Source organism: Ursus americanus, chromosome X (genome assembly GCF_024610735.1).
Source record: "Ursus americanus isolate L20-20 chromosome X, mUrsAme1.1.p, whole genome shotgun sequence".
Lineage (NCBI taxonomy): Eukaryota > Metazoa > Chordata > Mammalia > Carnivora > Ursidae > Ursus > Ursus americanus.
In genome coordinates this window covers 54,583,375-54,727,553 of record NC_142164.1, presented here as the reverse complement: position 1 = coordinate 54,727,553, position 144,179 = coordinate 54,583,375, and positions in this window count along the sequence as shown.

Below are 144,179 nucleotides of genomic sequence, written 5' to 3'. Positions count from 1 at the left end.
TGAAAGGGAAAAAAATTAAACTACCTCTATTTGCAAATGGCATGATTTTTTATGTAGACAACTCTAAGGACTCTACAAAAAAACCTCTTGGAACTAATAAGTGAGTTTGGGAAGACTGTGAGACACAAGGTGAAATATAAAAATCAATAGAAATTTATATACTGCCAATGAATAATTGGAAATTGAAATTAAAAGAAAACTAACATTCATAACTCCCCAGTGAAATATTGAAGCATATATCAAACAATATATGAGCTGCATATTGAAAATTATAAAATGCTAATGAAAGATATCAAACAAGACCTAAATAAATGGAAAAAGATCCTATGTTCATAGACTGAAAGATTCCACATAGTTATGATGACAGTTATCTGCAAATTTGTCTACAGATTTAATGCAATCCCAATAAAAGCCAAACAAGATTCTTTGTAGATATACACAAGTGGATTCTAAAAATTATATGGAAAGATAAAGGTACTAGAATAACCATAAAAATTTTTTTAATGTTTTTTTATTATCTTATGTTAGTCACCATACAGTACATCCCTGGTTTCTGATGTAAAGTTCAATGATTCATTAGTTGCGTATAACACCCAGTGCACCATGCAATACGTGCCCTCCTTACTACCCATCACCAGTCTATCCCATTCCCCTACCCCCTCCCCTCTGAAGCCCTCAGTTTGTTTCTCAGAGTCCATAGTCTCTCATGCTTCGTTCCCCCTTCTGATTACCCCCCCTTCTTTATCGCTTTCTTCTCCTACTGATCTTCCTAGTTCTTATGTACCATAGATGAGAGAAACCATATAATTGTCTTTCTCTGCTTGACTTATTTCACTTAGCATTATCTCCTCCAGTGTCGTCCATGTTGCAGCAAATGTTGAGAAATCGTTCTTTCTGGTAGCTGAGTAATATTCCATTGTATATATGGACCACAACTTCTTAATCCAGTCATCTGTTGAAGGCCATCTTGGTTCCTTCCATGATTTGGCTATTGTGGACAATGCTGCTATGAACATTGGGGTGCATATGGCCCTTCTCTTCACTACGTCTGTATCTTTGGGGTAAATACCCAGTAGTGCAATGGCTGGGTCATAGGGTAGCTAAACTTTTAACTTTTTAAGGGACCTCCACACTGTTTTCCAGAGTGGCTGCACCAACCTGCATTCCCACTAACAATGTAGGAGGGATCCCCTTTCTCCACATCCTCTCCAGCAATTGCTGTTTCCTGCCTTGTTAATTTTTGCCATTCTAACTGGCGTAAGGTGGTATCTCAGTGTGGTTTTGATTTGAATTTCCCTGATGGCTAATGATGTTTAACATTTTTTCATGTGTCTGTTAGCCATTTGTATGTCTTCATTGGAAAAGTGTCTGTTCATATCTTCTGCCCATTTTATGATTTGTTTATTTGTTTCTCATGTATTGAGATTGAGAAGTTCTTTGTAGATCTTGGATACCAGTCTTTTATCTGTAGCATCATTTGCAAATATATTCTCCCATTCCGTGGCCTGCCTCTTAGTTTTTTTGACTGTTTCCTTGGCTCAGCCATACAAATTTTGAAAAAAAAAATGAACAAAGTAGGAGGAGTACACCACTTAAGATCTACTAAAAAGTGGCCAGCTGGGAAGATGGCAGAGTAGAAGCACCCTAAGCTCACCTCATCCCATGGATACAACTAGGTAACACTCACATTAGTGTAAAAACAAGCAAACAAGCAAACAAAAATGACCTGAAGACTGGCAGAACAAACTCCACAACTAAAAGTAGAAGAAGAGGCCACATTGAAGAAGGTAGGAAGGGTAAGGATGTGGTCTAGGAGCTAAATAGACCATTACCATCCACAGCAGGGAGGGAACTGGTGGCGCAGAGAAGAGCAAAAAAAACCAGACTTTATGAAGATGACTCCCCATAATATTTGCCTTTGAAAGTGAGAGGGTCCCAATTTCATGAGTTCTTATGACCAGTGGGACTTAAAGCCTGGAATTTTAAAAGTTGGTATGCTTCACTCTGGGAGGGCCTGGAGGACAAAAGGAAGCAGAGTCCTTGCCCTTGAAGAGACAGCATGACAGAAAGCCTATGCAGATACAGCCTTGAGCCAGGAGTTTGAAAAATGCCAGGGGCAGATGGGGGGAGAGTGGTTTGCTCATCTCAGTGTGGCCTGAAGAGACAGGGATCATGGGCTGACCTCTCCAGGAACAAAGGAATGAGCAGGTGACATTTTCCTCCCTCCGCCTCCCATAAACAATCACCACCACAAGAACTAGCACAGCACCAACACTCACCACCTGACTGGTTTGCACCAAACCCTCACCCTCTGCATTTCAGCGGATCCACCCTTCCCAGTCATACTGGTCTCAGTCCCAACACTGTGGGAGCCTCCCCCAGAAGACCAGCCCAAACTCTGCCAGCACCATATCTCCTGAACTGTGTGTTTTGTGGGGCCTCAGTTCTGGCAGAAGCAGGGGCAACTCTCATATCACAAGCAGACCACTGCACACTTACTTAAAATGCACCCACTCCTCCTGGGGACCAAACATTGCCCACAATGGGAAAAAGAGCATCTTCAGATAACGAGGCTGAATGAAAAAGAGGCAAAAATAATAGTAGAGCACATGCAACACACACAGGACACACTCCCTGAAGCTCCAGGCCCTGGGGAACAGGAGACACTGCACTGCAGGTTGCTATAGGATTTCTTCATAAGGCTATTATCATTAGCAACAAGAGAAGTAGCTCACTTTCCTAAACACAGAAACAAATGCAGAAAGTCAGACAAAATGAGACAGAGAAATATCTGTCAAATGAAAGAACAGAATCAAACCACAGCAAGAGACCAGAGCAAAACAGATATAAATAACATGCTTGATAGAGAATTTAAAGTAATGATCATAAAGATATTCACTGGACTGGAGAAGAGTGGAGGACATCAGTGAGACTCTTAACAAAGAGATAAAAAAAAAAAGAACCAATCAGAGATGAAGAACATGATAAATGAAATTAAAAATACACTTGATAGAGTAAGTATCAGGCTAGATGAAGCAGAGGAATGAATTAATGACCAGAGGACAGATAAATGGAAAGTAACCAACCTGAAAAAAGGAAAGAAAATTATGAAAATTGAAATTAGTCTTAGGTAACTCAGTGATGCCATCAAGCATAATAACATTTGCATTATAGGGATCTCAGAAGAGAGAGAAAGGGGGCAGAAAAATTATTTGAAGAAATAATAGCTTAAAACTTCCTTAATCTGGGGAAAGAAATAGATATCCAGATCCAGGTGGCACAGACATCCTCTCTCAAATCAACCCAAGGAGATCCACACCAAGATGCTAGTAATTAAAATGGCAAGAAGTAGCAATAAAGAAAAAAATAAGCAGCAAGAGAAATGAAGAAATTTACATACAAGGGAAACCCCATAAGGCTAACAGTGGGTTTTTGAGCAGAAACTTTGCAGGCTAGAAGGGTATAGCATGATATATACAAAGTACTGAAAGGGAAAAATCTACAGCCAAGAATATTCTATTCAACAAGGCTATCATTCAGAAAAGGAGAGATAGTTTCTCAGATAAACAAAGACTACAGGAGTTCATGACCACTAAACTAGCTCTACAAGAAATATTAAAGAGGACTCTGAGTGGAAAGGAAAGACCATAAGTGAGAATATGAAAAGAACCCCCCCCACAAAAACAGTAAAAATAAATATTTCTATAAAAATCAGTCAAGGGATTAAAAAAATAAAAGCATGAATAATATGACATCATATACCTAAAACGTGGGGGTGTGGGAGAGGAGTAAAGAATGGGCTTAAATTTAAGTGGCCATCAACTTAATATAGACTGCTATATAAAGAAGATGTTATATACAAGCCTAATGGTAACCACAAATCAAAAACCTGAAGAGATATGCAAAAAATAAAAAGAAAGGAATCCAAGTATATTGCTAAAGAAAGCCAACAAACCATGGAAGAGACAAGAGAAGAAAGGATCAGAGAAAATCTGTAGAAATAACCACAAAACAAGTAAAAAAAAGAGTAATAAATACAATCTGTCAAAAATAACTTTAACTATAAATGAACTAACTGCTCCAATTGAAAGACAGGGTGACAGAATGGTTAAGAAAACAAGATCTGTCTATGTGCTGCCTATAGAAGACTCATTTCAGACTTAAAGACACCTGTAAACTGAAAGTGAGGGGCTAGAGAAACATTTATCATGGATATGGATGTCAAAAGAAAGCTGGGGTAACAATACTTATAGCTGACAAAATAGACTTTAAAATAAACACTGTAACAAAGGAAAAAGAAAGATACTATATAATAATAGAGGCAACAATCCAACAAGAGGTTATTACAATTGTAAATATTTATGTACCCAACACGGGAACACTCAAACACATAAAACAGTTAATAACAAACATAAGGAACTAATCGATAGTAATACAATCACAATAGGGAAGTTTAACATACCATTTACAGCAATGGACAGATCATCCATGACCCAGCAATTGCACTACTAGGTATTTACCCAAAGGATACAAATGTTGTGATTCAAAGGGGCACCTGCACCCCAATGTTTATAGCAGCAATGTCCCCAATAACCAAACTATGGAAAGAGCCCAGATGTCCATTGACAGATGAATGGATAAATAACAGGTGGATAACAGGTGGTGGTGGTGGTGGTGGTGGTGGTGGTGTGTGTGTGTGTGTGTGTGTATGTCCGATATATATATATATATAGTACTCAGCCATCAAAAAGAATGAAATCTTACCATTGACATCAATGTGGATGGAACTGGAGGGTTTTACGGTGAGTGAAATAGGTCAATCATAGAAAGATAATTATCATATGGTTTTCCTCATGTGGGATTTAAGAAACAAAACAGAGGATCACAGGAGAAGGGAGGAAAAAATAAAATAAGATAAAATCAGAGAGGGAAACAAACCATAAGAGACTCTTAACTATAAGAAACAAACCGAGGGTTGCTGGAGGAGAGGGGAGAATTGGGTAACTTGGTGATGGACATTAAGGACAGCACATGATGCAATGAGCCCTAGGTGTTATATGCAACTGATGAATTAGTGAACTCCACATCTAAAACTAATGACACACTATATGTTAACTAATTGAATTTATAGAAAATAAGTTAAAATTAAAAAAAGAAAATCAATGAAGAAACAATAGTTTTGAATGGCACACTGGACCAGATGGATTTAGCAGACATATTCAGACCATTCCATCATACCATAGCAGAATATACATTCTTTTCAAGTGTGCATGGAACATTCTCCAGAATAGATCACATATTAGGTCACAAAACAAGTCTCAACAAATTAAAAAAAAAACAACAACAAAGTCATAGCATGCAACACTTCTGACCACAATGTTATGAAACTAGAAATCAATCAGAAGAAAAAATCTGGAAACAGCACAAATACATGGAGGTTAAATAACATGTTACTTAACAGTGAATGGATCAACCTAGAAATCAAAGAAGTCAAAAAGCACATGGAAATAAAGGAGTTCAAAATCTGTAGGATGTAGCAAATGTAGTTCAAAGAAGGAAGTTTATAACAATACAGGCCAACCTCAAGAAGTAAGAAAAATCTCAAATAAAGAATCTAAGCTTACATCTAAAGGAGCTAGAAAAAGAACAAATAACACTCAAATCCCGCTAAAGAAGGAAATAATAGAGCAAAAATAAATGATATAGAAACTGAAAAAAAAAAACACAATAGAACAGATCAATGAAATCAGGAGCTGGTTCTTTGAAATGATCAACAAAATTGATAAAACTCTAGCAAGATTCAACAAAAAGAGAGAGAGAGGACCTAAACAAACAAACAAAAAACAAATGAGAGAGGACAAATAACAACCAACACCACAAGGAATTGTAACAATGTAATGAAAACCTATATGTCAACAAATTTACAACTGAGAAGAAATGGATATAACCTACCAAAACAAAAGCAGGAAGAAATAGAAAACTTGAGCAGACCAATTAGCAGTAATGGAGTTAAATCAGTAAGCAAAAAACTCCCAACAAACAAAAGTCCAGGAGCAGATGGCTTCACAGGTGAATTCTCTCAAACATTTAAAGAGTTAATACCTATTTTTTTCAAATTATTCCTCCCCCACCAAAAAAAAAAAAAAACAAGAGAAAACAAAACTTCTAAATTCATTCAATGTGGGCAGTATGATCCTGATACCAAAACCAGATACAAGAAAAAAAAGAGAATATAGAGCAATAACTCTCATGAATATAGATGCAAAAATCCTCAACAAAATATTAGCAAACTGAATCAACAATACATTAAAAAAATCATACACCACAATCAAGTGTTACTTATTTCTGAGATGTAAAAGTGGTTCACAAAACTATCAATGTTATATATCACATAATAAGGGAAAGGATAAAAAACATTAGCCCAGTGACAGGTATTAAGGAGAGCACATATTGCAATGAGCACTGGGTGTTATATGTGAATAATGAATCATGGAACACTACATCAAAAGCTAATGAAGTACTGTATGGTGACTAACATAACATAATAAAAACAAAACAGAACAAAACAAAACAAAAAAATATACATAGTAAATCAACTATGTCCTGGTAATGGAACCACATAGCTTGGGGACAAAAATGTATGGGGACTTTTCATGCATACATTTATAAATCTTTTGAATTTTGAATTATGTGAATATATTATCTCCTTTAAATTAGAATAAAAATAAAATTTTTAAAAACTTTAAAAAAATAAATAAATGAAAATTAAAATAAAAAATAAATTTATTTCTCTTTTAATCTTTAAAAAAATATGATCATTTCAATAGATACAGAAGAATCACTTGACAAAGTACAATATCCATTCATGATAAAAACCCTTGGCAAAGTAAGGTTAGAGGGAACATGCCTCAACTTAATAAAGGCCTTGTATGAAAAACCCAAAACAAACACCATGCTCATTATTGAAAAACTGAGAGCTTTCCCCTAAGGCAAGGAACAAGACAAGGATACTGACTTATCACTTTTATTCAACATAAAACTGGAAGTTCTAGTCACAGCAATTAGAATACATAAAGTAATAAAAGGCATCCAAATTGGTAAGGAAGAAGTAAAACTGTCACTATTTGCAGATGACCTGATACTGTATGTACAAAATCCTGAAGACTCCACCAAAAAAAAACTATAACTGATAAATGAATTCAATAGTCACATATACAAAATAAATGTACAGATATTTGCATTCCTATGCACTAATGAAGCAGCAGAAAGTCAAATGAAGAAAGCAATTCCATTTGCAATTATGCCCAAAACAATAAGATATCTAGGAATAAAGTTAACCAAAGAGGTGAAAGACCTGTACTCTGTAAATAATAAAATACTGACGAAAGAAAATTCAAGACAATATAAAAAAATGGAAAAACATTCGATTCTCATGGTTTGGAAGAACAAATATTGTTAAAATGTCAATATGACCATTGATCTATGTGTAGGTTTTTGTGCCAGTACTGTACTGTCTTGATGATTATGGCTTTGTAATAGAGCTTGAAGTCCAGAATTGTGACGCCGCAAACTTTGGTTTTCTTTCTCAACATTCTTTTGGCTATTTGGGGTCTTTTCTGGTGCCGTACAAATTTTAGCATTCTTTGTTCCAGTTCTGTGAAAAAAGTTGATGGTATTTTGATACGGATTGCATTGAATGTGTAGATTGCTCTAGGTAGCATAGACATTTTAACAATATTTTTTCTTCCAAACCATGAGCATGGAACATTTTTCCATTTCTTTGTGTCTTCCTCAATTTCTTTCATAAGTGTTCTATAGTTTACTGAGTACAGATCCTTTGCCTCTTTCGTTATATTTATTCCTAGGTATCTTATGGTTTTGAATGTAATTGTAAATGGGATTGACTCCTTAATTTCTCTTTCTTCTCGTTGTTAGTGCATAGAAACGCAACTGATTTCTCTGCATTGATTTTATATCCTGCCACTTTACTGAATTCCTGTATGAGTTCTAGCAATTTTGGAGTGGAGTCTTTTGGGTTTTCCACATAGAGTATCATGTCACCTGCAAAGAGTGAGAGTTTGACTTCTTCTTTGCCAATTCAGATGCCTTTTATTTCTTTTTGTTTTCTGATTGCTGAGTCTAGGACTTCTAGTACTATGTTAAACAGAGTGGTGATAGTGGACATCTGTGTCATGTTCCTGACCTTAGGGGAAAAGCTCTCAGTTTTTTCCCATTGAGAATGGTATTTGCTGTGGGCTTTTCATAGATGGCTTTTATGATATTGATGTATGTACTCTCTATCCCTACACTGTGAAGAGTTTTAATCAAGAAAGGATGCTGTACTTTGTCAAATTCTTTTTCTGCATTTTTTGAGAGGATCAGATGGTTCTTGTCTTTTTTTTTTTTAATTTATGTAGTGTATCACATTGACTGATTTGCAGATGTTGAACCAACCTTGCAGCCCAGGAATAAATCCCACTTGGTCTTGGTGAATAATCCTTTTAATGTACTATTGGATCCTATTGGCTAGTATTTTGGTGAGAATTTTTGCATCCATGTTCTTCAGGGGTATTGGTCTCTATTTCTCCTTTTTGGTGGAGTCTTTGTCTGTTTTGGGATCAAAGTAATGCTGGCCTTATAGAATTAGTTTGGAAGTATTCCTTCTATTTCTATTTTTTGAAACAGCTTCAGAAGAATAGTTATGAATTATTCTTTAAAAGCTTGGTAGAATTCCCCTGGGAAACCATCTGGCCCTGGACTCTTGTTTTTTGGGAGATTTTGATTACTGCTTCAATTTCCTTGGTGGTTAATGGGTCTGTTAGGGTTTTCTATTTCTTCCTTGTTCCGTTTTGGTAGTTTATAGGTCTCTAGGAATGCATCCATTTCTTCCAGATTGTCTAATTTGTTGACATATAGTTGCTCATAATATGTCCTTATATTTTTTTGTATTTGTTTGGTGTTGTTTGTGTTCTCTCCTCTTTCATTCATGATTTAATTTATTTGGGTCCTTTCTCTTTTTTTATATCTCTGGCTAGGGGTTTATCAATCTTATTAATACTTTCAAAGAACCAACTCCTAGTTATGTTGATCTCTTCTGTTCTTTGGGCTTCTATTTCATTGATTTCTGCTCTAATCTTTATTATTTCTCTTCTCTTGCTGAGTTTAAGCCTTATTTACTGTTCTTTCCTCAGCTCCTTTAGGTATAGGGTTAGGTTGTATATTTGAGACCGTTCTTTTTTCTTGAAGAAGGCTTGTAGTGCTATATGCTTCCCTCTTAGGACCACCTTTGTTGCATCCCAAAGGTTTTGAACAGTAGTGCTTTCATGTTCATTTGTGTTCATGAATTCTTTAAATTCTTTAATTTCCTGGTTGACCCATTCATTCTTTAATAGGATGCTCTTTAGCCTCCATGTATTTGAGTTCTTTCCAACTTTCCTCTTGTGATTGAGTTCCAGTTTCAAAGCATTGTGGTCCAAATATATGCAGGGAATGATCCCAATCTTTTGGTATCAGTTGAGACATGATTTCTGACCCAGGATGTGATCTATTCTGGAAAATTTTCCATGTGCACTCAAGAAGAACGCTTGTTCTTTGCTTTGGGATGAAATGTTCTGAATATATCTGTGAAGTCCATCTAGTCCAGTCTTTCATTCAAAGCCTTTATTTCCTTGTTGATCTTCTGCTTAGATGATCTGTCCATTTCAGTGAGGGAGGTGTTAAAGTCCCCTACTATTATTGTATTATTATTGATGTGTTTCTTTGATTTTGTTATTAATTGGCTTATATAATTGGCTGATCCTATGTTAGGGGCATAAGTATTTCTAATTGTTAGATCTTCTTGTTGAATAGACCCTTTAAGTATGATATAGTGTCCTTCTTCATCTCTTAAGACAGTCTTTGGTTTAAAATCTAATTTGTCTGATATAAGGATTGACATCCCAGCTTTCTTTTGGCATACATTAGCAAGATAAATTGTTTTCCACCCCCTTACTTTAAATCTGCAGGTGTCTTTGGTTCTAAAATGAGTCTCTTGCAGAAAGCTTATTGATGGGTCTTGCTTTTTTATGCAATCTGATACTCTGTGTCTTTCGATTGGGGCATTTAGCCCATTTACATTCAGGGTAACTATTGAAGGATATGAATTTAGTGCCATTGTATTGCCTGTAAGGTGACTGCTATTGTATATTTAGTGCTATTTTAGTGCCTGTAAGGTGACCTTCAACTCTATGGTCAACTAAAATCGACAAAGGAGGAAAGAATATTCAATGGAAAAAAGACAGTCTCTTCAACAAATGGTGTTGGGAAAAATGGACAGCCACATGCAGAAAATATGAAACTGGACCATTTTCTTACACCATACACAAAAATAGACTCAAAATGGATAAAAGACCTAAATGTGAGACAGGAGTCCATCAAATCCTTGAGGAAAACACAGTCAGCAACCTGTTTGACCTCAGCTGCAGCAACTTCTTCCTAGACACATCTCCAAAGGCAAGAGAAACAAAGGCAAAAAAAGAACTCTTGGGACTTGATCAAGGTAAAAGCTTTTGCACAGCAAAGGAAACAGTCAAAAAAACCAAAAGACAACAGACAAAATGGGAGAAGATATTTGCAAGTGTCCTATCAGATAAAGGGCTAGTATCCAAAATCTATAAAAAACTTATCAAACTCAACACCCAAAGAACAAATAATCCAATCAAGAAATGAGCAGAAGACATGAACAGGCATTTCTGCAAGGAAAACATCCAAGTGACCAACAGACATGAAAAAGTGCTCAATATCCCTTGGCATCAGGTAAATACAAATCAAAACCACAATGAGATATCACCTCACACCAGTCAGAATGGCTAAAATTAACAAGTCAGTAAATGACAGATGTTGGCAAGGATGTGGATAAAGGGGGACTCTCCTACACTGTTGGTAAGAATTCAAGCTGGTACAGCCACTCTGGAACAGTGTGTAGTTTCCTCAAAAAATTGAAAATAGAGCTACCCTATTACCCAGCAATTGCACTACTGGGTATTTACCCCAAAGATACAAATGTAGTGATCTAAAGGGGCAACTGCACCCCAATGTTTATAGTAGCAATGTTCACAATAACCAAACCATGGAAGGAGCCCAGATGTCCATCAACAGATGAATGGATAAAGAAGAGGTAATGATAGATAGATAGATAGATAGATAGATAGATAGATAGATAGATAGATAGATAATAGATAGATGATGATGATAGATAGATAGATATAGATATAGATAGATAGATGATAGAATTATGCAGCCATCAAAAAAAGGAAATCTTACCATTTGCAACAACGTGGATGAACTAGAGTTATTATGCTAAACAAAATAAGTCAATCAGAGAAAGACAATTATCATATGATCTCACTGATATGTGGAATTTAAGAAATAGGGCAAAGGATCATAGGGGAAGACAGGATGAAATGAAACAAGGCAAAACCAGGGAGGGAGACAAACAATAAGAGACTCTTAATCTCAGGAAACAAACTGAGAGTTGCTGGAGGGGAGGGTGGTGGGGGAATGGGTTAACTGGGTAATGGACATTGGGGAGGGTATGTGTTGTAATGAACACTGGGTATTATATAAGACTGATGAATCACAGATCTGTACCCCTGAAACAAATAATACATTATATGTTAACTAATTGAATTTAAATTTAAAAATGTCTATAATACCCAAAGGAATCTACACTTTAATGAAATCCCTATCAAAATACCAACAGCATTTTTTACAGAACTAAAACAATCCTAAAATATTTATGGAATCACAAAAGGCCCTGAATAGCCAAAGGAATCTTGAAAAAGAAAAATAAAACTGGAGGTATCATAATTCTGGATTTCAAGTTACATTACAAAGTGGTAGTACTTAATACAGTATTGTACTGGTATAAAAAGAGACACATAGGTAAATGGAACAAACAGGAAACCCAGAAGTAAAACCACAATTATATGGTTAATTAATCTTTGTCAAAGGAGAAATTAATATACAATGGGAAAAAAGACAATCTCTTCAACAAATGGTGTTGTGAAAACTGGACAGCAACATGCAAAACTAAATCACTTTCTTTCACTATATACAAAAATAAACTCAAAATGGATTAAAGGCTTAAATGTGAGACTTGAAATCATAAAAATCCTTGAAGAGAGCACAGATAGTATTTTCTGTGACATTTGGCCTCAGCGATTTTTTCTAGATACATCTCCAAAGGCAAGGGAAATAAAAGCAAAAATACACTATTGGGAGCAAATCAGAATAAAAGCTTTTTAAAATGGAATATTATTCAACCACAAAATATAGAATGAATTCTTGCCATTTGCAATGATGTTGACGGAACAAGAGAATATAACACTAAGCAAAATAAGTCAGAGAAAGACAAACACCATATGATTTCACTCATATGTGGAATTTAAGAAACAAAACAAATGAGCAAAGGAAAAAAAGAGAGAGAGGGAAATCAAGAAAGGGACTCTTAACTATAGAGAATAAACTAATACTTACCAGAGGGGAGGTGGGTGGGAGTATGGGGGAAATAGGAGATGGTGATTAAAGAGTACACTTATCATATTGAAATCAAATAAAATGATAAAAAACAGATCTCCTATAAATCTACAATAATCAAGACAGTGTAGTACTGGAGAAACAATAGACACATAGTTCAATGGAATCAGAGGAGAAAGTCCAGATACATGCCTACAAAGATATGATCAATTGCCCTTTTTTTCTTATATTGAAGTACAGTTGACATGCAATGTTACATTAGTTTCAGGAGGTTGTTTTTTTGTTTTTTTTTTTGTTTTTCTGGGTTTTTTGTTTTTGTTTTTGTTTTTTGTTATTGTTTGTTTTTTTGGCATTTTTGTCAGTACACTTTTGACAAAGATGTAAAGCCAATTCAATGGAGAAAGGTGAGTCTTTTCAACAAATGGTGCTGGAACAACTGAATATACACCTGCAAAAAAGATAAAACTCAACCTAAACTGTTCATTGTATGCAAAGGTTTACCCAAAGTGAATTATAGACCTAAATGTAATGCTACAAAACTCATGGAAGAATATATAAGAGCACGTTTCCATACCCTTGTGTTAAGCAAAGACTTCTTAGATTGGCATAAAAAGCAAAATTCATAAAAGAAAAACTCACTAAATTGGAATTCACCAAAACTATAGTTTGTTCTACTAAGAACACCATAAATAGAATGAGTAGACAAGTTGTAGTGTGGCAGAAAATATTTGCAAATTGCATATCTGATAAAATACTTGTATCCAGAATACATTAAAAGAACTCCCAAGGGCACTTGGGTGGCTCAGTCAGTTAAGTGTCTGCCTTTGGCTCAGGTCATGATCCTGGGGTCCTGGAATCGATCCCCGTATTGGACTCCCTGCTCAGGAGGGAATCTGTTTGTCCCTCTCCCTCTGCCCCTCACCCCTGCTTGTGCTTGCTCTCCCTCTCTTTCTCAAATAAATAAAATATTTTAAAAAATAAAAAAAAAATAAAAGAACTCCCAAACCTCAATGATGAAAAAATAAACAACCCATTTTTTCAATATGTACAAAAGATTTTAACAGACAATTCTCTAAAGAAAATAAATAGGTGGCAAGTAAGCACATGAAAAATGTTTAGCATTATAAGTCAAGGACATTCAAATTAAAACCATGAGATACTATTAAATATCTATTAGATTGGAAATAAATAGTAATCAAATCTTGACACTACAAAGTGCTGGCAAGGATGAGGAGTAATTGGAACACTCTATCCCTGCTGTTAGTAATAAGAAGCGTGTAGAGCCACTTTTGAAAAGATCTGGGCAGTTTTATAAAGTTAAATACACACTTACCTTGAGACCCATCAATCACACTTCCAGGTACTTATCCTAGGAAAATTAAAACTTATATTCACACAAAAGCCTGCATGCAAATATTTATTGCAGTTTTATTCATAACTGCCCAGAACTGGAAACAGTCCAGATGAACTTCAACTGTTATACATCCACACAATGAAATACTACTCAGCAGTTAAAAAGAGTGAATATTAAATTTGTAACAAGATAGATGAACTTTAAGTGCATTTTACTAAGTAAAAGAACATGGACCCAAAAAGATGCATATTATATTATTTCATTTATGATTTTATGGAAAAAACAAATCTATAGAGACAATGGATGCCAGGGATTAGTACTGAGAAGAGAGTCTAAATACAAAGGGGGAAAAAAGGGGGAATACTTTATGGTGTTGTCATTGTTCTTTATCCTATCAACAGTGACAATTACAAGAATTCATGCATGCATTAAAATTCATAGAACAGTACACCAAGAGAAAAATTAATTGTAATGGATGTCAACTAGTAACAATAATGAACAATTTTTTAAAAATCCAGATAAACATTAGCACTGGGACTCTGACATCATGATGGGCAGGTTGGGCATGCATGTCCAGAGAAACACTTCAATCTCTTTGGTGGATACTTTCTTGAGGAATTAACGAAGAGGAAGGATAGCTTTTGTCAGGCTAGGAATTACAGAGAGGTTATATTCAAAGAAAACCCTATCTATTACGAACTAGATATACTTTGCAAATAGGGAAAAGTCATTGGGAGATATTCTCTGGTTATTTGTCCTTTATAGATCTTCCTTCAAGTCCCACCAACTGGGCATTTGTGTAGCTATATAAAATATTTTGATGTTTTTCAATGTCATTCTTTAGGAGAAATTACTTGTGAGTAGAATAACCATGGCTACATTTCTATTTCCTCCTTCTCCTCCTCCTTCTTCTTCTTCTTCTTCTTCTTCTTCTTCTTCTTCTTCTTCTTCTTCTTCTTCTTCTTCTTCTTCTTCTTCTCCTTCTCCTCCTCCTCCTCCTCCTCCTCCTCCTCCTCCTCCTCCTCCTCCTCCTCCTCCTCCTCCTCCTCCTCCTCCTCCTCCTCCTCCTCCTCCTCCTCCTCTCTTCTTCTTCTTCTTCTTCTTCTTCTTCTTCTTCTTCTTCTTCTTCTTCTTCTTCTTCTTCTTCTTCTTCATTTATTTAATTTTATTTTTTTACATTTTTGTTTAAACTCCAGTTACTTAAGAAACAGTGTAAAATTAGTTTCAGGTGTACAATAGAGTCATACAACACTTCCCATACAACACCTGGTGCTCATCACAACAAATGCCCTCCTTAATCCCCATCACCTATTTAATCCACCCCCTCAACCACCTCTTCTCTGGTAACCATCAGTTTGTTCCTTACAGTTAAGTAAAGGCCAGTGTTTATATATATATATTGGAATATATATATATACACAGCTTCTTTATGCATTCATTAGTTGATGGGCACTTGAATTGTTTTCATAGTTTGACTATTGTAGATAATGTTGCTATAAACATAAGGGTGCATGTATCGCTTTGAGTTAGTATTTTTATTCCTTGGGTAAATATATAGCAGTGCAACTGATGGATTGTAGGGTAGTTCTAACTTTTTGAGGAGACTCCATACTGTTTTCCAGAGTAGATGCACCAGTTTGCATTCCCATCAATAGTGTAAGAGGGTTCCCCTTTCTCCACATCTTCATGAACACTTGTTGTTTCTTGTGTTTTTGATTTTAGCTATTCTGGTAGGTGTGAGGTGATATCTCATTGCAGTTTTTATTTGTATTTCCCAGATGATGAGAGATTTTGAGCATCTTTTCATGTGACTGTTGGCCATCTCTATGCCTTCTTTGGAAAAATGTCTATTCATGTCTTCTGCCAATTTTTTAATTGGATTATTTGTTTTTGGGGTGTTGAGTTTGATAAGTTATTTATGGATTTGGACACTAACCCTTTATCAGATAAGTCATTGGCAAATATCTTCTCCTAGTCCATAGGTTACCTTTTAGTTGTGTTGATTGTTTCCTTCACTGTACAGAAGCTTTTTAATTTTTATGTAGTCTCAATCACTTGATTTCATTTTTGTCTCCCTTGCCTCGTGACACATACCTAGAAAGAAGTTGCTAGAGCCGATGTCAAAGAAGTTACTGCCTGTTTTCTCTTCTAGGAGAGAAGGTTTCAGGTCTCACATTTAGGTGTTACATCCGTTTTGAATTTACTTTTGTGTATGGTGTAGAAAAGTGGTCCAGTTTCATTCTTTTGCATGTTGCAGTCCACTTTTCCCAACATCATTTGTTGAAGAGACTGTCTTTTTTCCAGTGGATATTCTTTCCTGCTTTGTTGAAGATTAGCTGACCATAGAGTTGAGGGTCTATTTTTGAGTTCTCTATTCTGTTTCACTGATCTATGTGTCTCTTTTTGTGCCAGTACCATACTGTTTTGATCACTACAGCTTTGTAATATAACTTGAAGTCCACAATTGTGATGCCTCCGGATTTATTTTTCTTTTCAATATTGCTTAGACTATTTTGGGTCTTTTGTGGTTCCATATAAATTTTAGGATTGTTTGTTCTGCTCTGTGAAAAATGTTGTTGGTATTTTGATAGGGATTGCATTAAATGTGTAGGTTACTTTGGGTATATATACATTTTAACAATATTTACGAGTGATCATGGTGAATGAGTTTTTCTTGTATTGTTGCCTTTGGTTTACTAGTATTTTATTGAACCTGTGTTCATCAGGGATATTGGCCTCTAGTTCTCTTTTTTAGTGGAAGATATCTAGTTTTGGTATCAGGGTAATGCTGCTTGGCCTTACAGAATGAATTTACAAGTTTTCCTCCTTTTCTATTTTTTGGAATATTTTGAAAATATGTATAAACTCTTCCTTTCAATCTGCAGGTATCTTTAGGTCTAAAATGAGTCTCTTGTGGGAAGCAAATGGATGGGTCCTTTTTTTATCCATTCTGACACCCTATGTGTTTTGATTGGATCATTTAGTCCATTTATATTTACAGTATTTATTGATATATATGTATTTATTTATTCATTAAATGTTTGGTGGAATTCAACGCTAAAGCCATATGATCCTGGACTGTTTTTTGTTGGGACTATTTTGATTACTGGCTCAATTTCTTTGTTGGTTATTGGTCTTTGCAGATTATTTATTTCCTTTTTCCTTTTGATAGTTTATATGTTTCTAGAAATTTATCCATTTCTTCCATGTTGTCCTTTTTGTTTACATACAATCTTTCATAATATTCTCTTGTAATTATAGTTCTGTGCCATTTGTTGTTTTCTTTTCTCATTTGTGGTTTTATTTATTTGGGTCCTCTCTGTTTGATAAATCTGGCTAGAGGTTATCATTTTTATTTTTTCAATGAGCCAGCTCCTGGGGTTTGTTGTTGTTGTTTGTTTGGGGTTTTTTGTTTGTTTTTTTTAGTTTGTATACCATTTATTTCTGCTCTAGTCTTTTTTTAAATTCCTTCCTTCTGCTGGCTTTAAGTTTCATTTGTTGTTCTTTTTCTAGTTGCTTTGGTGTAAGTTTAGGTAGTTTGTTTGGGATTTTTCTTGCTTCTTAAGGTAGGCCTGTATTGTTATATACTTCCCTTTTAGGACCACCTTTGTCACATCCCAATGTTTTGGACCATTGTGTTCTCATTTCATTTTCATTGGTTTCCATGTATTTTTAAATTTCTTCTTTGATTTCCTGGTTAACTCAGTCATTGCTTAGTAGCATGATATTTAAATTCCATGTATTTGTGTTCTTTCCAAATTTTTCTTGTGGTTGACTTCCAGTTTCATAGCATTGTGGTCAGAAAAGGTGCATAGTATGATCTTAATCTTTTCGTATTTGTTGAGGCCTGTTTTGTGACCTAATATGTGATCTACTATGGAGAATGTCCCCTGTGAACTTGAGAAGAATGTGTATTCTCCTGTTTTAGGATGGAATGTTCTGATTATATTTATTAAGTCCATCTGGTCCTGTGTGTCAGTCAAAGCCATTATTTCCTTATTTATTGTCTGCTTAGGAGATCTGTCTATTGATGTAAGTGGGGTGTTAAAGTCCCCTACTGTTATTGTATTATTATAAATGAGTTTCTTTATAGTTGCTATTAATTGTTTCATATAGTTGGGTGCTCCCAAGTTGGGGGCATAAATATTTACAATTGTTAGAGTATTTTTAGCTGCAGACTGTCCCATTCAGTACTTTGAATATATCTGGCTAGCCAAGTTTGTGTTGAGAAATCTGCAGCTAACCGTATGAGCCTTCCCTTGTATGTTAAGGATTTCTTTTTTTGTCTTGCTGCTTTTAAGATTCTTTTTTCGTTTTCACTATATTTTGCAAATTTAATTACAATATGTCTTGTTGGCCAGCTTTTGTTGATTTTGAAGGGAGTACTCTCTGCCTCCTGGATCAGGATGTCTGTTTCCTTCTGCAGATTAAGGAAATTTTCAGCTATTATTTATTCAAATAAATGTTCTGTTCCCTTTTCTCTTTCTTCTTCTGGGGCTCCTATAATAAGAATGCTATTATGTTTGATGGAATCACTTATTTCCCTAAGTCTCTTCTCATGTTCTATAATTCTTTCTTTCCTTTGTTCATCTTCATTATTTTTCATTATTTTGCCTTCTAGGTCACTAGTTTGTTCCTCTGCTTTCCAGTCGCTGTTCATTACATCAAGCCTGTTTACAATCTTGTTTATTGTATTATCCATCTCTGACTGATTCTCTTTTGACTCTTTTCCTCTGTGGGAAGGGTCTCACTGATATCTTTTTTTTCTCAAGCCCAGTGAGTACCCTTATGATTACTGCTTTAAATTCTCCATAGACATGTTAGTTATACCTTTTTTGCTTAGATCTCTAGGTGTGGCCTTATCTTGTTCTTTCATTTGGGGTATACTCACCTGTCTTAGCATTTTTTCTAAGTCTCTGCCTTCTTCTCTGAGTTACAAATGCCATTTATGTCTCCTACTCCTGAAACTAATGGCATTATGAGGAATGTCCTAGTGCCCAGGACCTGATGCTTCATGGAATGTCTTTGATATGTGCTGCAGGTGCTCTGTGGTCATGTTTTGGCTGTTCTTTCCTTCAGGTCAGTTGTCTGCAGAGGCTCTCCTTGCTTACTGTGGGCAGTGTTTGGTCCCTGGCCTGAATGTGGCAAGTTTTAACTGGGTGTGCTCTGGTCAGCTTGTGAAATGAGACCTGACATCACCTCCACTAAATATGAGTACCTGTAAAACTCTGGTTGAAAGACACGGTGTAAGCAGGGTTTTGTGCTGGTTCTGGTGGAGGGGCCCATGGCACTGGGTCTAAGTCAAGCTTGACTAAAACGGGCAGTCCTGCCAGAATGAAGGGTGGGAGGATTGGTGTAAGCAAGTTAGGCAGCCACTTTTGGTGCTTCTCACTTGTGGCTCGGACTTTGTGCTGAGTGGCAGGGGAGGGAAATGGCACCAGTCAGCTCCTTTTTTAGGGAGAGGCATCTCTGTGAACACTGCCTTTCAGAGAGTGTCTCTAAGAAAAGCCAATATTCTCCCCCCTTTATGCCTCAGGCATTCTTCAGATCTTTGTTGTGGAGCTATCTACCCCCAGGTTGTTTGTTTGCCTTATCTCCTAGAGCAGAGCTGTGCCCTCAGGGTTCTATCCCAGCCAAGCCCAGTGATCTTTAAGGCTCCAGGCTTTAAGCCCTTCTGGTTGTAAGAATTTTGGTACTTCAGCTCTTCTTGATTTCCATGCATGATGGTCTTGGAGAACTATTCTCCTTGTGCTTTTCCTGTTTGCTCCACTCTTTCCCACCCTTTTGTGCCACCAGGTCTCCCTCTCCATTGCAGCAGCCATGGTCTCTTTCTCTCCTAAACCACATCTTTGCACTTTCTACGTTCTTTGATATGGCCTGTTTCTCCCCTTAGGAGTTTGTTCTGTCAGTATTCAGGTAGATTTCTGGGATATTTAGGATGATTTGATAGTTTTCTAGTTGTGCTAATGTGAGGAGACAGGCCAAGGGTTATTCTACTCTGTCACCACTGTCCTTTCCTCCCCCTGAAAATTAAAAATAAAACAGCAAATCTCTCATATGTCTCTGCACAGGTAATTCTGTAACATATTAGAAATGACTATAAACACATGCGTTAGTCAGAGATACTACAGTTCATCCATAAAATACGCTGCTCAATTTTATGATTTTAAACTATTAAAAATAAGGTAATTACTTACTTTCATTTTCAGGCAATGTTAAATGAAACAAATTAATTAGGGTTCTAAAAATTCCTATAGATTTATTATAACTATTAAAATTCTTCAAAGACAAATAGATTTTCCAAATGGGCCTTCACCTATCTTTTTAAAGAACCAGACTCTAGTTTCATTGATCTGCTTTACTGTATTTCTGGTTTCTAATTCATTGATCTCTGCTCTAATATTAATCATTTCTCTTCTCAAGCATGGCTTAGGCCTTCTTTATTGTTCCTTCTCCAGTTCTTTAAGGTGTAGAGATAGCATGTGTATTCTGGCTTTTTCCATTTTTTTAAGTGAGGCTTGGATGGCTATGTATTTCCCCCTTAGGACCACCTTTGCAGTATCCCATAGGTTTTGGACCTATGTGTTTTCTTTCTCATTGGTTTCCATAAATTGTTTAAGTTCTTCTTTGATTTTCTGGTTGACCCAAACATTCTTAAGCAGGATGGTCTTTAGCTTCCAAGTGTTTGAATTTCTTCCAAGTTTTTTCTTGTGATTGAGTTCCAGTTTCAAAGCATTGTAGTCAGAGAACATGCAGAGAATAATCTCAATCTTTTGGTATCAGTTGAAACCTGATTTGTGACCCGGTTTGTGGTCTATTATGGAGAAAGTCCTGTGTGCATTTGAGAATGAGTATTCTGTTGTTTTAGGGTAGAATGTTCTGTATGTATGTATGAGTTCCATCTGGTCCAGTGTGTCATTCAAAGCTCTTGTTTCTTTGTTGATATTCTGCTTAGATGACCTGTCTATTGGTGAGAGTGGACTGTTGAGGTTCCCTACTATTAACATATTATTATCTATATGTCTCTTTATTTTGGTTAACAGTTGGCTTGTGTAGTTGGCTGCTCCCATGTTGCGGGCAGAGATATTTATAATTGTTAGATCCTCTTGTTGGATAGACCCTTTAAGAATGATATAGTGTCCTTCTGTATCTCTAACTACAGTCTTTAGCTTAAAATCTAATTTGTCTGATATGAGAATTGGTACTCCAGCTTTCTTTTGAGGTCCATTGGCATGAAAAATTTTTCTCCATCCCTTCACTTTCAGTCTGGATGTATCTTTAGGTTCAAAATGAGTCTCTTGTGGACAGCATAGGGATTGGTCATGTCTTTTTATCCAATCTGGAAACCTGTGGTGCTTTATGGGAGCATTTAGGCCATTCACATTGAGAGTGATTATTGAAGGATATGATTTTAATGTCATCATGTTGCCTGTGAAGTCCTTGTTTCTATAGATTGTTTCTGTAAATTTCTGTTCTATATCACTCTTAGGGTCTTTCTTCTTTTATAGAACTCCCCTTAATATTTATTTCAGGGCCTGATTGGTGGTCACATATTCTTTCAGTTTCTGCCGGTCTTGGAAGCTCCTTGTCTCTCCATCCATTCAGAATGACAACCTTGCTGGATAAAGTATCCTTGACTGCATGTTCTTCTCATTTAGTACCCTGAATATGTCTTGCCAGGCCTTTCTGGCTTGCCAGGTCTCTGTGGACAAGTCTGACGTTATTCTGATGTTCCTCCTTCTGTACATAAGAAATCTCTTCCCCCTCACTGCTTTCAAGATTGTTTCCTTGGATCTAAGATTTGCAAATTGTACTATTATATGTCATGGTGTTGGTCTGTTCTCATTGATCTTGGGAGGGGTCCTCTCTGCTTCTTGGACACAAATGCTTGTTTCCCTCCCCAGATTAGGGAAATTCTCAGCTACAGTTTGCTCAAATATATCTTCTAGACCTCTCTCTTTCTCCACCCCCTCAAGGATCCCAATAATTCTGATATTGGAATGCTTCATTGAGTCACTAATCTCTCTCAGTTTGATTCCTTAGCTTTCAATTTGTTCTTCCCATGCTGCCTCAGTTTCCTTCTTCTCTATCATCTTATCCTCTAACTCACTAATTCATTCTTCTGCCTCATTTACCCCGGCAGTCAGAGTATCCTGTTTAGACTGCATTTCATTCATAGCATTTTTAAGTTCAGCCTGATTAGATCTCATTTCTGCCCTTAAAGATTCTATATTCTCATTGATATTTTTCTCAAGCCTAGATATCGCCTTGATAATTGTTACTCTGAAGCCCTTTTCTGACATCTTGGTTATATCCATATCCATTAGATACATGGCAGAAGCTGCAGTCTCTGATTCTTTGTTGGGGGTTCCTCCTCATTGTCATTCTGATGTGGTGTGGTTGTGGGGATGTACAGAGCCCAAATTATTGACCAGAACCCAAGAAAGATGCACTTGTTTTATAGGGACCTTATGGTTGTGGACCTCTTGTTCTTCTGGCCTGTCTTCTGGGGGAAAGGCCTGCCGTACTGTTACTCAGGCAACCCCGGTTGGGCAGAGTTACCCTGCCCTCTGTGGGAGGGATGGGCTCAGTGAAAACTGGTTTTGGGGGCCTTTGTTCTCTGGCAGCTTTCCTTGGTGGCTTTCCACGTCTCTTTTAAGAGTCAGAGCAGAAGTGACTGTATCCAAACATCTGTCTCAGAACAGAGAGACCACAGTCTGCTCTTCACTGAGCTCTCCATGCCACGCTGAATCTATTTCTGTCTGTGCTGCTAAAAACCTGCAGTATCCCAGATTGTGTGCTCCACAGCAGCTCTCCCAGCCCTCACTCCCAGGGCTAGGTATGTCTCTGCCCTTTGTGCTTCTAAAACCACCAGCCATCCTTGGTTCACACACACGTCCCTGTAGCTCCAGGTTTCAGTCTGGGGGGCTGCCATAAAGTCCTCTCCCTGCCGCTACTGGCCTACGGGTCTGTGCCCAGTCCTGAGCATGGGAGGATTTGCCTTCCTGGTACAAGAGCATGGAGGCTCCCTCCCCCTTCTGTTTATCTTCTGCTATCTGCCCACAGAATCATGGCTCCCTGCTTCATACTTTGAGATCAGCCGCCGGAGATATCCTGTTTTATAGATATCCAGATATATCTTCTTACATCTCATGCTGATTTCATGGGTTTTCAGAATGGTCTGGTAGATATCTAGCTCAATTCAGGGGACCAGTTGAAATAGGGTCCCCTGCTCCTCTGCCTTCTTTTTTCCTCCCCCCTTTCTTTTTAAACATGTCATTTGTTTTCTGTTTTGATTTTTTAAATTTTAAAGATATAATTGGTTTTTTTATTAGTTTCAGAAATAGAATTTAGTGATTCATCAGTTGCATATAATACTCACTGCTCATTACATCAAGTGCCCTCCTTAATCCCTATCACCCAGTTACTCCATCCCTCTACTCACCTTCCCTCCAGCAACCTTCAGTTTGTTTCTCAGAGTTTAGCATCTCTTATGGTTCACCTCCCTCTCAATTTTCATCTTATTTTATTTTTCCTTCCCTTCCCTTATGTTCATCTGTTTTGTTTCTTAAATTCCACATATGAGTGAAATCGTATGGTATTTGTATCTCTGACTGAATTATTTCACTTAGCATAATACCCTCTAGCTCCATCCATGTCCTTGCAAATGGCAAGCTTTCATTCTTTTTGACGACTGAATAATATATATATATATATATATATATATATATATATATATATCACCTATTCTTTATCCATTCATCTGTCTATGGACATCTGGGATCTTTCCATACTTTGGCAATTGTGGACATTGCTGCTATAAACATTGGGGTTCATGTGCCCCCTTTGAATCACTATGTTTGTATCTTTTGGATAAATATCTAGTAGTGCAATTGCTGGGTCATAGGGTAGCTCTATTTGTAACTTTTTGAGGAACTTCCATACCATTGCCCGGAGTGGCTGCACCATTTTGCATTCCTACCAACAATGTAAAGGTTTCCCCTTTCCCCTCATCCTCCCCAACATCTGTTGTTCCCTGAGTTGTTAATTTTAGCAATGCTGACCAATGCGACACGGTATCTCATTGTGGTTTTGGTTTGTATTTCCCTAATGCTGAGTGATGTTAAGCATGGCATTTGTAAAATCCTAATCTGTCAGTTATGCTTATTTATAGCTAACTTAAAGTTTGAAATGACTTATTTAGATATAATTTTTTTTCTAAATGAGCCATTTTCTCTAAAAGTCCAGATAGTAAATATTTAGGATTTGCAGGCCATAGAGCCTCTTTCTCAACTACTCAACTTTGCCTTGTAGTACAAACGTAGCCATAGATAACATATAAACAAATTAACCTGGCTGATTTCCATTAAGATTCTATTTGCAAGAAAAACTGTAGGCCACAGTTTTCCAAACCCTGCTATAAGTTATGGCAGGTGTTCTAAAATGTTTCTACATGAGTTTTTCACATTTTTTAAAATATTTATTTATTTATTTTAGGGGGGAGCAGAGGGAGAGGGAGAAAGAGAATCTCAAGCATACTCCCTGCCAAGCATGGAGCCAGACACAGGGCTTGATCCCATGACCCTGAGATCATGACCTAAGCTGAAATCAAGAGTAGGACACTAAAACAACTGAGCCATTGAGGCATCCCTATTGTTTTTCATTTTAAAATTTTGCATACTGGAGAGGATTTTAAGGAAAAGTACATTTTTATTTTTATTTTTTGTTTTTTCCATGAAAATACTCATTTAATCCAAAAGTAAGTTAAAAGGAGTGGTAAAGAAGGAATAGATGGAATTTAAAAAATATCTAGCAACATTATGGATTTTAATATAATCATGTTAATAATTACATTAAATGTAAACAATCTAAATACATCAATAAGATGGAGATTGTCAGATTATACAGAAACTTACTTTATTATTTTTTTGAAACTTACTTTAAATATAAAGACATAGATAAGAGCAAGTGAACGAAAAACATATAGCATCAAACACCTATCAAAAGAAACTTGGGATGGTTATATCAATATCAGAAAACATAGTATTCAGGAAAAAGAATATTACCAGAGATAAAGAGGGACACCGCATAATCATAAAGAGATAAATTTATTAAGAAAATGTAACAATCCTGTAAGTGTATACAGCTAATATTTGAACCTCAAAACCTATGTAGGAACAGCTGACTGACAAGAAGGGAGAAATATGTAAATTGACAATTCAAGATGGAAGCTTCAAAACTGGAGTCTGAGTATTAATAGAACAAGCAGATAGAAAATCAGGAGGATACAGGAAACATGAATACCACTGTTAAACAAATTGACCTAACTTACATTATGAAATACTCTACTCCAAACAGTGGAATACGTGTTTCTTCATTGGCAAAGAAAATATTGTTCAAGATAGACTTTGCTGGATCATTAAATAAGCCTTAATGCATTAAGGAAAATTGAAATAATACAGAGTATTTTTTTTTTACTGTAATGGAATCAAACCATAAATCAAGTATTCAAATATGTCAAATGTTTCCAAATATTTGGAAATTAAATTTTAAAAGTCCTATATAATACATGAATCAAAGAGGATGTCCCAAAAGATACTGAAATATATATTGAATTGGATAAAAATAAACATATGAAAATTTGTGGGAGACAGCTAATACAATGCTTAGCAGTAAATTTATAGCACTTGTACTAAAAGAGAGGGAAATAAGTGAGCTCAGCTTCCACCTTAAGAAACGAAAAAAAGCAAGTTAAAACTCAAAACAAACAGAAAATAACCTAATCAAGATAAGGGCATAAATCCATTAAATTGAGACTAGAGAAAAATCAATGAAATAAGGATCTGTCCCTTTGAAAAAATGATAAAAGTCTCTAGACAAGTCTGTCTTGAGTGGAAAAGATAAAGAGAAAGGCAGAGATAAATTGAAGACACAAACTACCAATATGAGAACCAAAGAAGGGACATCACTATACATCCTAGTTATTTAAGAATAATAAGGAATAATATGAAAAATTCTACGTCCATAGATGTGACAACTTAGATGAAATGGACATTCCTTGACACAAACCAACGAAAGTCATTTAAGAAGAAATAGATAATTTGAGTAGTTCTATATTTATTAAAGATGAAATCCATCTTTGAAAACTTTTCAGTGGAGGAAACTCGAGGATAAGATAGTTTCACTAATGAATTAAATCAAATATTCAGGGAACAAATAATAACAAATCTATAGAAAACTCCTTTAGAATACAGAGGAGGAGTAACAGTTCCCAACTAAATGTTTTAAGAGCTTTATTGAGATATAATTCACATACCATACAATTCAACCATTTAAAGTGTGCAATTCAGAGAGAGTGAAAAAAAGATGGTGGAGGAGTAGGGGACCTATCCTTCAGCTGGTCCCCTGAATCACGCTGGATATCTACCGAACCATCCTGAACACTGATGAAATCAGCCTGAGACGAAGGAAGATACATCTGGATCTCCTCAAATGAACATCTCCAGCACTGAGTATTGAGGTATGAAGTGGGGAGCCATGAATCCGTGCACAGATATTGGAAGACAAACAGAAGGGGGAGGGAGCCGCTGCGCTCAGGCGCCAGGAGGCAGTAGCCACCTGCACTTGGCAGCAGGCCGGATTCGCGGACCAGCACCCACGAGAAAGCAGACTGAGACCATGAGTCCAGGAATGCGCACGTGACTAGACTGAAAACGGGAGCTCCGGAGTGCTCACTGGAGCTAGACTGAAAAGGAGGGCTCAGGAGCATGCTTGCAGCCAGACGGAAAACCGGCGCTCCAGAGCTCGTGGGAACCACACTGAAACAGGGAGCTCAGGAGCACACGTGCGGGAACCAGGGGTGGCTGGCGGTCTTAGAAGCACAAAGGACACAGATGTGCCAGCCCTGAAATCGAGGCTAGGACAGTGGCTGTGGGACACACATGCCGGGACACTGCAGAGTTTTTATCAGCACCGACGGAAACAGAGTTAAAATGACCAGGAGAGCTCAGTGGAGAGGGGACTGCAATCTCTCTGTTCTGAGACAAAGGCTAGGATATGGCACTGCTGCTCTGATTCTCAGAAGAGGCACAGAAAACTGCCAGGGAAAGCCGCCAGGGAACAAAAGCCTGGAAATACCAGTTCACATTGTGCCCAACCCCATCCCCCCTTGCAGGGAATGGAGCAACTCTACCCAAACAAGGTTGCCTGAGTATCAGCACAGCAGGCCCCTCCCACCAGAAGGCAGGCTGAAAAATCAAGAAGCCCACATCCCTAAGGTCCCTATAAAACAAGTGCACACTGCCTGGGTCCTGGTCAATAATTTGGGCTCTGGGCACTCCCGCAACCTCTCCTCATCAGAATGAGGAGGAAAAGAAACCTTCAGCAAAGAAAGGAGACAGAGACTGTGGCCTCTGCCACAGAACTGATGGATATGGATATAACCATATTGTCAGAAATGAAGTTCAGAGTAACAATGGTGAAGACGATGTGTAGGATTGAAAAAAATATTAACGAAAATATTAAAGAGAATATAGAATCTCTAAGGTGGAAATGAGAGCAAATCTGAAATTCACTGAAATTAAAAATACTATGAATCAAATGCAGTCTAAACTAGATGCTCTGATGGCTAGGGTAAATGAGGCAGAAAAATGAATTAGAGGATGGGATGCTAGAAGAGAAAGTTAAAATGAAAAATTGACTCAAAAAAATAGAATCTCGAGAATGTAGATTACGGGAGATTACTGACTCAATGAAACGTTCCAATGTCAGATTCATTGGCATCCCTGAGGGGGTAGAGAAAGAGAGAGGACCAGAAGAGATATTTGAACAAATTGTAGTTGAGAACTTCCCTAATCTGGCAAAAGAAACAAGCATTCATGTTCAAGAAGCAGAGAGGAACCCTCCCAAGATCAATGAGAACAGTCCTGCACCAAGTAACGTCATAGTGCATTTGCAGATATTAAATCCAAGGATACAATATTGAAGGTGGCCAGGGGGAAGAAAATCCTGACATACAGAGGGAAAAATATTAGAATAGCGTCAGACCTGTCTACAAAGACCTGGCAGGCCAGGAAGGGATGGCAGGGTATTTTCAGAGCTCTACCTGAGAAGAACATGCAGTCAAGGATCCTTTATCCAGCAAGGCTGTCATTCTGAATGGATGGGGAGACAAAGACCTTCCAAGACTGGCAGAAACTGAAGGAATATGTGACCACCAAGCCAGCCCTACAAGAAATATTAAGGGGAGTTCTATAAAGGTAAAAAGGCCCCAAGAGTGATACATAACAGAAATTTACAACATATAGAAACAAAGACTTCACAGACAACATGACATCATTAAAATCATATCTCTCAATAATCACTCTCAATGAGAATGGCTTAAATGCTCCCATAAAATGCCACAGGGTTGCAGATTGGATAAAAAGACATGACCCATCCATTTGCTGTCTACAAGAGACTCATTTTGAACCTAAAGATACATCCAGACTGAAAGTGAAGGGATGGAAAACCATTTCTCATGTGAATGGACCTCAAAAGAAAGCTGGGGTAGCAATGCTCATATCAGACAGATTAGATCTGAAACTAAAGACTGTAGTTAGAGATACAGAAAGACACTATATTATTCTTAAAGGATGTATCCAACAAGTGGATATGACAATTATAAATATCTAAACCCCCAACAGGAGAGCAGCTAGATACACAAGCCAACTCTTAACCAGAATAAAGAGACATATAGATAATAATACATTAATAGTAGGGGACCTCAACACTCCACTCTCAGCAATAGACAGATAACCTAAGCAGAAAATCAACAAAGAAACAAGAGCATTGAATGACATACTGGACCAGATGCACCTCACAGATATATCCAGAACACTACACCCCAGAACAACAGAATACTCATTCCTTCCAAAAGCACATGGAACGTTCTCCAGAATAGGCCATATACTGGGTCACAAAACAGGTCTCAACCGATACCAAAAGACTGACATTTTTCCCTGCATATTCTCAGACCACACTGCTTTGAAACTGGAACTCATTCACACGGAAAAATTTGGAATAAATTCAAACACTTGGGAACTAAGAACCATCCTGCTCAAGAATGATTGGGTAAACCAGGAAATTAAAAATCAGTTTAAACAATTTTTGGAGACCAATGAAAATGAAAACACATCGGTCCAATACCTATGGGACACTGCAAAGGCAGTCATAAGGGGGAAACACATAGCCATCCAAGCCTCACTCAAAAGAATAGAAAAATCTAAAATGCAGTATTTATATTCTCACCTTAAAAAGCTGGAACAGTAACAGAAGAGCAGCCCTAACCCACACATGAGAAAGCAGTTGATCAAGATTAGAGAAGAGATCAAAGAATTAGAAACCAGGAGCACAGTAGAGCAGATCAACAGAACTAGAAGCTGGTTCTTTGAAAGAATAAATAAGATCGATAAGCCACTGGCCAGACTTATTCAAAAGAATAGAGAAAGGACCCAAATTAATAAAATTATGAATGAAAGAGGGAGATCACAACCAACACCAATGAAATAGGAAAGATCATTAGGAACTTTTATCAACAGCTTTATGCCAAAAATTAAACAACCTGGAAGAAATGGGTGCCTTCCTGGAAACCTATAAACTACCAAGACTGAAACAGGAAGAAATTGATGATTTAAACAGACCAATTAATTATGAAGAGATTGAAACAGTGATCAAAAACCTTCCCAAAAACAAGAGTCCAGGGCCTGACAGATTCCCCAGGGAATTCTACCAAACAGTCAAAGAAGAAATAATACGTATTCTCCTGAAGCTGTTTCAAAAAATAGAAACTGAAGGATAACTACCAAACTCATTCCATGAGGCCAGTATTACCTTGATTTCCCAAACCAGGCAAAGACCCCATCAAAAAGGAGAATTACAGACCGATATCCCTGATGAATATGGATGCCAAAATTCTCAACAAGATCCTAGCTAATAGGATCCAACAGTACATTAAAAGGATTATCCATGAAGACCAAGTGAGATTCATCCTGGGGATAAAAGGGTGGTTCAACATTCGCAAATAAATCAGTATGATAGATCATATCAACAAGAAAAGAGTCAAGATCCATATGATCCTCTCAATTGATGCAGAAAATGCATTTTACAAAATACAGCATCCTTTCCTGATTAATACCCTTCAGAGTGTGGGGATAGAGAGTACATTCCTCAATTTCATAAAAACCATCTATGAGAAGCCTACAGCGAATATCATTCTCAATGGGGAAAAGCTGAAAGCCTTTCTCTTAAGATCAGGAACACGACAAGGATTCCCACTCTCACCATTAGTATTCAACATAGTACTAGAAGTCCTTGCAACAGCAATCAGACAACAAAGAGGGATAAAATGTATCCAAATCGGCAAAGAAGAAGTCAAACTGTCTCTCTTCGCAGATGACATGATACTCTATATGGAAAACCCAAAAGACTCCATCCCCAAATTACTAGAACTCATAGAGCAATTCAGTAATGTGGCGGGATACAAAATCAATGCTCAGAAATTAGTTGCATTTCTATACACGAGCAATGAGACTGAAGAAAGAGAAATTAGGGAATCCATTCCATTTACAATAGCACCAAAAATCATACATTCTCTTGGAATTAACTTAACCAGAGATGTAAAGGATCTATATTCTAGAAACTACAAATCACTCTTGAAAGACATTGAGGAAGACACAAAAAGATGGAAAAATATTCCATGCTCATGGATCGGAAGAATAAACATAGTTAAAATATATATTCTACCCAGAGCAATCTACACTTTCAATGCCATCCTGATCAAAATACCAATGACATTTTTCAAAGAACTGGAACAAACAGCCCTTAAATTTGTGTGGAACCAGAGAAGGTCCCAAATTGCCAAGGAATTGTTGAAAAAGAAAAACAAAGCTGGGGGCATCACGTTGCTGGATTTCAAGCTATACTAAAAAGCTGTGATCACCACGACAGCATGGTACTGGCACAAAAGCAGACACATACTCCAATGGAATAGAATAGAGAACCCAGAAATGTACCCTTGTTTCTTTGGGCAACTAATCTTTGACAAAGCAGGGAAAAACATCCAGTGGAAAAGAGACAGTCTCTTCAATAAATGGTGCTGGGAAAATTGGACAGCTACATGCAAAGGAATGAAACTTCACCACTGGATCACACCGTACACAAAGTTAAACTCCAAATGGATGAAAGACCTTGATGTGAGACAGGAATCCATCAAAATCCTAAAGGAGAACATAGGCTGCAACCTCTTTGACATCGGGCGCAGCAACTTTTTTCATGACACATCTTCAAAGACAAGAGAAACAAAAGATAAAATGAACTTGTGGGACTTCATCAAGATAAAATGAACTTGTGGGACTTCATCAAGACTTCATCCTTCTGCACAGCCAAGGAAACAGTCAGAGAAACTAAGAGGCAGCCCACGGAATAGGAGAAGATATTTGCAAATGACACTACAGATAAAAGATTGGTATCCAAGATGTACAAAGAACTTCTCAAACTCAATACACAAGAAACAAATAAACAAATCATAAAATGGGCAGAAGATATGAACAGACACTTTTCCAATGATGACATACAAATGGCTAACAGACACATGAAAAAATGTTCAAAATCATTAGCCATCAGGGAAATTCAAATCAAAACCACACTAAGATACCACCTTACACCATTTAGAATAGCAAAAATTGACAACGCAGGAAACAACAAATGTTGGAGAGGATGTGGAGAAAGGGTATCCTTCTTCCACTGTTGGTGGGAATGCAAGTTGGTGCAACCACTTTGAAAAACAGTGTGGAGGTCCCTTTAAAAGTTAAAAATGGAGCTACCCTATGATCCAGCAATTGCAGTACTGGGAATTTACCCCAAAGATTCAGACGTAGTGAAGAGAAGGGCCATATGCACCCCAATGTTCATAGCAGCATTGTCCACAATAGCTAAATTGTGGAAGGAGCTGAGATGCCCTTCAGCAGGTGACTGGATTAAGAAGATGTGGTCCATATTTACAATGGAATATTACTCAGCCATCAGAAAGAATGATTTCCCAACATTTGCAGCATCATGGACGGGACTGGAGGAGATTATGCTAAGTGAAATAAGTCAAGCAGAGAAAGACAATTATCATATGGTTTCACTCATTTATGGAACATAAGAACTAGGAAGATCGGTAGAAGAAGGAAGGGAAGAATGAAGGGGGGAGTAAACAGAAGCAGGAATGAACCACGAGAGACTGTGGACCCTGGGAAACAAACTGAGGGCTTCAGAGGGGAGGGGGCTGGGGGATTGGGATAGGCCAGTGATGGATATTAAGGAGAGCACATATTGCACGGTGCACTGGGTGTTATACGCAAATAATGAATCATGGAACATTGCATCAAAAACTGGAAGTGTACTGTATGGTGACTAATATAACAAAATAAAAATTATTTTAAAAAAAAGGAAAATGTAAGTGCTCTTTTATGATTAGAGATGTTGATTCTTGGAAACCTAATATAAAGGGGGTATGCAATAGAGATATAAAGGACTTTAACCTGTAATTTAACTTTGACAAAGTTTGTAATTTTTACTAATATCTCATTATTGAGAAAGACATACAGTTATGGTGTTGGCTTGAAACCAGTTTGAGAGGGTTTGACACCTTCCTTTCTTATTTTCGATTTATGTAAGTGGATTCTTCAAATATGTGATATGGAGGAGGGCACCAATGCAGTCTTTTGAGGATGGTATTAATCACTTCTATCACACTACGTCTTGTATAGATGCTAAGACTTCTCAAACTATTAAAATTATTAATATTACTGCTTTGATATGATGAATGAGCCTGTAGGTGAGATGGTATCTCATGTTATGTATACATCTGGATAATTGGAATAGCATCAAGGTATTCTTGATTAGCCGAGAAAGTGTTGTGGGAAGAAGGTTATATTAACCTCAACAAACATAATTGTGAAGTGAATTTTTGCTCAGGTAGAATCGAGTGTGCAGCCTGAAAATAGAAGGAATCAATGAATGAAACCTCTAACGATAGCGAATACTCCTTCTATTGATAAGACACAGTGGAAATGTGCTACTATGTATAATGTGTGTCATGGAGGACAATATCTAAGGATGAATTAGCCAATACAATTCCTGTTAGACCCACCACTGTGGATAAAAAGAAAACACCCAGGGCTCATTGTATGGCTGGTGATCATTTGATGTTACCTCCATGAAAGATTGTTAGTCAACTAAATACTTTTATTCCTGTTGGGATAGCAATAATTACGGTGGCTGATGTAAGGTATGCTATGTGTCAATATCCACGCCTACAGTAAATATATGGTGAGCTCATGCAATGAAACCTAGGATGATGAATATTATGGCTCAAACTATTACTATGTATGTACAGGGTTCTTTTTTTTCTCCTGAATAATAGGTCACGATATGTGAATCATTCCAAAACCAGGTTAAAAGTAGGATATACATTTCAGGGTGTCTGAAGAATCAATATAGATGCTGTTATAGAATGTGTCTCCTCCTCCTGCGGGGTCAAAGAATGAGGTATTTAAGTTGTGGTCTGTTAGTAACATAGCAATTCCAACTGCGAAAACTGGAAGGACACAAGTAGAAGAACAGCTGTAATTAGGACAGATCAAATGAATAAAGGTGTTTGGTATTGATATATAGCAGATGGCTTCATGTTGATATAGTAATGAAGTTGATAGCCCCTAAAATTGAGGATGCACCTGCTAAATGAAGGGAAAAATTAGTTAGATCTATTGCTCCTGTGTGTGCTAGATTGCCAGCTAGAGGAGGTTATACAGGCCGACCAGTTCCTGTGTCTGCTTCAACTATGGATGTTGTAAGAGTAGAAATGATGGTGGTAATAGGCAGAAGCTTATATTATTTATTCAGAGAAATGCTATATCAGGTGCTCTAATGATTAGTGGTACTAGTCAGTTTCCAAACCCTCCAATAATAATATACATTAGTGTAAAGAAAATTATTATGAATGTGTGTGGGCAGTGACAATTACATTAGGAATGTTGTCATCATCCAGTAAAGCTCCAGACTGACCTAGTTTGGCATGCATTAGAAGGCTTAGGGTGGTTCCCACTATTCCAGCTCATGCGCCAAATAGAAGGTACAGGGTGCCAATATCTTCACGATTTGTGAAAAATAATCAGTGGTTTATGAACATAGGTAAAATGGCTGAGGAAAACATTAGACTGTAACTCTAAAAACAAAGGTTAAGCCCTCTTTTTGCCAAGCTCTGTAGTGAATAATTATATTGAATTGCAAATTCAAAGAAGCAGCTTCAATTCTGCCAGTGTTTCTCCTTCCTTTTTTCCCCTAGACTGCAGAAGTAGATTGAAGCCAGTTCATTAGACTTTTTAGCTGTTAACTAAAATTTCATAGGGGTAGAAACCCACCAATCTAGTAAGGATTTAACTTAATTAAAGTGTTTGATTTGTATTCAGTTGATGTAGATAGAGTCTTGCAATCCTTTATCTTTTTCAAGAATTAAGTGAATTACTCTTGCTCAGGGTTTTGAAGGCTCTTGGTCTTTTTAACCTAAATTCCTAGTCCAGATTGATAGTATTGGTGTAAGTGGGAGTGTTATTGCTGAGGTTATGATTAATGTTTATAAATAAATTAGTTGCTTTATTTTTTCAAACTATCATTTTATTTTTATGTCTTATTGAGGGGAATATGGTTAATAATGTAGAATGAGCTAATCATGCAGAACTATAAGTTGAGTAGTGCTATAATTGCTATTAGTGTTGGTATAATAATGAAATCATTTTTTTAGTTTCTTCTTTTTTCTTCAAGTTTTTATTTAATCTCCAGTTAGTTAACACACAATATAAAATTAGTTTCAGGAGTAGAATTTGGTGATACAATACTAATGTACAAAACTTGGTGCTCATCGCAACAAGTGCCCTCCTTAATCCCCATCACCTATTTAATCCATCCCACTCCGAACCCCATCCACTTCTTCTTCATCAGTTTGTTCTCTATAGTGAAGTGTCTGTTTCTTGGTTCGCTTCTCCTCCTCCCCCGTGTTCATTTGTTTTGTTTCTTATATGCCATATATGAGTGAAATCATATGGTGTATGTCTTTCTCTGGCTGACTTATTTCACATAGCATAATATTCTCTAGCTTCATTCATGTCATCACAAATGGAAAGCCCAAATACCTGTCAACTGATGAATGAATAAAGAAGATGTGATATATATATATATATATATATATATATATATATATATATATATATATAATGTGTATGGAATATACGGAATGGAATATATGGAATATGGTGTGCGAGCCAATAAAAAAGAATCAAACCTTATAGTACATCATTAGTTTCAGATGTAGTGTTCAGTAATTTATCAGTTGTGTATAACACCCATTGCTCATCACATCATGTGCCCTCCTTAATGCCCATCACCTAGTTATCCCATCCCTCCAACCACCTCCCCTCCAGCAACCCTCAGTTTGTTCTCTATAGTTAAGAGTCTCTTATGGTTTGCTTCCCTCTCTGTTTTTATCTTATTTTATTTTTCCTCCCCTTCCCCTATATTCACCTGTTTTGTTTGTTAAATTCTGCCTACAAGTGAAATCATATATTTGTCTTTCTCTGACTGACTTACTCACTTAGCATAATACACTCTAGCTCCATTCATGTTGTTGCAAATGGCAAGATTTCATTCTTTTTGATCTCCAAGTAATATTCCATTGTATATATATATACCACATCTTCTTTATCCATTTATTAGTCAGTGGACATTTGGGCTCTTCCCATAATTTCACTATTGTTGATAATGCTGCCATAAACATTGGGGAGCATGTGCTCCTTCAAATCAGTATTTTTGTATCCTTTGGGTAAGTACCTAGTAGTGCAATTGCTGGGTCATAAGGTAGTTCTATTTTTAACTTTTTGAGGAACCCCATACTGTTTTGGCTGCACCACTTCACTTTCCACCAACAGTGCAAGAGGGTTCCCCTTTCTCTGCATTCCCAAGAACAGCTGTTATTTCCTGAGTTATCAATTTTAGCCATTCTGACAGGTGTGAGGGAGTATCTCATTGTGGTTTTGATTCATATTTCCCTGATGATGAGTGATGTTGAATATCTTTTCATGTGTCTTAGTTATTTGTATGTCTTCTTTGGAAAAATGTCTATTCATGTCTTCTGCCCGTTTCATTTTTTAATATTTTATTTATTTAGAGAGAGAGAGCATGAGTGGGGGGAAGGGCAGAGGGTGAGGGAGAGACAGAATTTCAAGCAGACTCTGAGCTGAGTGAAGAGCCTGACACAGGGCTCCATCTCATGACCCTGAGATCATGCTGAGCCGAAGTCAAGAGACAGATGTTTAACTGACTGAGCCACCCAGGCATCCCTCTTCTACCCATTTCTTAACTGGATTCTTTGATTTTTGGGTGTTGGGTTTGAGAAGTTCTTTACAGATTTTGGATACTAACCTTTTATCTGATATATCATTTGCAAATATCTTCTTCCATTCTGTTGGTTACATTTTAGTTTTGTTGATTGTTTCTTTGCTGTGAGGAAGCTTTTTATCTTGATGAGTTCCTAATAGTTCATTGTTACTTCTGTTTCCCTTGCCTCCGGAGATGTGTCTAGTAAGAAGTTACTGTGGCCAAGATCAAAGAGGTTGCTGCCTGTTTTCTGCTCTAGGATTTTGATAGTTTCCTGTCTTGTATTCAGGTCTTTCATCCATTTTGAATTTATTTTTGTGTACGGTGTAGGAAAGTGGTCCAGTTTCATTCTTCTGCATGTGGCTGTGCAATACTCCCAACACCATTTGTTGAAGTGACTGTCTTTTTTCCTTTGGATATTTTTTCCTGCTTTGTCAAAGATTAGTTGGATATACAGTTGTGAGTCTGTTGTCAGGTTCTCTATTCTGTTCCATTAATCTATGTGTCTGTTCTTGTGCCAGTACCATACTATCTTGATGATTACAGCTGTGTAATATGGCTTGAAGTATGGCTGCCCACTTTGCCTCTCTTTTTCAACATTGCTTTGGCTTTTCAGGGTCTTTCCTGGTTGATACAAATTTTATAATTGTTCAAGCTCTGTGAAAAATGCTGGTGTTGTTTTGATAGGGATTGCATTGAATGTATAGATTTCTTTGGTAGTATAGACATTTTAACAATACTTGTTCTTCCAATTCATGAGCTGGAATGTTTTTCCATTTCTTTGTATCTTCTTCAATTTTTTTTCATAAGTGTTCTATAATTCACTGTGCAGATCTTTTATCTCTTTGGTTAGGTTTATTTCTAGGTATCTTACAGTTTTTGGTGATATTGTAAATGGGATTGATTCCTTGATTTCTCTTTCTGCTGCTTCATTATTGGTGTATAGAAATGCAACAGATCTCTGTACATTGATTTTCTATCCTGTGAGTTTGCTGAATACATGTATCATTTCTAGCAATTTTTTGGTAGAGTCTTTTGGGTTTTCTACATACAGTAATACCTCATCTGCAAATAGTGAATGTTTGACCCCTTCTTGTCAATTTGAATGTCTTCTAATTTTTGTTGTTGTCTGATTTCTGAGGCTAGGAATTCCAGTACTATGTTAAACAACAGTGGTGAGAGTGGTCATGTTCCTGACCTTAGAGTGTAAACTCTCAGGTTTTCCCCATTGAGGATATTAGCCGTAGGTCTTTTATATATGGCCTTTATGATGTTGAGGTATGTTCTTACTATCCCCACACAGCAGAGAGTTTTTATCAAGAAAGGATGCTGTATTTTGTCAAATGCCTTTTCTGCATCTATTGAGAAGATCATATGATTCTTCTCCTTTCTTTTATTAATGTTGTGTGTCACATTGATTGATTTGGAGGTGTTGGACCATGCTTGCAGACCAGGAATAAATCCCACTTGATTGTGGTGAATAATTCTATTAATGTACTGTTGGATTTGATTAGCTGGTATCTTGTTGAGAATTTTTGCAAATGCATTCATCAGGAATATTGGCCTATAACTCTCCTTTTTAGTGGGGTCTTCCTCTTGTTTGGATTCAAGGTCATGCTGATCTCATAAAATACATTTGGAAGTTTTCCTTCCATTTCTACTTTTTGGAACAGTTTCAGAAGAATGGTTATTAATTATTCGAATGTTTGGTAGAATTCCCCTGGGAAGCCATCCAGCCTTGGACTCTTGTTTGTTGGAAGATTTTTGATTACTGATTCGATTTTTTTTTTTTGCTGGTTATGGGTCTGTTCAAGTATTCTATTTTTTCCTATTTCAGTTTTGGTAGTTTATATTTTTAGGAATTTATTCATTTCTTCCAGATTGCCCAATTTGTTGGCATACAATAGCTCATAATATTCTCTTATTACTGTTTGTATTTCTGTAGTGTTGTTTGTTATTTTTCCTCTTTCTTTCATGATTGTATTTATTTGGGTCATTTCTCTTTACTCTTTGATAAGTCTGGCTAGGTGTTTATCAATTTTGTTCATTCTTTCAAAGAATCAGGTCCAAGTTATGTTCGTTTGTTCTTTTTTTATTTCTATATCATTTATTTCTGCTCTAATCTTAATTATTTCCCTTCCTCTGCTGGCTTTAGACTTTATTTGCTGTTCTTTTTCCAGCTCCTTTAGGTGTAATGTTAGGTTGTATATTTGAGATGTTTCTTGCTTCTTAAGGAAGGCTGTATTGCTTTATCCTTCCCTCTTTTGACCACCTTTACCACATCCCAAAGGTTTTGGACTCTCATGTTTTCAATTTCATTTGCTTCCATGTATTTTTTTTATTTCTTCTTTAAGAATTAATTAGCCAGAGGTGTGAGACTGGGTGTCACATGCAACAAAGGCTGGGCACAACTGGCCCCAGTGCATGATGTTGGCTGGGGCACACAACTGGGTGCAGCATGGTGGCTAGGCGTGGGCACAGTGGCAACTGTACACGCGGTGGCTGAGCAGGGTGTATGCACTAACTAAATTTGCCCTGAGCTCAGTGGGGAGGCTAGCAGGCTTGGAGTGGGTGAGTCCTCAGGAGAACTCCTGGGCATGGCACACTGATGGCAGTTTAGGTAGCAAGTGTCTGTGCAGCAGCACCTCCCACAGTGTCTCTGTGTTTCGGCTGGGGGGGGCATGGGGGGGGAATCGTGCCTGCCAGCTCCCTTGTTTTTGGTGAAGTTCCCCAACACACTCTGAAATCGGTATGAACAGATCTGTCTCCTGTTTGCCCCCTAATGTTGTGTGAACTCCCTTTTTTATGTTGCTTCTTTGTGTAGGCTGCTGTCTAAGCATAGCAGCCCAGCTAACACTCACCCTCCTGGCTCCACCAGTGTGGAGTCACTTGACTTTTAAAGCTCCAGACTCCAAGTCCCGTTGTTTATATAAACTCATGGAATTCAGCCCCTGTGGGTTTCAAAGTCAAACTATTATGGAGATTGGTTTTCCCCATGTGAGCTTTCTGGAGCAAGGGCCCTGTTTTTCTGCCCTCTCTATGCACACAGCTTCATTCCTCCTGTGGGTAGCCTCCCTCCATCTTTCTGACCTTCCTAAACTTTCAGAGGCATCTTCTTCCCTAGATTCAATTGTGGAGTTTGTTCTGTTAGACTTCAGATCAGTCTCCAGTTTATTGACTTGGATGTGGATGATATCTAGTTGTAAACATATGACAGGGAGAGCTCAGGGTCCTCCTACTCTACCATCTTTCCCCAGACTACAGAACTGGAAACTTTAAAGATGTAGTTTTAGGACTTTTTTTTTAAATCCAGAAATAGACTGAATTTGACAGACATGGAGCCAATGAGGCATTTCTCAGGGGCCTGGCTTGAATGAGGGAATGAGACACTAAGAGTAGCACTCTTCTAGCAGATGTATGGGAAGATGAGTAGCTTTAATCTACCTCTTCTCATTCCACCTACCATTACTTGGTAGTCTTTATAAAGGAGAGAAAGGAAAGCTGGAGAATCATAAAGCTCTTCCAGGCATCTTCCATGCTCATTATTTCACTGGTAAATGGTGCTATTGTTTTAGAAAATATTGCTAAATTTTCTGTCCTAATTTCTAAAATAACACATGTTTATTGTAGAAAACTGAAAAAACATAAGAAAGAAAAAATAGCATAAATCATCCATAAGTCTGCTTCCTAAAGACAAATGTCATTCCATTCTTTTTATGCATATGCATAGAGACTTAAAAACAAATAATATCATCTGAACATGTTGCCTTGTTATCCTTTTCAACTAGCCATATTTCAAAAATATTTCATTGCCAATACATATTACATTTCAAGATTTTAATAGTCATGTAATAAAATTGTACCATACTTTAATCAACAGATCTTTTACTGTTAAACATTTACTTTGATATTATAAACACAGCTTTGATAAATATCCTGTAAAAAAAGTCTTCATGCTTTTCCTAATTATGTTTTTAGATTAAATAACTGAAATTTAATAAGGTATATGTTATTTTGTGAAAAATATTTTTTATTTGCCTTTGGGAAATACACAAAACTGCACATCTACCATCAGTATATGCGTGTGCCCACCTGACTTTAACTTTACCAAGGGAAAGAAACATAGATTTTGTCTTTTGAAGAGACCATACAGATTGATTGAATTGGATGCTACTCAGTCAGGTATAAATACTATCTACCATTTGTTGAATGTGTTTTATATAAAGCATATCTCTTCACCTAGTTTTTTATAATCATAAGGGAAAAGAGAAGACAAACTAATGAAATACCAATATGCACAGATGTGTAGAGAAAAACATATATATCAAACTATGCTAATCATATGTTCACTAGGAGAAATGAACCAAAATGAACTACAGGGAAAGCTTCCTTCATGAGAGACCATCATTATTATCATCATCTTTACCTAAGTAACCACCAGGCACATGCTGCTGAATTGTTTCATTTGCTCTACTTAATGAAGAAGGAAACAACTCTTAATTTTTCCTCATCATGGAAGTCACTGTTTTTAAGGTACTGCTGTAAGAACTTATTTCTAAAGATAGTATTTATCTAGCCTATTGTCTAGTGTCTTATCTGTAGCATGGTTTTATTAACTTCTAAAAATCACTGCAAAGTCAATTACTTTGAAAGAGGTCAAATGATTCATTTCAGCACTGACACACAGATTAAAAGCACAAATATAATCAAATGTTGTGCTTAGTCAGCGAGAGTTTGAAAGAAATCTATCCAAAAAAATAAAATTCAACCTCACAGATGGATGAAAGATGTTTTATTTTTAATTAATGTTTCTGTTTGGTTTGAAAAAGGAAGCTGACTGGAGGCTATTTTGGAATGATTCATGTTTGTGACAGTGACATGGATTAAGTAGAATGATTGCCCATAAGGATATTGAAACTGAACATTGAGAAATTATATTGACTCAGATACTATTGAAGATAACACCAGAGGTCATTTGATTTCTTTCATATGTCTAAACATTTTCTCATTTTCCTAAATTTTGAACTAAGACAAAATATTTCTTCAATATTCAGAATAGCTCCTGAAACACCAAAATTTTTAAAATTGGTATATTCTTTTACTAGCCAAAAGATTATCACATAACTTCCATAAGAAATAACAAGTAAATCTTTTAGTAAGGAATCAGCTGGAATACGATTCTTTGGAGTGAGTTCCTAAATTTAAGAACTGGCTTTGTCCCAGAAAACCTTCATGGAACACTACATCAAAAGCTAATGATGTACTGTATGGTGACTAACATATCATAATTTAAAAAAAAGAAAGAAAACACTTCATTAGAAATTTATTTCCAACTAGTATGTTCTACCACATTAGGGGAGATTTCCAGAGAAAATATTAGTAATTAGCTGATAATGTGCCACACCCAAGCATGTTCTCAGCTGTTTTTTTCTAGGTTCCTTCAAACAGTCACACATCAGGCATTTATCTCAGATAGGTATAATCATCATCACATATTTTATGAAAGGTCATGCCAAGTCTCTCTTTTTAAAGATTATCAGATCTTGTGGTGCTTAGGTGGTTCAGTCTGTTAAGCGTCTGCCTTCAGCTCAAGTCATGATCCTGGGGTCCTGGGATCAAGCCCTGCAACGGGCTCCCTGCTCATTGGGGAGTTGCTTCTTCCTCTGCCCCTCCCTCTCTCCCTGCTCTCTCTCTCTCTCTTTCTCTCAGATAAATAACTAAAATCTTTAAAAAAATAAAGATTATCAGATCTCAAGGCTCAGCAAAAATGTTTTTGAAAGCAGAGCCTTAGATGGGAGGAGGCAAAGCTGGGTCTCTAGTTAAATAGTGCAGTTGGCTCTCAAATATACGGAAGAGAAATAATGATGCAGATTTCAAAAATAGAAGATAATCAAAGCTTAATTAATTGAATAACTTAGCATAAGAGAATTTTATGAAATTGGTGAGAAGGGTAAACTTCAGCTGATTGAAAGCAGACTCCTGTATCTGAGACCAAAAGCTGATGGAATTCAGGAAAGAATTAGTTGTATGTATATGTGCATGTATGCATTATTAGAAGGTTTAAGATGCAATGGTTTGGGTTTTCATTGGTGGACTGGGGCCAGATGGCATACAACTGCCTGCTACCTAGTTTTGGGACCACTTTCTCACTATGTACTCCTTCATGCTCCCACCATTAATCCTTAGGACACATTAATTAATCCTACATTTTTGTTTGATTAGGACTCCTTTGTAGATAAATCAAGTGCAAGATAAGTAAAATCATTTGCAGCTACAGGACATTATTCATCGCTTTAGAATTTGGAGAGGGGCATTATACGGAGAGGAAATGCTAGTGTTACTGCTATGGAAATTACATGCCTAGGAAGTAACTTCTGGTTTTCCCTCAATTCCTATAAAATTTTACCTTCACTGTTCCCAAATCCATCATTTTGAATTCTGAAATGTCTAATACTTCAATTATTTTTGATTCTTAACTCATCAAAGAACTGTTCCTTCTAGTGTCCATTCATCAACTATAAGATTTTCTTTAATGAAGTATAGTTGACATACAAAGTTATATTAGTTTCAGGTGTAAAACATAGCAATTTCACAATTCTGTAGATTACACAGTGCTCACCATGATAAGTGTAGTTATTACCTGTCACCATGCAGTTATTACAACATGATTGACTATATTTATTACGACATACTTTCCATCCCCATGAATTTATTTTATAACTGGAAGTTTGTATCTCTGAATTTCCTCCACCTATTTTGCCTCTCCCCCCACCTCCCTCTCTTCTGGCAACCACCAGTTTCTTCTCTGTATTTATGAGTCTGTTGTTTTTGTTGTTGTTGTTCACTTCACCTCACACAGTCAGAAAGGCTAGTATCAAAAAGACAAGAAATAACAAGTGTTGGCAAGGATGTGGAGAAAAGGAAACCCTTGGGCACTGTTAGTGGGAATGTAAATTGGTGCAGCGACTATGGAAAACAGTATGGGGTTTCTTAAAAAAAAATAAAAATTGAATTATCATATCATCCAGTAATTCCACTGCTGGGTATTTACTCAAAGAAAATGAAAACACTAATTTGAGGGGTCCCTGGGTGGCTCTGCCAGTTGAGCATCTGACTCCTGGTTTCCACTCAGGGCATGATATTTGGGTCATGAGGAGGTCCCGTATCAGGCTCTGCATTCAGCATGGAGTCTGCTGGAGATTCTCTCTCTCCCTCTTCTTCTGTCCCTCCCCCCACTCATGCTCTCTAAATCAATCAATCAAATCTTTTTAAAAATAGCAAATTTGAAAAGATATATGCACCCCTATGTTTATTTCGATATTATTACAATAGCCAAGTTATGGAAGCATCCCAAGTGTCCATTGATAGATGAATAGATAAAGAAAATGTATATAATAATAAATATATATGTGTGTGTATAATATATATATATATATATATATATATATATATATATATATATAATGAAATATTATGCACCATTAAAAAAGAATGAAATTTTCCCATTTGTGACAACATCGATGGACATGGGGGTATTATGCTAAGTGAAATAAGTTAGAGAAAGACAAACACCATATGATTTCTCTTATATATGGAATTGAAAAACATCAACTGTAAGATCTTTATTTCTATCATGTCTCAGTTTTTTTCTCACTTGCTTTTGAGACTACTTTTGCTATTTTATTGGATTTATTTCATATAATCTTGGTGTCTCACTTTTTACTTTGGTGACTTTCCTCCACTCCAAAGTTTTCCTTTCCTGTAAACATAGTATATTTTTATTTACAGTGTAAATCAAAACAAATCAAGTTTGTCTAATGTGTTTGTGTGATTAGATAACATTAGCTCTGGTCTATCTTGATTGTAAATAAAAGCAAGATATGATGACACTGTCTACAAAAACTGCTCTTATCTCAAGAACATTCTCATTTAGAATCTATTTTTGACGATGTAATTGCCAGTGACATATTCATTTATCTTGCCCAGTGAGAAACAAGATGCAACAGAAAGAAAACTTGGTGGGGGGGATTGTCAATACCAAAATCCAGACTATATCTTTTAAGTAAAGATGTGAAGCTTACGATAGAGGAGACAGTATCAAGATATCAGTGAGCCCCCTTTTGTAGGATTTCAACTCAGACAAATTAAACAGAGTTTACTGATTGGTTTGCTGAACCAGTCAGTAATCTTGATCAAATCGTGAAAATCTGTAAAGATGCCAAAAGACTGTAAAGTTGGATTCTGGAAACTATTGACAGGTAGATTTAACCATGATCCTTAAAAAATTAAAGAATATAATATTGTGGATGATTTATGCATACTTAGAAGAGATCAAGTGGGGAGACAGCAAAGGTCAATTGGTAACAAGTCATACCAAATGAGTCTCATTTCTTTTCTTGATGAGGTTACTATTTAGGTAGAAAAGGGAGTGCCCCAGATATTGTATATCTTATTCCCAACAAGTTTAGACAAAGTGTTTCATAATGTCTTGTTAATAATAGGAGAAAATGAAAGCTGAATAATAGTCAGGTGGATTGAACAACTGAACCCAAACACTGTTGACTTTTGTTATTCTGGAAAGAGTTATTGAATGTTGTGCTACAGAACTCTGTCTGCAACCCTGTTCTCTTTATAATTTGTATCATTTGAATGAAGATGCAGAAGGCAAGTTTATCACACATGTAAAAGAACAAAGCTGGGAAGAGTAGTTAACATTCTGAATGATAAACTCGGTGTTTTAAAAGATGTTAAATGTTTGTTGAGATCAAAATAAAATTTTATGAAAATTCTAGAAAAATGCACCCCCATCCAGAAAAAAAGAAGATAAATAAAAACAATATAAAACTGTTAAGAAGAAATGTAATGGGTCCAATTGTAAAGTTCTGTTTAGAAAATCAGAAAACTGGGAAAGAAACTTCACAGCAATTCATGGAGAAAAAATATGGAATTTTATCAATCACAAGCATCTCTTGAACCAACTAATACAACAAAATGAAACAAAACAAAAAAGCAAACACGATCTTAAGTGGCACTAGGAGGAACCTACTGTCAGATTTGTAAAATCAGGGTAATAATAATAAGACTTTTTTCATAGGGCTTTTGCAAGGATTAGATGAGAAAATCCTTCTAAAACATTTAGCACTGGGCTAAGTACAAACATTCAATACCCTAGTTATTTTTATTCTTAACAAGAAATATATAGTCCTGCTTTACTTGTGCCAAATCATAGCTGGAAGAGTATGTCCATGTGAAGGATACTGAGATGGGTATAAATATGAGGACTGGAGAAAACTTGCAGTGGGGAAGATAAGGTAATGGTAATCTTCCAAAATATTAAGGGTTAGTAAAGAAGAATTAGATTTACTCTTCATGACTCCAAGCATTACCAATAGGAGAAATAGATAGGTGGAAGCCACAAGACTCATTTTACTTCTGTTAAGACAAATTTTCTAATAATCAGAGCTATTCAAAGTTCGAATGGATTACTCAGGTAGTGATAAGTTTCTTGTCATTTGACGTATTCAGGTAAAGTCTGGTTGACCACTTGGCAGGAAATTCTGTAGTACGGATTCTTGCATGTGGTGTATTTATTCATTCATCCATTTATTAAGTCTGTCATGAAACAAATAGTTAAGGAATCCATACTATGGGTCAGCATTCTGATAAGCTCTAGTGGGCATCTAAGTTTCTTCCCAAGTCAATAGTTACAAGACTTAGAAGAAACAAGTTATCTTAAGCTTACACCTAAGCTCCATGCAGGGACTATTCTTCCTAGGGCTTATGTTTTCTCTCTGTCCCCAGAAGTCCCTAACATCATTTATTGCAAAAATAAATACCTACTATCCTACTCCATGGTGTGCACTAGAAACCAATGCCTCATGAATCACATAAAGTTGAAGGCTTTGCCACTTCCGCAGTGTGACTTTTTTTTTCCAACTCAGCTGAGCCAGAGGGGCTGTCCATAGTTTCCAATTCAGGTTTTGCTGCTGCTGTGTAATGCTTCATGTTGAAATGGCATTTTTTTTCAATGTAGACATTTTTAGAAATGCTGTGAGGAGATTTCAGTGTAACAAATGTACCAGAATAGCTATGCCTAGCCTTCTGGGTAAAATCCTTCCTTGAAACAAAGTTAGAACAAAGAAATTCACTTCCTGTAAAAGGAGAGCTAGCTCGGAAACCATATAAACAATATTCACACTCTGTTCCAGATGAGATACTCTCCCTGATGCTGTCAGCAACGTTTGTTGCCAAATCCACTAACTTCTTTAACCTGACTTTGAGTGGTTAAACAATATAATCTTCCATGCTATATCTCACCAGCCTCTGCTAGCCAAGAAAAGCATGCCTCTTTCACAATTATATCGCAAAAGCATCTTGCTATACTAGAACAGGGAAGCATTTAAATTAACAAATCACTTGTGTAAGACTCCCTAGCCAACAAAACAAAACAAAACAAACTCCCTCAAAGCCCCAAACACACAACAGAATAACAAGGCACTGGGCGATCTGTAGGAACGGGTTGAACACACTACAAAATGCCTTAGTAGCAACAGGATAGCACAGTAATGAGAAGACTGTGACAAAAATTGTGAAATGGAAGTATAAAAAATAATCAGACAGACTTCTTATTCCGAAGAAGAGAGACGGAAATAATTTAAATGTTGGTGTATGTTCTTTTTTAAAGGGAAGAAGGTAAGAAATTTAACAGCATGAAACAAAATGAAGTGGCTTAACACTGTTCCTTATTATGTCTCTTGCATGGACAGAATGATGACATCACTCAATTCCAGGAGGAACATTAGGATGATATAATGGAGCTGTCTTTGGTGGGAGAGTGGCATGACTGACATAACTTTGCCTCTTTGAATGAATGATAGACAAAAAGGGAGTATAATCAGTCACAACTAGATAGAGATTCATGGCCAAAAAAGATAAGGAAAGTTAATAGTTAAAATGTCATAAAATGGCACACAAAATGAAAATTAGCAATGTATGTTTTTCCTCCACAGAAACTGCAGAAAATACGTTATGGGTTTTAAATGTTTATTGATAAGATTTTTTAAATGGGTATTTTTTAAATTATTTAGTTGTTAAAGAGAGAGAGAGAGAGAATGACAGCATGAGTGGGGGGAGGGGCAGAGGGAAAGAATCTTCAAGCAGAGTCCCTGCTGAGTGTGGAGCCCAATGGGGAGGGCGGAGCATAATCTCACAACCCATGAGATCATGACCTGAGCCAAAATCAAGAGGTGGACACTTAACTGCCTGAGCCACCCAGGCACCTTCAAAATGGGTGTTGATTTAAAACATCAAAGAATATTGTAATACTTAAAAATGAGTAAAATATTTGCACAAATAATTTACAAAAATACAAATAGTGAATATTTGAATAAAAATCATTTTCATTAGAATCAGGGGTGAAAATTAAAACAAAAATAAAATATTGGTTTTCACCTATCAATTTAATAAAAAGGAAAAAGAATGCTAGCACCTAGTATTGGTGATTTTGTTCTTAAGTGGGCACTGTAATATACTGCTGGTGTATACAATTTATGGAGAGAAAACTAAAAGAGAATACAGCTGTATATTAGCTGTGGTTTATCTGGGTGGTAGAAATATGTGATACCCATTTTCCTCTCTATATTTTCTGTATGTCCCAAATGTTTTGTTATAATGATAATACTTTATAATTTCATACAAAGATATTATTTCAGAAGTTTTAAAACATTAATTCTATAAATAAGGAATATCTTCTGAATTTAAGAATATATTGCAGTCCCTTTTCCTAGATTCTCTAGATACAAAAATTTGAGTATTTTACAGTGCCTCTATTGTTTTATATATTAAGGCTCATTTACCCAATTAGATTGGAAAATTCCTGAGGGTAGGGATGTTGTCTCTGTATTATTCAAATACTCAGATCAATGTCTAGCATAAATGGACACTCAATCAATGCCAGTTAGTTGTATTTTCAAAAAACAACTTCACCTTCTTTTTCCTGAAACATATTTCCCACCACTCCCCACCATGGATCAGCCAATATTGTCAGTGTTACTATTTTTTTAAAGATTTTATTTTATTTATTTGACAGAGAGAGAGACAGCCAGTGAGAGAGGGAACACAAGCAGGGGGAGTGGTGGGAGAGGAAGAAGCAGGCTCCCAGCGGAGGAGCCTGATGTGGGGCTCGATCCCAGAATACTGGGATCATGCCCTGAGCCGAAGGCAGACGCTTAACAACTGAGCCACCCAGGTGCCCCTGTCAGTGTTACTATTATTATCTTAGCCACTAAGACTTGTTTTGTACTTTCAATTTTTACTTACATTCCATTTAGTTAACAAACAGTGTGATATTAGTTTCAGGTGTAGAATTTAGTGATTCATCACTTACATACAATACCCAGTGCTCATCACAGGTGCCCTCCTTAATACCCATCACACATTTAACCCATCCCCCTGCCAACCTCTCCTCCAGCAACCCTCAGTTTGTTCTCTATAATTGAGTCTGTTTTATGGTTTACCTCTCTCTTTTTTCCCCTTATGTCCATTTGTTTTGTTTCTTAAATTCCACATATGAGTTAAATCATATGGTATTTGTCTTTATCTGATTGACTTATTTCCCTTAGCATAATACTCTCTAGTTCCATCTACATCATTGCAAATGGTGAGATTTCATTCTTTTTTTATGACTGAGTAATATTCCATCATGAATATATATATTCACATATATATAACACAGCTTCTTTCTTCATTTATCAGTCGAGAGACATTTGGGCTCTTTCCAAAATTTGGCTATTGTTGATAATGTTGCTGTAAACATCAGGGTGCATATGTGTTCTAAACAAAAGATTCATGGCAGCTGTACTCTCAGTTTTGAAGGGGAAAAACACTTTATTGATGTAATAAAAATCTAATAGAAACAGAAAGAAGGAAAGGGAAATCTGTGCATAGATGAGAACAATAGTAAGCATGAAAGGAGAATGAGACAGTTATATCAAATCAGGTACTTAAACCAAACAACCTCATTAACTAGGGAAGGCCCCCATGGAGACAGCCAGGCTGGAGTCCTGATTGAGAGGCCTGGGGAGAGCATCCTCCCCTCAGGTGAGACTTCCAACTGACCAGCCCATCCCCATAAGAGCTTTATTTACAAGACAAATGATGGGGGTCTGAAGTTAAACATTTGTTTGCCTATCTTTGGAGTGAGCTGCATTCCTATGTTATCATATCATATCCAAGGAGCCTGGGCTAGGTTTGCTTGCCTCCGTTCCCAGATTCCATTCTGCGGGCCAGCCCAGCCTGGAACCAGAAGGGATGTAAGGCAAAATTTATATACAGCTCTTGACATCCAGACCAGAAGGGCAATTCTGACCTGGAGGCCAGCTAATGCCATCTAATCAGGCTCCCAAGGTCACTTATGCAGCATGTCTCACAAACAACATTCTTTAGCCTGCCCGCATAGGTGCAGGTCATGGTGGTTGGTTATGCAGGACAAATCACAGAACGCACCATCCATACAATACAATGTGCCCCCTCGATTCACTATGTTTGTATCCTTTGGGTAAATACCTAGTATTGCAATTCTTGGGTAGTAGGGTAGTTCTTAACTTTTTGAAGAACTTCCATACTAAAGAGTGGGATACACCAGATTGCATTCTCATCAACAGTGTAAAAGTGTTCCCCTTTCTCTGCATCCTCCCCAACTCCTGTTGCTTCTTCTGTTATTAATTTTAGACATCCTGACAGGTGTGAGGTGGTATCTCATTGTAGTTTTGATTTGTATTTCACTGATGATGAGTAATGTTGAACATCCTTTCATGTGTCTATTAACCATCTTATATCTTCTTTGGAAAACTGTCTCTTCCTCACTTCTGCCCATTTTTAAACTGGATGATTTGTGTTTTGGGTGTTGAGTTTTATAAGTTTTTTATATATTTTGAATACTAACCCTTTATCAAATACGTCATTTGCAAATATCCTCTCCCATTCCAAAGGTTGCCTTTTAATTTTGTTGATTGTTTCCTTCACTGTGCAGGAGCTCTCTATCTTGATGAAGTCCAATAGTTCACTTTTTTAATGTTTTTTTGTTATATTATGTTAGTCACCATACAGTACATCCCTGGTTTCCAATGTAAAGCTCGATGCTTCATTAGTTGCGTATAACACCCAGTGCACCATACAATATGTGCCCTCCTTACTACCCATCACCAGCCTATCCCATTCCCCCACCGCCCTCCCCTCTGAAGCCCTCAGTTTGTTTCTCAGAGTCCATAGTCTCTCATGCTTCATTCCTGCTTCTGATTACCCCCTTCTTTATCCCTTTCTTCCCCTACCGATCTTCCTAGTTCTTATGTTCCATAGATGAGAGAAATCATATGATAATTGTCTTTCTCTGCTTGACTTATTTCACTTAGCATTATCTCCTCGACTGCCGTCCATGTTGCAGCAAATGTTGAAAAGTCGTTCTTTCCGATAGCTGAGTAGTATTCCATTGTATATATGGACCACAACTTCTTTTTTTTTTTTTAAAGATTTTATTTTTATTTATTTATTCGACAGAGATAGAGACAGCCAGTGAGAGAGGGAACACAAGCAGGGGGAGTGGAAGAGGAAGAAGCAGGCTCATAGCGGAAGAGCCTGATGTGGGGCTCGATCCCAGAACGCCGGGATCACGCCCTGAGCTGAAGGCAGACGCCGAACCGCTGTGCCACCTAGGCGCCCCTGGACCACAACTTCTTAATCCAGTCATCTGTTGAAGGGAATCTCGGTTCCTTCCACGATTTAGCTATTGTGGACAATGCTGCTATGAACATTGGGGTGCATATGGCCCTTCTCTTCACTACGTCTGTATCTTTGGGGTAAATACCCAGTAGTGCAATGGCTGGGTCATAGGGTAGCTCAATATTTAACTTTTTAAGGGACCTCCACACTGTTTTCCAGAGTGGCTGCACCAAACTGCATTCCCACCAACAATGTAGGAGAGATCCCCTTTCTCCACATCCTCTCCAGCAATTGCTGTTTCCTGCCTAGTTAATCTTTGCCATTCTAACTGGCATAAGGTGGTATCTTAGTGTGGTTTTGATTTGAATTTCCCTGATGGCTAATGATTTTGAACATTTTTTCATGTGTCCATTGGCCATTTGTATGTCATCATTGGAAAAGTGTCTGTTCATATCTTCTGCCCATTTTATGATTTGTTTATTTGTTTCTAACGTAATGAGTTTGAGAAGTTCTTTGTAGATCTTGGATACCAGTCTTTTATCTGTAGCATCACTTGCAAATATATTCTCCCATTCTGTGGGGTGCCTCTTAGTTTTTTGGACTGTTTCCTTGGCTGTGCAGAAGCTTTTTATCTTGATGTAGTCCCACATGTTCATTTTATCCTTTGTTTCTCTTGCCTTTGGAGATGTGTCATGAAAGAAGTTACTGTGGCCGATGTTGTAGAGGTTGTTGCCTATGTTCTCCTCCAGGATTTTGAAGGATTCCTGTCTCACATCGAGGTCTTTCATCCATTTGGAGTTGATCTTTGTGTATGGTGTGAGAGAGTGGTCAAGTTTCATTCTTTTGCATGTAGCTGTCCAATTTTTCCAGCACCATTTATTGAAGAGACTGTCTTTTCTCCACTGGATGTTTTTCCCTGCTTTGACAAAGATTAGTTGCGCAAAGAGCCGAGGGTCCATTTCTGGGTTCTCTATTCTGTTCCATTGGTCTGTGTGTCTCTTTTTGTGCCAGTACCATGCTGTCTTGTGATCACAGCTTTGTAGTACAGTTTGAAATCCGGCATTGTGATGCCCCCAGCTTTGTTTTTCCTTTTCAACAGTTCCTTGGCGATTCGGGGCCTTTTCTGGTTCCATACAAATTTAAGTACTATTTGTTCCAGTTCTTTGAAAAATGTCATTGGTATTTTGATCGGGATGGCATTGAAAGTGTAGATTGCTCTGGGTAGCATGGACATTTTAACTATGTTAATTCTTCTGATCCATGAGCATGGAATATTTTTCCATCTTTTTGTGTCTTCCTCAATGTCTTTCAAGAGTGATTTATAGTTTCTAGAATATAGGACCTTTATGTCTCTGGTTAATTCCAAGGTAACATATGGTTTTTGGTGCTATTGTAAATGGGATGGATTCTCTAATTTCTCTTTCTTCAGTCTCATTATTCTTGTATAGAAATGCAACTGATTTCTGAGCATTGGTTTTGTGTCCTGCCACATTACTGAATTACTCTACAACTTCTAATAGTTTGGGAGTGGATTCTTTTGGGTTTTCCATATAGAGTATCATGTCATCTACGAAGAGAAACAGTTTGACTTCTTCTTTGTCAATTTGGGTACCTTTTATCCCTTTTTCCTGTCTGATTGCTGTTGCAAGGACTTCTAGTACTATGTTGAATAATAGTGGTGAGAGTGGGCATCCTTGTCGTGTTCCTGTTCTTAAGGGAAAGGCTTCCAGCTTTTCCCCGTTGAGAATAGTATTTGCTGTAGGTTTTTCATAGATGGCTTTTATGATCTTGAGAAATGTACACTCTATTCCTACACTCTGAAGGGTTTTAATCAGGAAAGGATGCTGTATTTTATCAAATGCTTTTTCTGCATCTATTGAGAGAATAATATGATTTCTGAATTTTTGTTTCTGGATAAAATCTAAGACACTGATAGATTTGCGAATGTTGTACCAACGCTGCATCCCAGGGATGAATCCCACTTGGTCATGATGGATAATCCTTTTAATGTACAGTAGGATTCTATTAGCCAGGACCTTGTTGAGGATTTTGGCGTCCATATTCATTAGAGAAATTGATCTATAATTCTCCTTTTTGTTGGGGTCTTTGCCTGGTTTGGGGATCAAGGTAATATTGGTCTCATACAATGAGTTTGGTAGCTTTCCTTCTGTTTCTATTTTTTGAAATAGCTTTAGGAGAATAGGTATTATTTCTTCTTTGACTGTTTCATAGAATTTCCCCAGGAAAACCATCCGGGCCTGGAGTTTTATTTTTTGGAAGGTTGTTTATCACTGACTCAATCTCTTCATAATTTATTGGCCTGTTTAAAAAATCAATTTCTTCCTGTTTCAGTCTTGTTAGTTTATGGGTTTCCAGGAAGGCCTCCATCTCTTCCAGATTGCTTAATTTATTGGCATATAGCTGTTGATAAAAATTTCTAATAATCCTTCCAATTCCATTGGTGTTCGTTGTGACCTCTCCTTTTTCATTCATAATTTTATGAATTTGGGTCCTTTCTCTATTCTTTTGGATAAGTCTTGCCAGAGGTCTGTCAATTTTATTGATTCTCTCAAAGAACCAGCTTCTAGTTCTGTTGATCTGCTCTACTGTACTCCTGGTTTCTAATTCATTGATTTCTGCTCTAATCTTGGTCAGCTGCTTCCTCGTGCATGGATTAGGTCTGTGCCTCTGTTGCTGTTCCAGCTTCTTGAGGTAGAGAATATAAAAACTGCATTTTAGATTTTTCCATTCTTTTGAGTGAGGCTTGGATGGCTATGTATTTCCCCCTTAGGACTGCCTTTGCTGTATGCCATAGGTTTTGGACCATTGTGTTTTCATTCTCGTTGGTCTCCATAAATTGTTTAAATTGATTTTTTATTATCTGGTTTATTGAGTCATTCCTGAGCAGGATGGTTCTTAGTCTCCAAGTGTTTGAGTTTCTTCCAAATTTTTCCTTGTGGTTGAGTTCCAATTTCAAAGCATTGTGGTCTGATAATATGCAGGGAATAATTTCAGTCTTTTGGTATCCTTTGAGACCTGTTTTGTGTCCCAGAACATGGTCTATTCTTGAGAATGTTCCATGGGCATTAGAATAGAATGAGTATTCTTTGGTTCTGGAGTGTAGTGTTCTATATATATCTGTGAGGTCCAACTCGTTGAGTGTTGCATTCAAAGCCTTTGTTCCTTTACTGTGTTTTTGCAAAGGTGTTCTGTCTATTTCTGATACTGAGGTGTTGAGGTTCCCTACTATTAATGTATTTTTATCTATATGTCTCTTTATTGTGGTTAAGAGTTGGCTTGTGTATCTTGCTGCTCCCCTGTTGGGGGCATATATATTTATAATTGTCATACCCACTTGTTGGATACATCCTTTAAGAATAATATAGTGCCCTTCTCTGTCTCTAACTATAGTCTTTAGTTTAACATCCAATCTATCTGATATAAGAATGGCTACCCCAGCTTTCTTTTGAGGTCGATTTGTGTGAAAGATGGTATTCCATCCCTTTACTGTCAGTCTGAATGTATCTTTGGGTTCAAAATGAGTCTCTTGTAGACAGCAAATGGATAGGTCACTTCTTTTTATCCCATCTGCAGCCCTGTGGTGTTTTATAGGAGCATTCAGGCCATTTACATTGTCACTGAGTATTGAGAGATATGATTTTAATGATGCCATGTTGCCAATGAAGTCTTTGTTTGTATCGGTTGTGACTTTCTGTTCTGTATCACTCTTGGGGCCTTTTTACCTTTATAGAACCCCCCTTAATATCTCCTGTAGGGCCGGTTTCGTGGTTACGAAATTGGTCAGTGACTGGCGATTCTGGAAGGTCTTTATCTCTCCATCAATTCTGAATGACAGCCTTGCTGGATAAAGGATCCTTGGCTGCATGTTTTTCTCTGAAAGAGTTTTAAAAATGCCCCCCTCCAACCCTTTCTCTCATTCCAGGTCTGTGCAGACAGGTCTGACATAATTCTGATACCTTTGCCTTGGTACGTGAGATTTCTTTGCCCTGGCCGCTTTCAATACTGTATCCTTGGATCTAATATTTGCGAATTGCACTGTGACGTGACGTGGCGTAGGTTTGTCGTGGTTGAGCTTGGGAGGGGTCCTCTCTGCCTCTTGGACATGAATATTTGTTTCCCTTGCTAGATTAGGGAAGTTTTCAGCTACAATTGTTCAAATATCTCTTCTAGACCTCTGTTTTACTCCACCCCCTCGGGGATGCCCGTGATTCTGACATTGGATAGTTTCATTGAGTCCGTGATCTCCCGTAACCTACATTCGTGGGCGTAGATTTTTTTAAGTCCAGATTCTATTTTTGCTTTTTCTTCTACTAACCCATCCTCCTATTCGCTAATACGTTCTTCTGCCTCAGTGACCCTGGCCGTCAGAGCCTCTAGTTTTGACTGCATTTGGCTCATAGAATTTTTAATTTCTGCCAGATTCGCTCTCATTTCCGCCCTTAGAGATTCTATATTCTCATTAACATTTTCGTTAATACTTTTTTCAAGTCTACACATCATCTTGACCATTGTTACTCTGAATTCCATTTCTGATAATTTGGTAATATCCATATCCGTTAGTTCTGTGGCAGAGGCCACAGACTCATTATCTTTTCTTTGCTGGGGGGATGTCTCCTTCTAGTCATTCTGATGAGAGGTTGCAGGGTTGTCCAGAGCCCAAATTATTGACCGGTACCCAGGCTGTGCACCCTTCTTTTATAGGGATCTTAGGGATGTGGGCTTCTTGATTTTTCAGCCTGCCTTCTGATGGAGGGGCCTGCCGTGCCAATACTCAGGCAACCCTGTTTGGGTAGAGTCTCCGTGTCCCCTGCGAGGGGGGATGGAAATGGGCACCCTGTGAGCTGGTATTTCTAGGCTTTTGTTCTCTGGCGGCTTTCCCTGGTGGTTTGCTGTGCCTCTTGTGAGAGTCAGAGCAGCAATGGCTGAATCTCAGCCTCTGTCTCAGAGCAAAGGGATCATGGACCGTTCTCCACTGGTGTTCTGGCCACTTTAACTCTGTTTCTGTTGGTGCTGCTCAACCGTGCAGTATCCCGGGATGTGCGCCCCACACCCAGTGTCCCAGTCCTCACTTCCAGGGCCAGCACGTCTCTGTCCTTTGTGTTTCTAAAACCGCCAGCCGCCAGCTGCCAGCCACCCCCACGCGCTCCCGGAGCTCCCGGTCTCAGTCTGGTTCCAGTGAGCACACCTGAGCTCCGTGAAAAGTCTGGTGGCGCGTGCTTCCCGCTCATGGTCCCAGTCTGTTCTCTCGCGGGTGCAGGTCCATGAGTCTACCCAATAGTTCACTTTTGCCTTTGTTTCCCTTGTCTCAGGAGGCATATCTAGTAAGAAGTTGCTATGGCCATGTCAAAGAGGTTGCTGACTATGTTCTCCTCTAGGAATTTGTTGATATCCTGTCTTACATTTAGGTCTTTCATCCATTTTAAAATTATTTTTGTGTATGGTGTAAGAAACTTGATCAGTTTCATTCTTCTGCATGTTGCTGTTCAGTTTTCCCAACACCATTTGTTGAAGACACTGTCTTTTTTCCATTGGATATTCCTTCTTTGTCAAACATTACTTGACCATACAGTTGTGGGTCCATTTCTGGGATTTCAATTGTTCCATTAATCTATGTGTCTGTTTTTGTGCCAGTACCATACTGTCTTGATCACTACCACTTTATAATATAACTTCAAGTCTGGATTTGTGATGCCTTCAGGTTTACTTTTCTTTTTCAAGGTTGCTTTAGCTATTTGGGGTCCTTTACAGTTCCATATAAATTTTAGGATTGTTTGTTCTAGATCGTGAAAAATGTTGGTATTTTGACAGGAATTGCATTAAATGTGTAGATTACTCTGGTAATGTAGACATTTTAACACTATTTGCTTTTCCAATCCATGAACATGGAATATCTTTCCATTTCTCTGTATTCTCTTTTTCAATTTCTTTCATCAGTGTTTTATAGTTTTCAGAGTACATATTTTTACCTCTCTTATTAGGTTTATTCCTAAGTTTCTCATTGTTTGCAGTGCAATTGTAAATGGGATTGATTATTTGATTTCTATTTCTGCTGCTTCATTTTTGGTGTATAGAAATACAACAGATTTCTGTACATTGATTTTATATCCTGTGACTTTACTGAATTTGTGTATTAGTTCTAGCAATTTTTTTCATGGAGTCTTTTGGGTTTTCCACATAGAGTATCATGTCCACTGCAAGTAGTGAAATTTTGACTTGTTCCTTCCCTATTTGGATGCATTTTATTGCTTTTTGTTGTCTGATTGCTGAGGCTAGGACTCCCAGGTCTATGTGAAATAAGAGTGGTGAGTGGACATCCCTGTCTTGTTCCTCACTGTAGAGTAAAATCTCTCAGTTTTTGCCCATTGATAATTATATTAGCTGTGGGGTTTTTTGTTTGTTTGTATATGACCTTTATGATGTTGAGGTATGTTCTTTCTATCCCTACTTTGTTGAGGGTTTTTATCAAGAATGGATGCTGTACTCTGTCAAATGCTTTATCTGCATCTATTGAAATGATCATATGGTTCTTACCCTTTCTTTTATTAATATGGTGTATCACATTGATTGATCAGTGAATATTGAACCACTTTTGCAACCTAAGACTAATTCCCACTTGATCATGGTGAATGATTCTTTTAATGTACTGTTGGATTTGATTTACTAGTATTTTGTTGAGAATTTTCGCATTCATGTTCATCAGGATATTAGCCTATAGGTTTTGTTTGTTTGTTTGTTTGTTTTTAGTGCAGTCTTCGTCTGGTTTTAGAATCAGTTTAGTGCTGGCCTCACAGAATGAGTTTGGAAGTTTTCCTTCCATTTCTAGTTTTTTGGAAGAGTTTGAGAAGAATAGATATTAACTCTTCTTTAAATGTTTGGTAGAATTCCCCTGGGAAATCATCTGGTCCTGGACTTTTGTTTTTTGGGAGATTTTTGATTAGTGATTCAATTTCTTTGCTAGTTATTGTTCTGTTCAAGTATTCTATTTTTTCCTGTTTCAGTTTTGATGATTTATATGTTTTTAGGAATTTATCCACTTCTTCCAGATTGTCCAATTTGTTGGCATAGATTTTTTCATAACATTCTCTTTTAATTGTTTGTGTTTCTGTGGTGTTGGTTATTTCTCGTCTCTCATTCATGATTGTATTTCTTTGAGTCCTTTCTCTTTTCTTTGTGATAAGGCTGGTTAAGAGTTTATCAATTTTATTAATTTTTTCAAAGAACCATTTCCCACTTTCATTGATTGGTTCTACTGGGTGTTTGTTTGTTTGTTTCTATATCATCTATTTTTCCTCTAGTCTGTATTATTTTCCCTTTTTCTAGGCTTTGTTAGTTCTTTTTCTAAGTGCTTCCAGTGTAAAGTGAGGTTGCATATTTGAGAGTTTTCTTGCTATGTGAGGTAAGCCTGTATTGCTATATACTTCCCTCTTAGGACCACTTTTGCTGCATCTCAAATATTTTGGACCATTATCATTTCATTTTCATTTGTTTCCATGTTTTTTTTATTTCTTATTTAATTTCTGGGTTGACCAATTCATTCCTCAGTAACATATTCTTTAATCTCCATTCTTTAGTAACATGTTCTTTAACCAAATCTGTAAGAGGAAGAAATAGAAAACTTCAACAAACTGATGACCTTTTATAACTTTGTGGTCTTTCCAATTATTTTCTTGGGCTTGACTTCAAGTTTCATAGTGTTGTGGTCAGAAAATATACAATGCATGGTATGATCTCAATCTTTTTGTGCTTGTGGAGGTCTAATTTGTGACCTAGTACATCATCCATTCTGGAGAATATCCCATATGTACTCAAAAAGAATGTGTATTCTGGGGGCGCCTGGGTAGCGCAGTCGTTAAGCATCTGCCTTCGGCTCAGGGCGTGATCCTGGCGTTCCGAGATCGAGCCCCACATCGAGCTCCTCCGCTGGGAGCCTGCTTCTTCCTCTCCCACTCCCCTGCTGTGTTCCCTCTCTCGCTGGCTGTCTGTCACATAAATAAATAAAATCTTTAAAAAAAAGTAAAAAGAAAAAAAGAAAAGAAAAAGAATGTGTATTCTGTTGCTTTAGGATGAAATGTTCTGAATATATCTGTTAAGTCCATCTCATCCACTGTGTTATTCAAAGCCTTTTTCTTCTTGTTGATTTTCTGCTTAGATGGTGTAAGTGAGGTGCTGAATTCTCCTGTTATTATTGTATTATTATCAATGAGTTCCTTTATGTTTGTTATTTATTGTTTTATATATTTGTGTGCTCCCAAGTTGGGGCATAACTATTTACAATTGTTTGATCTTCTTGTTCAATAAACACCTTTATTATGATATAGTGCCCTTCTTCATCTCTTGTCAGTCTTTGGTTTAAAATCTAGTTTGTCTCAGGGTGCCTGGGTGGCTCAGTTGTTTAAGTGTCTGACTCTTTTCTTAAATTTTCAATTAGCCAACATATAGTTCATCATTAGTTTTTGATGTAGTGTTCAACGATTCATCAGTTGTGTATAATACCTAGTGCCTTTCACATGTCTGACTTTTTTAAAAAAAAGTATTTTTAAAAATATTTATTTACTTATTTATTTGAGAAAGGGAGAGAGAGAGAGTGGGGGGCTAGCAGAGGGGAGGGGAGAGGGAGAGGAAAGAATGCCAAACACAATCTGTGCTGAACACAGAGCCCAACGTGGGGCTTTATCCCATGACCCTGAGATTATGACATAAGGAAAAACTAGGAGTTGGACACTTAACCAACCAAGCCACCTGGGTGCCTCAAGCAGCTGACTCCTGATATCAGCTCAGGTCTTGATAATAAATATATTTATAAATTATAATTTCCCAACAACCCTAGGAGATAAGAAACATTGTAATCTCCTTTTACTGGTGAGGGAGTTCAAGATCATACATGAGAAAGTGGTAGAACTATATTTGAACTTCCCCCTCTTATCATACATTTCTATTAACAATTTCCTGAACACAGTACATGTATTCCTGCCTGGCATATTTGCTGATGTTTTATTTTCTTACAAAAAGATGGTCATTTCTTCACTCTAACAAAATTCTATCATTCCTTTGGGATCAAGTTCAAGCTTTTTGTGACCATTCCAGTCCAGACTACTTTTTTCTTCTTCATTTGTAGTCTCATAACATTTATCCTTATCATTCATTTGGCACTTACTGTAGGATACCCTATGCTGTTATTTATGTATATATCTATTTTATATTCATTCTGTTACTTTAAGTAGATTGAAAGTGTTAAAAACATGTCATATACTTTGACTTACTCTGCATCTAGCACAGTGCCTGAGAATAGTAGATTTTGAATAAGTGTTTATTGATAATAATTATTCATTTATTTACTCATTAAGTATTTACTAAACACAAATATATGTTGGTCTAAGTTCTGAGAAAATAAAGATGTAAAGATAATTAAAAGTTGTCTCATAGTCTGGAGGGGAGAAAGACTTATAAATGAAATATTAGGATAATGCAATTAATGCTACATGTATGAAGTGCAATGGTATGGTACAGACGAAGAATTTATCTTTGACTAAGGAGATATGGTAGTTTCATGTGGTTCTGACATTGTTTAGCCTTAAAACTAGTTCATCATGTACATGAATTTTCCATTGTGGAGAAGCAGCATATGCAAAAGCCTTGGGGAAAACTTACTGTACACTCTTGAATTGCAAATAGTTGAACATATTTGGAGATCAGGTTGTATAGAGAGAGACAGGAAGATAAACCTAGAAATATAAGTAAGGGACATAATCAATCTGGACAAAGGAAATATGTTTTTAATTTTTTTAAAACACTAACATTTGTCCATTCAGTTTGGCAATTGGAAGGCCCACTATGACACTAATGAAATAAATTTCAGTGGAGTGATAAAGTGGAAACTAAATCAAAAGAGGTTGAAGAGTGGACAATGAGAGAGAAGCAACAATGACTTTAAACTAATATTTCCACACAATGACTATAGAGAAAGTAAGACATGGGAGGACTTCTGGGGAAGAAGACATAGTAAGAGGACCCTAGACTCACTTCATCCCTTGGATACAACTAGATAACACGTACACCAGTGTGCATAACCTTGAAAATGACCCTAAGACTGGTAGAACAAACTCCACAACTAAAGATAGGGAAGAGGCCACATTGGAGAGGGTAGGAAGGGTGGAGACACCATAGGAAATTAAACTGAGAATGTCCCCATAGGAGGGAAGAATTCCATGGGCATGGAGAGGGGAAAGAAACAGACCCTCACACCAGGGATCCCCCATGGGGAAGATTAATCCCCATAACATTTGGCTTTGAAAACAAAAGGGGGTGAATTTCTTAAGTTCTTACAACCAGTGTGACTTAAAACCTGAAATTTTAGAAAACCAGTGGGCTTGACTAGGGAAAGCCAGTGGGTGAGAGGAAATTGAGTCCCCAATCTTTAACAGAGGGCACAAAAAACAGCCCAAGGAAATATAGCACAGAAGCAGCAGTTTGAAAAACACCGTAAGCATACGGGAGGGACAGTTATTTACTAATCTCAGAGCATGTCCTGGAGGGATAGAAATAATTGGGGAACTCCAAGGAACAAAGGAACAGTGAGGCATTTCCCTCCCCCATTCTCCAGTGTAAACACAAAGCCACCTGTGGGACTCCTGCTACTTAACTTGCTTGCACTCTTGCTCCCCCCTCCCCCCAGTTTTGTGCTTCTGCCAATCTGCCTTCTAAACAGACCATCTCAATATGGGCACTGTAGGGCTCCTCCCACAGAGGAACAGCAGCGCTCAAAGTGTGATAACACCACCACACTGCCCCCACACCCCGTGGTTCAGCAGATCCAACCTCTCCAGTATGCTCTTGGCCAGAGCCCATATAGGGTGGTGCCACAAGCCTGGCAGTGTGCAAGCAGCCATTACAATGGCCAACACCACTCCAAAGTGATTACTGTCCCAGAAAAAGGGAATGATAACCACACACACAAGTCAGACAGAGGCCATAGGAGTGAGCTAGAGGTGGACAACTGGTCTGACTGCAGGCCCCACCCACCAATGAAACCTTCTCAGGGGACAACACAGAAAAAGCACCCTGAAGTTTGGTTCTAGTGATATAGTTTTTTTTTGTTTTTTTTATAATATATATTTTTATTCTATTATATTAGTCACCATACAGTACATCCCTGGTTTTTGATGTAAAGTTCGATGATTCATTGGTTGCATATAACACCCAGTGCACCATGCAATACGTGCCCTCCTTACTACCCATCACCAGCCGATCCCATTCCCCCAACCCCCTCCCCTCTGAAGCCCTCAGTTTGTTTCTCAGAGTCCATAGTCTCTCATGTTTCATTCCCCCTTCTGATTACCCCCCCTTTCTTTATCCCTTTCTTCTCCTACTGATCTTCCTAGTTCTTATGTTCCATAGATGAGAGAAATCACATGATAATTGTCTTTCTCTGCTTGACTTATTTCACTTAGCATTATCTCCTCCAGTGCCGTCCATGTTGCAGCAAATGTTGAGAAATCGTTGTTTGGACCACATCTTCTTAATCCAGTCATCTAGTGATATAGCTTTGAATAATGTTGTTGTTGGGGTCTGCAGCTGATGGCCAAGAACAAATTCTTGAGACATCTTTGTTGCAGAAAGGTAATTTTATTAAAGCATGGGGACAGGACCCATGGTCAAAAAAGAGCTGCTGCACTGGGGTTGTGAGGAATGGCTGATTATACACTTGGGAGTTGGGGGAGGTAAGGAAAAAGGGAGGTGTCCAAAAGGACTTTCTTATGCTAAGGAAGACTCAGAATACTGGAGGCTTGGCTGTTATCAAGTTAAGGTTGTTTTTCCCCTCTAGCAAAGCATTAACATTGAGACAGTTGGGAGTTTTGTGGGGGAACATTATACCCTGCTTACCTCAAGTATTTTTCAATGGGCCACAGGTTATAAGGGCATTTAATTTTATTTACATTCGCTTCTGTGTTTGTTTCCCACATCACTACTGCATCTCTGGCAAATACTTGGTTTGACACAACCACCTGCTCTGACATAACTCAAGCCCAAGGAGTCCCCAGACTGGCATACTAACACCACAGGAACACTGTTTTCCTGCCCACAATAGGCAAAGTGAGCCATTGCAGATGACTAAACTGAACTAAAAAGCAGCTCAGCCACAACAGCAGGGTGCATGCATCACACATAAGAGACACCCTTAGAGCACCAGGTTCTGGTAAACAGGGAATAAACACAGTAGGACACTACAAGACCACTTCTTCATAAGACCATTACCTTCAAGTGCAGGAGATGTAGCTGTCTTTCTTAACAAAGAAACAGACTCAGAGATTTAGACAAAAGGAGCAGACAGACCCCCATGCTTCCTTGTGTCAGGCACTGTTGTTCAGTTATATGATCAGCACCTAGAATTCTCCCCGAGACGGCGAACTTGAGAGGGTGAGAAAAAAAAGATGGCAGAAGAGTAGGAGACCTTTTTTCAGCTGGTCCCCTGAATTGAGCTGGATATCTACCAGACCATCGTGAACACTCACGAAATCAGCCTGAGACGTAGGAAGATACAGCTGGATCTCTACAAATGAACATCTTTGGTGCAGAGCATAGAGGTACGAAGCGGGGAGCCATGAATCTGTGCACAGATATCAGAAGATAAATGGAAGAGGGAGGGAGCCACTGCTCTCGGGCACTGGGAAGCAGTAGCCTCCTGAGCTGGGGAGCAGGCAGGACTCACAGACTGGTAGCCGCCAAGAAAGCAGACCAAAGCCAGGAGCTCGGAACCGCAAAAACCAGACTGATACTGGGAGCTCAGGAGCACGCATGTGACCAGACTGAAAACCGGAGCTCCAGAGTGGGCGTGAAACACACTGAAACAGGGAGCTCGGGAGGGTGCACAGGAACCAGGGGCAGCTGGCGGTGTTAGAAGCACAAAGAGAAGAGAAACTCAGTGAAGAGCACACTGTGATCTCTCTGTTCTGAGACAGGTGCTTGGATACAGCCACTGCTGCTCCAACTCTCAGAAGAGTCACAGAAAACCACCAGGAAAAGCTGCCAGAAAACAAAAGCACAGAAAAACCGGTTCACACTGTGCCCATCCCCCCCCACAGGGGACAGGGCAATTCTACCCAAACAGGGTTGCCTGAGAAACAGCACAGCAGGCCCCTCCCCCAGAAGGCAGGCTGAAAAAACAAGAAGCTCACATCCCTAAGGTTCCTATAAAACAAGTGCACATTGCTTAGGTCCTCATCAATAATTTGGGCTGTGTACATCCCCACAACCATTCTTCATCAGAATCACAAGGAGAACAACCCCCCAAAAGGAAAGAAACAGAGGTTGTGGCCTCTGCCACAAAACTAATGGACATGGCTATAACCAAATTGTCAAAATGGAGTTCAGAGAAACAATGGTCAACATGATGTGTAGGCTTGAAAAAAATATTAAAAAATATTAACGAGAATATAGAATCTCTAAAGGCTGAAATGAAAGCAAATCTGGCAGAAATTAAAAATGCTATGAATCAAAAGCAGTCTAAACTGGATGCTCTGATGTCCAGGGTAAACAAGGCAGAAGAACAAATTAATGAGTTGGAAGATGAGATGATAGAAAAGAAGGAAAAAGGGGAACTTGGCTTAAAAAAGTCCAATTCCAAAAATGTAGAATATGGGGGATTACTGACTCAATGAAACGTTCCAATGTCAGAATCATTGGCATCCCTGAGGGGTTGGAGAAAGATAGAGGTCTAGAAGAGATATTTGAACAAATTGTAGCTGAGAACTTCCCTAATCTGGCAAAGGAAACAAGCATTCATGTCCAAGAGGCAGAGAGGAACCCTCCCAAGATCAATGAGAACAGACCAACACCATGTCATATAATATTACAATTTGCAAATATTAGATCCAAGGATAAAATCTTGAAAGTGGCCAGTGAGAAGAGAATCCTCACCTACAGAAGGAGGAACATCAGAATAACGTCAGACCTGTCTCTAGAAACCTGGCAAGCCAAAAAACAGGCAAGACATATTCAGAGCACTAAGTGAGAAGAACATGCAGCCAAGGATCCTTTATCCAGCAAGGCTGTCATTCTGAATGGATGGGAAGACAAGGAACTTCTAAGAACGGCAGAAGCTGAAAGATGTGACCACCATGCCAGCCCTACAAGAAATATTAAGGGGGGTTTCTATAAAAGTGAAAAGACCCCAGGAGTGATACAAAACAGAAATTTACAATCTATAGAAACAAAGACTTCACAGGCAACATGACATCATTAAAATCATATCTCTCAATAATCACTTATGTGAATGACCTAAATGCTCCCATGAAACACCACATGGTTGTGGATTGGATCAAACGACATGAACTGTCCATTTGCTGTCTCTAAGAGACTCATTTTGAACCTAAAGATACATCTAGACTGAGAGGGAAGGGATGGAAAACAATTTTTCATGCCAATGGACCTCAAAAGAAAGCTGGGGTAGCAATTCTCATAACAGACAGATTAGATTTTAAACTAAAGACTGTAGTTAGAGATAGAGAAGGACACTATATTATTCTTAAAGGGTCTATCCAACCAGGGGATCTAACAATTATAAATATCTATGCCCCCAACAGGGGAGCAGCCACCTACATAAGCCAACTCTTAACCAGAATAAAGTGACATATAGATAATAATATTTTAGTAGTAGGGGACCTCAACACTCCGCTCTCAGCAATAGACAGATCACCTAAGCAGAAAATCGACAAAGAAACAAGAGCTTTGAATGCCATACTAGACCATATGGACCACATAGATATATACAGAACACTACACCCCAGAATACTCATTCTTTTCGAATGTTCATGGAACTTTCTCCAGAATAGACCATATACTGGGTCACAAAACAGGTCTCAACCAATACCAAAAGACTGAAATTATTCCCTGCATATTCCCAGACCACAATGCTTTGATATTGGAATTCAATCACAAGGAAAAATTTGGAAGAAACTCAAACATTGGAAACTAAAAACCATCCTGCTCAAGAATGATTAGGTAAACCAGGGAATTAAAAAGGAGATTAAGCAATTCTTGGAGACCAATGAGAATGAAAACACATCAGTCCAAAACCTATGGGACACTGCAAAGGCAATCCTGAGGGGAAAATACATAGCCATCCAAACCTCACTCAAAAGAATCAAAAAATCTAAAGTACAATTTTCATATTCTCACCTCAAGAAGCTGGAGCTGGAACAGAAGAACAAGCCTAACCCATGCACGAGAAGGCAGTTGATCAAGATTAGAGCAGAGATCAATGAATTAGAAACCAGGAGCACAGTAGAGCAGATCAACAGAACTAGAAGCTGGTTCTTTGAAAGAATAAATAAGATCAATAAGCCACTGGCCAGACTTATTCAAAAGAACAGAGAAAGGACCCAAATTAATAAAATTATGAATGAAAGGGGAGAGATCATGACCAATGCCAATGAAATAGGAAGGATCATTAGCAACTTTTATCAACAGCTTTATGCCAATAAATTAAGCAATCTGGGAGAGATAGAGGCCTTCCTGGAAACCTATAAACTACCAAGACTGAAACAGGAAGAAATTGATGATTTAAACACACCGATTAACCATGAAGAGATTGAAGCAGTGATCAAAAACCCTTCCAAAAAAAAAACAAGAGTCCAGGGCCTGACAGATTCCCCAGGGAATTCTACCAAACATTCAAAGAAGAAATAATACCTATTCTCCTGAAGCTGTTTCAAAAATAGAAACAGAAGGACAACTACCAAACTCATTCTATGAGGCCAGTATTACCTTGATCCCCAAACCAGGCAAAGACCCCATCAAAAAGGAGAATTACAGACTGATATCCCTGATGAATATGGATACTGAAATTCTCAACAAGATCCTAGCTAATAGGGGCGCCTGGGTGGCACAGCGGTTAAGCGTCTGCCTTCGGCTTAGGGCGTGATCCCAGCGTTATGGGATCGAGCCCCACATCAGGCTCCTCCGCTATGAGCCTGATTCTTCCTTTCCCACTCCCCCTGCTTGTATTCCCTCTCTCGCTGGCTGTCTCTATCTCTGTCAAATAAATAAATAAAATCTTAAAAAAAAAAGATCCTAGCTAATAGGACCCAAAATTACATTAAAAGGATTATCCACCACGACCAACTGGGATTTATCCCTGGGATGAAAGGGTGGTTCAACATTTGCAAATTGATCGGTGTGATAGATCACATTAATAAGAGAAGAGACAAGAACCATATGAGTCTTTCAACTGATGCAGAAAAAGCATTTGACAACATAGAGCATCTTTCCTGATTAAAACCCTTCAGAGTGTAGGGATAGAAGGTACATTCCTCAATTTCATAAAAACCATCTATGAAAAGCCCACAGCAAATATCATTCTCAATGGGGAAAAACTGACAACCTTTCCCTTAAAATCAGGAACATGACAAGGATGCCCACTCTCGCCATTATTATTCAACATAGTACTAGAAGTCCTTGCAACAGCAATCAGACAACAAAAAACAATGAAAGGTATTCAAATTGGCAAAGAAGAAGTCAAACTATCTCTCTTCTCAGATGACATGATATTTTATATGGAAAACTCAAAAGATTCCACCCCCAATTTACTAGAACTCAGAGAATAATTCAGTAATACAAAATCAATGCTCAGAAATCAGTACCATTTCTATATATGAACAATAAGACAGAAGAAAGAGAAATTAGGGAATCTATTCTATTTACAATAGCACCAAAAATCATAAGATATCTCAGAATTAACTTAACCAGAGAAATAAAAGATCTATATTCCAGAAACTACAGATCACTGTTGAAAGACATTGAAGAAGACACAAAAAGATGGAAAACATAACATGTTCATAGATCGGAAGAATGAACATAGTTAAAATGTCTAGGCTATCCAGAGCAGTTTACACATTCAGTGCCATCCTGATCAAAATACGACATTTTCCAAAGAACTGGAACAAACAGCCCTTAAATTTGTGTGGAACCAGAAAGAACCCCAATCACCAAGGAAATGTTGAAAAAGAAAAACAAAGCTGGGGGCATCACGTTGCCATATTTCAAGCAATATTACTAAGCTGTGATCACAAAGACAGCATGGTAGTGGCACAAAAACAGACACATAGACCAATGGAACAGAATAGAGACTCCAGAAATGGACCCTCGGCTCTTTGGGCAACTAATCTTTGACAAAGCAGGAAAAAAACATCCAGTGGAAAAAAAAACAGTCTCTTCAATAAATGGTGCTGAGAAAATTGGACAGCTACATGCAAAAGAATGAAATTTGACCACTTTCTCAAACCATGCACAAAGATAAACTCCAAATGAATGAAAGACCTCGATGTGAGACAGGAATCCATCAAAGTCATAGAGGAGAACATAGGCTGTAACCTCTTCGACATCGGCCACATTAACTTCTTTCATGACACATCTCCAAAGGCAAGAGAAACAAAAGAGAAAATGAACTCGTGGGACTTCATCAAGATAAAAAGCTTCTGTACAGCAAAGAACACAGTCATCAAAAAAAAAAAAAAGAGAGAGAGAGAGAGGCAACCCACAGAATGGGAAAAGATATTTGCAAATGAATCTACAGATAAAAGGCTGGAATCCAAGATCCATAAGGAACATATCAAACTCAATATGCGAGAAAAAAATAATCAAATAAAAAATGGGCAGAAGATATGAACAGACACTTTTCCAATGAAGACATACAAATAGCTAACAGACACATGAAAAAATGTTCAAAATCATTAGCCATCAGGGAAATTCAAATCAAAACCACTTTGAGATACCACCTTATGCCAGTTAGAATGGCAAAAACTGACAAGGCAAGAAACAACAAATGTTGGAGAGGATGTGGAGAAGGGGGAGCCCTCTTACATTGTTGGTGGGAATGCAAGTTGGTACTGCCACTTTGGAAAACAGAGTGGAGGTCCCTCAAAACTTTAAAAATAGAGCTACTCTATGACCCAGCAATTGCACTACTGGGTATTTACCCTAATGATACAGACATAGTGAAGAGAAGGGCCATATGCATCCCAATGTTCATAGCAGCATTGTCCACAATAGCTAAATTGTAGAAGGAGCTGAGATGCCCTTCAACAGATGAATGGGTAAAGAAGATGTGGTCCATATATACAATGGAATATTACTCAGCCATCAGAAAGAACGATTACCCAACATTGGCAGCAACATGGATGGGACTGGAGTAGATTATGCTAAGTGAAATAAGTCAAGCAGAGAAAGACAATTATCATATGGTTTCACTTATTTATGGAACATAAGAAATAACAGGGAGATCAGTAGGAGAAGGAAGGGAAGAATGAAAGGGAGGTAAACAGAAGGGGGAATGAACCATGAGAGACTATGGACTCTGGGAAACAAACTGAGGGCTTCAGAGGTAGGCATGTGGGGGATTGGGCTAGGCTGGTGATGGGTATTAAGGAGGGCACATTTTGCATGGAGCACTGTGTGTTGTATGCAAACAATGAATCATAGAACACTACATCAAAAATTAATGATGTACTCTATGTTGACTAACATCACCTAATTAAAAAAAAAGTTGATATGGCACAAAGAGACACATAGATCGATGGAACAGAATAGAGGCTACAGAAATGGACCCTCAACTCTATGGTCAACTAATCTTGAACAAAGCAGGAAAGAATATCCAATGGAAGAAACATAGTATCTTCAATAAATTGTGCTGGGAAAATTGGACAGCCACATGCAGAAGAATGAAACTGAACTTTTCTCTTACTCCATACACAAAGATAAACTTTAAATGGATAAAAGACTTAAATGTGAGACAGAAATCCATCAAAACCCTCAAGAGAACATACGCAGCAACCTCTTTGACCTCAGACAATTCTTTCAAGACATGTCTTTAAAGTAAAGGGGAATAAAGGCAAAATGGAACTATAAAAACTTCTGCCCAGCAAAGAAAACAATCAACAAAACTAAAAGGCAACAGAATGGGGGAAGATATTTGCAAGTGACATTACAAAAAAAGGGTTGATATCCAAGATTGGTAAAGAACTTCTCAAACTCAACACCCAAAAAACAATTAACCCAATCAAAAAATGGGCAGAAGACATAAACAGACCTTCTCCAAAGAAGACATACAAATGGCCCACAGACACATGAAAAAATGCTCCACATAACTTGGCATCAGGAAAATACAAATCAAAACCACAATGAATTATCACCTTGCATCAGTTAGAATGGCTAAGTTAACAAGACAGAGAACAACAAATGTTGGCAAGGATGTAGAGATAAGGGAACCCTCTTACACTGTTGGTGGGAAAGCAAGCTGGTACAGCCAGCCTCTCTGGAAAACAGTATGGAGGTTCTTCAAGAAGATAAAAATAGAGCTACCCTATGGCCCAGCATTTGCACTCTTGGATATTTACCTCAAACATACAGAAGTAGTGAAGAGAAGGGGCACCTGATTCCCAATGTTCATAGCAGCAGTGTCCACAATAGCCAAGGTGTGGAAGGAGCAGAGATGTCCTTCAACAGATGAATGGATGAAGAAGATGTGGTTCATAAATACAATGGAATATTACTCAGCCATCAGAGAGGATGAATAGCTACCATTTATGTTGACATGGAAGGAACTGGAGGGTATCATGCTGTGGTTTTTATTTGTATTTCCCTGATACCAAGTGATGTGGAGCATTTTTTCATGTGTCTGTTAGCCTCTGTATGTCTTCTTTGGAGAAGTGTCGGTTCATGTCTTCTGCCCATTTCTTGACTGGGTTATTTGTTCTTTGAGTTTTGAGTTTGAGTTCTTTACAGATCTTGGATATCAACCCTTTATCTGTAATGTCATTTGCAAATACCTTCTCCCATTCTGTGGGTTCCCTCTTAGTTTTGTTGACTGTTTGCTTTGTTGGCCATATCTTGATGGAGTGCCAACAAATCATTTTTGCTTTTGTTTCCCTTGCCTTTGGAGATGTGTCTTGAAAGAAGTTACTGTGGCCGAGGCCAAAGAGGTTGCAGCCTATGTTCTCCTCTAGGATTTTGTTGGATTCCTGTCTCACATTGAGGTCTTTCATCCAGTTTGAGTTTATCTTTGCATATGGTGTCAGGGGATGGTCCAGTTTCCTTCTATATGCAGCTATCCAATTTTCTCAGCACCACTTATTGAAGAGACTGTCTTGTTTTCATTGGATATTTTTTTCCTGATTTGTCAAAGATTAGTTGACCATAGAGTTGAGGGTCCATTTCTGGAGTCTCTATTCTGTTCCATTGGTCTATGTCTTTTTTTGTCCCAATACCATGCTGTCTTGGTGATCACAGTTTTGTAATGTAGCTTGAAGTAAGGCAACGTGATGCCCTAGGTTTGTTTTTCTTTTTCATCATTCCCTTCGCAATTCAAGGTCTTTTCTTGTTCCACACAAATTTTAGGATTGTTTGTTCCAGCTCTTTGAAAATTGTCAATGGTATTTTAATAGGAATGGCATTGAAATTTAAATTGTTATGGGCAGGGTAGACATTTTAACAATGTTTATTCCTCCAATCCGTGAGCATGGAATGTTTTTCCATTTTTTTTGTGTGTCTTCCTCAATTTCTTTCATAAGAGTTCTGTAGTTTCTAGAGTATAGATCATTTACCTCTTTGGTTAGGTTTATTCCTAGGTATCTTATGGTTTTTGGTGCCATTGTAAATAGAATCGATTCCTTAATTTCTCTTTCTACAGTTACATTGTTAATGTATAGAAAAGGAACTGATTTCTGTGCATTGGTTTTTTATCCTGCTACATTGCTGAATTGCTGTATGAGTTCTAGTAATTTAGGGGTGCAGTCCTTTGGGTTTTCCATGTAAAGTATCATGTCATCTGTGAAGAGGGAGTTTGATTTCTTCTTTGCCAACTTGAATGCCTTTTATTTCTTTCTATTGTCTGATTGCTGAGGCTAGGACTTCTAGCACTATGTTGAACAATAGTGGTGAGAGTTGGCATCCCTGTCCTGACCTTAAAGGAAAAGCTCTCAGCTCTTCCCCATTGAGAATGATATTCGCTGTGGGCTTTTCGTAGCTGGCTTTTATGATATAGAGGAATGTTCCCTCTATCCATACACTCTGAAGAGTTTTCATCAGGAACATATAATGTAGTTTTGTCTAATGTTTTTTCTGCATCAATAGGGAGGATCATGTCGTTATCTTTTCTTTTATTGATGTGATCTCTCACACCGATCAATTTGTGAATGTTGAACCACCCTTGCAGCCCAGTTATAAATCCCACTTGGTCCTGGTAAGAAATCCTTTTAATGTACTACTGGATCCTATTAGCTAGGATCCTGTTGAGCATTTTGGCATCAATGTTCATCAGGGATATTGGTTTGTAATTCTCCTTTTTGATGGCATCTTTGTCTGGTTTTGGGATCAGGTAATGCTGGCCTCATAGAAGGAGTTTGGAAGTTTTCCTTCTGTTTCAATTTTTCTGGAACATCTGCAGTAAAATAGGTATTATTTCTTCTTTAAATGTTTGGTAGAATTCCCCTGGGAAGCCACCTGGTCCTGTACTTTTGTTTTTTGGGACATTTTTGATTACTGCTTCAATTTTGTTACTGTTTATTGGTCTACTCAGATGTCTATTTCTTCCTGTTTCAGTCTTGGTAGTTTGTAAGTTTCCAGGAAGGCATCCATTTCTTCCAGGTAGCTTAATTTGTTGGCATATAGTTGCTGGTAATAATTTCTAATAATTGTTTCTACTTCCTTGGTGTTAGTCATGATCTCTCCCCTTTCATTCATGATTTTATCAATTTGGGTCCTTTCTCTTTTCTTTTGGGTAAGTTTGGCCAGTTGTTTATCAATCTTATTAATTCTTTCAAAGAACCAGCTTCCAGTTTTGTTGATCTGTTCTACTGTTTTTCTGGTTTCTATTTCATTGATCTCTGCTCTAATTTTTATTATTTCTCTTTTCCTGCTTGGTTTAGGTTTTATTTACTGTTATTTCCCTAGCTCCTTTAGGTATAAGGGTAACTTCCACATTTGAGATTTTACTAATTTTCTGAGAGAGGCTTGGATGGCTATGTATTTCCCCCTTAGGACCACCTTTGCAATATCCCATAGGTTTTGGACTGATGTGTTTTCATTCTGATTAGTTTCCATGAATTGTTTAAGTTCTTCTTTAATTTCCTAGTTGACCCAATCATTCTTTAGCACGATTGTCTTTAGCTTCCAAGTGTTTGAATTCCTTCCAATTTTTTTTTCTTGTGGTTTAGTTCCGGTATCAAGGTATTGTGGTCTGATAACATGCAGGGAATAATCTTATTCCTTTGGTGTTGGCTGAAACCTGATTTGTGACCCAAGTACATGGTCTATTTTGGAGAACGTTGTGTGTGCATTCGAGAAGAATGAGTGTTCTGTTGTTTTAGGGTGGAATGTTCTGTATATATCTACAAAGTCCATTTGGCCCAATGTGTCATTCGAAGCTCTTGTTTCTTTGTTGATCTTCTGTTTAGACGATCTGTCCAATGCTGAGAGTTGAGTGTTAAGATATTACTGTAGATCTGATTCTTTATTTTGGTTAACACCTGGCTTATGTAGTTGGCTGCTCCCATGTTGGGGGCATAGATATTTTCAATTGTTAGATTTTTTTCTTGGATAGACCCTTTAAGAACGATATATTGTCCCTCTGGATCTCTTATTACAGTCTTTGGTTTAGATTCTAATTTGTCTGAAAAAAGAATTGCTACCCCAGCTTTCTTTTGAGGTCTGTTGGCATGATAAATACTTCTCCATCCCCTCACTTTCAGTCTGTAGGTTTCTTTAGCTTCAAAATGAGTCCCTTGTAGACAGCATATGGGTGGGTTCTGTCTTTGTATCCAATCTGCAACCCTGTACCATTTCATGGGAGCATTTAGCTCATTCACGTTGAGAGTTACTACTGAACAATATGTATTTATTGCTATCCTATTGTCTGTACAGTCCCTGTTTCTATGGATTGTTCCTATAAATTTCTGGTCTATATTACTCTTTGGGTGTTTCTTCTTTTATTGAATCCCCCTTAGTTTTTCTGGCAGAGCTGGCTTGGTGGTCACACATTCTTTCAGTTTCTACCTGTCCTGGAAGCTCTTTGTCTCTCCCTCTGTTCTGAATGACAGCCATGCTGGATAAAGTGTTCTTTGCCGTATGTTATTCTCATTTAGTACCCTGAATATGTCTTGCCAGCCCTGGATTACTAGGTCTCTGTGGACAGGTCTGACATTATTCTGATTTTCCTCCCTCTGTACATAGGAAATGTCTTCCCCCTAGCTACTCTCAGGATGGCTTCCTTGGTTCTAAGATTTGTGAGTTTTACTATTACAGGTTAGGGCATTGGTCTGTTCTCCTTGATCTTGGGAGGGGTCCGCTCTGGCTCTAGGGCACAAATCCTTGTTTCATTCCCCAGGTTAGGGAAGTTCTCAGCTACTATTTGCTCACATATACCTTCTAGTCCTCTGTCTCCACCCCCTCAGGGATCCCAATAATTCTGACCTTCGAATGTTTCATGGCATCGCTGATCTCTCTAAGTCTGTTCTCATGGATTTTAAGCTGTTTGTCCCAGGCCTCTTCCTTTTCCTTCCTATCAGTTTATCTTCTAGATCACTAATTGATTCTTCTGCTTCACTTACCCTATCTGTTAGAGTAATCACTTTAGACAGCATTTCATTCATATCATTTTTAAGTTCGGCCTGGTTAGATCTCATTTCTGCCCTTAGAGATTCTATATTGTCGCTAACGTGTTTCTCAAGCCTAGCTATTGACTTCATAATTTTTACCCTGAAGTCTATTTCTGACGTCTTGCTTATACCCATATCTAATAGGTCTGTGGAAGAGGCCATTGCCTCTGGTTCTTTTCTTTGTTGGGAGTTCCTCCTCCTAGTCATTCTGTTGAGAGCTGGTTAAGGGGATGTACAGAGTCCAAAATACCAACCACAATCCAGGTAAGATGCACCCTGGGAAAATCCAGAGTGGTTGGAAGCCATCATGAGAAAACACAGCCAAAATGAAACCCAAGAATAACGTTTATAAAATTAAACAATTTAAAAAAAAAAGAATAAAAATTTTTTAAAAAGGGAGGCGAGGGGAGGGGGGCTATAATCTCTCAATGTGGGCAAAGTAGGGTGTTTCAGTTCTTCCTGGGTGTATTTTGTTCTCTTTGAGGACACTACTTCCCAGAGTTACAGGGAAAATAAAACTGGTATATTTATAAAGGTAATATTGAATAGGGAAAAAAGGACTACTTTGAAGTTTGTATCTACATATATATAAAACATACAGGTGTGAAAAAATAAAAGTTAAAAAGCTAGTATGAAATATGTTATATTAAATATCTAGTTGAAATGAGAAATAGGTAAAAAGAAAAACCAGAGAAGAAACATGAAAAAGAATAAAAAGGAAAAAAGAAAAGCTGTATCTGAGAAATACACAAGCTGTGAGGCAACACCTGGAGCTCAATATACTATTTTCCCCTGGTCTTGAGGTTTTACAGTTTTATGGGGACCCTAGTGTTGTCGTCCTCTTGTTCTTTCAGCTTGTCTTCTGTGGGAGGGGCTTGCCACGCTGTTTTTCAGGCAACCCTGCTTGGGTGGATCTGCCCTGCCCCCATCAGAGGGCTGTACTCCATGGAAATCGGTTTGGAGGGCTTTTGTTCTCTGGTGGCTTTTGTTTTCTGGTGGCTTTTGTTTTCTGGCAGTTTTTCACGCCTTTTTGGAGGGTCAGAGCAAAGGAAAAAGTCCACACCCAGACCTCTGCCCCACACAATCTCCCTTCCTGTAAGCGCCCATGAAAACCGCAGCCTCCCACAGGCAGTGCATGCCCCTGGCGACCCTCTCAGTGGTTGACTCAGGCCCCTGCTTGTCTCTGCCCTTTGTGCTTCTAAAACTGTGAGTGGTCCCGGGTCCAGGTCAGCAGCGGCCAGCCCTGAGTCTGCTTTGGCAGTGGCAGCCAGCGCTGGGTCCAAGGGCGCAGGTTTGCATGAGTGGCCACCCTGGGTCCATGAACATGTCCTCTCAGCTCCTGGATCCTTCTTGAGCGCGGGTGTTATCAGACCCTTCCCATCCCACGGCTACTGCTCTGTAAATTATCCCCAGTCCCCAGTGCAGGACACTTTTGTGCTTGGGTGCTATATCACTTTCCAGGGGCAAGCTTATGGTGGCTCCCTCCCCCTTCTGTTTATCTTCCGATATCTGCCCGCAGGATCATAACTCCATCTTTCATACCTTGCCACCACTCATTTTCTGCTTGTAGAGATCCAGATACATATTCTTACATCTCAGGCTGATTTTGTGGGTGTTCAGAATGTTTTGGTAAATATCCAGCTAAATTCAGGGGACTGGTTGAAATGGAGTTCCATGCTCCTTTTCCATCTTGCCCCCTTCCCCCCAACTGAATTTAAATAATAAAAAAATGAAGTTGCTGTAGCTGATGTCAAAATGAGGATACTGCTTGTGTTCTCTAGGATTTTTATGGTTTCAGGTCTCACATGTGGGTCTTTAATCCATTTTGAATTTAGTTTGGTGTATGGTGCAAGAAAGTGGTCCAGTTCCATTCTTTTGCATGTTGCTGTCCAGTTTTCCCAACACCATTCATTGAGGAGACTGTCTCATTTTCACTGGATGTTCTTTTGTGCTTCGTAGAAGATTAATTGATCGTATATTTGTGAGTTCATTTTTGTCTTTTCTATTCTGTTCCATTGATCTATGTGTCTATTTCTGTGCCAGTACCATACTCTCTTGATCACTACAGCTTTGTAATATAACTTGAAGTCTGGAACTGTTATGCCTCCAGCTTTGCTTTTCTTTTAAAAGATTGCTTTGTGTATTTGGGGTCTTTTGTGGTTCCACACAGATTTTAGGATTGTTTATTCTCACTCTGTGAAAAAAGCTGGTGGTATTGTAATACGGATTTCATTAAATGTGTAGATTGTTTTGGGTAGTGTAGACATTTAAAAAATATTTGTTTTTTCAATTCATGAGCATGGAATGTCTTTCCATCTCTTTATGTCATCTTCAATTTTATCAGTGTTTTATAGTTTTCAGAGTACAGGTCTTTAACCTCTTTGTTTAGATTTATTCCTAAGTACCTCATTGGTTTTGGTGCAATTGTAAATGGGATTGAGTCTTTAATTTTTCTTTCTGCTGCTTCATTATTGTTGTATAGAAATGCAACAGATGTCTGTATATTGATTTTGTATCCTATGAGTTTAGTGAATTTGCTTGTCACTTCCAGTAGTTTTTTAGTAGAATCTTTCAGGTTTTCCATGCAGAATAACATGTCATCAGCAAATAGTGAAAGTTTTACATCTTTCTTATTGAGTTGGTTGCCTTTTATTTTTTTGTTTGATTGCTGTGGCTAGGACTTCCAGTAGTATGTTGAATAAAAGTGATGAGAGTGGCAATCCGTATCTTGTACCTGACCATAGGAGAAAAGCTCAGTTTTCCCCATTAATGGTGATGTTAGCTGTGGGTTTTTCCTGTATGACCTTTATTGTGTTGAGGTATTTTTTTCCTCTAAACCTATTTTGCTGAGGGTTTTTATTATGAATGGATGTTGTGCTTTGTCAAATGTTTTTCCTGTATCGATTGAAATGATCATATGGTTCTTATCCTTTTTTTAAAAATTAATGTGGTGTATCACATTGATTGACTTGCAAATATTGAACCACCCTTGGAAGAATTGGTAATAAAAGTATTAACAGATTAATTTAATTAATAAATGTGTCTAAATAAGTTAGTTAACATACATTGTAATATTAGTTTCAAGTGTATAATTTAGTGATTCATCACTTACATACAACAACCAGTGCTCATCACAAGTTCCCTCCTTAATACCCATCACCTATTTAGCCTATTTTTCTATTGACCTGCTTTCCAGTAACTCGGAGTTTGTTCTCTATGGTTAAGAGTCTCTTTTCTGTTTTGTGTCTTTTTCTTTTCCCCTATGTTCATCTGCATTGTTAAATTCCACATACGAGTGAAATCATATGGTACTTGCCTTTCTCTGACTGACTTATTTCACTTAGCACAATACCCTCTAGCTCCATCCATGTGATTGTAAATGGCAAGATTTCATTCTTTTTTATGGCTGAGTAATGTGTGTGTGTGTGTGTGTGTGTGTGTGTGTGTGTTTGTAGTGTCAAAATAAGGGCGCCTGGCTGGCTCAATCAGTACAGCATGTGACTCTTGATCTTAGGGTCATGAGTTCAAGTCCCACATTGTGCCTAGGGCTTATAAGCTTCAAAAATAAAAAAAATTAAAATATTAATTATTACAATTATACATTAATATTACAGTGTATGTTAATTAACTGGAATTTAAATAAAAACTTGAAAACCAAAACCCCAAGTCATTCATACGTTTGTGCATCACAGATGTAAACATATATGTAAGGAATCATTTCAAATGATTGCACCATTATTTCCCACTTTATGTACTTCCAATATGCAAGTTCAATAAAAGTCATTAGATTTTACATTGACATATTTAAAATCTCTGTTTGCACAGTAGAATGTAATAGCCTAGAAAACTTGATGTGCTTGTTTTGAGACTGTCTAAAACAAAGTGTTTAAGCTTGATATTGCCTGCTCCTAATTATGGAAATATTGTTTTAAAATCACTTTAGAAAAAAAGAAAGGAAATAATCAGGTGATATATGCTATTAGTTATTAGCAATGACTACCAATATAATATCATATCATGTGATCATCACTGGCAAAGAAACTGCTTGAAGTTGCTTCTACCCTAAATTATTTAGTAGTAGATATGCCCACAATACTGGGTTTCAGAGAATTCCACTTTACCACTATCTTTCATTCTAAAGTCCATACAATTTAATGACCATTTTGTAACAGAAACAGTACCAAAAGCATTCAAGAATAACAACTCTGATTATGAGAAAAACATCACTGAAGTCTCCTTGGATTCAGAAAGGGACACAACAAGGCAGAGAAAACAATGGAATATAAATATATCATTCACTGAGACAGTGTACACATCAGGGCATTCATTCAGTCTTCATTTTGTATAGTGGTCTGTGTTATTATTATCCGATGTTGAGCAAATCTACGTGTTTCATTTGATTCCAGCATCAGAATCATCACAATACCATGGCCAGTTGTCATCATTAAAAAGATAGAAATAACTCCTGGAGTATTCAACTGGGATTCAGTTTCTTATAATGGTAAAGTATTTCCATTGTATAGTACATTTCAAGGAAAAAGAAAACATGTATATGCATTATCTCTTAATCCCCAGCATAATTCTCTAAGGTTTTTCTTATCATCTTCCCTTTATGGATTAAAAAAACAGAGGCTCAAAGAAAATAGAGGACTAGCTTGAGAGCTATGCTTGGAGCTCAATTACCCTGAAACCAAAATCTAAGATTTTGTCCTTTACCTTACAACTCTGCCTTCCTGTCCTAGTGCTGATACTGATCTCCTCAAACCACTTAGCCTTTTCGAATGTAATTTTTTCTGCCTGCAAAATTGCCAAGGGGTATGAAAAGTAAGGGTTGAATCTTAGTTGTTTGAACCTGTAAACAAGAATTTTTTGGTGTATGAGTGGGGAAAGTCTCAAAAATATTGCAGGGAGTACATGAATTTATATATCCATTGGACATAGTTTGTACAGTACACAACATATATTTAATCTATATCTATATCTAACTATGTATCATCTATCTATCATTTATCTATCTATCATCTATCATCCATCTATATATATGAAAATGCTGTTGAGATTAGTAAAATACACATTCACTCAAAACCAATATCGAATCTATTGTAGCTTTTTGTAATTATGTATTTTCTCAATCAATGGCTGCTAAAAGTGTCCCATTATTTTGGGAGAGCCACCATATTTTGCAATCTTAAAAAGGGTTTCTATGCTCAAAAAGGTTGGGAATCTTTAAACTAGATGATCTTCAAATCACCTTTGAGCTGAAAACTGTATGAAATTATTATTCAGACCAGGTCTTAGAACAGAATAGGACTGATTAATTGTGATCCAATAGGCTGTGTATTGATTGACGCATAGTACAATCGATCTGATTAATCATGTAACACCAGCATGAGTATATTTTCATTTAAGAAACTAATTAAGGGAGGGTGGAAGGTTTGATAGAACAGTGGTTTCAAAAAAGGAATCGTCATAATTCTCATATACATTTATTATCTCATGATTCTGAGTTGTGTGTGAGATAAGTCTAGTTAGCTATATTGGTACTAGCCTTCTAGGGGCTTGCAATATAAGATCTTTATTATTTTACTGCCCCCATCCCATTTGAAATATTTCTAGAGTATGACCAATTCTCATCACCTCCTCTAGTTTTAAACTACCATAATCTCTTGCTTGTAATGTTACAACACCTTCCAAATTGATTTCCTTTCTTCTGCTCTTGTCCTTACTATAGTGTATTCTCAACACACAAGCCAGACTGATGTTTTTAAAACAGAATCAGACCATGTTATTCCCCTTCTCACAAATCTCCAATGATGTCTCATACCATTTAAAGTAAAAGCTTAAGTTTTTCAAATGGTCAAATGGCCTACATGATTTTCCCCTTATTTTCTACGTGTCTCTTATATTACTGTCTCCCTCCCCTTGGTCCTTACATTTCAGCTGTGCCTATCTCCATTTCTGGACTTAAAGTTTCCAGGTGGTAGTTGTCAATTTGCACTACTGGTTCTCCAAGGCTACCTTGCAATAACATATAGTGGTCTGAACAAGTGAAGGCACTTCCTAAGTGCAGCAGCTCACATGTCAAGAAACGGCATTAACACTTGAATAAGAAAGCTCTATTTGCTAAGGCTAAACTAGAACTTAATCTGACTTTTCTGGTAGCCAAGAATTGGTAAAACTAAATAACAAGTCTCCCCTGTTTGTTTTATCTAGTATTTCCCAGGCACCATGGGACATAAACATACGTTATGTTTCATGTTGACTTTTATTGTTTCATGATTTGAGGGTCACAACTACTCTCAAAATCAGGGAAATTTGACAGACATAATGAATAACATAGGCCTTAATTTTATGATTGCATATTGCGCATTGTCTAAACTGGCATGTATAACAGTTAGGAACAAGTTATAACATGCACTTAATTATGTGCCATGCAAACACTAGGGCAGTTTCTGTAGGCACAGCTCCAATAACAATGTGAATTCATGCTAAATCATATTTACTACAACACCTGAAGTGTGAGAAAGAAACTCTTAAAGATTTTTCCCATAAACATTTTGCTACCATCATGTGCATAAATAAAAGAGATTTTAGTCATCCTTCAAGCTCATAACTCTTATCTCAGAGAACTGCCAAGTATTCAAATATCCAATCATGTATACCTCTCCAATAATGTATTATACATTCAATCAACAAAATAGAATTTAACATGAAATAAGGAGGAATTGAGAGGGGGGGTTAGAAAACCCAGGAATATATGTAATGATACAACTTTGAAGAACCTGTTTTTACACGAGACTTGATTTGAATCACCAAGATCAGCTATAGTTAAGGGGGAAAAATTGGTGGCAGGAGATGATGAAAAAAACGCTTGGATAAGAAGTGATACAACTTTAATGTTATGATTATATTCTTGTGACTCTTTGTGTTTAGAAATGGATTTGTTGAGTGTAGCTCCTTTAGAAGGGATATTTTACACAACTTTCTTAGAGCCAGTTAGAAAAAATACAAATGTTAAGATGAAAGAAAGAAGAAGGAATAAAGGAAGAGAGGGAGGGGGAACATAGGAGGGAAAGAGGGAGGGAATGAGAAAGGAGGCACATACACATTCTCACTTAATGCTCACAATAACCTAATAAGGTAGGTATTTCTTGATTTTGAGAAAGAGAAAATGAGGCCTAAAAGGCTAAGTGATTTGCCTAAGGTTTGGCAAATGGCTCAGAATTCAAATCTAGCAACTGGCTCAGAATTCAAATCTAGGTTTGCCTGACTCCATGTTCATGTGATTGTTCCAGTACATCAAACTTCTGCAATAACTCTGACACAGAACTTCGGTTTGCAAGTCATGGTCCATGTGAGTTTTCCAGGTGGTCTATCAGGCTATCTTATAACATTAATAAAAATAATATAATGATGTGTATTCTTTAGCTCCTGTTATGCCTTCTCTTATGCAGAATTTATTTTTTTTTAAATGCAGACATAACTTCATTCCATCTCTTCAAAAGTAGGACTTTTCCTAATTCTGGGAAGATTTGTTTGTTTTTTTGTTTTTTGTTTTTTGGTGTTTTGGGGGTTTTTTGTGTTTTTTTGTTTTGTTTTGTTTTGTTTTGTTGTTTTGTTTTGTTTTGTTTTGTTTTGTTTTGTTTTGTTTTGCAGAAGGGAAGGAGCAAATGGAATATGTGGTCTATGAAGTCTTTTGCCCTATCCAAAGGGCCAACAGAGTGAAAATATTTTAGAACAACTTAACACACATAATCTGCATGATGTAGGCACAATACATATTTTTGATAACAGAAATTTATTCTTCTCAGTAGGTTTAGTCAGGCAGAATGTAGAAGAGCAATTATCTAATTTTAATTGGTGTCACTACATTGTATGTGGAAGACCTTAGGATCCCACTGTTCTTCTGGATCCAAGTGAGATGGTGTAATAATTGAAGCAGTCTTCTGTGGAGGTCCTCTTTGTGTTTTATTGCCTGAGAAACTATGATAAGCATGTCTTATGCTAAATTCCCCCACAAAATGAAACAAAAATCTTTACAATGAGATTACAGTGTATGAAGGTCTGGGTAAAAATACAAGGACATGTAAACATGGTCCTTGCTCTTTGATGATATAGTATTTTGGAGACTAAAGAAATGTTTTCTAAGGTGAATTGGAAAGATATAACATCTAATGTTAGCAATAGCTACTACTAGAGAGTTGATTCAGATGAGAGTGGGCTCATCTAATGGACCTTTCACTTTTTACTGCATATGCTTTTGTAATGTTTAAGTTTTCTACAATAATAATGAGTTTATACATTATTTATGTAACCTTAAAAAACTAAACCAGTCAGTTAAGATAAAAAGAAACTTCCTAAATTTGTGATTGTTATTTTAAAAAGTGATAGATTTTTGATGAAAATGATTAGGTAGAAAGTATTGCTAGGAATAAATAAAGGGAAACCCAGCTATCCCAGCAAACTAACTCTTTCTTTTAGTCTCTTTCTTTCTTTTTCACTTTCTTCATTAAACAATTTTCCCCCTTCTCAGATTGTCCACCCTTTGGGAAAAAGGAATGGAAACACCTGCCCATAAAAAATATCATGACATATTATAGGTTTTGTTTGTCAGGCTCTTAAATGTAATCTTTAATCATGATTAATAAAAGAATAAGGGCTCCTAGCTTAGAAAACTCACTTTAAATATTAGTTTGCATCAATGTAAAAGTGCAAGAAGTGTCAGTCACAGAATAACCATGTAAAATGATAGGACAAACTGCAAATATAGGCCATTACAGCTCACATGAATCATTCAATAGATTTCAAACCAGTCAACATAATGACATCCTGGATTAGGCAAATTAGGAACCCTAAGACTCCCTAGCTTTTGCTGGAGGGAGACAAAGAGCAGGCTCACTTAGCTCTGTAGACTAGAAGGGTGACTATAACGATGCATCTCACATGGCACATTTTTGTTTGCAATATACTAAGAATTTGTAGCTATGATCTGACTCAGAAAAAAAACCAAATTAAAAACAAAATACAACAAAAACATCAACGGTAAATAAAATCTATGTCCCAGGTCAAAGATTTCCTTTCCTCTGTGTCTCATCTCAGTCCCACTCAAAAATTTATAATGAAGAGCATATACATTATATATCATCTGAAGGCATTGTCAATTCATCTGTGTTCTCTTCAATGGATTAATTCAAATAAAGCACATACTCTGGACAAACATCTACTAAGTTCTATGCCTTTTAAGAACTCCACTACTTTGTATCTCATGCCCCAGTAAAACTGGAATAATCAGACGGAGAGATATAACTCTTTTTCCTTTCTTTTTTTTGTCCCTTTCTTCTTTCCTTACTCTCTTCCTTCCTTCCTTCCTTCCTTTCTTCCTTCCCTCTCTCTCTCCTTCCTTCCTTCTGTCCTTTATTATCCCTTTCTTTCTACTTTTATTTTATTCATATAGCTAATAATAATTAAGTACTTACTGTGTGTCAAGTACTGGCTAGGTGACAGGTACATGAAACAGACTTAGCCCCTGTCCTCCAGGAGCTCACAGTCTATGGGGATATCCAGAATAGTAAATCTGTAATTATGATATAATGTGATAAGTACCAGGATAGGTGAAATATGGGATGTTACATAAACATGAAAATTGTACTGATCCACAGTCAGAGAAAGAGAAGAAAATAAAGCTGAATTCTGATGGATAAAAATGAGCTGGTCTATAGGTTATTGTAGGATAAAATGCATTTTGAGTTTACCAGCTGAATGTTTTTGTTTAACTACAGAGTAGAGAATGAATTTGGGGAGGGCGACCTGTTAAGAGATTGTTGCAGTAGTTAATATAGGAAACAATGGCGACTTGATCTAAGGTGGTGACAATGGGTATGAAAAGAAATTGATAAATTAAAAACTTAATGAGAAGAATCAACCTGATTCAGCAGTTGATTAAATGTAGGACATGAGGGAGAAGAAAGAAACAAAGATGACATCTTATGAACTAGGCAATTAGAGAGTGATAGCATTTGTTGGGACAGGGAATGCAGTACAGATTTGCTAGTGAGGATAAAGATGAGTTCAAATAGGAATGTATTGTACTTGAAATGGTTGAGAAACATCCAGGTGGAGATGTTCAGTGAGCAACTAGATATTTGGTCTGGAACCTAGAAGAAATATCTGGGATAAGTGATAGAGATTTGAGAATCATTAACTGAGATAGCTATTCCAATATTGAGGGTATATGAGATAATCTATGGAGAATGTTTACAGCAAGAAAAAAAGAAAAATGCCATATGATTTCACTCATATGTGGAATTTAAGAAACAGATGGGTATTAAGGAGGGCATGGTGCACTGGATGTTATACGCAAGTAATGAATCATGGAACTTTACATCAAAAACTAAGGATGTACTGTATGGTAACTAACATAATATAATAAAAAATATTATTATTTAAAAAAATAATAAGAAACAAATGAGCACAGGGGAAAAAGAAGAAAGAGAGGCAAACCAAGAAACAGACTTTTTTTGTTTTTTGTTTTTTTGGTTTTTTTATAATAATATTTTTTATTATATTATGTTAGTCACCATACAGTACATCCCTGGTTTTTGATGTAAAGTTCGATGATTCATTAATTGCATATAACACCCAGTGCACCATGCAATACGTGCCCTCCTTACTACCCATCACCAGCCTATCCCATTCCCCCACCACCCTCCCCTCTGAAGCCCTCAGTTTGTTTCTGAGTCCATAGTCTCTCATGCTTCACTGCCCCTTCTGATTAACCCCCTTTCTTTATCCCTTTCTTCCGCTACCGATCTTTCTAGTTCTTATGTTCCATAGATGAGAGAAATCATATGATAATTGTCTTTCTCCGCTTGACTTATTTCACTTATCATTATCTCCTCCAGTGCCATCCATAATGCAGCAAATGTTGAGAAATTGTTCTTTTTGATAGCTAAGTAATATTCCATTGTTTATATGGACCACAACTTCTTAATCCAGTCATCTGTTGAAGGGCATCTCGGCTCCTTCCATGATTTAGCTATTGTGGACAATGCTGCTATGAACATTGGGGTGCATAGGGCCCTTCTCTTCACTACGTCTGTATCTTTGGGGTAAATACCCAGTAGTGCAATGGCTGGATCATAGGGTAGCTCAATTTTTAACTTTTTAAGGGACCTCCACACTGTTTTCCAGAGTGGCTGTACCAGCTTGCATTCCCACCAACAATGAAGGAGGGATCCCCTTTCTCCACATCCTCTCCAACAATTGTTGTTTCTTGCCTTGTCAATTTGTGCCATTCTAACCGGCATAAGGTGGTATCTCAGTGTGGTTTTGATTTGAATTTCCCTGATGGCTAATAACTATAGAGAACAAACTGGTAGTTTTCAGAGGGGAGGTTGGTGGAGGAATGGGTTAAATAAGTGATGGAGATTAAAGAGGGCACTTGTGATGAGCATCCGGTGTTGAATGGAAGTGTTGAATCACTATATTGTACACCTGAAAGTAATAATACACTGTATGTTAACCAACTGGAATTTAAATAAAAAGTTTTTTTAAAAAAAGGAAAGAAGACCCAGGATACCAACATTGCCCCAACTAATAGACTACCCAATTTACAAGGGATGGCACATCAACACAATGTATATTTTAATCTGAATATTTATTTATCAATTAATTAAATGAGCATTTATCAAGTGCTGTGGGTCATACATAGACAAGCATAAAAATATATTTGTTGCCACCATGGTGTAAGAAAGTGGTCCAGTTTCATTCTTTTGCTTGTGGCTGTCCAGTTTTCCCAACATAATTTGTTGAAAAGACTTGTTTCCATTGGATAGTCTTTCCTGCTTTGTCAAAGTTGAGTTCACCCTATAGTTGTGGGTTCATTTCTGTTTTCTATTCTGTTCCATTGATTGATGTGCCTATTTTTCTGTCAGTATGATACTGTCTTGATCACTAAAGCTTTGTAATACAACTTCAAGTCTGGAATTGTGATACCTCCAGCATTGCTTTTCTTTCTCAAGATTGCTTTGGCTATTTGTTTTGTTTTGTTTTGTTTTTGTTTTTGTTTTTTTGCTGGTTCCATGCACATTTTAGGATGGTTTGTTCTAGCTCTGGGTAAAATACTGGTGGTATTTCGGTAAGGAATGCATTAAATGTGTATACTTCTTTGAGTAATATAGACATTTTCACAACATTTGTTCTTCCAATCCATGAGCATGAGATGTTTTTCTGTTTCTTTGTGTCATCTTCAATATCTTCTATCAGTGAACTCTAGTTTTTACAGTACAGATTTTTACCTCTTTGGTTAGGTTTATTCCTAGGTATCTTACTTTTGGTGCAATTGTAAATGGGATCAATTCCTTGATTTCTCTTCCTGCTGCTTCATTATCCATGTATAGAAATGTAACAGATTTCTGACGTAAGGATATACTGTATGGTGACTAACATAACATAATAAAAATTATTATAAAAAAAGAAATGTAACAGATTTCTGTAGCTTGATTTTGTATCCTGTGACTTTACTGAATTCTTGCATCAGTTCTCACAATTTTTGAGTGGACTCTTTTGGGTTCTCTATGTACAGTATCATGTCATCTGCAAGTAATGAAAGTTTGACTTCTTCCTTGTTGATTTGGATGCCTTTTATTTCTTTGTGTTGTCTGATTGTTGAGGCTAGGACTTCCAGTACTATGTTAAATAACATTGGCAAGAGTGGACATCCCTGTCTTGGTCCTGACCATAGAGGACAAACTCTGAGTTGTTTCCCATTGAGGATGATATTAGCTGTGAGGTTTATAGATGATAGATAGATAGATAGATAGATAGATAGATAGATAGATAGATAGATGATAGATAGATAGATAGATTTTATTATTTTAAGGTATGTTCCATCTGACCTTACTTTGTTGAGGCTTTTAATAATGAATGGATGTTGTACTTTGTCAAATGCTTTTTCTGCATCTACTGAAATGATCATTTGGTTATTATCCTTTCTTTTATTAATGTGGGTTATCACACTGATTGATTTGTAATATTGAACTACGCTTGCAGCCTAGAAATAAATCCTTCTTGATTGTGGTGAATGATTCCTTTAATGTAGTGTTGGATTCAATCTGCTAGTATTTTGTTGAGAATTTTTGCATCCATGTTCACCAGGGTTATTGGCCTGTAGTTCTCTTTTTCAATGGATTCTTTGTATAGTTTTGGAATAAGGGTAATGCTGGCTTCATAGAATGAATTTGGAAGTTTTCCTTCCATTTTTATTTTTTTGGAATAACTTTGAGAATAAAGTTCAGAAAAATATGTATTAACTCTTCTTTGAATACCTGGTAGAAATTACCTCTGAAGCCATCTGGCCCTGGACTTTTGTTTGTTGGGAGATTTTTTATTACTGATTCAATTTCTTTGCTGGTTGATGGTCTTTTCAAGTTTTTTGTTTGTTTGTTTCTTCCTGTTTCAGTTTTCATTGTTTATATGTTTCTAGGAATTTATCCATTTCTTCTAGAATGTCCAATTTGTTGGCATATAATTTTTCATAATATTCTCTTTTAATTGTTTCTGTGGTGTTGGTTATTTCTCCTTTCTCATTTGTCCCCTACTATTATTGCATTATTATCAATGAATTCCTTTATTTTTGAAATTAATTGTTTTATATATTTGGATGCTCCCAAGTTGGGGGCACAAGTATTTACAATTGTTAGGTCTTGTTGCATAGACCCCCTTATTATGATATAGTGCCCTTCTTCACCTCTTGTTACAGTCTTTGGTTTAAAATCTAGTTTGTCTGCTATAAATATGGCTATTTGGGCTCTCTTTTGACGTCCATTTGCATGAGAAAGGTTTATCCATCCCTTTACTTTCAATGTGCAGGTGTTTTTTTGGTTTAATTTTTAAAGATTTTATGTATTTATTTGTCAGAGAGAGAGAGCACAAGCAGGGAGAACAGCAGGCAGAGGGAGAAGCAGGCTCCTCGCTGAGCAAGGCCTATGTGGGACTTGATCTTAGGACCCTGGGATCATGACCTGAGCCAAAGACAGACACTTCACTAACTGAGACACACAAGCGTCCCATGTCTTTTTGGTTTAAAATGAGTTTCTTGTAGGCAATATACTGTCCAGGGCTTTGTGCTTCAGGAAGTGTCTCTGCTGTGTCCTGTGTGTACTCTGCTGTGGTGTTTGACTGCTCTATCCCCCAGGTCAGTTGTCCTCAGAGTTTCTCCTTGCCTGCAGTGGGTAGTATTTGGACTTTGGGCAGAGTGTGGTGAGTTTTAATTAGGTGTGTTCTGGTTTGCTTGCTAAAAGAGACCTGATCTATTTCCACTAGAACTGAACTTTTGCAGAACTCTATGGACAGTAGACATGGTACATGCAGGGTTTTTTGCTGGTCTTCTGGGGAAGGAGCCTGCTGCATGGGTAGTTACACACACTTGCCCAAGAAAAGCAGTACCAGCAGAGGGCAGGGGGTGTGCTTTGGTGTAATCAGGTTAGGCAGCCAGTGTTGGTGCTGTGATGTTTACCTAAGTTTGTTTATGCTTATTGGGTGAGGTAAGAAATGTCACCATCCCACTCCTTTGTCCAAGGAGAGGGAAGTCTGTGCTTGCTGCTTTTGCGGAAGCACTTCCAGAGGAGCAAATAATTTTCCCATGTGCATTATAAGTGTTTTTCAGATAGAAGATTTCACACTGTCTATGTATCATTTGCCTGCCTGGAACACAGCAGCATACCTCAAGCTCTACCATGGCCAGCCCTGATCATTTTTAAAATTCCAAACTTCAGAAAACTTGTGTGGTGGGGACCTGTGCTTGCTGGTCCTCTGGGAAAGCATCTGGCCATGCTGGGACTAATGCAGATTTGACTCAGATGGGTAGTTGCACCAGAGCACAGGGGCATGGGATTTGGAGTGAGCAGGCTAAACAGCCAGTGTCCAGGTTAGCTGCCCTCAGCAGGTGTCTCTGTGCTTATGCTGAGGGGTTGGGGAGGAAAATGGCACTCACCAGTTCTTTTGTCCCCAGAGAGGCAATGCCACCTCTCACAGTTGCTCTCCAAAAAGTATGAACATTCTCTCCCTGGGCCCCTTAGGCAACCCTCAGATCACACAGTCTTTCCCTGTGTCCTTTCCCTGTGTCCTTTCCAGTCTCCATAGCAGGAGAAACAGATGCAACTTTTCTGTTGCTTGTGGCTTAACTGTTGCTGCAAATTTTTTTTCCTAGTTCAGGATGAAAACTGCATATTCTTTTGAGATTATAGCTAGATTAAGGTTATTGATTGTAAGGATCCAAAGCCACTGAGATATGTGTTCCTTAAAGATAAGAGTCTTACCTCAGGTATGCCCCAACATTAAGGCAGTGTCCTCAGGTCTCTATCCCAGTCAAGCTCAGGGACCTCTAAAACTCCAGTCTTTGAGCCCCACTGGTTGCAAAAACTCATGAAATTCAGCCCCTATCATTTTCCCAGCCAATGGCTTTGGGGAAGTGTTCTCCTTGTGTGCATCCGTGTGTGTTCCATTCTCACTTTTCTGTGCAACCAGGGCTCCTTTCCCTCTGCAGCACCTGTGAACCTTTTCTTCCCCAAACCACATCTCTACACTTCTTACTTTCCACAAAGTGGCTTCTTCTCTCCTTCTAGTTGTGCAGTTTGTTCTATCAGTCTTCATGTTGACTTCTTGAGTATTTAGAATGATTTGATAGTTATCTAGCTGTGTTCAATGGAATAAGGCAAACCTAGGGTCCTCCTACTATGCTGTCATCTTAGCTCCCCCTCTTCCATATGAATGATTTTGTAACAGATGAATTGAGTCATTAGTTGCTATCATCTAAATAGCAAAAGGTATTTCTCTAGACTATCAATAAGAACTTTGAAGTTTGAAGTGGGGGCAGGTGAAGAGTAGTTTGGAGAACATGGGGTGTGAATACGGGGATAGACTTCATAAGGAAATTACAGGATGCAACTTTTCTGTTGCTTGTGGCTTAACTGTTGCTGCAAATTTTTTTCCTAGTTCAGGATGAAAACTGCATATTCTTTTGAGATTATAGCTAGATTAAGGTTATTGATTGTAAGGATCCAAAGCCATTGAGATATGTGTTCCTTAAAGATAAGAGTCTTGCCTCAGGTATGCCCCAACATTAACTATTCAGCAATCAACCCTATGACCTTCATCCCATAATTTTTATGCAACTCAATAGTTACTAATGAAAGAGTCTTAGGGCTACTATGAAAGGGGTATATTTTTAGCAATTTACCTGAAAAACTAATTTCAGCAATAGTGGATAGTTCCAGTGTGATATGATTTCTCATTCACCTGTACTTCCTGATACCTACTACAAGTGTCCATACTATATGGTGTTGAAAATGTCATTGATAGAGTGTCATTTTTAAAGGTTTATTCTCTTTAAAATGGAAGTTCTCTAAAATGAGGTAGCATTCAGAAAGTATCTTATTCCCATTTAATAGGTATTTAATCATCTTAATTTACTTGCAAACACAGCAGATGGAGGAAACAGGAAAAAATAAGTTATTTGAGTGGACAAAAGACTTAGGATTAAAGTACTTCAGGATGCCAAAAGAAACATAGCAGGAGAAAAAAAGACAGCTATCTATTTCCTCTCACCCCTGAATGTAGTAGATAATAGGGACACTTTCACCATAACTTCTAATCTCAGGCATGCAAATAGGTTGCTCAACAAAATTAGTAGGACGATGTTCTCTAGTCTCCAATTTTACTTTTAGAAACATATTTAGTAATGTATTTGTAAAAAAATAATGTATTTGTATCTTACAATGCATTTTGTCACACATTAGTTCATTTAACTTAATTGAAAGAATAAATGAGAACATTTTTTATTAGTACAAATATTTTATATGTATATGAGTGTTTTTAATGCTATTTTGTGTGCTTAACTGGAATAATTAAGATTGCAAGGGGAGAAATTTTGTTAATTTTCTCAGTATATTTTTCTCTTATACTAAACTAAAGAATAATGTAAAAAATGATAGATTCTGTATTTCAATAAATAAGACCAAATGTTCAATTATTATTCCACTTTATTTTTCCCATCCAGATGAATAAATCATTTTTATATGAAAATATTTTTCTGCTTTAGAAACTTTGAGATTCATAGGAGATGAAATTAATATTTTACTTTTTAAAAATGTACAATTTCATTTTTGTCATGATAAAATGTCATTGGAGGAAGATATAATTTCTCTTTGATCATAATTCTTTACTCTTTTCACAATTTACAGTGTAAATGAACATTTTTGTGTAAATTTATTTTTAAATTTATCAGAAAGCCCAGCACATTAGAAAATGAACAGAAAATAAACGTTAGTTTCCATTCATCTCTACTTTATTCAAATAAATGATTAAACATGCAAGTGCTGAAGACAGACTCTTTAGGTTTAGTTCTGAGAGCCACTAGTTATGAGCTATGTAACTTTGGACAAATTATTCTCTGGGTGCCTCAATTTCCTTAAATGATAATAACAGGCTGATGGTAATAGTACCTAATCTCATAAAACTGTTGTGAGAATTAATCAAGTTATGTATGTAAAGATGTGGAATTGTACCTAACCTACAGTAAACACTTGATGAATGTTAAGTGTGATCATTTTATTCAAGTGGACATATGCACATTGTGGTGATGGTTAAACAGTGGAGCAAATTAAGCTAATTAGTCATAAACTAAGACTTCACAACCAAAGTTCAAGTGACTACTAAATGTTTTTAAGTCCTTTTCTCCCCACCTCTTCTTGGGGATCAAAACTTTGGTTATTGATTTAGAATTGAATTAATCAAAGCAATGTTTTCATAGCAGTTAATGGAAAGATATCTCTACTTACACAACTTAATTTCATTATTTCCATTTCTAGTTTAACAAAAAGATGTTCAGAATACCGATTGCTGGTCAAAAGTACATTTACTCTCCCCCCACCTTTTCTTTCCCTAAGAAGCTCTCACTAGAAAACACTTATCCCAGTAATTATATAACTGCATTAGTGAGCTCTTTGGTAGCAAGTCTCTTCATAACTTCCCATAATTACAATATGTACTTATTAATTATATAGTTATCTTTTAGAACCAATATTGATAGAATGATGCCTTTGATATCTTTCACATAAAAAATTCAATGCATGAACTTATTCATAGCCACATGAACGTTGGTAAGTCACTTTGCTTTTCTGGACCCCAGTTTCTCCATTTGTAAAATGAGAAAAATTGAACTAGACCAAGCTCTTTAATTATTATTTCAACTTTTAAACTTCTTAAATTTAATTATTCCATTGACTAACACATACTTGACAGCGTACTGCATGCAATCCATTGGTCTGGCTGCTATAGGTATGTTTTTTCAATATTTCCTGTCAACATTTTACCTAAAAAAGTGGGAACCAGGTATCTTTAAAGAATACCAGCTTAAAATCCATTATTAATATTTTCATTAATTAATTTAGAGAGCATGTGCACTCACAGGTGGGGGGAGGGACAGAGGAAGAGGGAGAGAGAATCTCAAGCAGGCTCCCTGATGAGTGCAGAGCCCAACTTGGGGCTCAATCCCAGGACCCTGAGATCATGACTTGAGACGAAAATCAGACTGAGCCACCCAGGCACCACCATTATTAATATTTTTATCAAAATATTTTGAGATTTTTTTAAAGAACTCTATTTTCCCCTTCCCCACCAAGCATTCAACACAAGTTTAAACTTAAATAAAGAGAAAAATTTCCCAACTCCTATCAGACTAGATTATTTTCTGAGACCAAGCAGTTATTCTTTTGATATATTTTAGTGAGGATGTTAATTGATCATTTTCAACTTATGCTATTTTTTCCTTATTTTGAAGAACCATATATTTCATTCTGTTTTCTATCCTTTACTGGTTGTTGCCAAAGACTGCATTTTTTATTTCTGCAGACAGTTCTACCATCAAGTTCTAGTGATGGTTAATATCACCCTCAAATCAGATGGCTGAATGACTAATCTGAGGGTACTGATCCCCTGTTGCTTCATCATTTAACTGCTTCTGGAGGGACTTACCCTTCCCCTACCCTCAGCAAACCTAATGTGTACTTGTGAGAAAGACTGGGTGGAAGGAAATAGAGGGAAGAGAGAAGATAGGAGGGAGAAATATAAGCCTTTTTCATTCAAATTTTGGTGTCAAAGTACATGGTGTGTGCTTGTGTGTACATGCACGCATGTGTGTGTGTGTGTGTGTGTGTGTGTGTGTGTGTGTGTGTTAATAGGGCATAAATCTGAAGTAACACCAGCCTTTCCCTAGTGATTGCTGGAGAAAGGGGGTAAATGTGGTATTTAATTAATAAAATAGTAATAGGTTTGACTTCACTATTAATCTTCTCCTAGTCACATCTAAAATATCAAAGGATTTTAATAAACCAAAACTGTGTGGAAATTTTACTTACATAGAATTATATTGTAATGCTGTATTTCATATAAATTGAATAAAGCCATGTCCCTCAAAGCATCCTTTGTCTCACCACCTATTCTCAGGGCAGAAACACTTTTTTAAGCTTTATAAAATGGTATCAACTAAAACTTTATTCATTTGACATTTCAAGAAGAATTAGAATAATCCAAACATTCAAAAAAGGTATTAGATTGGTCAGAGCCTATATCCAGAGGGGCACCAGAGATAATCTCTTCTAATCCTGTCAATGTATAAATGGACAAAGACCAACAGAAGTTAAGTGAGTTGCCCAATTTCACCCAGCTGATTAGTGGCTATGTTTGAACTCAGCATTCTTAGGTCCTATTTAGTACTCTTTATACTGCAATTTTCTGTCTCATAGCTATTCAATTTTGAGGTTTGAAGTTTCTCCCAAAATATTTTTCCTGGATTTTTTTCTCAACTCCCCTTTCTGTGGCCATCTTTATGAAGGCTGCACAAAGAGTTATTTGACTATTATCTCCTACATGCTCACTGTGTCAATGGACTTATCAAATTTAATTTAAATAATGTTGGTATAATTTGAGTGCCTAGGGAAATATTTCTATATAACTATGGTAGAAAGTGCTATAATTTTGGAGAGGTGACACTTTGATCGCTCATTTATGTTATTAAACTTTTTATCAAAGTTCTCATAAAGAAAAAATGTACTTGTCTGATTTATAAATAAGACTGATTCTAACTAAATTTATTCTACTCTAAACAACCCCTCCAAAAAATCTTTCCTAAAACAAGCTGTATCTTTTTAAATTTTTTTTTCAAACTTGCCTTAGCTTTCAGCAGTTTCTTAAAATTACTTGAGTAATGTTAAGGCCAAATTAACTGCACCCACTCATAAATACAAAATTAGAAACCAAAGTGTACAAAATAGCTAAATTGTGGAAGGAGCCGAGATGTCCTTCAACAGATGACTGGATTAAGAAGTTGTGGTCCATATATACAATGGAATATTACTCAGCTATCAGAAAGAACGAGTTCTCAACATTTGCTACAACATGGACGGCACTGGAGGAGATAATGCTAAGTGAAATAAGTCAAGCAGAGAAAGACAACTATCATATGATTTCTCTCATCTATGGAACAATAACTAGGATGATTGGTAGGGGAAGAAAGGGATAAAGAAAGGGGGGGTGATCAGAAGGGGGAATGAAACATGAGAGACTATGGACTCTGAGAAACAAACTGAGGGCTACAGAGGGGAGGGGGGTGGGGGAATGGGATAGGCCAGTGATGGGTAGTAAGGAGGGCACATATTGCATGGTGCACTGGGTGTTATACACAACTAATGAATCATCGAACCTTACATCGAAAACCGGGGATGTACTGTATGGTGACTAACATAATATAATAAAAAATCATTATAAAAAAAAAAAGAGAGAGGACAAAGAAAAAAAAAAAAAGAAACCAAAGTGTAAAATAGCATATCAAAACCTGAATTATCCTCACAATAACCACAAGCTCTACTTAGATGGTCCCACTTTATACAAAAGGAATTCTATTTATAACATTTACTTTCCTTCCTGGATATTTCAAACAGTTCAGCACAAGATTTTCTAATGGTAAGTAAATGAAGTAGTTGGTGTTTATTACTTAACAAAGAGGTGTTTTGTGAGAAGATGCTTGGAGGCTAAAGGATTATCTTGTGACAATATAGCCATTGATTCAGCTTTCACTTCAGGCACATAGAGTTACAGAAACTATGTGGTAGGATGACTCAAGATTTAGGAGTGAAATTACTCAGGCTAAGGCTGGGCCTCAAGCTAATGTTGACATTTAATGAGTATCATTTGTATAAAAATATAGCACATGCTTTTTTTTTATCAGGGAGATAGTTAATGGAACAATGTTTCATTTTCCAATAAAAACCATCCAATAGATACACCCTATAGAATGACTCAACTTTAAAGATTGAATGCACTTGTGTCAGATGCTTTCCCTGTCCTCTCTCCTCAATCTCTTTTCAAGCTATTCTGAAGCTATTCTACAGCCAAAAAGACTAAAAATGCTTAGGTGACTTAGACAAGGGAAAGATTCTATCTTATCAGTCACTTGAAATCTGTTTGAAGGTCTACTAACCAATGGAATCAAGAACGTTAAAAATGATGTGATTAATATCTGGCCTAATAAGTCAGCTTCTTTGATTTAACCACTTTTTATCATACTCAGTATCCTGTGTATTCCACATATTTAATTGTGTTAAAGACCCTGTGAAGGATATTCATTCCATGAAAGCTGGTTGCCTCTTTTGAAACACTTTCTCTGTATTCTGTATTTATAAGCATTTTGATGCAATTGCATTTTCATCTTAAGTTTTTTTTTTAATACAACTATCCAACTGAGCTCTGCCACAAAGAGAAGAGGAGGAATTGTACATTATTTGGCTCCAAATACGAAGAGAATAATGAATTCTTAAAGGGCTCATGCTCAAATTCACTTGGTCAGAAAACCAGAACAAAAACACCAGATCAAAAAGTACATAGACCATAGGTGAAGAAGACCCACTTACAAATCTTGGAGTGCTTGTCAAAGATAGGAGATAGCTGGGCCTCTCCATGGGAATTGAGACTCTGATAGCATCCATTTTTGGTAGCATCTGTTGTGCTGACCCCAGTGCTGACAGGGACCATTCTGGAATCCTCCCTCTAGACTGATAACACCGGGCGGTGCACCTAACTGAGAAGTTCATACAACACTGCGGTTCAGCTGAACCTTGAAACCAGCTGGACCAGGGACCACCCCTACCCATCAGTGTGCCCACAACAGTTATGGCTGGGCCCCATAGCCAATCGGGCTGTGGGGCTACCAGTGCCCACCAGAGTGCCCAGAGAAGTTGTGGCCCCGCCACAAAAAGAGGACACACACAACCCACACAAGGAACACCCTTGGAGCACCTGGCTTTGGTGGCCAGGGGGATTTCCCCTTGGGGCTCCACATGGCATATCTTATATAAGGCTACTATTTCAAGACCAGGAAATGTAGCTGAACTACCTAATACATAGAAACAAACACTAGAAAGAAACACAGGAAGTTCAACAAAATGAGGAGACAGAGTAATATGTTTCAAATGAAAGAACAAGAAAAACCTCAGAAAAAGAATCAAATGAAACAGAGATAAGTAATCTACCCAATTAAAAATTGAAAGTAATAGTCATAAAATGCTTACTGAACTGAAGAGAATGAATGAACACAGTGAGAACTTCAAAAAAGAGAGAAAAAATAAGAAAGTACCAATCACAGCTAAAGAATACATTAACATAATAAAAATGTTTTAAAAAATTAAAATAAAACTATTTTAAAAAAGAATACATTAGCAGAAGTGAGAATCGTACTAGAGGAAATAAATTGCAAATTAGAGGATACAGAAGAATTTTTCAGCAATCTGGAAGATAGGGTAGTGGAAATAAACCAACAAAATAGTAGAAAGAAAAGAAAAGAGAAAGAAATGAGGATAGTTTAAGGGACATCTGAGACAACATCAGGTGTACTAACATTTGCATAATAAGGATCCCAGAAGGGGAAGAGAAAGAAAGAAAGGGGCAAACAACTTAATTGAAGAAATAATAGTTGAAAACTTCCTTAACCTAAGGGAAAAAGCAGAATCCAGGTCCAAGAAGCATCGAGAGTCCCAAACGAGATAAACCCCAAAAGAACCTTACCAAGAATATCATCATCAAATTGTCAAAAACTGAAGATAAAGATGAAATCTTAAAAACAGCAAGAGAAAAGCAATTAGTAATGTATGTTTAAAAAAAAAACCATAAGACTTCAAGTGGATTTTTCAGCAGAAACTTTGCAGGCCAGAGGGAGGAGTGGCATTATATACTAAAGTGCTTAAAGGAGAACTGGGTGTTATACACAAACAATGAATCATGGAACACTACATCAAAAACTAAGTATGTACTGTATGGTGACTAACATAACATAATAAAAAATTAAAAAAAAATAAAGTGCTTAAAGAAAAAAACCTGCAACCAAAAATACTCAACCTGGCAAGATTATCATTCAAAATTGAAGAGAAGATAAAGAATTTCACAGACAAGCAAAAACTAAAGGAGTTCATCACTACTTAATCATAATATTCTTGTTATATTCACAAGAAATATCAAAGGGATCTTAAGATGAAAAGAAAGAGGCATAACTAGAAATAAGAAAATACATGAAAGAAAAGATCTCACTGGTAAAGGCAAACTTATAGAAAAGGTAAGGGATCAACCATTTATAAAGGTAGTATGATCGGTAAAACACAAAAGATGTAAAAAGAACTAAATCTACAATAATTATTTAAGGGACACACTAAAAAGATGTGAAATATGACATCAAAAACAAAATGTGGAAAGGAGAGTAAAATGTAGTGCTTTCAGAATGAGTTCAAACTTAAATGACAACCAACTTAAAATAGACTGCTGTATGCATAGGTTGTTATATATGAACCTCATGGTAAACAAAACCCAAAACCTATAACAGGCACACACAAAATAAAAAGAAAGAAATCCACATATAACACTAAAGAAAGTCATCAAATCACAGGAAAGCAAGAGAAGAAGAAGAGAACAGAGAGGAAAAAAACCAGAAAAGAATAAAATGGCAATGCATACATGTCTATCAATACTTTGAATTTAAATGGACTAAATGCTCCAATCAAAAGATATAGGGTGGCTGAGTGGATTTAAAAAAAAAAAAGAAAAGAAAAACAAGATCCATCTATACACTGCCTACAAGGGACTCACTTCACATCTACAGATACATACAGAATGAAAGTGAAGGGATGGAAAACATATTCCATATAAATGAAAGTAAAAGAAAAAGCTGGTGTAGCAATATACCCACCTCCCCTCTAATAACCACCAGTTTGTTCTCTATAGTTAAGAGTTTGCTTTGTGGTTTGCCTCTATTTTACTCACTCCCACGTTCATTTGTTTTGTTTCTCAAATTCCACATATGAGTGAAATCATATGGTATTTGTCTTTCTTTGACTGACTTATTTGACTTGCATAATACTCTCTAGCTACATCCATGTCATTGCAAATGGCAAGGTTTCATTCTTTTTGATGGCTGAGTCATATTCCATTGTATAGATATATAGTCCATCTTTTTTATCCATTCACTGATGAACATTTGGGCTCTTTCCATAGTTTGGTGATTGTTGATAATGATGCTGCAAACATCAGGGTGCATGTGCCCTTTCAAATCAGTATTTTCATATTATTTAGGTAGATACCTAGTAGGGCAATTGCTGGATCATAGGGTAGTTCTCATTTTAACTTTTTAAGGAACCTCCATATTGTTTTTCAGAGTGGCTGCACCAGTTTGCCTTCCCACCAACAGTGTAAGTGCTCCCCTTTCTCCACATTCCCAGCAACACCTATTGTATCCTGTGTTTTTAATTTTAGCTATTTTGACAGGAGTGAGGAGATATCTCATTGTCATTTTGGTATGTATTTCTCTGATGATCAGTGAGATTGAGCAACTTTTCATGTGTCTGCTATTTGTGTGTCTTTTTTGGAAAAATTTCTACACATGTCTTCTGCCCATTTTTTAATTGGATTATTCATTCTTTGGGTGTTAAGTTTTATAAATTCTTTTTATATTTTGGATACTAACCCTTTGGATACTAATCAGGTATGTCATTTCACATATCATCTCCCATTCAGAATGTTGCTTTTTACTCTTGTTGAGTGTTTATTCACTGTGCAGAAGCTTTACATCTTGATGAAGTTCCAATAGTTTATTTTTGCTTTTGTTTCCCTTGACTCAGGACATATATCTAGTAAAAAGCTGCTGTGGCCAATGTCAAAGAGGTTACTGCCTATGTTCTCTTCTAGAAATTTTATGCTTTCCTGTGTCACATTTAGGGCTTTCATCTATTCTGAATTTATTTTTGTGTATGGTATAAGAAAGTGGTCCAGTTTCATTCTTTGGCATGTGTCTGTCCAGTTTTCCCAACATGATTTGTTGAAGAGACTGTGTTTTTTCCATTGGATATTCTTTCCTGCTTTGTTGAACATTAATTGACCATATAGCGGTGGGTTTGTTTCTGGGTTCTCTATTCTGTTTCATTGATCTATGTGTCTGTTTTTGTGCCAGTACCATACTGTCTTGATGACTACTGTTCATAACATAGTTTGAAGTCTGGAATTGTGATGCCTCCAGCTTCGCTTTTCTTTTTCAAGATTGCTTTAGCTATTTGGCATCTTTTGTGGTTCCATACAAATTTTAGGACTGTTTGTTCTAGTTCTGTGTAAAATGCTGGTAGTATTTCAATAGGGATTGCATTAAATGTGTAGATTGCTTTGGGTAATACAGACATTTAAACAATATTTGTTATTACACTCCAGGAGTGTTGAATGTTTTTCTATTTGTTTGTGTTATCTTCAATTTCTTCTGTCAGTGATCTATAGTTTTCAGAGTACAGGTATTTTGCCTCTTTCATTAGATTTATTCCTAGGTATCTTATGGTTTTGGGTGCAATTGTAAATGGGATCAATTCCTTGATATCTCTTTCTGCTGATTAATTGTTGGTGTATAGAAATGCAACAGATTTCTGTACATTGATTGTGTATCCTGCTACTTCACTAAATTTGAGTATCAGTTCTAGCAATTTTTGGTGGGGTCTTGGGTTCTCTACATATAGTACAATGTCTTCTGCAAATAGTGAAAGTTTGACTTCTTCCTTGACTATTTGGATGCCTTTTATTTCTTTTTGTTGTCTGATTGCTGAGGCTAGGACTTTCAGTACTTTGTTAAATAACAATGGTGAAAGTGGACATCCCTGTCTTGTTCCTGAGCATACAAGAAAAGCTCTCATTTTTTCCCCAGTGAGGATTATATTAGCTGTGGGCTTTTCATATTTGGCCTTTATTATGTTGAAGTATGTTCCCTCTATTTTGGTATGTTTCCCTCCTCCTTATTTTGTTGAGCATTTTTATCAAGAATAGATGTTGTACTTTGTCAAATGATTTTTTCTGCATCTTTTCAGAGGATTAGAGGGTGGTGTATCACACTGATTGATTTGCAAATATTGAACCATCCTTTCAGCCTCAGAACAAATCCCACTTGATTGTGGTTAATGATTCTTTTAATATACTATTGGATTAGATTTGCAAGTATTTTGTTGAGAATTTTTGCATCCATGTTCATCAGGGATATTCGCCTGTAGTTCTCTTTTGCAGTGGAATCTTTGTTGGGTTTTGGTATCAGGGTAATGCTGGCCTCATAGAATAAACCTGGAGGTATTCCTTCCTTTTCTGTTGTTTGGAATATTTTGAAAAGAATAGGTATTAAGTCCTCTTTAAATGTTTGATAGAATTTGCCTGTGAAGCCACCTGGCCCTGGACTTTTGTTTTCTGGGAGTTTTTGATGGCTAATTCAATTTATTTGCTGATCATTGATGTGTTAGAATATTCACTTATAAATGTTTTTATATCTGTGGTGTTGGTTGTGATGTCTCCTCTCAAATTTGTGATTTTAATTTTTGGGGTCCTTTGTCTTTTTTTGTACATCTTGTTAGGGGTTATCAATGTTATTATTTTTTTAAGGACCAATTCCTGGTCTCATTTATCTGTTGTATTTTTTTTTGTTTCTGTATCATTTATTTCTTCTCTAATCTTTATTATTTCCTTCCTTCTTCTGGCTTTACTTTTTTGCGTTTTTTTTTGTACCTCCTTTATGTGTAAGGTTATGTTATTTATTTGAGATTTTTCTTGTTTCTTCAGGTAGGCCTGTATTGCTATATACTTCCTTTTTAAGACAGCATTTACTATATTCCCAAGGTTTCAGACCAACCTGTTTTCATTTCATTTGTTTCCATGTATTGTTTTTTACTTTGTCTTTTATTTCCTTGTTCACTCATTCATTGTTTAGTAGCATGTTGTTTAGCCTCCATGTATTTGTGGTCTTTCCAAATTTTTTTCTTGTGGTTGATTTCAAGTTTCACAGTGTTGCAGTCACAAAACATGCATGATATGATCTCAATCTTTTTGTAATTATTTAGGCCAAGTTTGTTGCCTAGTATGTGATCTGGAGAATGTCTTATGTACACTTGAAAAGAATGTGCATTCTGTTGCTTTAGGATGAAACGTTCTGAATATATCTGTGAAGTCCATCTGATTCAGTGTGTGATTTAAAGCCCTTGTTTCCTTGTTGATCTTCTGCTTAGATAATCTGTCTATTGATGTAAGTGGGGTGTTAAAGTCCCTTATTATTATTATATTATTATCAGTCAGTTCCTTTATGTTTGTTATTAATAGTTTTATATATTTGTGTGCTCCCAAGTTGGGGGTCCAACTATTTACATTTGTTAGATCTTCTTGTTGGATAGACACACTTATTATGATATAGTGCCCTTCTTCCCCTGTTACACTCTTCAGTTTAAAATCTAGTTGTCTGATGTGAATATGGGTTGCTCTGGCTTTCTTTTGACTTTTATTTGCATGATAAATGTTTCTGTATCCTGTCAATTTCAATGGGCATGTGTCTTTAGGTCTAAAATGAGTCTCTTGTAGACAGTATATAGATGGGTCTTGTATTTTTATCCATTCTGACACCCTATGTTTTTGACTAGAGCATTTAGTCCATTTATATTCAAAGCAATTAGTGATAGATATGTATTTTGAGCCATCTTATTACTTGTTTTATCATTGTTTCTGGAGATTTTCTCTGTTCCTTTCTAGTGTTTGTCACTTTTGGTGTTTCCTTCCTACTCAGAGTGCCCGCCCCCTTTAATATTTCTTGTGGGAATGGTTTAGTGTTCACAAACTCCTTTAGCTTTTGTTTCTCTTGGAAAGTGTTTTTCTCTCCTTCTAGTGTGAATGATAGCCTTATTAGATAGAGTATTCTTATCTCAGATTTTTTTCCCATTCTGCACATTGAATATATCATGCTATTCTCTTCTGGCTTGCCAAGTTTCTGTGGAGAGATCTGCAGCTGGCCTTATAGGTTTACCCCTGTAAGTTATAGACTTCTTTATATAAAATAGACTTTAAAACAAAGTCTGTGACAAGAGATAAAGGACCATTACATAATAATATAGAGTTTAATCCAACAAGAAGATATAACACTTGTAAATACTTATACACCCAGTATTGGAGCACTTAAATATATAAAGCAAAATTAACAGAAATAAAGGAAAAATGTGGACATAACACAATAAATATTCTAAGCTCACACATAAAAGAGCTGGAAAAAGAAGAGCAACAAAAGTCCCAAATTCAGTAGAAGAAAAGAAATAATAAAGATCAAAGTGAAAATAAATGAAACAGAGAGTAAAGAATAATAGAAAATATTAATGAAATTAAGAGGTGATTCTTTGAAAAGATAAGCATAATTGATAAACTTTTAACAAGACTAATCAAGAAGAAAAAAGAAAGGCCTCAAATAAATAAAATCAGAAATCAAAAAGGAGAAGGTACATTTCTCACATTACTGAAATCAAAATGTTCATAAAAAATACTATTACCAACTATATGCCAACAAATTGGACAACCTAGAAGAAATGGATAAATTCTTAGGAACACGTAATCTTTCAAAACTGAATCAAGAAGAAATAGAAGATCAGAACAGACTGATTACTAGTAATGGGATTAAATCAGCTCCCAACAAACAAAAGTCAAGGACCTGAGAGCTTCACAGATGAATCCTACCAAATACTTAAAGAAGAGTTAATACCTATTCTTCTCAAACCATTCCAGAAAATTGAAGAAGAAAGATTGCTTCCAAGCTCATTCTATGAGGCCAGCATTACCCTGATATCTAATTCAGACAAAGACACTATTAAAAAAAGAAAATTATAAGCCAATATCCCTGATGAACACGGATATTAAAAATCTTCAACAAAATATTAGGAAACTGAATTCAACAATAGGTTTTAAGTATAATATATATGATCAAGTGGAATTTATTTTAGGGATGCAAAGATGGCTCAACATCCACAAATTAATTAATGTGATATACCACAGTAACAAAACAAAGAATAAAAAAATCTTATGATCATCTTAATAGATGCAGACAAAACATTTCACAAAATTCAACATACATTTATGACAAAGTCTCTCAACAAAGTGGGAATAAAGAGAACATACTTCAACATAATAAAAGTCATATGTGACAAGCCCAAAAGTAACATTATATTCAATAGTGACAAGTGGAAAGTTTTTCCTCTAAGATCAGGTGTAAGACAAAGGTGCCCACTCTTACCTAGAAATACCAAGTATTGGTAAGAATGTGGAGAAAAGGGAACAGTTGTGCACTGTTTGTGTGAATGTAAACTGATGCAGCCTCTATGGAAAACAGTATGGAGGTTCCTCAAAAAGTTAAAAATAAAACTACCCTACAATACGGCAATTTTATTTCCTGATATTTATCCAAAGAAAATGAAAACATGAATTCAAGAGCCATTTGCACCCCTATGTTCACCATTCATAGATGAATGGGTAAAGATGTGGCATGCTGAAATCTTGCCATTTGCAACAACATAGATGGACCTAGAGGGTATTCTGCTAAGTCAAATAAGTCAGACACAGAAAGGCAAATACCATATGATTTCACTTATATGTGGAATCTAAAAAACAAATGAATAAAACAAAGCAGAAACAGACTCACACACACATAAGAACAAACTGATGGTTGCCATAGGAATGGGAGGTGAGAAGATAACAAAATAGGTGAAAGGGATTAAATGTCACAATCTTCCAGTTCTAAAATAAATAAGACACAGGGATACAATGTACAGCATAGGGAATATAGTCAATAATATTGTAACAAGTTTATATGTTACAGATGGTAACTAGACGTTGTGGTAACCATTTTGTAATGTATATAAATATCAAATCACTATATTGTATACCTTAAAGTAACACAATATTGTATGCCAATTATTCAATTAAAAAAAAACGTAAAACAGGGAATCTCATAGAGGCAGAGCACATAATATATTGGTTGCACAAATTCATAAATGAATAAAGAGGTGAATGAATATATAAACTGTGCAGAAACCTATGAGAAGGATTATCCCATAATCCAATTATCTGGTTCTGTATTTTTTCTCAGTAAAAATCAATGGATAATCATCTCAGCAATGTGCTCCAGTCCAGTCCATTTTCATTTGCAAAACAACTTGGTGAACAAAAACTTGTGAAGTCTTAACAATTTTTCTAATTACCTTGCCTGAATCTTTGTAGTTGTCCTATATTCACCATGCCTTGTAAAATTAGCCCAAATTCAGTGGTTTAGAGAATTTGGGCTTCAAAACTGGTTTCCTAGTTTAACTATGCAATGAAAATTTTTTTGAGAGGCTAAGGGTGACATCTAAATCTACTGTTGAAATCAATTATTCCACTTGATGGTAAAACCATGTGGCACTGTAGGAGATAAAAGTCATTTTATTTCTTACAGGCCAGAATACTTAAAGTAGGGTAACTAATGATATAGATGAAATGTAATTTTCAGTGATCCTATTTCTGAATGAATCAATTACATTTCTAATTATCATCAGTGTTGACAAGTTGGATTTCTAGAAATCTTTTTCAAAAAATTGTAATAACTCATGGAGCATGTTGGTGGCTGTTGGTTAAGCATCTAACTGTTGATTTCAGCTGAGGTCATGATCTCAGGGTCATGAGATTGAGTGCTGTATTGAGCTTTATGCCCAGCCTGCTTAAGATTCTCTTTCCCCATCTCCCTCTGCCCCTCCCCTGCTCTCTCTATGTCTAAAAAATTTAATAACTCATAAATGTACTACAACATGCTCTAACTTGTCAATATGAGCAATGCAAGTGGGTACAAATTTAAAACTGGTTTACCTGGGTGTGTCTGACATTCATGAAAACTTAATTTTACTGACATGCTGAGCACTAAAATTTAGATGCTTATTCCAAATATCTTGTGATAGAAATGGGTACCGGGAATTAGGTTTTTGTAAAGAATCTTCATTATAAATAAAAATTTTCTTCTTTTACAAATAATAATTTTAATTTCCTTCTAACATAAGAAGAAAACTATGGATGTGACTTCTTATGAAATATCCCAGGATTTAAAGAAATTCAACCTTTACCTCATCATATAATCCAAAATTAATATGCAAGATCAAATATAATATTTTATAGAATTTATGATTTTCTACTTTTGACATTGCTAAATTAGAACACCAGAGTGGAATTTCGTCAGGGCATTATAAACCAAATCATTGACCTAAAATTTGTATTTTAACCCCTAAACCCAATGGAACAGATTTAAAATCCTAACTTATAATGTACAATATGTAATAGGAATAAAATAGCATAATAAGAGTAAATAAACAAACTTTTAATATATAATATTGGTAGTCTATTTGTCTAGTATATGATTCTCTTGTAACATTAATTAGAGCCATTAAATTGCTCTAAAAAATGTAAATCCTACAGAGGGGATAAGAAGACCCTAGATTTGCCTCATCCTTCAAACACAACTAGATAAATATCAAATTACACTGAATACCCAAGAAATCAATCTGACTGACAGAACAAAATGCACAACTAGAAGGAGAGAAGAGACCACATAGTAAAAAGTAGAGGTGCAGAGATGTGATTTGGGGGAGAAAAAGATTGTGGGTGCTGCATAGAGGAGGGATCCCTGGTCACGGAGAGAGAAAAAGAGAGAGAGAGATGATAGATAGAGAAAGAAGTGCATAGGGGATCACTTAAATAAAACACTTCCCCAAAGATATTGACTGGGAATATGGGAGGGACTGATTTTCATGAGTTTTTACAACCAGCAGGGTTCAAAGACTGGAGTTTTAGAAGTTCACAGCCTAGCCAATGTGGAGCCTGGTAGGTGCTGCAGTGCCCCTGTGCAGAAGGAGGCCAGATAGCCTGGTATAGGATGGCATGATATGAGGATCCCCTGAGATCCACTGGGAGAGATGGTTCCGCCTTCTTAGAGTGCATCTGGGAGAGGTGGCATTGCCTTTCTAGGGACAAAAGAGCCAGCAGGTGCCATTAATATCCGCTGCTCCTCAACAACAGTGCAGAGACACCTACAGAAAGTGGTTAACTTAGACACTGGCTTTTTGCCGTGCTTTACTCCAAAATCCACCCCATTGTGCTTTGGTGTTACTGCTCTTCTGGAACAAACCTGCTTTAAGTCCCAGTTCAGTGAGACCCTACACAGAGGACCAGTGTGGGTCACCACCATGCTAGGTCCCTAAAGTTTGGACTTTGAAAACTCAGCTGGCCTGCCTGGGATAGAAAACAAGTGCAATGTGCTGCCAGTGAACAGATGATCTAGACACAGTCAGGGTGAAGGCAGGGATTTGAGGGAAGACTGGGATATATAATGGGAGATTGGTGGCTCTTCTGGGAGGACTTTCCAAGCAGGGGTGGGTGCAAAGCTCCCTCTCTGGGAAAAGGGAGAGGACTGTAACCATTTCTCTCCCCTGTTCATCAGCAAAAATGAACTTCTGTAAATAGCACAGCACCAACAGTGATGGCCCAAAACACTAGATCAAGCCCCACTCCCCTGCACTCTGCAGGTACTGTTTTCCTAGGGCAAGCTTACTTGAAAACCAGAACATCAGGCCCCTCTCCCAGAAGACCACCACAGACCTGCCCATCCCACCTTCCCTGCACACACCACATCTAATGACAATAGAGTTCTGCAAAGCTTCAACTCTACTAGAAATAGTATCAGGACTCTTTCAACAAGCAGACCAGAGCATACCTAATTAAAATTAGCCACACTCTGATCAAAGATCAAACATTCCCAACTGCAGGAAAGGAGAAACTCTGCAGAGGACTGACCTGAGGGAAAGAGCATCCAAAACACAGCATCAGAGTGCACACAGCATACACCACAAACATTTCCTAAAACTCCAGGCCCAGGACCTCTTCTTTATAAAGTCATTACTTCCAGGAGCAGAAAACATAATAAGCTTTCCTAACAAAAAGAAGAAGACAGAGACCTAGACAGAAATCCAAGATGGAATTCACCCCAAAAGAAAGAACAAGAAAAGGTCATAGCCAAAGATATAATCAAAACAGATATAAATAATATGCTTGATATAGAATTAAAAGCAACAATCATAAGGATACCAGCTGGGCTGTAAAAAAGCATAGAAGACACCAGGTTGTCCCTATGGCAGAGATAAGAAAGCTAAAAACCAATTAGGGCAAAATGAAAAATGCTGTAACCAACATGCAAAACCAATTGGATGTAATGACTGCAGAGATGAAAAAGCAGAGGAATGAATAAGTGATATACAAGCTAAAATAACAGAAAATAATGAAACTGAAAAGAAGAGGGAGAGAAAATTATTGCATCACAAAGTAGACTCAGGGAACACAGAGATACAATAAAACATAATAACATTTATATCCTAAGAGTCCCAGAAAAAGAAGAAAGGGAAAAAGGAGGTAGAAGGCTTACTTCAGGAAATTATACCTGAAAACTTCCTTAATCTGGGAAAGGAAACAGAAATCCACGTCGAGGATGCACAAAGAACTCCCATCAAAATCAACAAAAGCAAGGATGCCTGGATGGCTCGGTTAGTTAAGCATCTGCCTTTGGCTCAAGTCATGCTCCCAGATCCTGGGATCAAGACCCACATCAGGCTCTTTGCTCAGTGGGAAGACTGCTTCTCCCTCTGCCTGCCACTCCCTCTGCTTGTGCTCTCACTCTTTTTCTCTGACAAATAAATAAATAAAATCTTTTTTAAAAATCACAAAAGTGGGCTAACACCAAGACATATCATATTTAATTGGTAAAATATAGAGATAAAAAAATCCCAAAAGCAGCAAGACAAAAGGAATCCACAACTTACAAGGAAGACAAATAAGGATAGCAGCAGATCTCTAGACAGAAACTTGGCAGGGCAGAAAGGAGTGACATAATATATTCAATGTTATGAATGGAAAAAATCTGCAGCCAAGAATACTCTATCCAGCAAGGCTGTCATTCAAAATACAAGGACAAATAAAGAGTTTTGCAGACAAACAAAAACTAAAGGAGTTTGTGGACACTAAACCAACCCTGAAAGAAAAAATAAAGGGGACTCTTTGAGTGAGACAGAAAGACAAAAAGTGAAAAAGACAAGAAAGGAACAGGGAAAATCTCCAGAAACAATGCCATACCAAGTAATACAATGGCAGTAAATTCATATCTATCAATAATCACTCTGAATGTAAATGGACTAAATGCTCCAATAGAAAGACACAGGGTATTAGAATGGATTTAAAAAAAAAAAAGAAAAAAAACAAGACCCATCTATACACTGCTTACAGGAGACTCAATTAGACCTAAGGACACCTGCAGGTTGAAAGTGAGGGCATGGAGAAATATTTATCATGCTAATGGATGTGAAAAGAAAGCCAGAGTAGTCATACTTATATCAGACAAACTAGATTTTTATTTTATTTTATTTTACTTATTTTATTTTATTATTTAAATTCAATTTAGTTAACATATAGTATATTTTTAGTTTCAGAGTTAGAATATAGTGATTCATCAGTTGCATATAACACCCAGTGTTCATTTCATTAAGTGCCCTCTTTAGTGCCCATCACACAATTACCCCATCCCCCATCCACTTCCCCTCCAGCAACCTTCAGTTTGTTTCCTATAGTTAAGAGTCTCATGGTTTGCCTCCCTCTCTTTTTCTATCATATATTTAACAGACAAACTAGATTTTAAACCAAAGAGTGTAACAAAAGAATAAGAAGGGCACTATATCATAAAAAAAGGGAACAATAAAAAAATCTAACAATTGTAAATATTTATGCCCCTAACTTGATAGAAACCAAATATAAAAAAATATATCACTACCAACAAAAGAACTTGTTGATAATAACACAATAACAGTAGGGGACTTAAACACCCCACCTATGTCAATGGACAGATCTGCTAGGCAGAAAATCAAGAAGGAAACAAGGGCTTTGAATGACACACTGGACTGGATGGACTTAACAGATATATTCAGAACATTTAATGCTAAAGTAGCAGAATACATATTCTTTTCAAGTGCACATGGGACATTCTCCAGAATAGATTACATACTAGGCAACAAACGAGGCCTGAAGAAGTACAAAAAGATTGAGATCATACCATGCATATTTTCTGACCACAATTCTATGAAACTTGAAGTTAACCACAAGAAAAATTTTGGAAGGACCACAAATACATGCAGTTTAAAGAACATGCTACAAAGAATGAATGGGACAACCAGGAAATTAAAGAAGGAATTAAAAAAATACCTGGAAACAAAGGAAAATGAAAACACAATGGTGTGATACCTTTGGGATGTATAAGAAGTGGTCCTAAGAGGGAATTATATAGCAATACAGACCTATATTAAGAAGCAAGAAAAATTTCAAATATTCCATCTAACCTTACACCTGAAGGAGCTAGGGGAACAAAACAGAGCAAATAAAGCCAAAGCCATCCAAAGAAGGGAAATAATAAGCATTAGGCAGAAGTAAATGATACAGAAACAAATTTAAAAAACCACCAATAGAACAGACCATGAAACCAGGAGATGGGTCTTCAAAAAAATTAATAAAATTGATAAATTCCAAACCAGGACCCAAATAATTAAAATAATGAATGAGAGAAGAGAGATCACAACCAACACCACAGAAATACCAACAGTTATAAGAGAATATGATGAGAAATTATAGGCCAACAAATTAGGCAACCTAGAAGAAAAGGATAAATCCCTACAAACATATAAAATACCAAAACCGAAACAGAAAGAAATAGAAAATTTGGAAAGACCCATAACCAGCAAAGAAATTAATCAATAATAAAAAATCTCCCAACAAACAGAAGTCCAGGGCCAGATGGCTTCCCAGGGGAATTCTATGAGACTTTTATAGAAGAGTTAATACCTGTTCTTCCCAAACTGTCCCAAAAAATAGAATTGGAAAGAAAACTTCCAAATTCATTCAGGATGCCAGCATCACCTTGATTCCAAAACCAAAGACCCCAATAAAAAAGAGAACTGGAGGCCAATACTCTGATGAACATGGATGCAAACATTGTCAACAAAAGAGTCGCAATTCAAATCCAACTGTATATTAAAAAAATCATTCACCATGATCTAGTAGGATTTATTCCTGAGCTGCAAGTACGGTTCAATATTCACAAATCAATCAATGTTATACATCACATTTGTAAAAGAAAGGATAAAAATCTTGTGATTCTCTCAATAGATGCAGATAAAACTTTTGACAAAGCATAACATCCATTCTTGATAAAAACACTCGACAAAGTAGGCATAGAGAGAACATATCTCAACATCAAAAAGGGCATATACGAAAGACCCACAGCCAATATCATCCTCAATGGGCAAAAACTCGGAGCTTTTCCTTTACTGTAACAAAAAGACAAGGATGTCCAATCAAACCACCATTATTTAATATAGTACTGGATATCCTAGCCTCAGCAGATAACACAAAGAAATAAAAGGCATCCAAATCCACAAGGAAGAAATCAAACTTTCATAATTTGCAGGCAACATGATACTCTGTAGAAAACCCAAAAGGCTCCACCAAAAATTGCTAGAACTGATGCATGAATTCAGTAAAGTCACAGGCTACAAAATCAATATACAGAAATCTGGTGCATTTCTGTACACCAATAATGAAGCAACAGAAAGAGAAATCAAGGAATTTATCCCATTTACAATTGCACCAAAAACCATAAGATACCTAGGAATAAACATAACCAAAGAGGTAAATGTCTGTACACTAGAAACTATAGAACACTTATTTTTTTTAAAGATTTTATTTATTTATTCGACAGAGATAGAGACAGCCAGCGAGAGAGGGAACACAAGCAGGGGGAGTGGGAGAGGAAGAAGCAGGCTCATAGCAGAAGAGCCTGATGTGGGGCTCCATCCCATAATGCCGGGATCGCGCCCTGAGCCGAAGGCAGACGCTTAACCGCTGTGCCACCCAGGCGCCCCACTATAAAACACTTATGAAAGAAATTGAGAAAGACACAAAGAAATGGAAAAAACATCTCATGCTCATAGATTGGAAAAACAAACATTGTTAAAATGACCATACTACCCAAAGCACCCTACACATTCAATGCAATCCCTATCAAAATACCACTAGCATTTTTCACAGAGCTATAATAAACCATCCTAAAATTTGTATGGAACCACAAAAGAATCTGAGTGGCCAAAGCAATATCAAAAAAGAAAAGCAAGGAGAGTGGTTCATATATACAATGGAATGTTACTCAGCCGTCAGAAAAGATGAATACCATTTGCATCGACGTAGATGGAAATGAAGGGGACAATGCTCAGTGAAATAAGTCAAGCAGAGAAAAACAATTATCATATGGTTTCACTCATATATGGAACATAAGGAATAGCATGGAGGATCACAGGCGAAGGGAAAGAAACTGAATGGGAAGAAATCAGAGAGGGAGATAAGCCATGAGAGACTCTGGACTCCAGGAAACAAACTGAGGGTTACAGAATGGAGGGGGGCAGGGAGTGGGGTAACGGGTGATGGGTATTAAGGAGGGCACATGTTGTGATAAGCACTGGGCATTATATGCAACTAATGAATTATTGAACACTACATCAAAAACTAATGATGTAGTATATGTTGGCTAACTGAGCATAATAATAAAAATAAATAAATAAACAAATAAAATTTAAAAACTTACCAGAAGAAAAAAAAGGAAAATCTGGAGTCATCACAATTCTGAACTTCAAGTTATATTACAAAGCTGTTGTGATGAAGGCAGTATGGTACTGGCACAAAAACAGACACATTGATTAATGGAACAGAATAGGAACCTCAGAAATGGACCCACAACTATATAGTCAAGTAATCTCTGACAAAGCAGGAAAGAATATCCAATGGACAAAAGTCTCTTCAACAAACTGTGTTGGGAAAACTGGACAGCAACATGCCAAAGAATGAAACGGCCACTTTCTTACATCATACACAAAAATAAATTCAAATGGTTGAGAAAACAACATGTGAAACAGGAAACCATCAAAATACTAGAGGAGAACACAAGCAGCAACATCCTTGAAATCAGCCATAGCAACTTCTTACTAGACTCATCTTCTGAGGCAAGGGAAACAAAAGCAAAAATTAGCTATTGGGACTTCATCAAGATAAAAAGCTTCTTGCACAGTGAAGGAAACAATCAACAAAACTAAAAGGCAACCTTCAGAATGGGAGAAGATATTTGCAAATGACGTATCTGATAAAGGGTTAGTATTCAAAATATATAAAGAACTTATAAAACTCAACCCCTCAAAAACAAATAATCCATTTAACAAATTGTCAGATGACATCAATAGGCATTTTTCCAAAGAAGACATAGAGAAGTCTAATAGACACATGGGTAGTAAGGAGGGCACGTATTGCATGGCACACTGGGTGTTATACACAACTAATGAATCATCGAACTTAACATCAAAAATATATATATATATATATATATATATAAAAGAAAAAGAAAAAAAAGAAAAGCAGCTCAACATCACTCATTATCATGGAAGTAAAAATCAAAACTACAATGAGATATCACCTCGCACTTGTCAGAATGGCTAAAATTAACAACACAGGAAACAACCCGTGCTGATGAGGATGCAGAGAAAGAGGAACAATCTTATACTGTTAGTGGAAATTCAAATTGGTGCAACCACTCTGGAAAATAGTATGGTGGTTCCTCAAAGCTAAATATAGAACTACCCTACCATCCAGCAATTGCCTAGTAGGTATTTACCTAAAAGATACAACAACACTGATTCGTAGGGGCACGTGAACCCTGATGGTAATGGCAGCATTACCAACAATAGCCAAATTATAGAAAGAGCCCAAATGTCTATCAACTGATGAATGAATAAAGAAGATGTGGTATACATACCCAATGTAATATTACTCAGCCATCAAAAAGAATGAAATCTTGCCACTTTCAACAACACGGATGGAGCTAGAGTGTATTATGCTAAGTGAAATAAGTCAAGAAAGAAAAATACCACATGATTTTACTCATATGCAGAAGTTAAGAAAGGAAACAAAGGAACATAGGGGAAAAAAGAGAGAGAGAAACTGTAAAACAGACTCTTAACTACAGAGAAGAAACTGAGAGTTTCTGTAGGAGGGGTTAGCAGGTGGAGAGGTTAAATGGGTGATGGGTATTTTCTAAAATTTCTTCTTCAATTTCCTGGTTAACCCATTCATTCTTCAGTAGGATGTTCTTTAACCTCCATGTATTTGTGGTCTTCCCAATTCTTTTCTTATGCTTAACTTCAAGTTTCATAGTGTTATGATGTGAAAATATGCACGGTATGATCACAATCTTTCTGTACTGGTTGAGGCCTGATTTGTGACCCAATATGTGACCTATTCTGGGGAATGTTCCATGTGCACTCGAAAAGAATGTGTATTTTTCTGCTTTAGGATACAATGTTCTGAATGTATCTGTGAAGTCCCTCTGATCCAGTGTGTCATTCGAAGTCTATTTCCTTGTTGATCTTCTGCTTAGATGATCTGTCCATTGCTGTGAGTGGGGTGTTAAAACCCCCTACAATTATTGTATTTTTATCCATCAGTTTCTTTAATTTTGTTTTTAATTGGTTTATATATTTGGGTGCTCCCAAGTTGGGAACATAAATGTTTACAATTGTTAGATCCTCCTATTGGATAGACCCCTTAATTATGATATAGTACCCTTCTTCATTCATCTCTTGTTATAGTCTTTCGTTTAAAATCTAGTTTTATATATGTATGGCTACTACAGCTTTCCTTTGATGTCCATTAGTGTGATAAATTGTTCCCCATGCCCTCATTTTTAATCTGGAGTTGTCTTTGAGTCTAAAATGAGTCTTTTCACAAAAAGATGGAAAAATATTCCATGCTCATGGATTGGAAGAATTAACATAGTTAAAATGTCTATGCTACCCAGAGCAATCTACACTTTCAATGCCATCCCGATCAAAATACCAATGACATTTTTCAAAGAAATGGAACAAACAGCCCTTAAATTTGTGTGGAACCAGAAAAGGCCCTGAATCACCAAGGAATTGTTGAAAAGGAAAAACAAAGCTGGGGGCACCACGCTGCCGGACTTCAAGCTGTACTACAAAGCTGTGATCACAAAGACAGCATGCTACTGGCACAAAAACAGACACATAGACCAATGGAACAGAGTAGAGAATCCAGAAATGGACCCTCGGCTCTTTGGGCAACTAATCTTTGACAAAGCAGGAAAAAACATCCAGTGGAAAAAAGACAGTCTCTTCAATAAATAGTGCTGGGAAAATTGGATAGCTATATGCAAAAGAATGAAACTTGACCACTCACACCACACACAAAGATAAGCTCCAAATGGATGAAAGACCTCAATGTGAGACAGGAATCCATCAAAATCCTAGAGGAGAACATAGGCTGCAACCTCTTTGACATCAGCCACAGCAACTTTTTTCATGACACCTCTCCAAAGGCAAGACAAACAAAAGAAAAAATGAACTTATGGGACTTAAACAGGATAAAAAGCTTCTGCACAGCCAAGGAAACAGTCAAAAAAACTAAGAGGCAGCCCATGGAATGGGAGAAGATATTTGCAAATGACACTACAGATAAAAGACTAGTATCCAAGATCTACAAAGAACTTCTCAAACTCAATACACGGGAAACAAATAATCAAATCAAAAAATGGGCAGAAGATATGAACAGACACTTTTCCAATGAAGACATACAAATGGCTAACAGACACATGAAAAAATGTTCGAAATCATTAGCCATCAGGGAAATTCAAATCAAAACCACCTTGAGATACCACCTTACACCAGTTAGCATGGCAAAAATTGACAAGGCAGGAAACGATAAATGTTGGAGAGGATGTGAAGAAAGCGGATCCCTCCTACACTGTTGGTGGGAATGCAAGTTGGTACAGCCACTTTGGAAAACAGTGTGGAGGTCCCTTAAAAAGTTAAAAATGGAGCTACCCTATGATCCAGCAATTGCACTACTGGGTATTTACCCCAAAGATCCAGATGTAGTGAAGAGAAGGGCCATAGGCACCCCAATGTTCATAGCAGCATTGTCCACAATGGCTAAATTGTGGAAGGAGCCGAGATGGCCTTCAACAGATGACTGGATTAAGAAGATGTGGTCCATATATACAATGGAATATTACTCAGCCATCAGAAAGAATGATTACACAACATTTGCAGCAACATGGATGGGACTGGAGGAAATTATGCTAAGTGAAATAAGTCAAGCAAAGAAAGGCAATTATCATATGGTTTCACTCATTTATGGAACATAAGAAATAGCAGGGAGATCGGTAGGAGAAGGAAGGGAAGAATGAAGGGGGGGTAAACAGAAGGGGGAATGAACCATGAGAGACTGTGGACTCTTGGAAACAAACTGAGGGCTTTAGAGGTGAGGGGGTGGGGGATTGGGATAGGCTGGTGATGGGTATTAAGGACAGCACATATTGCATGGTGCACTGGGTGTTATACGCAAATAATGAATCATGGAACATTGCATCAAAAACTGGGGATGTAATGTATGGTGACTAATATAACAAAATAAAAATTATTTTAAAAAATAAAATAAAATGAGTCTTTTGTAAGCAGCATATGGGTGGGTCTTGTTTTATTTTTTTTAATCCGTTGTGATGCCCTATGTCTTTCAGTTAGAGCATTCAGTGAATTTACATTCAGAATAATTATTGAAAGATATGAATTTAGTGCCATTGTATTACCTGTAAAGTTGCTGTTTCCGTTGATTGTTTCTGTTCCTTTCTAGTCTTTGTTAATTTTGGTCTTGCTCTCTTGCTCAAAGAATACCCTTTAATATTTATTGCAGAGCTTGTTTTAGTGTTCAGGAACTCCTTAATTTTTGCTTGTCTTGGAGACTCTTTATGTCTCTTATTCTAAATGACAGACAGCCTTGCTGGATACAGTATTCTTGGTAACGTATTTTTCCTATTTAGCATGTTGAATATGTTATACCACTTTCTTCTGGCCTGCCAAGTTTCTGTGGACAGGTCTGCTGCTAATCTTATTTATCTACCCTTATAGGTTAAGGACATTTTGTTACTAGTTGCTTTCAGAATTCTCTTTATCTTTGTATTTTGTAAGTTTCACTATGATATGTCATGGTGCTCATCTGCTGTTGTTGATTTTGAGGGGAGTTCTCTGCCTCTAGGACTTGAATGCCTATTTCCTTCCCCAGATTAGGGACGTTCTCAGCTATAATTTGTTCAGTTAAACATTCTGCCCCTTTTACTGATCTTCTGGTACTCCTCTGATATGGATATTATTGTGCTTTATGGAATTGCTGAGTTCTGAAAGTCTATATTCATGATCTAGTAGTTTTCTTTCCCTCTTCTTTTCAGCTTCATTATTTTCCATAATTTTATCTTCTCTATCACTTATTCTCTCCTCTGTTTCTTCCATTCTCATTGTGATTACACCCAGTCAGTTTTTCATCTCAGTTATAGCATTTTTAATTTCATCTTGATTCGTTTTTAGGTCTTTTATCTCTGCAGCAAGGGTTTCTCTCATGTCTTGTATGCTTTTCTCAAACCCAACTAGTATTCTTATTACTTGTAAATTCTTGTTCAGATATATTGCTTATATCTGTTTTGAGCAAGTCCCTGGCTTGATCTCTTCTTGATTTTCCTTTTGGGGAGAATACCTCCATCTTGTCATTTTGGCTAAGTTTCTGTCTTTTGTGTTATGAAAGTTTGTTATGTTTCCTGCTCCTGAGACTAATGCTATATTAAAAAAGGGTTATACATTGGTGTTTCAGGAAGTGTTTCTGATGGATGCTGTGTGCACTCTGCTGTTGTGTTTTGGCTGCTCTTTCCAACAGTTCAGTCCTCTGCAGAGTTCTTCCTTGCTTGCAGTGTGGAGTGTTTGGGCCTCTAACTAGGTGTGCTTTAATTTGTTTGTTAAGATATGCCTGATTTAAAAAAAAAACTGTTCCAAAGAAAGAGAAAAGGAAAAGGAACCAAAAAAATCAAAACAGAAAAACAAAAAAACCATAAACCTGACTCCAAAGAAAAAGAGAGAAGAAAGAAAGAAAGAAAGAAAGAAAGAAAGAAAGAAAGAAAGAAAGAAAGAAAGAAAGAAAGAAAGAAAAAGGGGGTGTTGGTCCTATTTCCACCAGAACTGAAGATGACACTTTGGAGCACTCTATCATCAGTAGACTTGGTACATGCAGGGGACCTGGGCTGTTCCTCTGGGGAAGAGACCTGCTGCATTGGCTCACAGTCAGACCTGTCCCAGTAAAGATGCCCCTGAAGGGTACATGGGCTCAGGGTTTGATGTAAGTGGCTCCAGTCTCCACTAGGGGCACTGTGTTGTTCACTGAAGTCCAACTATGCTGGTGGATGGAGGGAAGATGGGTTCACCCCACCATCTTACCTGGAGAGGGGAACTGGTGGCCACTACTTTTTAGGAAGCCCTCACAGAAAAGTGAAAAATCTCCCCTCCTTTGGCCCAGGGTTCTGTCAGATCTCTGCTCTCAATCTGTCTGTGCCTGGGCCATCAGCACATCCAGTGCCACAATTCTGTTTTGTCTCTGGCACACAGCTAGAATTCAAAACTCCAAATCTTAGACTCAGCAAGGTGCAGACCAGCTCCCCTCCCCCGGAGGAGAGACTCGCAGTGCTGTGCCCAGAGCTATTCTGTCCCAGAAAAGCAGTTGCACAGCTGGGCAGATGCTTAGAGTCTATGGTGAAGCACAGTGAAAACTGTGACCAGGTTATCTGCCCTCTGTCGAATGGTCATTCAGTGGCACCTGCTGCATCATTTGTCCTTGGAGAGGCAATATATCCTGGTCTAAATGTACTCCAGAAGGTGGAATGATCCCTCCCAGTGCAACCCAAAGGATTCCCACATCATGCTGTCCACTGTCCACTTCCTAGGCTTGTCTTCTCTTTCCCCAGGAGCACTCTTGCCCACACATCTTGACTCTGGTGAATGGTATGGATTTCTAAAATCTCAAAATTTGAGCTCTGCTGTTTGAAACAAACAAACAAACAAACAAACTTGCCATATTCAGTTCTTCTCAATTCCCGTCAGTGGTCTTGGGGGAGTGTTTTTCTTGCACTAACCCAACACACTGCTCCCTCTCCCCCTCTCTCCCTTTCTCCCTGTCTTCTCTCCATGGAAAGGGCTCCAACCTCCTCCTAGACACTGCAGTTTTTTCTCTCCCCCATTCATGTTTCTGAACCTTGCAGCTGCCATGTTCTTGCCCTCTGTGCAGATTTTTCTCTTAATCTTCAGATCAATTTCCTAGTTGTTCAAAATGTTTTGATGTTGATTTAGCTGTATTCAAGGGACGAGGCAAGCCTAGGGTCCCCCTATGATTCTGCCATCTTAACTCGTCCTCAAATGGGTGATGGATACTAAGATGGGCACTTGTTGTGATAAGCACTGGGTGTGTATATAAGTGATGAATCACTAATCTTTACTCATGAAACCACTATTACACTATATTTAAATAGAATTTAAATTAAAAACTTGCAACAAAAAAGGAAACTAAAAATGTAAATCCTTCAGAGAATTTGTGTCTTCATCATGTAAATTAAAACAATGATTTCTATAAACTTGCAATTTGTATTTAATTTTATGATTTATATACCTAGAGAGTAATATGTGGGGAAACTCAGGAAATAATGAATGAAATTACTAACAAATTATATGCATCTATATCTCTGTCTCTCTATCTCTGTCTATCTGTCTATCTATCTATCTGTCTTTGGAGAGAGAGAAAGTGGGGAGAGTCTTGAAGCAATACAATTCTTTTAAATTTGATTATTTCTAGCATAATAGATATGTACATACATATAACAAAAGCATATTGACATTTCCAATAAGCCAAACATATTAAATATTTTGCTGTGGTCTTTCTTTATTCTTCATTAGTATGTAGGTCTGTGTTGACCCACAAAAATCACAGTCTTGTGATGAACCATGTTGAAGTGTTTTCATGTGTGGGGTTTCCTTTATTTTTTACAACATTTCTGCAGACAGTTTAGGGATCATGATAGGTGTTTTGTTCACTGATTCAGCTTCTGTATTTGAAATATTTCTTTTTTGACCCTGAGTAAAAAAGAATATTTTGGTCTTAAGTAATTTATTTGTCTATGTAAATATCAGTAAAACCTTGTGGATCATAGATGGCTTCATAGAAATGACTATAATATTTCATATATCCCTCAAACATCTGCTTATATGAAGAACTACCTAAAAACAACTGATTAAAGCTCCCATTCATACAGATGAATATTGCTCAAAATCTGGTTGCCATTTGATGAAACTTTTGCAATCTAGAAACTCCCAAAATAAATCCCTGTTTTCTTCTGGTAAGCCAAATGAAACATTGTGAATAAATGAATAAATAAATGGATAGATGAATGAATGGGCTGGAGGAATAAAGACTGGTTTCCTCAAGGAAGATGTATGTCAGGAACAACTATCAGATTTATGTTGGTAGGTCTTGTCACACATTTTATCTTAAGTATTAAGAGTGTACGGTAAATATCTATGGAGTTCAAGAAGACAATTTGAAAAAAAAAAGGTGATTTGTATAAAACTGTCATGAAATCTTAATCTTTAAAAGTCCACACACCTAATATTTTCCTCAAGTAGTCCCTTAAGATCTGGAAGAAAGAAACTTGGTCTTTATGTATGAAGCTATAAAACACCATGTAAGTATTGCATGGCACAATAAAAATAATTATCAGTAATAACAACAATGTAATGGCAGAGCCAGCTCCACCTCAGCCGAAACCAACCTTAACCAGTTGGGGAGGTTCTAAGAGAATGATCTTTGTTACAAAAGGTTTATTTCAGTGTTATTTGTGCTGCTACATAACTCCTGCTATGATTAGGGGAACCTCCCTGTTTCTCTCAATTTTTACTCTGGTAATAGAAAACTGCAATTTAGCTCCAAACTCCCTTGTCTTTGGTAGTCCTATAAAATAGGAAACTTTTTAGACATTAGGAAAAGGGATGAAAAGATTATTACCAATTCAAAAAAAAAATAAAGGCTGAAAACCTTAAAACATCCAATTCAAACACTGTAAAATGTGTTGATATAGTAGGATATTTGTTCCACACTAATCTCAGAGAAAAGTGGAAACTTTACTTTCAGTCATAAGCATAGTAATTTACACCACAACATGTATCCAGAAACACAGTAGTTGCAAAACTTCCAACAGTCTGTTGTAAAACAGAATCCTAAAAATATAGCAGGGAGTATAGAAAAAAACATTTATAGAGGCTGGAAGGACACGCTTTTGTAAAATCTTTTTTGAACACGTGATTTAGCCTTACTCATTTGTTTAGATGCTTAAAATTCACAGCTCTGGACTGAGCTATGTAGGTAGAAATCAGTAGTTACATTCAGAAGTCACAATTTTTTCAGTGGTATGTATTGCCAAGTACTCATATCACCATTCCCACATGTCACTACAAGAAAAGTTTGTAATTGATTTAGTGAGGTGTTATATTTATGTCTTCTGTGATCACTATTTGGAACACTACAACTTTGAGATTCTAAATTCTCACCAAATTAAAGGATGGTTTTGAAATACTTCTATTTAAATTAATTTTTAATTTTTAATGTATTTTTGTTTAATTGAAGCATAAGTAACACACAGGTTATATTAGTTTCAGGTGTACAATGTAATGATTCAACAATTCCATACATTACTCAGTACTCACCGTGATAAATGTAGTCACCATCTGTCACCAAACAACGTTATTACAATCTTATTGACTATATTCCCCATGTTGTACTTTTCATCTCTATGATTTATTTATTTTATAACTGGAAGTTTCTACCTCTTAGCACCCTTTATCTATTTCACCCATCCCTCCACCTACCTCCCCTCTGGCAACCACCAGTTTGTACCCTGTATGTAAGAGTCTGTTTGCTTGTTTGTGGCTATAAGAAAGAATGAGATCTAGCCATTTCCAACAACATGGATGAACATAGAGAGAATTATGCAAACTGAAATAAGTCAGAGAAAAATAAATACCATATGATTTCACTCATATGTGGAATTTAAGAAACAAAACAAACAAATAAAAAAGAGATAAACAAACAACCAAACCAAAACCCCAAACTTTTAAAAACAGTGAAATTTTTTAGAACTGCTCTTAGGTTTTGAAAAATGACAGTGAAATAACTGATGGATTTGGAGAGAAAGTTGATTCATTAAGAAAAATCTAATCATTCAAATAGATATGCTAGTGCTTATTAACAAAACACACTGGTCTATTGGCCAGATTTAAAATGTCTCTACTATACTTGTGATAGATGCACAAATTTTGTATTTTTAAATGCAGTATGATTTTTCTGGTATGATATCAGGAACCCAAAACTATAGATTTACTTTCATTTTTTTCACTTGTTTATTTATTTCTTCTTTACAAAAGTATTTATTGAATACCTACTATATACAAAGCAATGTGGTGAATGTTGTGATTCTCTATCCCCACTAAGAATATGTTCTAGTAAGAGAGGAAAAACTTGTTCAAACATAATTACAACACGAGCAGTATGAGATAACTGCCTTAAAGTTGTACTAACAAAGGTCACAAAGAGAGAGATGATTTTTGTCTGAATTCTGTCTGATAGGCTTTAAAGATGGTTGACTTAAGTCTTAAAAAGCAGAGAAAGACAATTATCATATGGTTTCTCTCATCTATGGAACATAAGAACTAGGAAGATCGGTAGGAGAAGAAAGGGATAAAGAAAGGGGGGGTAATCAGAAGGGGAATGAAGCATGAGAGACTATGGACTCTGAGAAACAAACTGAGGGCTTCAGAGGGGAGGGGGTAGGGGAATGGGATAGGCTGGTGATGGGTAGTAAGGAGGGCATGTATTACATGGTGCACTGGGTGTTATACGCAACTAATGAATCATTGAACTTTACATCAAAAACCAGGGATGTACTGTATGGTGACTAACATAATATAATAAAAACATATTATTATAATAATAAAAAAAGGCAAATAGATATGCTAGTTTCAACAAAAGGGATTTCAACAAAAAGGGAAAAACTAAAAGTTTCCTAAGGGAAGAATGGTATGAACAAAGATAAAAAGTATTAAAAATGACCCATAAAAATGTAAGTGGAGAAGCTTGGCTGAAGCATTGAGCATGTATGAAAGTAGGGAGACAGAAGTCTAGAAAGCATGTCAGGGCTATATAAAAGAAGAACCTTTGTAGTGGACATACATTGTATAGGGCCATCCAGAAAACGTTCTGTCTTTCAGAAATTCTATGGTGGAATTAATTTTTTTCTAGAATGGATAGTCTTGATAAATATGTAAATCAGTGACCTGACCTCTACGGCTAAAATGTGGACATGTAAACCAAGTTAGGCCCATTCAATATTCTCCTGGACTTTGGGTTTTGAGCAGAGTAAAATAATGAAAGAAAAAGAGTTGCTTGGTTCACCAATTTTCTTCTCCTACTTGGAGTTTTGGATCTTTCCTAGTTTATGTTCCTTCTAAGCCTGGCACTCTTCAACTTGTCCTTCAATTATGTGAGTTATCCCATATCCTTTCAGCAAGGATTTCCTTCTTTCTTTCTTTTTTACTTCAGTTAACCAATGAAATTTTCTGCTTACATCAAAAACCTGATAAGAACTTGAAGGCAAACCAGTTTTACACTGAAGGAATACTTGAAGACACAGTTAAGGAGGGAGAATTGTCTAATCAAACTGTTATTAAAAACAGTGTTCTGGAAACGCTATGTTGAATAGATTGGAAGGGAGAGAAACTGAAGCGAAAGGTACTGGTTAGGAGGTTGTTGTAGTAGTTTCAGATCCAAGCACTGAGGATCTGGACTAAGGCAGTGACAGTTGTAATGAGAAGTAAGAGATACATATGTGAGACATTATTAATAAGAAAAAATTAACAGGTCTTGGAAACTGATTTGGCATTGGTTTTACAGGAGATGGAAAAGTCAAAGATCACTCTGAGGTTCCAAAACTGAAGAATGAGATAATGCATGAGAAGTCTATGTAAGAGACTGAGGAGGAAAAACTAGAGAAATATGATGAGAATCAGAATATTGCAATATCATGTAGGCCAGTGGAGGAGACTGACAAGATGTAGGTGGTTAACAATGTTAGAGCCTATGGAAGAAAAAGTTCTAGAAATAAGAAAAGAATAAATTCTCATCATTCTTCAATTTAGCTGAAATCTCAGGAGAAGAGGAGTAGTTCTCATTATTGAATGGAGAAAAAGCCATTGCATGTAGCACTATTTGTTACCCTTTAGATCAGTGGTGCTTAATCCCTGTTTGTTTCATGGGCCTTTTGGCAGTCTTTGGTAAGGCCTATGGATTCCTTCTCAGATTAATATGTTTATTATTTTATTTTATTTTACTTTATTTTATGTTTTAAGATAAACTATTTAAAAAATTGATGGTGAACATTTCAGAAGAGATATGAAAGCAAGTAAACCTAAAGAAAAGATGTTAAATTCATTAGATTATGTCAACTTAATATAATATTATGTATATATCATAAGAATATGTAATTGATTACAAGATATTATTTTACACCAAGTAGTTTGGTACAATCAAGCCTTGCAGCCCAAAATGTTGGTAAGTATATGGAGGGATAAGAACTTTTATATAGAGCTGATGGGAGTATAAATCAATATGTTCCCATTGGAAAAAACTTTTAGATTCAAAATAGAACATATGCATATGCATATCCAATAGCCCACCTATTTCATCTAGGTCTATGTTTTAGATAAATTCTGTTTTTAAAGATTTTTATTTATTTATTTGACAGAGAGGCAGCGAGAGAGGGAACACAAGCGGGGGAGTGGGAGAGGGAGAAGCAGGCTTCCCGCTGAACAGGGAGCCTGATGCAGGGCTCGATCCCAGAACGCTGGGATCATGACTTGAGCTGAAGCCAGAAGCTCAATGACTGAGCCACCCAGGCGCCCCTGTTTTAGATAAACTCTTGCACAAGTACACTAGTATACATGAACAAAAATATTTATGTAACATTGTTTGTAACAGCAAAAAAACTAAAATAAGCTACTTATTATTTGAGAGGAGAATGGATTAAGAAATTGTTGTAGTGACACAGGAAGGATGAATGTAATGCAGCTTCACATAATAATATGGATGGAACTTGTAAAAATCATGTTGAATGAAGAAATCAAGTCATAGAAGACTATTACAGTATGATACCATTTTAAAATAATACTTTCAAAAAGGCAAAACTAAAGACTATATGGTTCAGGGATTTATACATATATGTGGGTAAAACTTTTATTTTTTTCATTTAAAGTCACCCTTTATTTACTTCTTATCATTTTTTAATTTAAATTCTAGTTATTTAACATAGAGAATATTGGTTTCAGGAGTAGAATTTAGTGATTCATCACTTACATATAATACCCAGCAGTCAAAACAACAACTCTCCTACTTAATACCCATCACCCATTTAGCCCATTCCCAGCCCACCTCCCCTCCAGCAACCCTCTATAGTTCTCTATGGTTAAGAGTCTTTTATGGTTTGCTTCCCTCTCTCTTTTTTCCCCTTCCCCTATGTTCATGGTATTTGTCTTTCTCTGACTTATTTTGCATAACACTATACTCTCTAGCTCCACCCATGTCATTGTAAATGGCAGGATTTCATTCTTTTTGATGGCTGACTAATATTCACATATATAATATTCATATATGTATAATATTCATATATATATAATATTCATATATAATATTCATAAATATATATCCTTTTCTTTTTTAAAAAAATATTTTATTTATTTATTCAACAGAGATGGAGACAGCCAGCGAGAGAGGGAACACAAGCAGGGGGAGTGGGAGAGGAAGAAGCAGGCTCATAACGGAAGAACCTGATGTTGGGCTTGATCCCATAACGCCGGGATCACGCCCTGAGCCGAAGGCAGATGCTCAACCACTGTGCCACCCAGGCGCCCCAATATATCCTCTTCTTTATCCATTTATCAGTCAATGGACATTTGGGTTCTTTTTTTTTTTTTAAGATTTTATTTATTTATTTATTTATTCAACAGAGATAGAGACAGCCAGCGAGAGAGGGAACACAAGCAGGGGGAGTGGGAGAGGAAGAAGCAGGCTCATAGCGGAGGAGCCTGATGTGGGGCTCGATCCCGTAATGCCGGGATCACGCCCTGAGCCGAAGGCAGACGCTTAACCGCTGTGCCACCCAGGCGCCCCGACATTTGGGTTCTTACCATAATTTGGCCATTGTTGATAATGCTGCTATAAACATAGGAGTGCATGTGCCCCTTTGAATCAGTATTTCTGTATCTTTTGGGTAAATACCTAGTAGTGAAATTGCTGTAACATAGGGTAGTTCCATTTTTATCTTTTTGAGGAAACTCCATACTGCTTTCCACAATGACTGCACCACTTTGCATTCCCGCCAACAGTGCAAGAGTGTTCCCCTTTCTGTACAACATCACAAACACCTGTTGTGTCTTGTGTTGTTGATTTTAGCCATTCTGACAGGTGTGAAGAGATATCTCATTGTAGTTTTGATTTGAACTTTACTGATTTTGATGCTGCACATCTTATCTGTGTATGTTCTCTGGAAAAATGTCTATTCATGTCTGCTGCCCATTTGTTAATTGGATTATTCATTTCTTGGGGGTTGAGTTTGATAAGTTCTTTAGGTAAATACCTGATACTGCAATTGCTGGGCAAAAGGATAGTTCTATTTTAACATTTTGAGGAACCTTCTTACTACTTTCCAGAGTGGCTAAACCAGTTTGCAATCCCACCAACAGTGTAACACTTTGTTCCCATCCCTGCCAGTACCTGTTGTTTACTGTGCTATTAATTTCAGCCATTCTGACAGGTGTGAGGTGTTATCTCACTACAGTTTTAATTTGTATTTCCCTGATGATGAGTATAGTCGAGCATCTTTACATGTATCTGTTAGCCATCTGTATGCCTTCTTTGGAAAAATGTCTATTCATGTCTTTCACGCATTTCTTAACTGGATTCTTTTTTTGGTGTTGAGTTTGATATGTTTTTTAAAGATTTTGGATACTAACACTTTATCAAATATGCCATTTGCAAGTAAATATCTTTTCCATTCCATAGGTTAACTTTCAGTTGTGTTGATTATTTCCTTGGCTGTCCAGAAGCTTTTTATCTTGATGAAATCCCAGGAGTTCATATTTTTAAATGATTTTTTGTTATATTATGTTAGTCACCATACAGTACATCCCCGGTTTCCGATGTAAAGTTCAATGATTCACTAGTTGTGTATAACACCCAGTGCACCATGCAATACGTGCCCTCCTTACTACCCATCACCAGCCGATCCCATTCCCCCACCCCTCTCCCCTCTGAGGCCCTCAGTTTGTTTCTCATAGCCCATAGTCTCTCATGTTTCATTCCCCCTTCTGATTACCCCCCTTTCTTTATCCCTTTCTTCCCCTACCGATCATCCTAGTTATTATGTTCCATAGATGAGAGAAATCATATGATAGTTGTCTTTCTCTGCTTGACTTATTTCACTTAGCATTATCTCCTCCAGTGCCGTCCATGTTGCAGCACATGTTGAGAACTCGTTCTTTCTGATAGCTGAGTAATATTCCATTGTATATATGGACCACAACTTCTTAATCCAGTCATCTGTTGAAGGGCATCTTGGCTCCTTCCACGATGTAGCTATTGTGGACAATGCTGCTATGAACATTGGGGTGAATATGACCCTTCTCTTCACTACGTCTGTATCTTTTGGGTAAACACCCAGTAGTGCAATGGCTGGGACATAGGGTAGCTCAATTTTTAACTTTTTAAGGGACCTCCACCCTGTTTACCAGAGTGGCTGTACCAGCTTGCATTCCCACCAACAATGTAGGTGGGATCCCCTTTCTCCACGTCCTCTCCAATATTTGTTGTTTCTTCCCTTGTACACTTTTGCCATTCTAACTGGTGTAAGGTAGTATCTCAAGGTGGTTTTGATTTGAATTTCCCTGATGGGTAATGATTTTGAACATTTTTTCATGTGTCTGTTAGCCATTTGTATGTCTTCATTGGAAAAGTGTCTATTCATATCTTCTGCCCATTTTATGATTTGTTTATTTGTTTCTTGTTTATTGAGTTTGAGAAGTTCTTTGTAGATCTTGGATACCAGTCTTTTATCTGTAGCATCATTTGCAAATATCTTCTCCCATTCCGTGGGCTGCCTCTTAGTTTTTTTGACTGTTTCCTTGGCTGTGCAGAAGATTTTATCTTGATGAAGTCCCACAAGTTCATTTTATCTTTTGTTTCTCTTCCCTTTGGAGATGTGTCATGAAAAAGGTTGCTTTGGCCGATGTCGTAGAGGTTGCTGCCTATGTTGTCCTCTAGGATTTTGATGGATTCCTGTCTCACATTGAGGTCTTTCATCCATTTAGAATTTATCTTTGTGTATGGTGTGAGAGAGTGGTCAAGTTTCATTCTTTTGCATGTAGCTGTCCAATTTTCCCAGCACCATTTATAGAAGAGACTGTATTATTTCCACTGGATGTTTTTTCCTGCTTTGTCAAAGAGTAGTTGCCCAAAGAGCCGAGGGTCCATTTCTGGGTTCTCTATTCTGTTCCATTGGTCTATGTGTCTTTTTCTGTGCCAGCACCATGCTGTCTTTGTGATCACAGCTTTGTAGTACAGATCGAAATCCGGCATTGTGCTGCCCCCAGCATTATTTTTCCTTTTCAACAGTTCCTTGGCGATTCGGGGCCTTCTCTGGTTCCATACAAATTTAAGGACTATTTGTTCCAGTTCTTTGAAAAATGTCCTTGATATTTTGATCAGGATAGCATTGAAAGTGTAGATTGCTCTGGGTAGCATGGACATTTTAACTATGTTTATTCTTCCGATCCATGGGCATGGAATATTTTTCCATCTTTTTGTGTCTTCCTCAATGTCTTTTAAGAGTGATTTATAGTTTCTAGAATATAGGACCTTTACGTCTCTGGTTAAGATAATTCCAAGGTAACGTATGGTTTTTGGTGTTATTGTAAATGGGATGGATTCCCTAATTTCTCTTTCTTCAGTCTCATTATTCATGTATAGAAATGCAACAGATTTCTGACCATTGATTTTGTATCCCGCCACATTACTGAATTGCTCTATAAATTCTAATAGTTTGGGAGTGGATTCTTTTGGGTTTTCCATGTAGAGTTTCATGTCATCTGTGAAGAGAGACATTTTGACTTCTTCCTTGCCAATTTGGATACCTTTTATCCCTTTTTGTTGTCTGATTGCTGTTGCCAGGACTTCCAGTACGATGTTGAATAATAGTGGTGAGAGTGGGCATCCTTGTCATGTTCCTGATCTAGGGAAAGGCTTATAGCTTTTCCCCATTGAGAATCATATTTGCTGTAGGCTTTTTTAGATGGCTTTTATGAGATTGAGAAATGTACCCTCTATTCCTACACTCTGAAGGGTTTTAATCAGGAAAGGATGCTGTATTTTGTCAAATGCTTTTTCTGCATCAACTGAGAGGATCATATGGTTCCTGAGACTTTTCTTGTTGATATGATGTATCACGCTGATCGATTTGAGAATGTTGAGCCACGCTTGCATCCCAGGGATGAATCCCACTTGGTCATGATGGATAATCCTTTTAATGTACTGCTGGATTCTATTAGCCAGGATCTTGTTGAGGATTTTGGCATCCATATTCATTAGGGAAATCGGTCTGTAATTCTCCTTTTGGAGGGGGTCTTTGCCTGGTTTGGGGATCAAGGTAATATTGGCCTCATAGAATGAGTTTGGTAGCTTTCCTTCTGTTTCTATTTTTTGAAATAGCTTTAGGAGAATAGGTATTATTTCTTCTTTGAATGTTTGGTAGAATTCCTCAGGAAAACCATCCAGGCCTGGAGTTTTGTTATTTGGAAGGTTGTTTATCACTGACTCAATCTCTTCATAATTAATTGGCCTGTTTAAGAAATCAATTTCTTCCTGTTTTAGTCTTGGTAGTTTATGGGTTTCCAGGAAGGCTTCCATCTCTTCCAGATTGCTTAATTTATTGGCATATAGCTGTTGATAAAAGTTTCTAATAATCCTTCCAATTTCCTTGGTGTTGGTCGTGACCTCTCCTTTTTCATTCATAATTTTATTAATTTGGGTCTTTTCTCTTTTCTTTTGGATAAGTCTTGTCAGTGGTCTGTCAATTTCATTGATTTTCTCAAAGAACCAGCTTCTAGTTCTGTTGATCTGCTCTACTGTACTCCTGGTTTCTAATTCATTGATTTCTGCTCTAATCTTGGTCAGCTGCTTCCTTGTGAATTGATTAGGTCTGTCCCTCTGTTGCTGTTCCAGCTTCTTGAGGTGAGAATATAAAAACTGCATTTCATATTTTTCTATTCTTTTGAGTGAGGCTTGGATGGCTATGTATTTCCCCCTTAGGACTGCCTTTGCAGTATGCCATAGGTTTTGGACCGTTGTGTTTTCATTCTCGTTGGTCTCCATAAATTGTTTAAATTGATTTTTGATTTCCTGGTTTATCGAGTCATTCCTGAGCAGGATGGTTCTTAGTCTCCAAGTGTTTGAGTTTCTTCCAAATTTTTCCTTGTGGTTGAGTTCCAATTTCAGAATGTGTGGTCTGAGAATATGCAGGGGATAATTTCAATCTTTTGGTATCAGTTGAGACCTGTTTTGTGTCCCAGAACATGGTCTATTCTTGAGAATGATCCGTGGACATTAGAATAAAATGAGTATTCTTTGGTTCTGGAGTGTAGTGTTCTATATATATATCTATGAGATCCAACTCATCGAGTATGGCATTCAAAGCCTTTGATTTTCTTTGCTTAGTTTTTGCCAGGGTGTTCTGTCTATTTCTGATAGTGGGGTGTTGAGGTCCCCTACTATTAATGTATTTTTATCTATATGTCTCTTTATTGTGCTGAAGAGTTGGCTTGTGTATCTTGCTGCTCCCTTGTTGGGGGCATATATATTTATAATTGTCCTACCCACTTGTTGGATACATCCTTTAAGAATAATATAGTGCCCTTCGGTGTCTCTATCTATAGTCTTTAGTTTAAAATCCAATCTATCTGATATGAGAATTGTTACCCCAGCTTTCTTTTGAGGAACATTTGCGTGAAAGATGGTACTCCATCCCTTTACTGTCAGTCTGAATGTATCTTTGGGTTCAAAATGAGTCTCTTGTAGACAACAAATGGATGGGTCATTTCTTTTTATCCAATCTGCAACCCTTTGGTGTTTTATGGGAGCATTCAAGCTATTTACATTGAGAGTGATTATTGAGAGATATGATTTTAATGATGCCATGTTGCCAGTAAAGTCTTTGTTTGTATCGGTTGTGACTTTCTGTTCTGTATCACTCTTGGGGCCTTTTTACCTTTATAGAACCCCCCTTAATATCTCCTGAAGGGCTGGTTTTGTGGTTATGAAATTGGTGAATGACTGGCGATTCTGGAAGGTTTTTATTTCTCCATCAATTCTGAATGACAGCCTTGCTGGGTAAAGGATCCTTGGCTGCATGTTTTTCTCTGAAAGAGCTTTAAAAATGTCCCCCCAACATTTTCTCTCATTCCAGGTCTGTGAAGATAGGTCTGACATAATTCTGATACTTTTGCTTTGGTATGTGAGAAATTTCTTTGCCCTGTCCGCTTTCAATACTGTGTCCTTGGATCTAATATTTGCGAAATGCACTATGACGTGATGTGGCATAGGTTTTTCGTGGTTGAGCTTGGTAGGGGTCCTCTCTGCCTCTTGGAAGTGAATGTTTGTTTCCCTTGCTAGATTAGGGAAGTTTTCAGCTACAATTTGTTCAAATATCTCTTCTAGTCCTCTGTTTTTCTCCACCCCCTCAGGAATGGCGATGATTCTGACATGGATCGTTTCATTCGTGGGTGTGGATTTTTTTAAGTCCAGCTTTTATTTTCGTTTTTTCTTCTACTAACCCATCCTCCAGTTCGCTAATACGTTCCTCTGCCTCAGTGACCCTGGCCGTCAGAGCCTCTAGTTTTGCCTGCATTTGGCTCACAGAATTTTTAATTCCTGTCAAATTCGCTCTCATTTCCGCCCTTAGAGATTCTATATTCTCATTAACATTTTCGTTAATAATTTTTTCAAGTCTACACATCATCTTGACCATTGTTACTCTGAATTCAATTTCTGATAATTTGGTTACATCCATATCCATTAGTTCTGTGGCAGAGGCCACAGACTCATTGTCTTTTCTTTGCTGGGGGGGACTTCTCCTTCTCGTCATTCCGATGAGGAGAGGTTGCGGGGTTGTCCAGAGCCCAAATTATTGACCGGTACCCAGGCCGTGCACCCTTCTTTTACAGGGATCTTAGGGATGTGGGCTTCTTCTTTAAAGATTTTATTTATTTATGTGGCAGAGAGACAACCAGCGAAAGATGGAACACAAGCAGGTGAGTGGGAGAGGAAGAAGCAGGCTCCCAGCGGAGGAGCCCGATGAGGGACTCCTTTCCGGAACGCCGGGATCACGCCCTGAGCCGAAGACAGACGCTTAAAGACTGCACCACCCAGGCGCCCCAGGATGTGGGCTTGATTTTTCAGCCTGCCTTCTGGGGGAGGGGCCTGCCGCCCCGATACTCAGGCAACCCTGTTTGGGTAGAGTCTCCCTGTCCCCTGTGAGGGGGGATGGGGATGGGCACGCTGTGAGCTGGTATTTCCAGGCTTTTGTTCTCTGGCGGCTTTCCCTGGCGGTTTGCTGTGCCTCTTCTGAGAGTCAGAGCAACAGTGGCCGAATCTCAGCCTCTGTCTCAGAACAGCGGTATTGCGGACCATTCTCTACTGATGCTCTGGCCACTTTAACTCTGTTACTGTTGGTGCTGCTCAAACCTGCAGCGTCCCGTGATGTGCGCCCCACACCCAGCGTCCCAGCCCTCACTTCCAGGGCCGGCGCGTCTCTGTCCTTTGTGTTTCTAACACCACCTGCCGCCAGCTGCCGGACGCCTGCCGCGTGCTCCTGGAGCTCCCGGTCTCAGTCTGCTTCCAGTGAGCACACCGGAGTTCCAGAGTTCCGTGAGAAGTCTGGTGGCGAGCGCTCCCGGCTCACATTCTCAGTCTGTTGTCTCTGGTGCCGTCTGGGAGTCCGCCCACTCCTCCGTGCAGGCAGCTCCCTCCCCCTTCCATTTATCTTCCGATATCTGTGTGCGGTTTCACGGCTCCCCGCTTCGTACCTCAATACTCAGCACTGGAGATGTTCATTTGTAGAGATCCAGATGTATCTTCCTGCGTCTCAGGCTATTTCTGTGGATGTTCAGGCTGGTCTGGTACCTATCCAGCTCGACTCAGGGGACCGGCTGAAAAAGGGTTCCCCTACTCCTCAACCATCTTAACTCCTCCCCCCCCCCAGTAGTTCAGTTTTGCTTTTGTTACCCTTGCCTCAGTAGACATGTCTAGTAAGAAGTTGCTGAAGCACCTCAGTGGCTCAGTCAGTTAAGCATTTGAGTCTTGATTTATGCTGAGGCCATGATCTCACAGTCATGAGACTGAGCCCTGTGTTGGGCTCCATGCTGGGCATGGGGCCTGCTAAAGATTCTCTCTCTCCCTCTTTCTCTGCCCCCTAGTTCACTCTCTCTTTCTTTTTCAAAAAAAAAAAAAGTTGGGGGGGGAGTTAAGATGGCGGAGGAGTAGGGGAGCCCTTTTTCAGCCGGTCCCCTGAGTCGAGCTGGATAGGTACCAGACCAGCCTAAATAACCACGGAATCAGCCTGAGACGCAGGATGATGCATCTGGATCTCTACAAATGAACATCTCCAGCGCTGAGTATTGAGGTACGAAGAGGGGAGCTGTAAACCGTGCACGGATATCGGATATCGGAAGATAAACGGAAGGGGGAGGGAGCCGCCGCGTTTGGGCGCCGGGAAGCGGCAGCCACCTGCACGGGGGAGCGGGTGGACTCACAGAGGGCACCCGCGAGAGAGCGGACTGAGACCGGTGAGCCGTGAACGCGCGCCACCAGGCATCTCCCGGAACACCGGAATCCCGGTGTGCTCACGGGATCCAGACTGAGACCGGGAACTCCCGGAGCGCGCGCGGGGCGGCTGGCGGCTGGCGGGCCACCTGCACGGGGGAGCGACGGACTCGCGGTCGGCACCCGCGAAACAGCAGACTGAGACCCTGAACCGGGTGTGCGCGCCACCAGGCTTCTCACGAAACTCCGGAATCGAGGTGTGCTCACCGGGCATAGACTGAGACCGGGAGACCCGGGAGCACACGGGGCGGCCGGTGGCTGGCGACATTAGAAACACAAAGGACAGAGACGGGGCGGCCCTGGAAGTGAGGGCAGGGTCGCCGAGTTGGTGCGCACATCCCGGGACGCTGCAGGGTTGAGCAGCACCAACAGTAATAGAGTTAAAGTGGCCAGAACATCAGTGGAGAACGGACCGCAATCCCTCTGTTCTGAGACAATGCAGTCTCTGCTGCTCTGACCCTCAGAAGAGGCATAGTCGGCCGCCAGGGAAAGCCGCCAGAGAACAAAAGCCTGGAAATACCGGCTCAGAGAGTACCCATCCCCATCCTCCCTCACAGGGGACACGGAGACTCTACCCAAACAGGGTTGCCTGAGTATCGGCGCGGCAGGCCCCTCCCCCAGAACACAGAAGGTAGGCTGAAAAATCAAGAAGCCCACAACCCGAGGCGCCTGGGTGGTGCAGTCATTGAGCGCCTGTCTCCGGCTTAGGGCGTGATCCCAGCATTCCGGAAAGGAGTCCCTCATCGGGCTCCTCCGCTGGGAGCCTGCTTCTTCCTCTCCCACTCCCCTGCTTCTGTTCCCTCTCTCGCTGGTTGGCTGCCACATAAATAAATAAATAAAATCTTTATAGAAGAAGCCCACATCTCTAAGATCCCTATAAAACAAGGGGCACGGCCTGGGACCCAGTCAATAATTTTGGGCTCTGGACAACCCCGCAACCTCCCCTCATTAAAATGACAAGAAGGAGAAGCCCCCACCCCCAGCAAAGAAAAGACAGTGAGTCAGTGGCCTCTGCCACAGAAGTAACGGATATGGATGTAACCAAATTATCAGAAATGGAATTCAGAGTAACAATGGTCAAGATAATGAGTAGACTTGAAAAAAGTATTCAGGAAAATATTACTGAGAATATAGAATCCCTAAGGGCGGAAATGAGAGCGAATTTGACAGGAATTAAAAATTCTGTGAGCCAAATGCAGGCAAAACTAGAGGCTCTGGCGGCCAGGGTCACCGAAGCGGAGGAAAGGGTTAGTGAATTGGAGGATGGGTTAATAGAGGAAAAAATAAAAATAGAAGATGGTCTATGGGGCACCTGGGTGGCTCAGTCGTTAAGCGTCTGCCTTCGGCTCAGGGCGTGATCCCGGAGTTCTGGGATCGAGCCCCACATCAGGCTCCTCCGCTGGGAGCCTCCTTCTTCCTCTCCCACTCCCCCTGCTTGTGTTCCCTCTCTCTCTAGCTGTCTCTCTCTCTGTCAAATAAATAAATAAAATCTTTAAAAAAAAAAATAGAAGATGGTCTTAAAAAAATCCACGCCCACGAATGTTGGCTACGGGAGATTACTGACTCAACGAAACGATCCAATGTTAGAATCATCGGCATCCCCGAGGGGGTGGAGAAAAACAGAGGTCTAGAAGAGATATTTGAACAAATTGTAGCTGAAAACTTCCCTAATCTAGCAAGGGAAACAAAAATTCGTGTCCAAGAGGCAGAGAGGACCTCTCCCAAGCTCAACCATGACAGACCTACACCACGTCACGTCATAGTGCAATTCGCAAATATGAGATCCAAGGATACAGTATTGAAAGCGGCCAGGGCAAAGAAATTTCTCACGTACCAAGGCAAAGGCATCAGAATTACGTCAGACCTGTCTACACAGACCTGGAATGAGAGAAAGGGTTGGGGGAGCATTTTTAAAGCTCTTTCAGAGAAAAACATGCAGCCAAGGATCCTTTATCCAGCAAGGCTGTCATTCAGAATTGATGGAGAAATAAAGACATTCCAGAATTGACAGTCACTAGCCAATTTCGTAACCACGAAAACAGCCCTACAGGAGGTATTACGGGGGGTTCTATAAAAGTAAAAAGGACCCAAGAGTGATACAAAACAGAAAGTCACAGCCAATACAAACAAAGACTTTACTGACAACATGGCAGAATTAAAAGCATATCTCTCAGTACTCAGCCTTAATATTAATGGTTTAAATTCTTGCTTAAAATGCCACATGGTTGCAGATTGGATAAAAAGAAATGACCCATCCATTTGCTGTCTACAAGAGACTCATTTCGAACCCAAAGATGCATTCAGACTGAGAGTAAGGGGATGGAGTACCATCTTTCACACAAATGGACCTCAAAAGAAAGCTGGGGTAGCAATTCTCATATCAGATAAATTGGATTTTAAACTACAGACTATAGTTAGAGATGCAGAAGGGCACTATATTATTCTTAAAGGAAGTATTCAAGAAGTGGATATGACAATTATAAATATATATGCCCCCAACAGGGGAGCAGCAAGATACACAAGCCAACTCTTAACCAGAATAAAGAGACATATAGATAAAAATACATTAATAGTAGGGGACCTCAACACTCCACTCTCAGAAATAGACAGAACACCCTGGCAAAAACTAAGCAAAGAATCAAAGGCTTTGAATGCCATACTCGACGAGATGGACCTCTTAGATATATATAGAACGCTACACCCCGAACCAAAGAATACTTATTCTATTCTAATGCCCATGGAACATTTTCAAGAATAGACCATGTTCTGGGACACTAAACAGGTCTCAGCCGATACCAAAAGATTGAAATTATCCCCTGCATATTCTCAGACCACAACGCTCTGAAATTGGAACTCAACCACAAGGAAAAATTTGGAAGAAACTCAAACACTTGGAGACTAAGAACCATCCTGCTCAGGAAGGACTTGATAAACCAGGAAATCAAAAATCAAATTAAACAATTTATGGAGACCAATGAGAATGAAAATACAACAGTCCAAAACATATGGGATACTGCAAAGGCAGTCCTAAGGGGGAAATACATAGCCATCCAAGCCTCACTCAAAAGAATAGAAAAATCTAAAATGCAGTTTTTATATTCTCACCTCAAGAAGCTGGAACAGCAACAGAGGGACAGGCCTAATCCACGCACAAGGAAGCAGTTGACCAAAATTAAAGCTGAAATCAATCAAGCAGAAACCAGAAGTACAGTAGAGCAGATCAACAGGACTAGAAGCTGGTTCTTGGAGAGAATCAATGAAATTGACAGACCACTGGCAAGACTTATCCAAAAGAAAAAAGAAAGGACCCAGATTATTAAAATTATGAATGAAAAAGGAGAGGTCACGATGAACACCATTGAAATTGGAAGGATTATTAGAAATTTTTATCAACAGCTATATGCCAATAAACTAAGCAATCTGGAAGAGATGGAATCCTTCCTGGAAACCTATAAACTACCAAGATTGAAAAAGGAAGAAATTGATTTCTTAAACAGGCCAATTAATTATGAAGAAATTGAGTCAGTGATAAACAACCTTCCAAACAACGAAACTCCAGGCCCGGACGGTTTTCCTGGGGAATTCTACCAAACATTCAAAGAAGAAATAATACCTATTCTCCTAAAGCTATTTCAAAAAATAGAAACAGAAGGAAAGCTACCAAACTCATTCTATGAGGCCAATATTACCTTGATCCCCAAACCAGGCAAAGACCCCCTCAAAAAGGAGAATTACAGACCGATTTCCCAAATGAATATGGACGCCAAAATCCTCAACAAGATACTTGCTAATAGAATCCAACAGTTCATTAAAAGGATTATCCACCACGATCAAGTGGGATTCATACCTGGGATGCAAGCGTGGTTCAATATTCGCAAATCAATCAGCGTGATTCATCATATCAACAAGAAAAGACTCAAGAACCATATGATCCTCTCAATTGATGCCGAAAAAGCATTTGACAAAATACAGCATCCTTTCCTGATTAAAACCCTTCAGAGTGTAGGAATAGAAGGTACATTTCTCAATCTCATAAAAGCCATCTATGAAAAGCCTACTGCAAATATTATCCTCAATGGGGAAAAGCTGGAAGCCTTTCCCTTAAGATCAGGAACACGACAAGGATGCCCAGTCTCGCCACTATTATTCAACATAGTACTAGAAATACTTGCAACAGCAATCAGACAACAAAAAGGGATCAAAGGTATTCAAATCGGCAAAGAAGAAGTCAAAATGTCTCTCTTCGCAGACGACATGATACTCTATATGGAAAACCCAAAAGAAGCCACTCCCAAACTATTAGAAGTTATAGAGCCAGTAACGTGGCGGGATACAAAATCAATGCTCAGAAATCAGTTGCATTTCTGTACACGAATAACGAGAACGAAGAAAGAGAAATCAGGGAATCTATCCCATTTACAATAGCACCAAAAACCATACGTTACCTTGGAATGAACTTAACCAGAGACGTAAAGGACCTTTATTCTAGAAACTATAAATCACTCTTAAAAGACATTGAGGAAGACATAAAAAGATGGAAGGATATTCCATGCTCATGGATCGGAAGAATTAACATAGTTAAAATGTCCATGCTACCCAGAGCAATCTACACTTTCAATGCTATCCTGATCAAAATACTGAGAACGTTTTTCAAAGAACTGGAACAAATAGTCCTTAAATTTGTATGGAACCAGAAAAGACCCCAAATCTCCAAGGAACTGTTGAAAAGGAAAAACAAAGCTGGGGGCATCACAATGCCGGATTTCGAGCTGTACTACAAAGCTGTGATCACAAAGACAGCATGGTACTGGCACAAAAACAGACACATAGACCAATGGAACAGAATAGAGAGCCCAGAAATGGACGCTCAGCTCTTTGGGCAACTAATATTTGATAAAGCAGGAAAAAACATCCGGTGGGAAAAAGACAGTCTCTTCAATAAATGGTGCTGGGAAAATTGGACAGCTACATGCAAGAGAATGAAACTTGACCACTATCTCACACCATACACAAAAATAAACTCCAAATGGATGAAAGACCTCGATGTGAGACAGGAATCCATCAAAATTCTAGAGTAGAACATAGGCAGCAACCTCTACGACATTGGCCAAAGCAACCTTTTTCATGATACATCCCCAAAGGCAAGAGAAACAAAAGACAAAATGAATTTATGGGACTTCATCAAGATTAAAAGTTTCTGCACAGCCAAGGAAACAGTCAGAAAAACTAAGAGGCAGCCCATGGAATGGGAGAAGATATTTGCAAATGACACTACAGATAAAAGACTGGTATCCAAGATCTACAAAGAACTTCTCAAACTCAATACACGAGAAACAAATAAACAAATCAAAAAATGGGCAGAAGATATGAACAGACACTTTTCCAATGAAGACATACAAATGGCTAACAGGCACATGAAAAAATGTTCAAAATCATTAGCCATCAAGGAAATTCAAATCAAAACCACACTGAGATACCACCTTACGCCAGTTAGAATGGCAAAAATAGACAAGGCAAGAAACAACAATTGTTGGAGAGGATGTGGAGAAAGGAGATCCCTCCTACATTGTTGGTGGGAATGCAAGTTGGTACAGCAACTCTGGAAAACCGTGTGGAGGTCCCTTAAAAAGTTAAAAATTGAGCTACCCTATGATCCAGCCATTGCACTACTGGGTGTTTACCCCAAAGATACAGACGTAGTGAAGAGAAGGGCCATATGCACCCCAATGTTTATAGCAGCAATGTCCACAATAGCTAAATTGTGGAAGGAGCCGAGATGCCCTTCAACAGATGACTGGATTAAGAAGTTGTGGTCCATATATACAATGGAATATTACTCAGCTATCAGAAAGAACGAGTTCTCAACATTTGCTACAACATGGACAGCACTGGAGGAGATAATGCTAAGTGAAATAAGTCAAGCAGAGAAAGACAACTATCATATGATTTCTCTCATCTATGGAACATAAGAACTAGGATGATCGGTAGGGGAAGAAAGGGATAAAGAAAGGGGGGGTAATCAGAAGGGGGAATGAAATATGAGAGACTATGGACTATGAGAAACAAACTGAGGACTTCAGAGGGGAGGGGGGTGGGGGAATGAGATAGACCGGTGATGGGTGGTAAGGAGGGCACGTATTGCATGGTGCACTGGGTGTTATACACAACTAATGAATCATCGAGCCTTGCATCGGAAACCGGGGATGTACTGTATGGTGACTAACATAATATAATAAAAAATCATTAAAAAAAAATAAAATAAAATAAAATAAAATAAAATAAAAAAATTCTGAATGACAGCCTTGCTGGATAAAGCATCCTTTGCTGCATGTTTTTCTCTGAAAGAGCTTTAAAAATTCCCCCCCCCCAACCCTTTCTCTCATTCCAGGTCTGTGTTGACAGGTTTGACGTTATTCTGATACCTTTGCCTTGGTACTTGAGAAATTTCTTTGCCCTGGACACTTTCAATACTGTATCCTTGGATCTAATATTTGTGAATTCCACCATGATGTGACATGACATAGGTTTGTCGTGGTTGAGCTTGGGAGGGGTCCTCTCTGCCTCTTGGACATGAATTCTTGTTTCCTTTGCTAGATTAGAGAAGTTTTCTGCTACAATTTGTTCAAGTATCTCTTCTAGACCTTTGTGTTTCTCTACCCCCTCAGAGATACCGATGATTCTGACATTAGAACGTTTCATTGAGTCAGTAATCTCCCGTAACCTACATTCCTGAGATTGGATTTTTTTGAGCCATGTTTCTGTTGTAGCTTTCCCTTGTACCAACCCATACTCCAATTCACTGATTTGTTCTTCTGCCTCATTTACCCTGGCCGTCAGAGCATCTAGTTTTGACTGCATTTGATTCGTGGCATTTTTAATTTCTGCCAGATTTGCTCTCATTTCCACCCTTGGAGATTCTATATTCTCGTTAATATTTTCATTAATATTTTTTCAAGCCTACACTCCATCTTGACCATTGTTACTCTGAATTCCATTTCTGATAATTTGGTAATATCCATATCCATTAGTTCTGTGGCAGAGGCCACAGATTCATTGTCTTTCCTTTGCTCGGGGGTTTTTCTCCTTCTTGTCATTCTGATGAGGAGAGTTTGTGGGGTTGTCCAGAGCCCAAATTATTGACCAGGACCCTTGCTGTGTGCACTTGTTTTATAGGGACCTTAGGGATGTGGGCTTTTTGATTTTTCAGCCTGCCTTCTGGGGGAGGGGCCTGCCGTGCCAATACTCAGGCAACCCTGTTTGTGTAGAGTCTCCCTCTCCCCTGTGAGGTGGGATGGGGATCGGCACACTGTGAGCCGGTATTTCCAGGCTTTTGTTCTCTGGTGGCTTTCCCTGGCAGTTTGCTGTGCCTCTTCTGAGAGTCAGAGCAACAGTGGCCGAATCCCAGCCTCTGTCTCAGAACATAGGGATTGAAGTCCGCTCTCCACTGAGTTCTTCTGGCCACTTTAACTCTGTTTCTGTTGGTGTTGCTAAACCCTGCAGCATCCCGGGATGTGTACAGCACAGCCACTCTCCCAGCCCTCACTTCCAGGGCTGGCACGTCTCTGTCCTTTGTGTTTCTAACACCGCCAGCCGCCAGCTGGCCCTACGTGCTCCGGAGCTCCATTTCAGTGTGGTTTGCATGCATGCCAGAGCTCCGGTTTTCAAAGTGGTCGCGCCTGTTCCCCGGCTCACGGTTTCAGTCTGCTCTCTCGCGGGTTCAGTCCGCGAGTCAACCCGCTCCCCAGTGCAGGTGGCTATCGCTTCCCTGTGTCCGAGAGTGGAGGCTCCCTCCTCCTTTCATTTATCTTCCAATATCTGTGCGCGGATTCACAGCTCCCCGTTTTGTACCTCAATACTCAGTGCTGGAGATGTTTGTTTGTAGAGATCCGGATGTATCTTCCTGCATCTCAGGCTGATCCCGTGGGTGTTCAGGATGGTCTGGTACCTATCCAGCTCGGCTCAGGGGACCAGCTGAAAAAGGGGACCCCTACTCCTCAGCCATCTTAACTCCTCCCCTCTGCTATTTCATTCTTGGCTTTTAGAAATGCATCAGATTTCTGTATGTTGATTTTGCATCCTGTGAATTTACTGAGTTTTTGTATCAGTTGTAACAATTTTTTGGTGGAGTCTTTTGTGTGATTTATATAAACTCTCATGTCATCTGTAAATAGTAAAAGCTTGACTCTTTGCCGATTTGGATTCCTTTTATTTATTTCTTTGTTGTCTGATTACTGAGGCTAGGACTTTCAGTACTCTGTTAGATAAGAATGGTGAGAATGAACTTCCCTGTCCTGTTCTTGTCCATATGACCCAGCAATTACACTACTAGTTATTTACCCAAAGGATACCAAAATACTGATTCAAAAGGACACATACACTCCAATGTTTATAACAGCATCATCAGCAAAATCCATATTATGGAGAGAACCTAAATGTTCATCACCTGGTGAATGGGTAAAGAAAATGTGAGATATATATAATTGAATATATATAATTGAATATTACTCAGTCATCAAAAAGAATAAAATCTTTCCATTTGTCAAGACAGAGATGAAGCTAGAGCAAAATAAGTCAGTCTGAGTAAGAGATACCATATGATTTTACTCATATGTGAAATTTAAGAAACTAAACAAATGGGCATGGGGAAAAAAGAGTGGCAAACTATAAAACAGACTATTTTTTGTTAATTTTTATAAACTTTATTTCTATTTGACTATTCCATATTTTATATATTTTTATATTTTTCTAAATTTTTATTTGACTTCATTACTTTATTAACATAGTTTAATAATGGTTTCAGGAATAGAATTCTGTGATTTATCACTTACATATAACATGCAGTGCTCATCATAACAAGTGCTCACTTAATATCCATTACCCATTTAGCACACCCACCTCCCTCCATCAACCCTGTTTGCTCTTGATTAAGAGTCACTTATGGTTTGTTTCCCCCTCTTTTTTTTCCCTCTCCATATGTTCATCGGATTTGTTTCCTAAATTCCACATGAGTGAAATCATATGGTATTTTTTTCTCTGACTTATTTCACTTAGCACAATACACTCTAGTTCCACCCACATCATTGCAAATGGCAAGATTTCACTCTTTCTCACGGCTGAATAATATTCCATTGTACATATATAGCACTTCTTTATCCATTCATCAGTTACTGGACACTTGGGCACTTTCCATAGTTTGGCTATTGTTGATAATCTTCTATAAAGATACAGGTGCATGTATCCCTTAAGATCTGCATTTTTGTGTCCTTTGGATGAATATCTACTAGTGCAATTGCTGGATCATAGGTCAAAGTTCTATTTTTAACTTGTTGAGGAACCTCCATACTGTTTTAACTTGTTGAGGAAACACCATACAGAGTGGCTGCACCAGTTTCCATTCCCAGCAACAGTGTAAGACAGTTTCCCTTTCTCAGCATCCTCACCAACATCTGATGCTTCCTGTGTTGTTAATTTTAGCCATTCTGACAGGTGCAAAGTGGTATCTCATTTTGGTTTTGATTTGTATTTCCCTGATGATGAGTAATATTGAGCATCTTTTCATGCTTCTGTTGGCTGTCAAGATGTCTTGTTTGGAAAAATGTCTATTCATGTATTCTGCCCATTTCTTAACTGGTTATTTGTTTTTTGGGTATTGAGTTTGATAAATTCTTTATAGATTTGGGATACTAACACTTCATCAGATATGTCATTTTCAAATATGTTTTACCATTCCATAGGTTGCATTTTAGTTTTGTTCATTGTTTCCTTCCCTATGTAGAAACGTTTTATCTTAATAAAGTTCCAAAAGTTAATTTTTGCTTTTGTTTCTCTTGTCTCTGACAATGTGTCTACTAAGATGTTGCTAAGGCTGAGGTCAAACAGGTGGCTGCCTGTGCTTTCCTCTAGGATTTTGATGGTTTCCTGTCTTACATTTAGGTGTTTCATCCATTTTGAATTTATTTTTGTGTATGCTGCAAGAAAGTAGTCCAGTTTCTTCTGCATGTTGCTGTCCAGTATTCCCAACCCTATTTGTTGAAGAGACTGTCTTTTTCCCATTGGAT